At 42.7% G+C, this 144,179-nt stretch overlaps 1 protein-coding gene across 2 annotated transcripts; it reads left to right on the forward strand.

The window, feature by feature from the left end:
- Window positions 1–296: 296 nt before the first annotated feature.
- On the forward strand, window positions 297–120,333 carry SLC38A3 (solute carrier family 38 member 3). Of its 2 annotated transcripts, XM_089525908.1 has the most exons (17): window positions 321–383; window positions 11,436–11,645; window positions 69,970–70,204; window positions 73,081–73,150; window positions 74,517–74,632; window positions 94,295–94,368; window positions 95,235–95,327; window positions 95,637–95,718; window positions 106,037–106,119; window positions 106,737–106,795; window positions 111,020–111,190; window positions 112,507–112,586; window positions 113,199–113,299; window positions 114,507–114,631; window positions 115,777–115,921; window positions 116,673–116,776; window positions 118,109–120,333. In XM_089525908.1, the coding sequence occupies exons 3-17, from the start codon at window positions 70,098–70,100 to the stop codon at window positions 118,211–118,213; spliced, it is 1,515 nt and encodes a 504-aa protein (XP_089382034.1). In that variant the 5' UTR covers window positions 321–383; window positions 11,436–11,645; window positions 69,970–70,097; the 3' UTR covers window positions 118,214–120,333. The 2 variants fall into 2 exon arrangements, with proteins under 2 accessions (XP_089382024.1, XP_089382034.1); XM_089525898.1 differs by lacking the exon at window positions 11,436–11,645 and having other exon boundaries at window positions 297–383.
- The last annotated feature ends 23,846 nt before the right edge of the window (window positions 120,334–144,179 follow it).

The following is a 144,179-nucleotide window of genomic DNA, read 5'->3' on the forward strand; positions in this document are numbered from 1 at the left end:
GACAGAAGGCTGAAATGGATGACATGTCCTGGAAAAGGAGGACGCCTGGGGACCTTGATTCCTCCCCCTGGATGGAGGCGGTGTGTCGTCCTGGCAAAGGAGGACCCTCCCTGCCTGCCTGTCTGCCAGTGGGCCCAGCAGGGTGGCCTGCCCTCTCCAAGGGAGGGGAGGGGAGGGGAGGGGGTCCGGGGTGTGACGCTGCTCCCTGGGCGGCGGAGATTGGAGGGCAGCGTGGGGGCGGTCCTGGCAGGCATTAACCTCCCCTCCGTTGGGGATTATGGGCTCACTCTCCATAAGCTGCCCAGGGACAGGGAGGAGGAGGAGGAGGAGGAGGAGGAAGAGGAAGGTCCACCGAGGAGAGGAGACAGGAGTCCGGAGACGAGGTAGGGACCCCTCTCTGCTCCCCAGCCCTGGCAAAGGGATGCTCCCCTCCAAGGGGCTTTCTAGAAGTCTGCTTTGCTCATGCCCTCCTCGCCCTTTTCGACTGGGAAACTTTTGGCTGCATCCACACTGGAGAGATAACCCGGTTTGGCACCACTCTGGGTCAAAGGCTATGGAATTCTGGGAGTTGGAGTTTGTTGTGGAGTCCAGAGCGGAGCCCCACAACAAACTCTAACTCCCAGAATTTCATAGCCTTGAGCCAGACAAGAGAGTCCAAGCAGGGCTTGGGATGGCCTCCTCTCCGGAGCTGAGCTGTAGCAGCTGATAAACTTAGCCTTGGGATCTGGCTTTCATTCTGGTAGCAATTTGGTTCCATTTTCATACTTGGGAATATTATTTGGGAATTGTCAGTGTTGTGGGGAGGGAGGGATCACGGGTTTTTGTTCTGTATTTTACTTTTACCTATACCGTAAGCCACCTCGATCCAAACAGAGCGGCGGGGTATAAATAATAGCAGCAGCAGAAACAGAGGGCTAGAGAGGAATGGTGACAATAATAATATCCTCTCTTCTATTTACTTATTTTTAAAACTCACCTGTCTTTTTCGGGACTGGCGCTCACTTTCCTCTGCCACGTGCGTCTTCTCCCCTCTCTTTCCAATGGTCTCCAAACTGTGCCCTTTAAGAGATCTCCCAGAAACCTCAGACACATTGGCCAATAGTCTGAGATTTTGGAAGCTGAAGGCCAAAATCTCTTAAAGGGCATAATTTGGAGACCACTGGTTTAGGCAGAGTAGAGGGTTTAGGGTCCATCCACACTGCAGAAAGAATCCAGTTTGACACCGCTTTAACTGCCATGGCTCAGTGCTTGGACATTCTGAGCTTTGCTCTGGTGCCACAACCAACTACCATCCCCAGATTTCCCTAGCATTGAGCCATGGCAGGTAAAGCAGTGTCAAACCGGATTATTTCTGCCGTGTGGATGCCACCTTAGTCTGTGGGGAAGACCGTCTCCTCTGGCCCAGTAAGTAGGCGCCCATTTGCTGTCCCTTCCTCTCCCACACAACTGTACCAGTTTATTTTTTTCCCCTTGTCTCACTTTTCCTTCTAAAAACTTATAAATATCCATCCCTTTAGCACCTTGTTCTCACCACATCAGGAGTTTTCAGGCATCTGAGGAAATCAACCAAGTCTTACAAAAGTTTATGCTACCACTTCTTTCAAAAAATTAGTCTCAAAGGTGCCAAGATCCCTTTGCATGCTGATATTCCAGACTGACACAGCGGTCGGTGTCTATCAATCCTCCCTCTATCTCAAAATAACTTAGAAAAGGAAGATGGGAAGACTTTACCTTAATTGATGACTAGCCAGGTGATACAGTAACCTAGATTTTAGGATCGTGAGACTAACTCCTGAGATGGAAGAGTCACAGAATATCTGGTCCTCTAGTAAAGTCTTTTTCGAATTACCTGACAAATGTGAATTAGGGGTTAGGCCTGAATAGACAGTGATCTAAATCCGGTTGCTAGTCCTGACTAGAGTATGAGACTGACTTTTTAGCAAATAAAATATCACTAGAGTAAACCCAGAGACTGTCTTTTCAGCAAATAATATAGTGAGCCCACTCTAACTGGAACTTAGAGCAGTGTGTCTTATGGCAGCCGTACTTTGACACAGGGCACCATTCCTGGCACTGGGCAGGGACTACCATCATATTTAAACATCCACTGATAGGATTCATCTGGGAGGCAGAGGATGTTTCTGTGTACTTCTTGTGTGCAACTGACCCATAGTTATGTGCCTGCAGTCATTATCACTGTGTTTTGCATCAGTTCACCACAGGCTTGGGCACTCATAAAATTGGGACTTTGTGCTCATCTTGTCCAGAGCAGGGACATAGCCAAGGGGGGGTTCTTGGGGTCCGGACCCCCCCTTCCATTAGAAAAATGAATGGTGTGTGCTGCTGTGCCACCACGCCCAAGCCCCATTATAATGGTGGCACTTAGTCTGGAACCCCCCCCCCTTTCCTAAAATCCTGGCTACGTCCCTGTCCAGAGATGGGCAAATTCACCAGGTTTGGGGGCCAGTTTTCTGCCCATGGGAGCCTAGGCAATGGCATACAATGCCTGAGGGCAAAAGCAGCCTTGGAATAGGCTATATGTAGATCCAGTGCCATACAATGGACTCACAGTGTGCTGGATTTTCGTTCCAAACCCACCAACTTTGTGGATAATAAAATCCGTGGTTGCTCAAGTCCCATTATATACAGAAGTGTTGTAAAATGGTGTCGCTTATATAAAATGACAAGCAACTCAAAAGTTTGTTTTTTCAAATTTAAAAAAAAATATTTTCATTGGTTGAAAATGATTGGTTTAATCCATTGATACAGAACCTGTGGATAGGGAGGACTGACTGTACTTTGCCCATCCCTGAATCAGTCCTGTACCCCATGCAGGATCTTGAGCACAGGATGCTTCTCCAATGTCCCTGACAGAGGGCTGACTAGGCCCTGCTTAAATGCCCCCAACACAAGGAAAACCTCCTGAGGTAGTTTGTTCCACTTTGCACAGATCTCACCGTGTGGGTTTCACAGTGACTTACTTCCAGTTTGTAACAGCATATAGAAAATGTCCCAGATCTCCCATGCATAAGGCTTAATGCTTCATCCCAATCCTTTCCAAGTCTATGTTGTGTGTATAGGAAACATGTTGAAGCTTGAGAGTAGAATAGCTGGCTGCAGATCTGAGAGAGACTTTCAGCATGGTTTAAGTCTATGGTGTCTCTCAGCAGAAGTAATTCAGGCAGCACTGGGCCAAGATATTTTACTGCCTGTGGCAAACAACAACCTTTTGTCCCTCTCTCCCCTGAATTCTAACTGGACTGGCATCACCCAGTGATGGTTAATGGCTCCTGTGTCAGTGCGATGATGAATCTGCAATAGGTTTAAGTCTGAACTTTCAAGAAAGTACTGAAAGTGTGAACCTATTCTGAGGATAGAGTTTGGCACCTTGCAAAGTTTCTTTAATGTACAGACTCAGAACCAGAGCTGATTCTCACACTAATGCGTACCCCAGACATAGGATCTGCCTGAGGGCAACAGGTTAGTTTAAAGATGGCTGCTCATCACATCCAGCACTCTCTCCCCTTTAAGGTGAAAGATGGGGGCTCTGGTGGAATTTGTCTCCTGAGGTGGTCACTTCACTCTTCCGCATAATAGGGGTTGTCTCTGCAGGGCTCCACTTGTGGGGAACATTATTTCCTGGGTTCTCATTTCAAGGCAAGCTCAGAAAGCCTCCCCACAACCTTGTGTGGTAGTCCCCTTTTTTAGAAAGCTAAAGGAAGAAGACAGGATTTGGCTGAAATAATCGAGTTTGTACAGTATTTTCGTTTTTAACTTTCAGCCTACTTAATTCAAATACTGATAATTTCTGTACGAAGTTTGTTTTCCCAACTCTGTATTTATCATCTGACTTCTATTGTAAATCTGAGTTTTATGGTGTATTTACTCTAGCTCTGAAAGGAAAACAATGAATGATTAAATAACTAAATATTGATTAAATAATTAATTGAAAGGGAAGGCAGAGATAGAATGGAAGTAATACGAGCATAGAAAAGGCTGATGTAAATCCCCTTCACTAGAAGATTGGTTAAGGATAATTCAGATGTTGGATTTCCTTCCTTGGTACCAGCCAGGTGATCTCTACAGATTCTTTCCAGCCTTACATTTTGGGTACTATGAGAGATGGCACAATGGCTAAGAGTGTAACTTGGGAAGTTACTGGTTCAAATCTCACTTAGGTATTAGATGGCCTTGGGAAAGCCACTCTTTTCTCTGATTTGGTCTCAGCATTATGGGAATAATGATATGAGCCTACTAGGTTGTAAAGATTTCTGGCCCTTTGTATAGCTGAAAGGCAAACTATGCTGAGTTTATTCTGGAGTTACATTTCAGAAGAAATCTTTGTGTTTGTGGATGGATTGTGTATTATGAGTCAATCTCCCTCTCATAAAGTCCTCTTGAGGGCTGTAAAAATCTGTGAATTGTCTAAATGTAACATGCAGATCTCATTACTAACTACTTTATCCATATTTGAACATAATGTGCTGCTTATAGCAACATCTTTGAAAGTGCTGTCCATTGAGTGGTGAGTTATCCAGGAGGATAAGGACTGCTCTTGTATTTGCTGGGCTTGCATGCATTAAAACAAACAAACAAACCTCAACTTTTTTCCAGCTTTAATTTTTAATGGGGCAATGCAATGACATATGTTTCCTAGCTCTGGAAACTACTGCATGATAGATCAAGTATCAGGACCTTCTGGTATAGACATAAGCGGGGGACACCGTGAACATCTCTAGGATATAGTGTGGTATTTTGGAATCCCACAGGGCTTATCTGTTGGGATGCAAGAGCTTCCCCCACCCCCTGTGTGCACTTTTTGTTGTTTTGTTTCTGATTATGAAAAGTCTTCCGTTCCACCTCTTTGTCGTTTGTGGCACAGTCCCTGTCCTGAACTGGGAGACTCTAGCTGTTACTATGGCTGTGGGCAGTTTGCCATGCTCTCTGTCCCTGGGAAGGGGGTGGGCAGTCCTGCAGGAGGGCAGACTGAGGAGAGAGAGAGAGAGACTGGATGTATCAAGCAATGGGGCATGCCTATAGGAGAGTATTTATAGAGCTTGGCTCATTGATGCATTTTTTTTTATCACAGCAGGAAGCACATTGCATTCTCTGGGGGTGGGTTGCTCATTCCTACTGTCAAGTTAATTCCTAGATACCCATAGTCCGGATGAAGGTGTACCAGAACTCAATGAAAGCAAGGTCTAAATAGTGGTGGCGAGGGTGTGTGTGTGATCAGTTCTCAGTGTTTCACTCTCTGCAATGCTAAAGATTTGGGGACTGCAAGAAAATTTCATGGGGCAAGGCAGAACTCTTATCTGGGAGAACAAATGCCCCCAGGTAGCTATAGCCCTGGGTGACTCACCTTTCTCTGCTGAGCTTAGTATAAGGTAGTCCCTTGCATAGGCTGAGACTGGAATAGCAAAAATGCATATGGCTCAAGTGGCCTGGCCTGGCAGGCCTGAAGATATCCACATGGTGAAGCAAAAATAATAGGCTAGGATACTGTTACTGGAATGATGGAGTCAAGAGTGTATGTGCATAGTATGGGAGGGATAGGGAGGGTAAGCAGGCAAGCAATAGAAGTTAGGCCTTACATGTTCCAAGGAAAGGGAACAAATGTGATTCACAAATGTGAAACCTTGGATGTCATAGAAAGGAAGCCATCAATAATACTAAGCCTAGCCAACCAGTTTTAGTTTATCCCAAATGAGGGGTTAAGCAAAGATAATTTTTGTTGTTGCTGTTAACTATCCTTGAGTCATCTACAACTCATGGTGATCCTGTGGATGGAGCATGTCCAAGACCCTCTGACCTCCACTGCTCTTCTTAGGTCCTGTAAATTAAAGCCTGTGACCTCCCTGTCTATCCACCTGGTTTGCAGTCATCCTCTCTTTCTACTGCCTTCTACTTTTCCTAGCATTATTGTCTTTTCTAATGAGCCCTGCCTTCTCATGATGTGGCCAAAGTATAACAGCCTCTGTTTCATCATCTTGGCTTCTAAGGAGAGTTTAGGCTTGATCACATTGTTTGTCTTTTTGGCTGTCCACGGTCAGCACTCTTCTCCTGCACCAAAACTCAAATTAGGGGTTTTTTTTCTGTCAGTTTTCTTTACTGCCCAGCTCTCACATCTGTGTATGTGCCAGGGAATATAATGGCTTGGACGATTCTAACTTTAATGCTATGTTGTATATCTTTACACTTTAAGATCTTGTCCATTTCTTTCATGGGTTCCTATCCCTACCCTAGTCTTCTCCTTGTCTTCTTGACTGCAGTGTCTATTCTGATCAGTGTATGATCCAAAATATGGGAACTCTTTAACTATTTTGATTTCCTCATTATCTCATTATCTAGGTTGAACTTATGTAGCTCCCCTGTGGTCTTTATTTTTGTTTCCTTTATGTTCAGAAATAAGTCTACCTTTGCACTGTCTTTGACCTTAGTAATTGTTCCAAATCCAAGACTGTGATGTATTCTGCAAGTAGCATGGTGTCATCTTCATATCTTAGATGGTTGATGTTCCTTCCTCCTATCTTCACTCCTCCTCCTTCTGAGTCTAAACCTGCTCTTCATATGATATTTTCTGCATGCAAGTTGAACAAGTAGGGTAATAAAATGTAGCCTTGCCTGATCCCTTTGCCATTCTCTTTTTCTATTCTTCTAACAGTAACTTTTTGTCCTAAGAGCATTCCATAGGTTTTGTGATCTATGCAATCAGCTTTGTACATGCTGACTTTCTTCTGTAATTCCTTTTATACACTCCATTAACCATTTTATGTTTGCAATGTTATCCCCTGGCAAAGGCCTCATCTGCACTGCAGAGCTGATGCAGTTTGACAGAAGATGCAAAGTGATCTTGCTGTGGAAGAAAAGGGGTAGGTAAGTAGAATTTCCTTTTAATATACCTAGATCTTTTTGTATGCTTGGGGCATGAAGACTTGCTTGGACAGGGTTTCTGTGACCTAAGCAGTGAAATGAAAACTATAAATTCAACAGGTTAGGTTTCCCTATCACTGCATACAAGATTAGATTCTATCTACTGAATTTGTACCTGTTATACATCTGCCAAAGGTACAGGGACTATAGTCTAACCTGCACAGCAGAAATAATACAGCAACACTTCTTTAACTTCCATGGGTCCATGCTATGGAATCCTGGGTTTGTAGTTTTGTGGGATGTTTAGCCTTCACTGTCAGAGGGCTCTTGTGCCACAACAAATGACAAATTCAAGGATTCCATAGCATGGCACCATGGAAGTACAAATTCAGTAGATAGAATCTAATCTTGTATGCAGTGATAGGGAAACCTAACCTGTTGAATTTATAGTTTTCATTTCACTGCTTAGGTCACAAAAACCCTGTCCAAGCAAGTCTTCATGTCCCAAGCATACAAAAAGATCTAGGTATATTAAAAGGAAATTCTACTTACCTACCCCTTTTCTTCCACAGCAAGAACACTTTGCATCTTCTGTCAAAGTACCTAAGTAAACTGTGGGTCTATCCCAAGAAAGTGAACTCATCTCAAGCTGTTAATGAGATCTCCTCTGTGTGCTTTACTCTGGGTGCCAAGGTGCTCTTTTATCTTGCAAAGGCTAGTGTGACATGAAGTCTAGATGCATTTGCCTGCTTAGTACCCAAACAATGATGCAGTTGTTTGCTCTAGGACACAATCAAAGGTTCTTGTTGGAGGATAGGATGGTTACTAGTGATTCCCAACACATCTTCCTGTGGGTCATGTCATCTGATCATCTCCAAGAGCCTCACGCTCATTCATTCACTCTTACATCATCCCTGCAGGCATTGTTTCACATCCCCATTTCACTGGCAGGTACTGTGGGTTAGCGTGACAGGCAGAAACTAGGCACTAGTACAGCCAAGGCAAATGATTTTGGCATCCTCACTGCTTTTATATGTAGCACATTCTCCTATTCACAAGAGGAAAAATGGAGCTATTTGATGTGGTTTGTTTTGTGGCTCAATAAGTGGGCATTTCCTTTTCATTCAGTTTGCTTTTAGACTTTAAATTTTAAAAAGCTTTAAAAGACTTTAAAAAGCTTCCCAAAAATGTAAATTATCTGCTGGGGAGAATGTGCCACAAAACTCCATACTTGAGAAGACTCAATCTCCCCCCGCCCCAATTTCTTGATGTAAAAAGCAAAAGCAGAGGTGAGAAATAATGTTTATCAGTGGAAGATAAATGGGATGAACTTATGAATTCTCCAGAACTCTTTAACAGGCAGGGAAATCAGGTACAGTTGTAACAGTGCTCCAGCCAAGGGACAAAAATGCTTCTTCAAAAATGTGTTTTTGTACCAACAGCCCTTGATGAAAAGCTCTGGAATACTCCAAAGATTGCTCTAGTTAGCACAACACTTCTGTAACTCTTTAGTGGTTCTAATATGAGCCGTTATTCATCTCTTGATTTTGCTTATACTTAATGGATTTTTTTAAAAAAAATATTGATGATGTGTGGCCCTACTGTGGCAATAGGTAGACATTCATTATTTTTGTGAGCCTCCTCCGTTTAATGCAACTTTTTAAAAAAAAAAAAAAAAAAGCTCAATTTTACTTTATGGAGGCTCTTTTCCCACTTGCTATTTCTAAAGGCAAATAGAAGTAGACTGTCCTCTGCCCCTGTTGCAAGTAAATAAGAGTATTTCACAAGCCCTTTAAGCATTCTCAAATGCTGTGTACTTCTACTGTCTTGTACTAGAGTGCATACCTATAATAACATTATAGTCAATGGAGGGCAAATACTGCTTCACCCACCATCTCTTATGGGTAGGTGAGAGACAGAAGACAGTTTGTGGAAGTCCAAAGTGTGAGTGGTATCTGATCCTTTTTCCCCCTTAATACATCTGTCTTTATGTTTTATGTGTGTAAAAGTTAATGCAAATTTGTTTTTTAAAAAATAAAGAAAATGGGATTTAAGCAAGGTATGACGAGTTTGTGAAAAGTTCCCTTTGTTTCCACTATTCTAATCACTGAACTCCTCTCCTATTGCACAGCTGAGGCCAGGCCAAGGGAATCTAGATACACAATTTATTACGCATTTATTTTCTGTTTCAGAGCAGCCAAAATAATTCAAGACCCAAGTTAATGTTTTCTGTAGTACTTGTCACTCTCTGCTGTGTTACTCATTAAGGTGTAACACAGCAAGCTGATCCTGTGATTCCTCCTGTACACCAGAACGAATGGCACTATGCTGCAGAAGGCGCAAGCATAGTTGTAAAAAGCGGAGGCAACAAACCAGCAGACACATGTATAGCATTTCTGGCAATTCCACAGTCATCCACCAAATCACAGTATTGTAACCCAGGCATGGAAGAATCAATCAACAATGGCTCAAACCTTCTCCTCTGGCAAGGAAGGCAAGAAAACATCTTGCTCTTGGGCTAAACAGGGAAGGCGAGACTGTCCATTCTGGTCACAGTGGTCAACCACAATTCAAAGTGCTAGTCATGACCTATAAATAGGGTTGCCATATCCTGCCGGGGGGCGGGACAATCCCGGTTTGGGCGGTGCCATCCCGGTCCCGGTCCGGCGGCTCCAAGGCCTTGCTGAGGCCTGGGAAGTCTCTCCGCGGTTGGAGCTCCAGCCGCGGAGATGCTCCCTCCCGGGCCCCAGTGAGGCCTTCGAGGTCGCTCTGCGGTCGGAGCTCCGGCCGCGGGGTCCTCCAAGGCCTGCGCGAGGCCAGAGAGGAGGAGGAGGCCGCTTCCCACCGCGGCGATTGCCGCAATGAGGAGCGGCCCCTGCCTCTTTCCTGGCCTGAGAGCCTGCTGAGGCTTCCTCCCAGACCGGGAGGAGGAGGAGGCCGCTTCCCACCGCGGCGATCGCCGCGATGAGGAGCAGCCTCCGCCTCTTTCCTGGCCTGGGAGCAGGCCTAGGCTTCCTCCGAGGCCGGGATGAGGAGAAGGAAGCCTGGCAGCACGGCGATCGCCGCGATGCCAAGCTTCCCCCCGCCCTTCCCGGCCTGGGAGCCAGCCTAGGCTTCCTCCCAGGCCAGGAGGAGGAGAAGGAAGCCTGGCACCGCGGCGATCGCCACGATGCCAAGCTTCCCCCCGCCCTTCCTGGCCTGGAAGCCGGCCTAGGCTTCCTCCCAGGCCGGGAGGAGGAGGAGGAGGACAAGGTTTAAAAATCTAGGACTTTTTTTTTAAAATTTCCTAGCCAGGAAATTTAAAAAAAAAATGTCCTACATTTTCAAACCTTGTCCTACATTTGTCCCGGTTTGGAGGTCCTCCATTATGGCAACCCTACCTATAAAGCCCTATATGGTTTAGGTCTGGACTATGGGAAAGACCATGTCTCCCCTTATGAATCTGCCAGAGCCCTAAGATCTACAGAGGAAGTCCTTCTCTTGGCCTGCCCTATCACAGCCTTGCTTGGTGGGAATATGAGCAGGCCTTCTTGGTGGCTGCTCCCACCCTCTGGAACTCTTTTCCACAGGAGGCTAGGCTGGCCCTCTCCCTGCTTTCCTTTCGCTGGCAAGCAAAGACATTTTTTTTAAAAAAGCAGGCTTTTAATGTATAAGCAGGGAAGTTTTTTGCAGCAATTGAAGTAAGCAGAGGATGAAGGGAGAAAATGGAGAAAGGAAAAAAGAATATGGGACATTTTAAAAGCAGCTGAAAAAGACTATCCCTGCCAAATTGGGACTGTAGGAGGGTATGCTGACTCAGCCATCAAAGGAGGGCTCCTTTGCTTTTTCAGCTTCCTTTCCCTGGACAGTCCTTTCAATGTATCAGGAAGCATGCTTTTTTTCCATCTTACAGTGTGTTACTTGGAATGGCCCCCTAGTTCTCTCATTGCAACTATTCATGTCCCTATGTTTGAGTCCCTTTTGGACACAGAAGTAAAGAATGCATTTGCATCACACTTGGGTTCTTTGATCAGAGGTCTTATGTGGCAGGAGTATACTCTAGGCAATTTTGGAAGTCCTTAAGGTGGAGAAGCTGACTTTGCCTCATGGTGGAAAGGCCAGATCTCATTACGGGCAGCATCCAGAACTCTTCAGCTGGAGGCGCATAAGCAATTCCAATGTGGACTATTTTCTTTGGCGGATGCATAAATAAATAAACCTCTTAGTTCACAGGATTGGTTTGTTTTCTCAGGGCATTGTTTTCAAAGCTGTGTTATGCCTGGCAAGGTGATGAAGCAATGCATATTTTGCGCATTGTACAGAAATGGTGGTTCATGATTGTATGTGGATGTGCCCCCTGCTCCGACCCCTCATTTCATACCCAGATAGTTATTTCCTGTCACCTCCATTTCATTCACCCCAGTTTCACTGTTATAGCACAGCAGGCAATTCAATTGAAGTACATCTTCAGAGAGAACAGTCATTATGAAAATGCTTTCATTTTTTAATCCTTCTTTAGGTTATCATAATGCCTGAAAGCGCAATGTTTATGTTTTTTCTTTTTTTTTTTCTTTTTCTTTTAGGGCGTCACTAAAGCCCTTTTGCAAATTCTGCTCAGCTGAGCTGCCTCCTTTGGCATTGGGAGCTCCTTTCACCACTGCAGGAAGAGTTGCTTTTTTCAAAGAAGGTGGCACCATTTTTAAAAACAAACACAACCCCCACTGGGAGGAGAAACTGATGCTTGAAGGGGAATCAGGCCATTGGGCAAATGTTCTTGTAGAGCCAGGACTATGGTATGTGCTTTGAATTAGTGTTTTGATCTGCTTGTCAGGAACTTAGAGAAACCATTTTGAACTGGGGCCCTTACACACTACATAATTATAATGCTATGATCCTACTTTAACTGCTATGGCTGCACCCCATGGAATCATGGAATAGGCAGCTTAGGGAGAGGCTTTTAGGATTCTAAATATTCTCATCCAGAGTTCAACTAACACTTCACCAAACTGCAAAGCCCAGCATTCCCACGATTCTGCTGTGAGTGTGATGTGTGAAAGGGCCTAGATATGTGGCTCCTTAATAGATTGCACTTGGATAAGTAAAGATGACTCTTCTACCAGATGTTGCTGCCTTTATTGATGGTGATGTTTTCCTGCCTTTTTCCAAGTCCAGGACTCAAGGCAGCTTAGACAGAAGTTAAAACAGATGCAGCTAAAAAAAAAAACCACATCATACAAAAGAGGAAAATGTAAGTAAAATAACAAATGTAGACAAAAAGCCCAGGGAAAATATTTCATGGAGTTGCAATAAGATACAGTAACGCAGTGGGTGGGGTGAGAGGAATGAGGACATTGGTGGGTTATAAACCGCCGCTTTGCGGTGATCTGCCGCCGCCGCTGTTTGCTCCGTAAGGGAGCCGCTGCAGCCAAACCGCACGGCTCCATTACGGAGCAAAAAAGAAGCTCCAAAATGGAGCTTCTTTAAGCGGCGCCTCTATGACGTCACGAGGCGCCAGGGGCAGACTTGTGACGTCATAGACACCGCGACACGTGCAGACGCACAGCATCCGATACGTAAATATGGCGCGGCCGTGTGGAACGGCCGCCGCCATATTGTACGTACAGAATACGTACTAGGGTTAGGGGGGTGCGGAAGCACCGCCCCTTCCTAACTCTAGTACGTATTCATTACGTACTAAATGGCGGTCTGTAACCCGCCATTGTTCCTCAGAAAGTAATTCTGAATTATTTTGATTTTTTTCAGAATTCAATAGAGAATATTTTAAAAAAGAAAAAAGTGAATTCTGCCTCGTAATAAAATTTTCCTTCACTTTCTAAATTTCTAGCATTGCAAAAAGTGAAACACTGAAAATTGTCCACATCTAGAATTTTTATATTTACTCTGTTCACATTCCCTTGGTAACTTTGTGGCTCCTTTTCTTTGGATGCCTAAATTATATTTCTAAATGTTAAACTAAAGTTTTAACTGACTGGAGTACTAGACATTTGGGGACCAAAGGAAAATTTCATTTGGAGGGAGAAGATTCTTATTTTGCTCCCTGCTCTGTACTGTTGTTGATCATAAGTTGAACATGAGCCAGGATGTGGTGCTGGAGCGAATAAAGCAAAAGCAATTTTCACCTACATTAATAGAAGCATTGTTTCTGAGCAAGGGAGGTAATAGTCCCACTATATTCTGCACTGGTCAGCCTCATCTGGAATACTGTGTTCAGTTCTGGACACTTCATTTTATGAAAGATATAGACAAGTTGGCACAGGTTCAGAAAAGGGCAGCAAAGACGATAAGAGATATGGTGAACAAAACATATGAGTAAATATGGAGGGAGCTGGGCATGTTCAACTTGGTGAAGAAAAGACTGAAGCGTGGCATGACTGTCCCCTTTAAATGACTCAAGGGCTATCACAAAGAAGAAGAGGCAGGTGTGTTCTCTGCTGCCCCAGAAGGCAGGGCCATATCTAATGGTCTGAAGTTACAGGAGAGTAGATTTCAACTGAACATTAGAAAGAACACCTTGACAGTAAGAGCGGTTCAGTAATGGAACCAATTGCCTAGAGAGATGGTGGGGACTCCTTCTTTGGATATGTTAAAAAAGAGGCTGGACAGATATGCTGGGGATACTGGAAGTGCTACACTGGGCAAGGGATTGGACTCAATGGTCTATGAGGCCCCTTCCAGCTCTGTGATTCTATGATTCTACACCCCTGGGTTGTGGTGTGTGTTGCTTTGGCTCTCAGGGTTTTTTTTAAAATCCAAACAATACTTCTGTTGTTCTGGACTACTTTCTGGCAATTCCCAGCATTAACTGTGATAATTGATTCCCATCATTGAGTGGGCTTCTATTTAATTCAGAAACATGTTGTGGGTGAACATCTCCTTTTCTTTTCCTTTCCTAGTGTTATAGTGCATAAGTAAAATTACATTTTTGCACTACGTAGCTAAGATACTTTTAATATTTAGGAAGGAAGGAAGGAAGGAAGGAAGGAAGGAAGGAAGGAAGGAAATCATTCTAGTAATTCATGTCCCCAGGTTTTTTGTTTGTTTGTTTTTTTAAAGAAAGAGGGAAAGGAGTTGATTCTCATAACATATATAACATAACATAACATGACATGACATGATATAACATAACATACTGAGATCTTCCTAGAAGTGTTTTCAGCTTAGCTGCTCCTAGGGCTGAATGAATCAATGCTCTCACTGCATGCTTCAAGTGGAAGTGCTTTTCCAGACCGATCTAAACAAGTGTTTTTAAAAAGTTTTTTAAAAAGCAATCTATCCTTGGAAGAGGCAGAATGAGGAAATTGCTACCAACACCTAGGAATGGAATGTGTGGACACAGATGGGACAACAACTATCAAAACCTGGTCAGACCCAAGAAGCTATCTTGCAAGAAGTCACACTTCTTTAGACCAGTTTGTAAGAGCAGTTTCATTTGTAGCAATCAGTGGAAGAGCACTGATTTATTCAGCTCTAGGAGCTGCTATTCTGAGAACATCTCTAGGAAAATATTAGTATGTTATCTACATGTTATAAGGATCAGCTCCTCTCCCTCTTTCATTTGTGTTTGGGCCATATAGTGTAGCACTAGCTTATTTTAGTTGGGTGATACATAATTTTCTAAAGGGATTTGCAACAGAAGTATCCATTTTCTTCCATTTTTCTCCCCCATTTTTGCAGACTCCAATAATATGAGAGCAGCAATGAGTTCTTCATTTTATAAGGCTTTATTACAGAGAGCCACAATTAGTGAGTAGCTTGTGTTTCCTTCTCAGAGGGCAGCTGGGGACATGAGAATTGGGTTTATGCTTCCAGACTGGAGTGGCCACCTTGGCTTCTGTAAGCGAGGGAAGGAACTGGAGCAACGGTCCTGAGCAAAATACAGGGCCTTCAGCTGGTCTGTTAGCATGGAAGTCACGCAACAGCAAGTGGTCATTAGCAACAGAAAAGCTGGGAGTCAACAGTGCAGGCCAAGATCTAATTGCCAATTTGTTGGGCATGTTGTTTCCATTGTCAGATGGACATGGAATTGTGAGAAAGCATTTAGGGCCATGGTTTATACTATAAAGTTTATATATAAGCCTTCAGAGAAAGTTCAAGGGCTCATTTGGATTCACATATAGAGATCAGAGTACTGGAATGTGAGGGTTGGGAAGCAGTCAAGGTGTACTAGATGCAAAGTCATCTAACATGCGAAGTCATCTAACAAGTTTCCATATTATTAGAACCCCATAAATTGTCTTCCCCCAGTAAAGTGTGTGTGTGTGTGTGTGTGTGTGTATCATTTTTATTGATATATGCCAATGAGGTTTCATGCTGTTTCTTATTTTTCTAGTGGCTACAAAATTATTCCCGGTATAATGGAAAGCTGCACTCTCAGTTTCGTCATTTATAGTTTTAAGAAAAACTGAAAAGTTTTAATAAAGCCCCCCTGAATTTTTTTTAAGCTTTCCCACAACATTTAGGGTTCCTTCCTTCCTTCTTCTCAAAGTTGCTGTGAAATGTTTTTTTCCCTGTTAAACTATATAACATCACTCTTCACTACCCTGTGACTTGCTTCTCATACACCCATCCTTGCTATTGTTTCTTGACATCCCTATTCTGTCACTCTGATGTACAAGGCTGGATTATTAAAGGTGCAAATGCAGCAAATTCTTCAGGGCCCTCAATGGCAAGGGCCCCATGATCCTCCTAGTGACAGAGCAATACTGTCAAGAGAGAAATGATCCAGGAAAGGGCACCACTCCCTTTCCAAAGATTGATCACCCACCCGAGCCCCCTTTCCCATCTCTGAGTCACTAATATCACTTATGTTAGTTTGGACAAAGAGAAGGGGAGCTACTTAGGGCTACCCAGTCTTCCAGATTGTGAAAGTGGCTGACCTAGTGATCAAGCCTGGCAGTGCCACCATCCCTAATAATTGCAACATTAAGCTGGCCTTCCAACCTTGTGCATACAAACAGGGCCATGTTTTAGGAATTGCTCCAGCATCTCAACAGCCTAAATCCAATCCTATTTATGTAGATTACCAGCAGTCTACCCAAAACTTCTTGCTTTTAACAGCAGCACAACAGATTCATTGGGTGTGGTAACTCCATTAATTATGTCTCCATTATCATGACCTTCAACATTTCACAGATGAAAACTGGAACACATGTGGACAAAAAACATCAGAGTGTTGTTAAGATGACAAAAGTTATTAATGAGGAGAAACACACAAGTTAGGAGAGGCTGCAGAAATTTTGCCTTTGCCAGAGCCCACTGGGGAGAACAAGATTCCACCCCATCCTCTCCCCCATGCTCCATTAATTGAGTGCAAACTACTTTTGTACTTTGAACTCAGTTTTCAGCAATTGAAGTAAGTTGAAGACAAAGGAGGGGAAGTGGAAGGAGGAGAGAGAAAATGGGACATTTTGAAAGGAACTTTAAAAAGTGGGATGGCAGGATTAATTGAGACTGCCCTTATCAAATCAGGACCATTGGAAGGTACCCATGTGCAGTTTCACATGAGAAATGTTTGTCAGTCAGCTATTAACAACTATTAAGCACTAGCAGGTCTATCAGGATACCACTTCTCTATTAGAAAGCTTCATTTCTGTTTTAAATGCTGCTGCTCCTCTCATTCTCCCGAGAAATTACCCAGGGTGGGAGGGGACCAATGTGAAGAGTATCAGTGCAGGCAGTTCTGTGGAGGATTCTGGTGCATCCCTTTATTAATTTTGCTGCTGCAATGGTGGAGGTATACACTCCAGCATTACAAATGGTGGCAAAAACTCCACCTGGTGATCACCTGGCGAAGTGATGAAATAGCTAATAATATTAGATGTTTTGCTTCCTATCTCACTGTCACAGTCTGGGACCATCCAATGAAGCAGGAAATATTTTTACCTGTACAACTTAGATAAACACTGGATTTTGCTTCATCAAAATTTAGTGATGGCCGCCAACTTGGGCAGCTTTAAAAGGGGATTAGATCAATTCACAGAGGATAAAGCAATCAGTGACCACTAGCCACAATGGCTGGGTATTACCTCTGGTATCAGAAGCATACTGCCTCTGAATACCAGTTATGCTGGGGCACACAAACAAGATAGTGTTGTTGCTTTCACACCCTGCTTGTGTTATTTCTGTAGGCATTTGGTTGGCTGTGGTGGAAAGAAACACTGGACAAATATGCCTTTGGTCTAATTTTACGTTCTTATTTACTTGGTAAATGCATTTAGAGAGCCAGCATGACGTAGTGGTTTTAATGTTGGACTACGACTTTGGAGACCAGGGTTCAATTCCTGGCTCAGCCATGAAACCCACTGGGTGACGCTGGACAAGTCACATTCTCTTAGTCTCAGAATCTGGCAGTGGCAAACCTCCTCTGAATAAATCTTGCCAAGAAAACCCTATGATAAGGTCGTCTTAGGGTCACCATAAGTCAGAAATAACCTGAATACACACAACACATACAAAAATACACACACACACACACACACCCAAACTACTGTGTAAACTGAAATATCACTTGGATATCTTCACTGTGGAGCCATCTCTCATACTCTGGTACTCAATTGCTAAAGTTTAATCTTGATTTCTTGCACTCTTTTGATTGTTATATGAGTACATGGAGGAAATAGTAGGTATTTCACTCATTGTGTCCCCATATGAAGATTTTGTCATGAGATTGCTCAGTCTCATTACTATGCTAAATTCATAGAATTTACAGGTGGTTCCTATGTCATTGTCCTCTTCTACTCATAAGCATCCTGTCAAAAAGCCTTGTTTTTCCTCTGTGCCTTCCTTCCTTATTTTTTATGACAAAAGATCCGGTAAGGAGGAAATGACATAAGAGCTGTGAAGTATCGTTTAATGGTAGCATAAGGAACACTCTGTCTAGAAGTACCCTCCATCTCCTTACACTGAAAATCTGAGCAGAGATTTTAGACCTAGCTTTTGAAAGCTGAGTTAAAGAGCCAAAGGACATTTCAGTGTAAGCCCTAACCAATGGATGTACATATCTGAAACAATGTGGTAATAAATATGGTTTTGGGCATGTCATTAGTGATCACTAGCCTTTAAATTTGAGAGCTCAAAGTCCTCTGCAAGATCCGAAGTTTGAAAAGCAAGTTATTGGATTGCAGCTCCCAGAATCCTCCACCCTGTGGGGAATCCCAAAGATTTTGGTTTAAATGAAACCTTTTCCAAGCTCTGGATAAAATTAAGGGCCAAGATAGATATTACAGCATTCAGTTAACACAGAGATAGCAGGCATAGGGATCTTTAATATGAATCGGGACTCTTAGTGGGGATTTAATCCTATGTGCACACTGTGAACCCATTTCAGATCAAACCCTTGTACTTGCTATTTACATAAGAAGGAAATTCTTATTTTGGCATCATAATTAAATGAAGAAAGCACTGCTCCATCTTCCCATGAAATTGATTTTAGAACACTAATGGTGTGTAATTTGTAATGCTATGTGTTCCCAGAATTTGGGAGAATAACTTTTGGGGTTTACAACTCTGAGTATATACCAGACAGCCTGGGCATGTCCATGAGGCTGGAGAATTGTGAGGACTGTAGTCTGAAAAAAAATAGATTTTCATGTTCAAGTTCTCTACTTTGGGAGTTTACAGTTGCTCCCTTGAGTGGATGCTTCCACTTCTGAGGGCTCTTTCCTACTACACCATTATTGTCCTATGATTCCACTATAGCTGTCATGGCTTCATCCTGTGGATTCTTGGATTTGCAGTTTAAGAAAGGGCATTCAGAATTCTCAGTCAGAAAGCTCAAACAAACTACATATCACAGGATTTCCCATGGTAATTAAAAAGGACTCAAAGTGCTACAATTGTGTCATGTGAACAGGCCCTGAGCCCTAATGAAATGTTGCACATAAAGTATAGCACCTCATGAAATGAGTTTGAGAACTGAGAAAAAGAGGTAATACACATGCATGTGCATGCTTATTTAACTCTTTCCCTGCTCCAAATGACCCTTCAAGCTGTTTCCTCCCCATCCCCACACCCTTTGACAAACATTTGTTTTCCTCTCCAAATGCACATTATGAACTCTAGAAGAAAGGATGGGGAGGAGTGTTTGTAAAGCAGTTAGCAAGACAGTTTTGGACTAGAAATGTGACAGGTGGAGGAAGAGTTAATGCCTCTCACCTCTGGCTCACATGGCCACGTCTCTAAGAAAAGCAACCCTTGGGGCTTGGGTGACATGCTTATGCACAAAATGTGTGATTCTGCCCTAAAATGGAGATTTGAAGCGTTACATGCTTTCTTCTTTCATAGTTCTCAGTGACTACATGCTGAGACAAATCATTCTAGCCACAGCAGGCCAAGTGACCTCTGCTTTGAGATCAGATGGATGCCCACAAGTTTGTGTATGAGGTTACTGAATAAATCAAGAGAGAAGGAAAACATTGTCTTCATAATTTCCTTATTTGAGAGCAGCTTCATTCAGCAGTCTCTGATCCTTGACTCCCACCTCACTTCCTTTTGAGAAGATGCCAAGAGGTTTCATTTCTGTGTTCACCCCATCTTTTTCTTGACACTTCTTCCTGCCAGTTATGCTTAACAGGGAAACTAGAAGCAAAGACCTCTACACCCAGAAATATATCACTGAGATCACATTAGAAATGCAAATGTGAAGCATTGGACCTTTCCAAGACTAAAGGTAGGAGAAAGAGTAGCATTAAAGCAGTTTGGAAAAGTTACTTTTTGGACTGCACTTCCTAGTGTTCATGCTAACAGGAGAGGAATTCTGAAAGTTGTAGTACAAAACTAATTTTCTACACTCTGCACTGGACATCAGATACTGTTTCTTCCAGAGATGCACCTGGGTTCAGGTCACTTACTCAGCCTGTCTAGGGCTTTGTCTGGCATCAGGCAAAACAGCTTTAAAACACATTAAAATAACTTGCCTGTTAAGGCCCAGAGCCCTCTGTTCCTGCACTACCTCAGCTCTCTGCACAGGCATCCTGTCAAACTGCCCAGTGCATCCTCCACTGCTGTGGAGTCAGAATGGTGCATCCAGCAACAATTATATGGCTGGGTGTCTTGCTTGTGTAGACAGCCACTGAAGGGGTGGAGGCCAGGTAATGGGGGCAGGTTGGGGCAGTATCCCCAAAGTATCCTGATCAGTGCAGACAAAGTCTAGGTCCTCTGTTATAAGTGGTGATTTTAAGATTCTGTTTCCTGCTAGTTTCTGCTGAGAACAGAAGGTCCTTGAACAAGGGACTGACTCTCACCATGCAGCTATTCAGTTTCCAGTACACTGGATGGCACCTTTTGACAGATACATTCATATTACTTTCATACCTGGGGTTAGCCCTTCCATTAGACAGTGTGAGGCAGCTGATGCTGAGAGTGCCAGACAGTAGGTGATGGGTGTTTGTGTGTCCCTTTATGGGAGGCCAGAGCAGTATGTGTGCCGCTTGGCCTTCCTTTCCTTGTATCTCTCCTCGGGTACAGTGGAAGATGCTGTCCTATCACTATTTTTGAAATAAGATTCAGCTTCCAGTCAACATCGCTTCTGTACATAGGATGAAGGGGAGCTGCACACCATTTTGTCCTTTGTCTCAAGCAGCAAAATGTCTTGGATTAGCTCCGTTCATACCAATTAGAATTTACTGCTTGAGTATTTATCAAGTTGCCAGACACTGATTTTGAGCTTGAAGCTATTGGGGACAGAAGTGCTTCTTCCTGATGCCCTCTGTATTCTACTCCACTATTCTCAATAAGATTTACTGTTTGGGATAGTAGCTGTAAGCAGGCCAGACTCCATCTGAGAGATTAAATGCAGACATTCACCTCTTTATATAAGTAGTATTTGCCTTTTAACTTCAGTAGTGATCTGGTCTGGAGGCTTTCCCACCTACAAAACAGTAAATCTTTATAAAGCCATGCTTCCATATCAGAATAAATGGAAATATGAGAATAGTAATTTGTGTGAGTGAGAGAGCGAGTGCATGTGTGCATGTGTATAGACCCTATGTGTGTACAATTATAGTGTGAAATTTGGCTCTCATTTCAGGGGTGGACAACTTGTGGTCTTTCAAATGTTGAACATCACTTGCCATCAGCAAATATTGAATGCCATCTCCCAACAGCCCCAAATAGCATGGCACAAAGTCAGTAAAGATGGGTATTGTAGGAAGGGCTTTTAGGTCCAAACTAGATTTTCAGAAGTAAAGTGGGGTCCATTATCACTTAGGACTAATTTCCTTTGTATTTAGTAAACAAATATAGGACTAGGCCTTATGAGGAACTTAGCAGCCATTTAGAAGGGTAGTTTAAAATGCCCTAGAGAGAAATGAAGGCTGCAGGTGTGGTACAGACAAATAAATATTAGGTTAAGATTCTCCATCCCCCAATAATTTCACATCTGTTTCTTAAAATAGGAAACATATTCCCAAAATAATCAGTCAGTGACAATATTCATCCAACCTGCCTATTTGTTTATCTTACTGCCCACAATTAAACCTTTTGAGACACTTTACATGGTGATAGAATTATTACAGGGTTGTAGAAAGCAGAGGCTTGGAAGAAAGGGCAAGGAGACTTTCTAATTGCAGAAGCCTTAGTTGCAGAGAACTAATTAGTAGTATGTGACTGGATGACTCAAAGAGGCAAGCCACATTGCCCTACACACACACTGGAACATTGTTTAAGTAGTATTGTTATTTAGTGTTATATTCCATTCTCAATGCAAGGTTTTTGTACTTGATTTTAAATGCTTTTAGAGGGAAAGATATAGGCTAGTGTCCTGGAATGGTTGAACTGGGGGGCAAACAGAAAGTAGAACTAATAGAACTTTCTAGCAGAGAAGAGAATGAAACCGATATTGTTCACAGATGGCACCAGATCATGCCTGATCTTGGATGCTAAAACATGGTCATGCCTGGTTAGTACTTGGAGTACTCAGTGCTGTCTCCTGTATTTCAGAGGAAAGCAATGGAAAATCACCTGTGAGTATTTCTTGCCTAAGAAAATCCTGTGAAATGGATGGGATCACTGGAAGTCGACAGGCAATTTGAGATGATGGGGGGGAGGGGTGTGTGTGACAAATACAGAGCTGCAAATATATATCACTATCCTAGCAATTTTTCTTATCCTATCTGCCACCTGAAAATACCTGAATTAAAAAGAACAAGAAGCTCTAAAACGCATATCAAAGATTAGAAAAATTGATTAAAAGCCCAAATGATCTGGGATTGGAAAAAATATGTATTTTGAAATTATTTTTATTTTTGGTCTAAAGTTATTTACAGAAGGCATTGAAACAGGGATGAGGATCATGTGCTTTACCAATTAACTTGTATGTGTCCCTTTGTCTCCACTGGGTGTCCAAAAAACAGGACTCATTGTCCATTTGGACACATTATTACTTATTAAGTAACACCATTACTTAAACATACAGCTTTGACACAGTGTCTTCTCTCCCTCCAGTTGGAATTTTCCTCCTCTCCTAGCTCTATTTTCTAATGGATTCCAAATTCCATTGAAGTATCAGAGTAAATATGACCCTTATGAGAGGGAATGGGGTTTCTTGGGCTGATTATCTAAACATTATCCATTGTTTTGTGTAGTGATGCCAGCTACCTGGAGTCAGGGCTGACATGAGAAGAACTTTTATTTCTTCCTTTAAAAAAAAGTCTGTGCAGCACATCAAACACCCAATGAGAGAAAAGGCTAAGAACCAGAATGGTGTGCAAGACAAGAGACTATAGTTTAAAATCCTCACACAAGTAAGAAGTAAGAGGCCTACTGGGAAACCCAGTTACTTTTTTTAGTCTATATCTCCTCCTGTTAGCAAGGCTACTGGGTATTTATCTGGAGGGTTCTGGAAGTAGTCCACAAAAATAACTTCCCCCAGCTCTGAGGAAATGCATATCCTTGTCCTCAGCTCTTCATCTGTAAAAATGAAAATGAGAAATTGGTGGGTGTATATGCTGTGCACCAAAATAGATTAAAGTTAAAATTCTGCAGTTTATGTAAATTATGAAAACACTATGATTTACATTTGCTTATCATGAAATTGCTTGTTTTGTATAACTGTATTTTGTATTTTCATTCATTTTTGGCTGCGGTCACACTGCAGAATTAATGCACTTTGATACCACTTTAGCTTTCATGGCTCCATCCTATGGCATCCTAGTATCTTGAGTTTGGTGTGACACCAGAAAAGGCTAAACATCTCACAAAACTACAAATTCTAGAATTCCATGACATTGAGCCATGGCAGTTAAAGTGGTGTCAGGCTGCATTAATACTGCAGTGCAGATGCAGCTTTAATATGCATGTGCTTATTTTGCATAGCTTGCCCACATTGGTGGCTGATTTCCCCCATTGCAGTGAAGTGGGAGAGGCCAGGGCTAAGCCTGGGCTTTAAAAGAGCCATCCAAGGTGCTGAATGCATCTGGGAAATTCAGCACCATGGATAGCTCCTTTAAACTTGAGGCTAAAATCCACAGCAGAATCACCATGCCCCTGGCATGGAAGCCGCTAGCTGCCATTGCTTGCCCAGCTTCTGACAGCAACAGTGAAGGTAGAGGCAAATATTTGGGTAGGGCAAAGAATCCTCATCTTCACAACACTTTAAAATCCTAAAGATAAGTATTGTTTAGGAATGTCAACAATCAATGAATCAGAGGTTCAGCTTCTTGCCATCCGCAGTGGCCAAGCAGTGCCTTTAGGAATCCCGTAAGCAAGGCAGGAAGGAAATATCACTCACAATCCTTTTGTTCTTCACCAAATGGCACTCAGGAGTTTGTTGTTGTTGTTAACCACCCTCAAGTTGATCCGATTCATGATGACCCTGTGGATGAGACATCTCCAAGACTCCCTGTCTTCCACTACACTTCTTAGTTCTTGGAGATTCATACCTGTGAACTCCTTAATAGAGTCCATCCATCTATCTAGCATGTGTTCTTCCTCTCTTGCTACCTCCCTCCATCTTTCCCAGCATTATTGTCTTTTCTGGTGAGTCATGCTTTCTCATGATGTGGCCAAAGTACCACAACCTCAGTTTAAACATCTTCTCTTCCAGGGAGATTTCAGGCTTGTCCTGTTCTAGGACTCATTTATTTGTTGTTTTGGCTGTCCACAGTATCCTCAGCACTGTTCTTCACGCAACATCTCAAATGAATTTATTTTCTTTTTATCCGTTTTCTTAATTGTCCAGCTCTCACATCCATACATGGTAATGGAGAATACAGTTGTTTGTATGATTCTAACCTTTGTGCTTAGTTGTATATTTTTGCTCTTTAGCACCTTTTCTAATTCTTTCATAGCTGCCCTGCTCATTCTTAGTAATCTTCTGGTAAGAGCGTGTAATTCAGGGAAGACTGTTGTTTGCATGTTTAATGGTCACCAGCTGCTCGGGATATACACTTAGGTTGTATCTGCACTGGAAAATTAATAATGTTTGACACCACTTTAACTGCCATAGCTCAGTACTATGGAATTCTTGGGTTTGTACTTTTATGAAATAGTCAGCCTTCTCTGTCAGAGAGCTCTGGTGCCACAACAAGCTATAAAACCCAGGATCCTATAGGATGGACAGTTAAAGCAATGTCAAACTGCATTAATTATGCAGTGTGGCAGCAACCTTAGATGTCTGAGCTAGAGTGTTGATCTCCTTTTGACTTAAATAGTCAAAAATAAATCTGCCTTTTTAATAATAATAATAGGTTTTATTTATATACCGCCCAATCACTGGGAATCCGAGCGGTTTACAACAGAGGAGATAATAGACAGTTCCCTGCCCTCAGGCTTACAATCTAAAAGACACGACACAAAAGGAGAAGGAAATGGTGAGCGGGGAGGCGATTAGGTCCAGCATTCTTCTCTCCCTCTGAGGCCTGGACCAAGGCAGATGGACTGGAGGGAGGGCTCTTCTTCTTCAGGCTAGCCCTGATGGAGCTGGGCCAGCCTATTCTCTCCCTCACCGGCTGAAAGATGACAGTTATGAAGGGAGGGCACTCTATTTTCAGCCTAGCCCCTGATGATGCTGGGCCAGCCTGTTCTCTCCCTCACAGGCCGAAAGATGATAGTTATGGAGGGAGGGCGCTCTATCTTCAGGCTAGCCTTTTAAATATCGGTCTCTCTGGTGAAATGACCTGCGCTGCCTTTTGTGGAAAATCCACATAGATATGTAAAGCTTCTGGGTCTGCTCCCTGAGAAAACAGACTTCTCCTGTCACTGCAACATGATGAGAGAGGAAATCTGTGTGAGGTGCAATTCTTCTATCTGTGACACCCAATGAAGCAGAATTCCTCTCAGCACCTAGGCCCAGGCCAAGCCTGGCTACAAAAGAGGAGGCAGTAAGACTATCATTGCATGGATCCCCTTCCACCAGCTTTCCACCACTTTGTGAGCACGCAAGCAACACTTAAAGTGGTATTTGTTCAGCAGAAAGGGCGATTTGGCAGTGGAAAGGTGAGGATGGACGCATCAAACTGCTATGGTGTATTTGTTATCTAAAGTAGAAGCCAGAGGCTCTTTCACACCACAGAATTATATTGCTCTGATTCTACTTTAACTGCCATGGTAACATCCTGTGGAATTTTAGGGTTAGTAATTTGGCGAGCATGGTGTAGAGCGTTGGACTATGACTCTGGAGAACAGGGTTCAAATCCTCATTCAGCCATGGAGGTCCACTGGGTGATCTTGGGCAAGTCCAACTCTCTCAGCTTCCAAGGAATGCAAAAGTAATCCCCCTCTGAGCAAATCTGTGAAAGATTCACTTTAGAGTTGCCATAAATTGTTGCTGAAGGCACACAACAACAGCAACAAGAGGTTTGGTGAGGCACTAGAGCTCTCTCAGTGAGACTTTTAAATACTCTTCTCTAAACTGTTAATCTCAGTATTCTATAAAATGTTGCAATGGCAGTTAAATTGGAATCACAGCACTGGAACTGTCAAGTCTAAAATGGCCCCAAGAACAAGAAATGAAGCTCTGCACAAATTAGAAACAAAATTTCTGAAAAAGTATAAGGAACACTGCTTTGATAAGACTCACTCTAAATTCATATTGGGTTTAAATATCTAATTTATTACAATATTGGTAATTCCCACTCATGTTTAAAGGAAGGTGTTTTAAAAATAAAAAAAGCACTACAGTTTACACTCTCAGTTTCTAAGGTGTAGTTATACAGCTTGGACAGCAAGAAGAAATGAGAGAGAAACAGTTATCCTTATCAGAGGTAGGCTGTAGGAGACCACATATATTGCTTAAACTTCCCAGTGACCCAGGAGAAGAAGCAGCTGTAGTTTCTCTTGTCCTGCCCATTTCATCTTCCTGCTCTTCTACCTACTTGCTGAAGTGTGCAGGACTCTAAGAGTATCATACAACAGGCAAATGACAGGGCCAAGGAAATAACAGATGGGACAAGCTTCAGCTGCCTTTTCTCCCCCTATACTCAGGAATATAAAGCTACACATATTCATGATCTCAGACTGTAACATTTGCCGATAGTGGCCACAACTCTTACAGCAAAACTTCTTTGGTTTTTGCAGCTGAATGGCAGACAGACATTCTACAGTTATTTGATATTTACTACATCAGAAAGAAAAAGTAACAGGCATGGCTATACTTGTTGAATGATGGTAGTTGTACAGCTGTTAAGGCACAGCAGCCTTGGCAGAAAACATGAAGCAACCTTCCTGCCAAACTTCTTTGTTAAATGGTCCAAGAGCTGAGTTATTTTGACGAGGTCCCTGTTTCAAGACTTTAATAAGGTATTTGTTATACTGGTATCCTGCTCTTTGCATGAATGTTTCATCCTACAGTATAACCAGATGCATACATACTTAATTTCAGCCAGTGCTGTAGTGCAGGGCATTTCCACTTAACTTTCTGGTTCCCATTAATGAGCAACAAGGATATCCATCATTATAGCAGGTTAGAAACAACTGAGCAGCAAATGAGCTATGCCTTTTTCAAGTGCATGTGACAACCACATGTGGTGATTGTACTAGTGTGATGATTTATTCACCTCCCAACTCAAGGGAGGCTTTAAAGTGATTGTAAAAAAGACATACTGCTCCCTCTAAAGGTGACTACAAAGCAGCTTGTGTCTCCAAATTGAACAGCACAATGTAGACCAGAAGTCTTCCCCTAGTAAAGTGACCATTATGACCTTCCTGTTAACATTTTTGCTTTGCACTTCATTTCATTTGGATTAAATCTCCGGAACTGGAAAGGAGCAGATTGCAACAATGTGTATCATCCGCCATCCTAGCTGTTGACACTGGATAACATAAAATGGTGCAAATAGGACCAAAGGACTTTTCATGGAATCTCTAGCATTGGTCGTTGTAGATACTTTTTCTTGTCACATACTACTGAGTTGTGGCAATTTCAGTAGCCTGAACAGAATGGAGAGTCTCTTTCATCAAGAAATTCTCTTTTTTTTTTCAGTAAGGGTGCCCTAACACTGTAAACTTACATTGTGAACTCCATGGGAGCTCTAGTGGTTTGGCTTCACTTGTAGGGCTTCTATCAAGGTGGGAGACACTCCTCCACAGGCCATGATCCCATGCTGCATGTGTTAGCCCCACTGCTGTGCATGGGCCTCTAATTAGGAGTGAAAGGGGTTCTTTCCAACCTCCCATATTTCTTTCCCTTTCATAGCATTGTTGTGGCATGATCTTGTTTCTTTGTGGGTCCCTAATTTCTGTGGTTCTTTGTGCCACACTGACTGATCTACTCATTCCCCATTTACACACACACTGATCTCCCTCCTGAAGTTATGTAGCTTGTATCATGTGATCAGCCCTGATATTTCTGTAGAGCATCTTCTTTCCTCACTTTCTTCTAAGCCCCTGGAACATCACAGAGCCTTCTTCCTTCCCCAGTATACCTCTTATACACCTGCTGTTGGGATAGAATACCTGCTTGTGTGCCAATCACCATCAGCCCAATCCAGGCATGCTTAATTCTCTAACAAGCCAATTGTTAAGTACAGTAATAGAGGCTTTAACAGCTTAGCAAACAGCAGCTCCATCTTTGGGGGAGAATGAAGGCAGTCATGTTCCATGTTGGCAGTTCTTTCTCCAGTTCTATTAGCTTGGTATAGGAAAGACGGTGGGACGAAGCCACCAAGCAGAGGCCATGTGTAGGATTGATCATACTGTGGGAGAGGTGACCCATACCCCAAGGTTGACAGACTCTTCTAGAGAGTCTTAGCTGGCATGTGTTTAGTTGAGTCCCACTGATGGAGGAAAGGCACAATATAAATGAATAGACAAACAGACAAATAAATTCTGGAGATTATTATGAAGCTGTTAATATGGCTTTGCTAAGATTCTTATCTCACCACATATGTGACAGGTATTAATGATCTACTATAGGTCAATTAAATGCCAAGTAGAGGAAAAGAGAACAAACAAATACAGAGGCACCACCTTGACCCAAAGGCTCTTGTTTTAATCATCCTTCTTGTTAGATAATGGCAGAATGGGGGTTTATTATTATTTTATCAGTAGTAAATACTTGCAGCCATGCAACTGGAGCACCACGGTACTAAGCCACATGAATCCAATCCTGCCTGATGCAGGAGTGGGTGAGGCAGAGATGTGAGTCACTGATTCCATTCTCTGTGCCATATAGGTGGCAGCTGGCCTACCTGACTATCAGCACGCAGCCAGTGCATGTTGCTAAAGCTGAATTATCATGTGTATCCCTGGGATTATCCCAGGCTTCAGAAGTGGGCAATTAGCAGGGACTCACAGCCTTAATGGTAGCCTCAAGTGGGTCTGCTATAAACCATGCTATTCCACCCACGCACCCACCCCAGTATAGTATAGTTGCTTTAGTATGAGGAAGAACTTGAAAAGTTAGATGGATCCCACACATTCCCAAAGAAAAAGTAACATGCTTCCTTTTTCATAATTAACAGAACCACTGTGGTTTCTTTCTTATTTTGTGTAGTGTGCTTATCAGCCAAGGGTGCATTAAGGTGGTTCAGACCTTGTTCCAAAAACTGGGCAACATCATCATCATCACCACCACTACAACTTCCATCTCTATTTGTTATTTCCCTCTCTCTATGGATTGAACCAGGGAACAATCAATTAAAATATGGCCCTTTTGTGCACATCTGTATGCTCCCCTTTCATGCCAGAGGTTGTGGGAAGTTCTTGATGTCTTATTTGGTGTTTACGTCTTATCTGATGGCCAGAGCTGATGAGGCAGTGACCCAACATTCCCTCCACTTCTTCACTGGGATGGTGTGAGCCTGGAATGGGTTCCCAGCCCTTGGAGAGGGTTCAGAAAATAGCTCTATATCCCCTCTTTTCTGAGGGGACTTTCTTTCTTAACAACATCAAGAAGTGTGCATACTATGGGCAATGGGCAGAACCAGGAGCGCAAGCTATGGAGAGTCCTGGATCATTTGTTGAAGCTGCATTGCTGATATCAGCAAATTGCCTTCTATCTAACCCAGCAGGCAAAAGATCCTGAATGCAGCTCTTAATAGAGGATTCTCTTATTTCCTTTTGTGTAGCCAGAGAGGAAGACACACCAGTTCTTCCTGCCTGCAGATTCAGGCTTTGAATTTCTATTCCTTTGCTACACCCTGGGAGGTTGAAGGGAGATCATCCATGGAGCTTTTTATCTGGGATCCTTTCTTGTGGTTTGAGCTTCTGGAATGAGAATTGCACAGTATAATTCTGTTCATGCAACCAAAAGCAAATTATTTTAGGTATTCATCTTAGAAGTATCACCTAGTTTTTAGTGGGCATTTTCTGGAGGGGGAGAATAGAGAATATTTTTTTTCAATCTTTGAAAACACCTGGAATTATATAAAAACAAACAGTTCTGTACTCTCTGTTTGTAAATTCCTGAGCACCTAATGTATGCGGGTGTGCATATGAGTGTGTAATATATGTGTTGTCCACCATATCCTCTCCTTTCAAATTTCCCATTGAAAGAAATGGGAGCTGCATTATTCCCATGCAATTCAATTCAAGGATTCTTGGACAGAATAACTTCTCATTGTATTGGGTCCTGTGTATACTGTAGGCTGGTGTTTTGCCTGTGCTTGACATTAAGGGATAAACAAAGTGCAATCTCTCCAAGTGACAGTTAGAAGGGATGGATAGAAAGAGTATAATACTTTCTGGGGGGCCCTTTCACAGTGAACAATTACAGCACTATGATTCCACTTTAAGTGCCATGGCTCCATCCTATGGAATCCTGGGACCTGGCATTTAGAAATCTCAGAGAGAGTGCAGCAAAATACAAATCCCAGGATTTCATAGGATGTTACCCTCTGACTTAAGTGGAGTCAGTGCTGTGTGAAAGGGTCCCAGGATTGGAATGTGACCACATACTCAGGTTATTCTCTTTTATACCTGGCTGTGGTACAGCATTACAAAAATATACTTATGCACAGCACCTATGGTGATGTGTGTCTCCAATCAAATAAGTGATATCCTTTCCAGGAACAGTAACATCAGCTAGTTTTGTGCTGCCAAGGAACAGTAACATTACTGAGAGTAAATGAAGCTAATTTAAGAAAAAGGCAGTACCGTCATTCTAATGTCAGTGTTCTATGAACAAGTTCTGTTGTGGGTACAGAGTATGTCCTGGAACAGGTGCCGGGGACAATGAATCAGTGCTATTCAAAAAGGGTAAACATCAAGGCTGGCCACGGTCTGATGAGTATTTAAAATACCTGAAGGTCCTTTTCTCTCAAGAATCAGGTTCATCTCCAGCATTCAGTGCAGCCTTTGGGCTTGTCTACACTGGCTGCTTCTAGAGTATTCTAGCCCCAGAGCTGCCCCCAACACGCACACACCCGTTACCTCCTTACTCTGTAGTGATTTCAGCTGTCTGCCTACATATGTGTCCCTATTGTCACCCAGTTCCATTGCTGCTGGTGCAAGTTATTCCCTCTAAGGTCAGAAATGAGATGCCCAGGATCAATCATGTGGCTGGCTACCTCCTTATGACTTCAGAGGAAGTAATCTGTGCCAGTGATGGTGGCACAGGAGAGCACAGTGGGATGCAGGTGTAAACAGCCACCCAGCATTGCTCAAGAGTGCTCTGGGTTTTCCTGGAAAATCCATGGCAAAAGGTGAGTCTTTTTAATCCATTTAAAGGCTAGGATGAGGCAGATTTGATGTGGAACTGGTCTTATGTCATGAAGACAGTCCATACTTAAATTGGTACTTTGGCTCTGAATCATGAAGAGTGTTGTCAGGGTGAGGGGAAACCAGTTTAAATGCCCTATGTAGATATGCCGTTACTTGTCATATCCATCCATGTTTAAATCCCAGTTAGCATCAGGAGAAAGGGCAGACCAGGCCAACAGAAAATCATTATTATTCTTCAGCTCATATAGTAAATCCCCTCTTTGGATTTCAGTGCTTTACCGCAGCTTCCAAGGCAATTATACTGACCTGTACTTAGTGACATCAAATTCAAAAACTTGTTGCAGCAGCAGTGGAGGAGGGCAGCAATGACAGTGTCCTTACAGAGATGGCCAAAATACTAGAGTATTACAGGAAAAGCAGTTGCACAGCATTAGACTGATACAGAACTGATCTGGAGGAGGTAAGATTTTGTGTAGTCAAAAAGTGACATACAGCATATAGATGTATAAAGGCCTATGTGTAATGAATCATACAAAGCAAGCATAGTGTAATGATCTGACTGCTGGTCTAGGACTCTGGGATGCCCGTATTCAAACACTTCAAATCCATGGAAACCAACTGAGTAACCTTGGGCAAGTATACTCTCTCAGCCTCAATGGAAGGCAATGACAAACCCCATCTGAACAAATCTTGACAAGAAAATCCTAGGATAGGGTCACAATAAATCAGAGTTGACCTAAAGGCACATAACAACAAAAAAAAAAAGGGGGGGGGCGGGACAGAAGAAACTCCCAAGGCTTGCAACCAATGTACTGGTTGCTGAACTGTAATGCTTAGGTCCTTTTTCTCCCTTGCCTTTTATTTACTGAATCAACTGACTATGAGAGTGTTTGTCTTTCTCCCCATCTCTTTTCCCAACCCTGTTTAAATACATTCCTCTCTCCATTTACTCTTTCATCTCTTTGTCTGCTTCCTATGTCTACCTTCCCTCATTCATGTTTTCTCTTTCCCTCCTCCTTTGCCCTGTGTAATGTCTGTGGTAAAACGTGAGTTCACTAGGCCAAGGACAATACAATATAGATATTACAGTACTACAAAGATTTCCCTGTACCAACAGCTGCCTTCTTCTAGGTGGGAAATCAAGGGAACACATTAGCAGTTTTGTGGACTGAGGTTTCACATTAATAGTACAAGAATTAGGGGCATACTTATCAAATTTGCAGATGACACCAAATTAGGAGGAGTAGCTAACACTGCAGAGAACAGGATCAAAATTCAAAATGCCCTGAATAAACTGGAAAGCTGAGCCAAAGCTAATAAAATGATATTCAATACAGAAAAATGTAAGGTACTGCACTTAGGGCAGAAAAATGAAATGCATAGATACAGGATGAGGGACACCTGGCTGAAGGAGACTTCATGTGAAAGGGATCTATTGAACAAATTGAACATGGGTCAACAGTGTGATGAGGCAGCTAAAAAGGCCAATGCAATTTTAGGCTGCATCAATAGAAGTATAGTGTCTAGATCACGGGAAGTAATAGTGCCACTCTATTATGCTCTGGTCAGGCTCCACCTGGAATATTGTGTCCAGTACTGGTCACCACAATCCAAAGGAGGGTGTCAAAAATGGTGAAGGTCTGGAAACCATGCCCTATGAGGAACGACTTAGGGAGCTGGGGATGTTTAACCTGGAGAAGAGAAGGTTAAGAGATGATATGATGCCCTGTTTAAATATTGTTTAAGAAGGGATGTCATATTGAGGAGGGAGCTGACTTGTTTTCTGCTGCTCCAGCGAACAGGACCCGGAACAATGGATGCAAGCTACAGGAAAAGAGATTCCACCTGAACATTAGGAGGAACTTCCTGACAGCAAGGGCTGTTCGACAGTGGAACAAAGTCCCTCGGAGTGTAGTGGAGTTTCCTTCCTTGGAGGTCTTTAAGCAGAGGCTGGATGGCCATCTGTTGGGGATTCTTCAAATGAGAGTTCCTGCATGGCAGGGGGTTGGATTGGATGGCCCTTGTGGTCTCTTCCAACTCTACTATTCTATTATTCTATCTCAGCATGCAACCTACTAAAATAATGGCCAAATCTGGTCTCGGGCTTTTTTCATGTGTGCTTTGTTGGTGAAAATGTGGAAAAACCCATGCAAAGAACCCTGCGTCATTTGGCAGAGAATATGGCATCTGCAACTTGGTGTGCAGTAGCTGGTATTTTAGAACAAATTAGAGATTTAAATAACCTGTTGTACAAGAGCCAGTGTGGTTCAGTGGTTTGAGTGTTGGACTATGACTCTGGAGACCAGGGTTCAAATTCTGTTCTGCCATGGAAATCCACTTGGTGACCTTGGGCAAATCACACTCTCTCAGACTTAGAGGAAGTCAGGGGCAAACCCCCTGTGAACACATTTTACCAAGAAAACCCCATGATGGGTTCACCTTAGGATCACAACAAGTTGGAAATGGCTTGAAAGCACATCTCTCTCTCTCTCTCTCTCTCCCTCCCCCTCCCACACACACACACACACACACACACACACACACACTCTAATTGCAGGGACAGTTGCTCTGTGCTTTTAGATCTGAACTTCAGATAGAGAAACATGCACAACATAGCTTTGTACCAGCTGGGCAGATGATCTCCTAATAACTGAAGCTGACTGAAGGTCAGATAGGAAAACTATAACTAATGAGAATTTTGCATTAATTGATCATATGCTTTCATGAGTACTAAACTTGAATATTGAGGTTCTAGAATTCCTAAATAAGTATGCACATGTTAATGAATAAAGTACAGCTTTTCTAAATGCCTATGTCATGGGTGGAGGGGAGGAAAAAAGAGAGATGGAAAGAGGAAGTGCTAAAACATTTTTCGGCCAGCGTAATTGCAATGATTCCTGCTCAGATTTGCTTGGACAAAAATTCCAGTCATTTTAATGGAACTTGTTTCCAAACAGGTCTAAACCTATTACTGTTATTAATACCTCTCACGTTCACAATCTACCAGGTATTACTGACTGGAGTTTTGGACTGTCAGTGATTCAGATTCTATCCAAGAATCTAAGATATCATTGGATATCAAGGCATCATTGGATAATGTGGCATGGTCCCAGTAGCATCAGTTTTTGTAACTGTGCTGGTGTGATCTTATCTGTAGTGGTAATGGTGGTGATGACTGATGTGATGAATGTAAGAAGAACCTGGCTCAACAGCCAGTACAATCTTAATTCAAAGATATGACCATTCTTGGGGTTTAGAATGAAGCATGCCCCCTCTTTCCAACAGAATGCATCTCTGCTAGCTGATATCAGAGATCTTCTAACATAGCACTCTGCTGGCAGAACTGATCCACAAACAAAGAACTTCTGGTAGATAAACTTAAAGGGGGTTGTGGAGGAGAAGGAACAGCGTAAGTGAGGAGCTGAATTACACAACATACAAACTTCCTTCAGCTCAAGCATACTACCACAATCCCAACAGAACGTTAGGAGCAAATAGTCCTAAATAATAATCACCGTCCCTTGGATACTGGGGTTTGGATTCAGTACAGTGTCAGCTGGTTTAGTGTTGGCTCCCCTGTCCCCTAGCCATCGTCATATTAGGACTGTGCTTTTCCACAGCAGGTACAGGCCTCTAAATTCCTTGCCATTTGGGGAAGGAATTGAGCTCTTCCACTTAATCATGTCAGTTTAACAATCCACCTCTAAAAGTGTCTCATCCTGATATATTTCAGGGATAGTCATACTGATCATAAAACAAAAATATCCAAAATTCATCCTGGGGTGGTATGGTGGTATGGATCTTTGCCTTCATATATCCTACTTAACTTCAAATGGAGAAGCCAAACTGCCTTTGTTTTATTGCCTTTGGGGCTGTACGAACTGCCCCTTTTAGTGCCAGATCGGGGCCATGGCAACCACACACCATGACCCCAATCTCACCTTTCCGCAGCAAAAAAAGGAGCCTCAAAAAGTGTCTCCTTTCTGCACCGTATAAAGAGCACCATAGCTGCTGCCACTGTGGCTTTTCAGTGCTCCTTTGGCACTGCATCATCTAGATGAAGAGCCAGAGGAGTGCTGTGATGCCACCTGCCATATGGTGTGGCACACGATGTCATACTGGCCTGGGAGCAGAGTCGTGACGTGTGTCATATGGACACCATGCCCTGACTCCATCCCCAGGCCAGCCTTAGTTAGGGTTGCCATAAGTGAGGACCTCCAAACCGGGACAAATGTAGGACAAAAGTAGGGCAACATTTTCAACTGTAGGACACATTTTTATAAAAATGGAGGATGCACAAAAAATTGAGTTTTTAAAAAAAAATGTTAATATAAATGCATGTTTTTAGGCATGATCAAAATGGAGGACATTTTGGCATTATTCCTAGACAGATGGCAGAAATGGACTTGCCCTCGGGTTCAGCTTTACTTCTCAGAAGTGTGTACTTGGTCAAGGGACTGTGGTTTTTCTTCACTGCGCATGAGTTTGTAAAAATCACCAAGTTACATTGGCCGTGCCTCAGAGGCTTGTTGATATCAATATCACCATCACCATCATCATCATCATCATCATCACTATAATTGGCCAAGGAAGACAGACTTGTTAGCATTCAAAGCACCATAAATACACAGAAAATGCACTTGCATATATTTAATAATAAAAAATAATGAAAAAATAAATAAAAAACAAGGCAGGGGTGTATATATTTGATAATAAAAATTAATGTAATAAAATAAAAAACAAGCAATAATAAAAATTAATAAAATAAAACAAAAACAAGCAATAATAAAAATTAATAAAATAAAACAAAAACAAGCAATAATAAAAAAATTAATAAAATAAAACAAAAACAAGCAATAATAAAAATTAATAAAATAAAATAAAAACAAGCAATAATAAAAATTAATAAAATAAAATAAAAACAAGCAATAATAAAAATTAAAAAATAAAATAAAAACAAGCAATAATAAAAATTAATAAAATAAAATAAAAACAAGCAATAATAAAAATTAATAAAATAAAACAAAAAAAGAAATAATAAAAATTAATAAAATAAAATAAAAACAAGCAATAATAAAATTTAATAAAATAAAATAAAAACAAGCAATAATAAAATTTAATAAAATAAAAAATAAAAAGCAATAAAAAAAATTAAAAAGTAAAATAAAATAAGTATTTTATATTTTTAAATATAATTAAAAAACCCCAAAATACCAAGGCAGACCTAATGGCCACTGACTCAGCTTTCCTCCTCCTCCTCCGGCCCAATTCTGCCCTGGCCTTCAGGCACCCTTCCTCCGGCTCCTTCCTCCTCCTCCTTATGATGGCTGGCGCGCGCGCGCGGAGGGAAGCAGGGCAGGCGCGCACGCGCGCAGAGGGAAGTGGGGCTGGTGCGCGCGGTGCCACTGGCCCCTGCTGAGGCCTGGGCGCCGCGCGCCAAGGCGCGCAAGCCCTCACACTAGAGGCGCTGTGGCGGCGGCGCTTCTGCCGCCCGCCGAGGAAGAGGAGGAAGGCGGAGCCGGAGGAGGAGGTGGGTTGGCGCCGCAGCAGCCGCATTAGCAGCAGCGGCAATGGCCGGAGCAGGCCCCCAAACCAGGAACAAGGCATGGGTGGGGGCCCAAACCGGACCGGGAGGGGCCCCCCAAAAGCGTGATTGTCACAGGGGCCACCGGGTTATGGCAACCCTAGCCTTAGTGGCCAATCTGGACAGCCTCTTTGTTCTCATTCAGCTTAAAACGATGGGATGTGTGTCCTTTTGTCTGTATACTCTTCCTGTAACATCCAGAATGTAGCTACACTGATTATGCTACTGTCACTTTCTTTCCCCATATGCTAATTTACTATCTTTGGCTGATGAAGAGGCTGTGAAGCTTCAAAAGCTAGCATGATGTATTTTGGGACTTTTAATTGGTTCAATAAAGATATCAATTCAATATGGATTTTTGGGTTTGTTGAGGGTTTTTGTTCTTATTTGGCATATCAGTAAGATATTTGCTCCATTAGCCACAATGAGAGAAGCAGAATAGTGCTTGGTTAGTGTGTCCATGACAGATTCTGGGTGAGAATTAACTGTATCTTTTTGCCTCATACATTTCTTCAGTAAAATTAAAATAAATTGCAAAATTATTTCTGTTTTCATATTAGACTTGCTTAGCCTCCTCAAATGCAATAAATTTTGTTTTGTGGGTTTTTCGGGCTATGTGGCCGTGTTCTAGAAAGTTTTCTTCCTGACATTTCGCCAGCATCTGTGGTTCGCATCTTCAGAGAATGCTTTGCCTGGAAAAAGTTGGGTGAAGATGCCAGCCACAGATGCTGGCAAAACGTCAGGAAGAAAATTTTCTAGAACATGGCCATATAGCCCAAAAAACCCACAAAAAACCATGGATGCCAGCCATGAAAGCCTTCGACTTCGCAATAAATTTTGCTTAACCTACTCAAATTCTATCAAGATTTTTAGGCTCAAGAACATTGTGGAAACATCATATGACACAATTGGACCAAGGCATCTGAGAAAGGTTCCCCAAACATCAAGAAAAATAATTAGCTGTACAAATAAAATGACTTTTTATCAAGTTCTGGTGTTGCGCTTTAAGTGAAATACAGAGAAAATTCTGATACTTAGGTGAATGAGGTTTGGTTTCATAGATGTCAACCTTGTTTCCTAGAAACTTCTGAACTGGAGATTACACATTCTGAATCTTTCCTCCCAAGTGGATAGTTTTTACTGATTCACATGACTTTTCACTGTCTTTAAAGAAACTGACAAAATACTGGGAGAATTGTAGAAGGCAGGAATGTTTCTTTAGTTTCTGGTGGTGCCTACAAGCATGGCATGTAAAGCAGTGTTTGTGTTTTTCTGGGCTGCATCAGACTATACAACAAAGGAAAGTCATTCCAGTGTGTAAGTAAAGTCATTACTTTATAGTTTTTCCATCCTCTGCCCCCTTCCAGCATTGTTAGAAACACTACCAGAAATGCCCGGGAATGAAATGCTCAATGAAGGACCCAAAGGAAGCTGTTTCATTTTTCCCTAGAAAAGTGAATGTAATGTTGAGACATATGACTTAAAAGAAAATATGTAATGCCATGTTTTATCTGGGGCTCTGATATTCTTACTGGTATATACCAGGTTCTGATATTCTTACTGGTCTTCATACAATTGTGCCAATCATATCTCCCCCACATTAAGGTATAATCCAGAAATATGTTGATTTGTCACCAATAAATGCACAATTGAATTTCAAAATACCAAGAGCTGAAAAAACATGTTGTAACAGCACCATTGTGTTTCCTTTATTTCTGCAAGTAAATGCAGGGCCATGGAGTTTGATGAGAATTATAAATGATGGTGGCAAGTCTATAATCTGTCCTGCACTCCTCTATGTTCCTTGTAAATAACCCCTAAATGTTTCCCCAAACACATGCCAATTTCTTCTAGTCTAGTCTGGCTGGAGAGGGACTGGTGCTGGGACAAATAGTAAAAATCCACACTTGAAAAGGCCACACGCAAGGTGGAAAGAGGAAGGACAAAGCAGTGCTGGGGAATGTGCAGTCTTCCAGAGGCTGTTGTACTGCAAATCTCAACATCCCTCACTAGTAGTGATTCTGGCTAGTACATCTGGAGGTCCACATTTTGCCTGTTCCTCATTTTAGATGTAACCAGGCCTCCTTCATTGATGCAGTGAGACAAGCTCAGGATTGAGACTGAGTCCTTTGTTTTCACTTCATACTTGATAGGCCTGCCTCTGACACCACACTTTATTTGAGCTGGCATTTCCCATTGCTCAGTTCCTATTTTTGTTTTTGTGTTGAGGTGAAGCTATAGGAACTCTTAACACATTTCCTAAGATTCAAAGGCAGACTAAGAGGAGCATCTTGATAAATTATCATTTTCTCTTATGATGTAAAATCTTAAGTCCCATCTGGATAATTAATGACTGTGTGCTATAATCATTAATATTATATAAGTTCTTCACCTCCAGTTTAAAAATGCCATATCTGTCAATCATATGTGTTCTTTTTGTGTGCATGTCACTATGTGTTCTCCAGCTTGCCTGTTTTTATTAGAAAAGTTAGAATATTTATTATATATCTTAAATCACTGGAGTAATCCATAGACCAGAAACAGAGAGGGTAGCCAGCCTTCAAAGAACTGAATCAATGCATACTATTTCAGTTTACAAAATGGTATGAAATTGTTCCATAGCAGTCATGGAGCTGTCAATGTCTTCTTTTTAAAATAATCTGATTAGTGAGTACTGCCCAATTATTCTGATAAATTCTGATTCTTATTGCCTGGAAGTCAATATTTTCAGGACTCCCTGGAAATTTCGTAAGAATTACTGACAGTATACACAAAAAGGGAAGGTAAAAGGCTACAAGTTGGGGAACTCAGGACTAAATATGCTTCGTGATTTTAAAATTATTATTAAAGCAATCTCCCATCCAAACATAGAACACTAGTTAAGTCAGGAAGGAGGCTTTAGATAGTTTTCGTCATGGAGAGGAATTTTCCGAGAGGACCACTGTTTAGTTAGTGTTTTTGACTTTAGTTTTTGAGTATAGTTTAGTTTTTAAAATCTCCAATGTCACCAATGTCAAATATTAAAACAGTAGCATAATAAAACATATAGTAAAATTTAAATTAAATAAAACTCAACAAAATAACACTCAGAGAAGGCATCTGCACATCATGGGAATACACTATAAAAAGTTTTTTTCATATGGTCTGGTTCTATCTCAGTCAAGTCCTGCTTGTACTTGTCTTCTTTCTGCTGTCATAAGCAAGGGTCGTCGGATGAAATCCAACTGGAGTGGACCCACTGAACAAACTGAACATGTTAAGATGCAATGGGCTTCCTCTAGATAGGTCTAAGCACTGGATTTACCTCCTCATTCTTAGAGTATGTCTACACAGGCCAAATAAAATGGTTTTACCTGGTTTTCACAGCAGGCTGCCCAAATGACATGTGAAATGATCAGGAGTGGAACAGGGCCTTTTTATTGCCTCTGGGCTTTGATCCAGAGGGGTAGGTGGGAATTTATCCTGATTTTGAGCAGAAAATCCAGATAGTCATGTGTGTGTGTGGACTGCACTCAACACACAGTGAGACCCCGGGGGAACAATTCAAAAATATGTAAATTCACACAAAGGCAAGAAAACTCAGTTGTCGTGGCCGTGAGATCGTGCATACTGTGATTTATCAGACCGAGGAGAGTTCAAAAGAGAGAATGATGTGGACAATTCTCCTGAACTCACTTTGGGGTGTGTAGACAAGCCTGTGGTCTCTACAGATCAGAGTAACCCAACTGTAAGCTGGATTTTCCTGTCCGTTTTCCTGACATCCTCTTAGTGTTGCTCCAAAGATGACCGAAGTGAGCAAAGTGGTAGCAGACCAGCAGAGCAACTGCTTTCAGAGTCATATATTTATAAAACAAACAAATTTCTCAAGCAATCCAGACTGTGACTTGGGAACTACATTTGGAGCCAACTTTTGCATGCACCAACAGGTGGAAGGACGTTTTTAAAAGTTTGAGTAGATGCTTATGAATTATATGCCTTTCAAAAAAATAAATAAATGAAAGGTTCTAGACTGATCTCAAATTTTTTCCAGGAAAAGAAATAAAATACAATAAATTGGTGATTATATCATATGTCCCACAATATCAAGAAGGATGCCAGGAAGAATGGACAAACTCCAGTTTTAAGATTACGCAAGAAGAATTTGAGTAGTATTAGGAACACCCTGGGCAACCTGAAAGTTGATGTGCTTTATTTTATACTGTAAAATTGCTGTGATTTAGAAAACTAGGGAGGGCTTCTATACCTTTAATGCTAATGAAGAAGAGAATTTCAGCAGATGTTGCTTGTTACTTTGTTGCATGACAAGGAGCACATGCTGAAATTCCCTCTTCAACTCAACTATTAAAGGTACTGGAGCCCTCTGCAGTTTTTAGCCTGGTAAAATTGTTGCCTTTTATTCTAGATAACCATACTGCTGCCTTTATTGTTTTCCAGTCTTTCTCTCCCCACTTCATTCCAGAGTATTTCATAGAAGTATATCCAAGAATCCCACCTGGTTAGATCTGTGGCAGTCTGGTGAAAGCCTCACTCTCTCTGGTATTAAAAACATTCCTGGACCAGGAATAGTAGTGGAGTTCGGGGTTTGAGGAGATCCTATCTATACAACAGACATCCATATAAAGAGATGATTTCATTCAGCTCAATTACACTTAAAATCCTGTGGGATTTATGTAATTGAGGACAGGAAACATAGCTACCATATATACTCAGCGATAAGTTGACCTCCTGTATAAGACAAGGGCAGGTTTTGGGGCCAAAATTATGGATTTTGATATGACCCATGGATAAGTTGAGGCTAAAACGTAGGGACATATAACAAAGGATCTAAAAGATGAAGCAAAAGAAAACAATACCAAAGAACTTACAAAATTCCAGCAAGCATAACTGTTTATGCTCACTCTAAAGGCTAGATGGATAAGAGAGTAGAGGGAAGTCAGTGCTTTCAGGACAGATTAGACTCTTGCCTTTCACCAGGGGATGGTTCCTGTTTTAAAATAAGTGTTAAGGTACCGTACTTACATTGACCTTTGGATAAGTCGACTAAATTTTTTGGGTCAACTTTTTGACTTAAATTTCTAGACTTATACATGAGTATATACAGTAATTCAGAAAGTCAAGGATTTCCCCAGCAACTAGTATTTGCTCAGATATCAGGAGAAAAGACAGGGAAAACAATTGGAGAGCCCAGTGAAGGCCTCTTCCAGCCAGGGCTGACCAATTCAATGCTTTCAAAGAATTGTGGAGCTGTGAACCTTTCTATGAATGTTTTTTAAAGGAATGTTCCAATGGAAATAACAAATTATCCTTTAAAATAAGGGACTTCTTGCTACAACAGGGCAGTGGGAACGAACAGCGAGAGACCCAAGGACTTGGGTTAATAAGAGTTTAAGCAGCAGGCTACTGGGGATTATCTCCTTGCTACACACACCACAGCAAACTGTGTGTTCCACGGCTCAGCGGGGGCGGAAGGCAGTCTGGATGCTTGGGTTCTATTTGTGGCTCCAGTCTCAGTGTGTCCTGGGACCTATCCTGTAATCCGAGTGATTCAATTCCTCCATTTCCCAACAAGGATAATAAGATAATGTGGTCTTGTTGGTGGAGGGGAGTAAAAACATGGCAGAGGATAGCCACTGCTACAGTGAAATTATCAGCAAGTCTGTATACTAGAGGGTGGAAACAAAATCCTCCTAGAACAAGCATCTCTTGTTTTGGGCTCTAAGGAAATAGTCATAAATTCATAGCAAATTAACCTTTCTGGCAGCAATCAACATCCCAACGTATTTCAAGCTCTAACCTACTTTCTCCAAATTGCAAATAAGAAATGTTAAGAATGTCTCTGGTCCAGACAGATGAATCTGTGTCAAGAATCCTCCAGGACATGTGCTTGTGAAGAAGTGAATCATATGTTATTGGTATGATTATTTAACATTGTCATATGCTAAACTACACAAAGCAAGCAATAGGCAGCAGAAGGGAGTTTAAAACCTCATCCATAACTAAATCCCGTTTTCCCCATTCCCTTCTATCCTTTATGCATATGATTACTCCTTTTGCCCATATAAAAAATAATGATTCCTTCTATATAAAATGTCTCTTTGTAAAGACAAACCCTTTTTCTTTTAGGAACTCATGCTGTTTACAAACCTTCATTTGGTTTAACATTCAGGGGTAGCTGTGTTGGCCATTTAACAAATGCAAACAAAAATATATCAGTGATACCTTTATTGGCCAATTGAAATGCACAATATACTTGTTGCAAGTTTCACTTGGTTTTCTTTTACTATATTGACACTCCTACAATATTGGTCATATACCTGTTTGATCTTGAAAGTTAAGCAGAATCAACCCTGGCTAATACCTGGATGAGAGGAATGAATGGGAGGCCAATTTCTATAGGCTATATTTTCATAGGAAGGAACTGGCAAAATCACTTCTAAGGATTCCTTGCCTAAAAAAACCTCAATGAAAATTCTTGGGATCACCATAAATCAACAGGTGACTTGAAGGCACATATACAAACTTGCACTGAAATCAAAGTGGAATCAAACCCACTTAGCTTCCCTTGTGACCAAGTCAGAGCATGGGGAGTTGGGAATCTGAAATCCTCATTCTGCTTATAAAAGGTTGAGGGTAGGCACTGAGTTGCCCATGCAAGAATGTACCAACCCCCCTGCTCTTTGGTCTCTCTTCCCCTAATCAAACAATCAAAACTTGCTTTGCCATGAAGATTAAGGGGACAAGGAGGGGTTATGTTTGCCAAAGCCAGCATCAGTGGCACAGGGCCCGGAGAGAGTGATGCTGCCCAGAATCTCCGTAGGAACATCTTGTGCTTCTGGAGCAAATAACCTCCATGAAAAATCAGCCAGTGTGGGACTGAAACCCATTCTTGTGAATCCTATGATACAATGTGGGCCAAATTACATATGACAGAGGCAGCCTGAGTCACTCACCTATAAAACAGGATGCAAAATATGTAGGAAAGACTGGATTTAAAAACACTAGTAGGGTGGGAAAGAAATTAATTGGTTCACATTTCTATACAAAATTATCCATTTTGTACCTATTGAGGATGGCAATGGGACACAGTGAATCTCTACACATTTAGAGGCTTGCTTTGTGTTTCAGCAAAGAAAAATGCACAAAATTCATGTGAACATTTGAATTTGAACAGCTAAGGATATTATCACACAAGGCTATAAAAGGTGAAATTTTAACGGGATAAAAATGTCTTCGGCCAGTAAAATCACACAATGTCACCTACTGCCACCTTGCATTTCATTTGTTATTGTTGTATGCCTTTTCATTGATAGGCAAAACCTGTCAATTGTCTCTCAGTCTTGCTGCTATTCCATTATTGCCTTCATGCGTTATATCCCTTCTGCTGCAGTTCCACTTCACAAGTTGTCACAAGATGTCAGTGTGTGTGATTCTGCTCCTCCCCTCATCGTATCTCCCCATCTCTTCCCCTTCCCCCTCACTGAAATCATGGCTGCACAGTCACACAGCAGCCGGCATTGGGAGCCAGTTGGCAGCTGCAGTCACTGCTCCTCCCCACCTCCCAAAGTATGGAGCTGCTTTGCGAACGTGCGTGTAGCAGCCCTGTGCTTAAGGAGAGGAGCAGTGATCCCAATGACCAACACACATTAGGTAATGCAGAAAACAGATCACGCAATCATGAATCACCAAAGTACTATAGTGAAGGGAAGTGTGATAAGAAACTATGCCAAACCAGTATGCTTCCATTTTTATGGATTGTAGCAGGACATTAAGCTAGTGCGATAAAGTCCTAAGAATACTTTTAAAAAATGTACACAAGAACAGATTACTTAATGGGGAAACTGTGTGCATTGGTTAAAATGCACATAAAAACTGGCCAAATATGCCAATTTTTATGTAGGGCAGAGAAAATAAATCTCTCAGCCTGATTTTAAGGCACAAACAAAAACTATACATTGAAGTAGAATGTACATGATGTTTAGGGGAGGAGTATATGAGAGTAATAGCAGAGCTGTGGGGCTGAACTAAAGAACACAGAGTGGGATTATTTGAAAAAAAGTTAGTGTGTTTTTGTTACAGGGGAGCAGTGCTAGAGCACAGGAGTACAACTAGTTTGGTGCTAAAACCATATAGACTTCAAGAAAATGAATATTTCCCCAACTTTGTGTATAGCACTTACCCTAGGCCAAAAGTGTGCAGAGGGCAGCCCTGGGACCAAATGCATCTCTCCAAAAAATCTCCAGACTGCCCTTTTTCTGACCAAAAGAGCGAGGAGTGGCAACTCACCTTTTAAGTAGGTTGCAGGCCACCCCTTGCACTGTTTAAAATGGGAGGTAATTCCCATTTTTCAAAACAAGACATAGGCTTCTTGCATTTTCCAGGGGTTTCTGGTTAGCCTCTGGTGAAAAAAATCAGCCCCAAGGCCCACTGCTGTTGCCTACTCCTGTCCTGTTTTCCTGATATTGTCCTACAGTGTATCTGATTTTTCTAAATTATCCACCCCTTCTACACAGTGCCCTTTGAAATACAAACATGCAATACTTTGCTTCTGCACCTTCCAATATTTCACAGATGAAAACCCAGGATACATATGGCGTGTTTGGATCATAGTGTGCCCAAGATGGCAAAAGTTCTTAATGAAGAAGAACAAAGAAGCTTGGAGAGACTACAGTAGTTCACTTTTGCCTGAGCTTACTGAGAAGTGCAAGATTCTGTCCCTTCCTCTTCCCTCCACTACTGAAATAACTGAGTGAAAACTATGGAGCTTATCATATGGTCAAATAAGCCAGCTTACCTCTTCCAGCTTCAATTCTGGATCCAGGATGCCCCGGATGTTAGCAGACCTAAATCGCTGCCGATTTAGCCATGATGCTGCTACCCAGATGCATCCCAGGTTGAAGCCTCACTCAGCCAGTCATTTTTTGAAGTTGAAAGCTTCAAAATCCGGGCAGCAGCATCAACAGCAATCTAGGTCTTATAACATCCAGGGGCATCCCAGATCCAGAATTGAAGCCGGAAGAGGTAAATCAGCTTATCTCACCATGCAATAAGCTTGCACTTTGAACTCAGTTTGCAACAAATGAAGTAAGCTGAGGATAAAAAGGAAAAGTGGAAGGAGGAGAGAAAAACTGGGACATTCTAAAAGCCGCTGAAAAGTAAGGTAAGAAAAGATTAAGCAGAACAGCTGGAGGAAGTGTAGTTATGGCTGAGATACCCCCGTAGCATACTTTCCTATGCTCCAACATGTCACAGGTATAAAATGGGATACATATGGCCAAGCACCATCTGAGTGTAGTTACGATGGCGAAGGTATTAATGAGGAAGAACACATGAATTAGCAGAGGTTGCAGTAGTTTGCTTTTGCCTGAGCCTACTGGAAAAAGCAAGCTTCTGGACCCTCCACTCCATTCCTTCAAGAAAATAATTGAATGCAACTACTTTTGCACCTTGAACCTAGTTTTCAGCAACTGAAGTAAACTGAGGACAAAGAGGGAAAATGGAAGAAGGGGAAACAAACTGGGCCATTTTAAAAGAAGCTGAACAACTTGGGAGAAAGAGGATTGCAGTGGGCCCTCCACATTCGCTGGGGTTAGGGGTGCAAAACCCCTGTGAAAGTTTAAAAACCACAAATGAAAAAAACTAACTTCTCTGAAGATGCCAGCCACAGATGCTGGTGAAACGTCAAGAAGAAAATTTTCTAGAACATGGCCACATAGCCCGAAAACCCCACAAAAAAAACAAACTAACTTTTTACCTGAGAGAACACCGCTCTAAGAATCCCTCAGTCTTCCAGATCAAGTCTGTGGTCAAGTCTGTGGAGGAACTACAAATGCTTAGAGAACTGTTCTCTCTAGGACTCTATAGGTCCTCCAGGATGACTTCTGGTGGACATGGACCATAAAGTTGCTCTGGAAGATCTAGAGATCCCTAGAGAGAACATATTAATCAAATCCATGTATGATTAAATCTGTAAAAGTCAAAGCCACAAATGTGGAGGGCCAACTGTAACTGGGATTGTACCTGCCAAGTCAGGACAGTTGGAAAGTGCACGCTTTTGAGTGCAAATATCCCAGCATACAGATTTGCTACCCGGGGGCAGGGGGGGGAGTTGGAAGAGAGGAAAGAACACAAAAATACATAGTGCACCTCCAAGTGCTCCTCTAAACCACAATGTATTCATGTGTTAAGACCAGTATTTGTCTAGTAGGCACCACACACATTATTGCTCATGTACACCCAAGAATAATACGTATTCTTTTTGATATCCTTCCACAAGTCTCTTTTTACAAGTGTAAATACAGACTCCACAGTACATGCATGCAGTATGATGGCTCACGGCAAGGGTTTTTTTGCACAGAAACTTGATACATTTTCATGTAAAACAGAAGTTTATATGACATACAGACTCTCAGATATTAGACACACACAGATATTCATTCACATGCCCTATTGCATACAAGGTTACATTTATTTACTGTTCTGAAAGACCTTATCTCCAAGCAAAGCAAACAGTTTTGGGAAAAGTCTACTTTCCCATCCCATCGATTTTACTTAACTTGCCCTATTTCCCACTCCCACCTGATTAAAATAGTTTTCAAATGTGTTAAAAAATCATTAGTATCTTGTGTGACCACCTCATTTCTACATTAATATTGCCAATCAGGTGCCTTGTTGAATTGCCTACTGGGAAGAATGCCAGCTTAAGAACAAAGTGCTGTTCCTGCCAGACGCTGCCAGCTGTCAGAGTCCTGCTCTCTCTGTGGATTTCAGAGACAGGATGAAGGCAGAAACAATGTCTTGGCCATTAAATCAACCAGAGAGCAATGGAAATCAGGCTTAGCAGTGGCACTTGCTATTCAGAACCAGATTTTTCTCAAGTACTTGATATTTTCTGATCTGCATGAAGGGAGAGAAAGTTATTACATCACAGGATGGTAAGACTTCTTTGCTAAAGAGCAAGAGGTTTTGGTCTCCTAGGAGACAGGATCTTCTACAGTTCAGTTAAACATTTTATGATGGAAAGGAGCAAGGACTCCTGCTTCTCAGACTAGTAGTCTGTTGCAGTTCTGGTGGGCCTTCTGTGTATTCCTATCTGACTTAATCAATGGATACATCAGGTCCTTTGACACTACTGCCTTGTACTCCATTCTCAGTAGGGTGGAGCAGACATGCCATATGTTTCATCCTTCATTATTCACCTGCTAAGGTAATATGGCCCTTCAAGTGTGCCCTCTAGATGCTGTTGGATTGTAGGTCCCAGTATTCATCACCATTTCCAGTTCTGTTTGGGAATGAGGAGAACTATAGTGTAGCAAAATCTGGAAGGCTGCCCTTTGTCCACCTTTATGCTAAGGTAATAGAAGTTGAGAAGTAAATGCTTCATCTTATGTGTGCTAAGGTGCATTACTGTAGAAACAATGCATGTTGAAATCACTTTAACTGCCATGGCTCCATCCTACAGAATCCTAGGATTTGTAGTTTTGTGAAGTACCAGCATTCTTTGGCAGAGAAAACTAAAGACCTTGCAAAACTACAAATCCCAGGATTCCATAGGATAGAGTTACACTTAAAGTGGTGTCAAACTGCATTATTTCTACAGTATAGATGCACCCCATGTCTGAAAATATGCAGATATATCACACCCTGCAGGTACCTCCTGGAAAAGGTTCTCTCATCTCCTATGACCCTCAGCTCTTGATTAAAAAGTGACAAACAATGTAAAACAAGCTGCTGAGGTTTTGTTGTGCCAAATGAGGACTGGTTGCAAATTACTGGGGTGTTTCATCAGACCTTTGTTTGTTCTGGACTGAGCTTGAGGACATCAGCTCTGCAGTGTTCTCTTTATCTTTGCCAGTTAGGGGCATTTCTAATTTGCTTTGTCATAGTGCAGTTACGTTGTTGGCATACTTTGCATCTCAGTTGTACCTAGATAATCAGATCTAATCGGTCATGGAAATCTGTGGTAGGTAAGGTAGGTAAAAACGTGATATAATTTAAAAAAAAATCATAATAGCAGCTTCCTAACAGTAAAGCAAATAATTTCTTATATCAGCATGGGTGGTAGACTTGCTGTCACTTGTTGTTTTAAAACTGCAAGTTACCATATTTACAAGAATGATCCTTTGATCCATCAATAATCCAACATACTGTAGATTCAGGAAATCATCAAAGCTGTTGTTTTTGATGTTAAAATTCCATGAAGATACTTCTCTTGCTGTTTTTGACAGTTTAGAGAATCAGTTTAAAAAGAAAAGAAAAGGTTAGAAAGTGCACACATATGCAACATTCATTAAAAAAAAATCAGTAGCCCAAAGATGGGCAACAGTTGCTCCAGCTTTTTTGCTCAGTCCACTACCCCCATTTGATATCTCCATAATTGTGCTGCAGAATCTGGCAACACTTCTACCATTCACAAAGCCACACCACAAAACTCAATGGTTTTGATTGTATTTGCCTTATAAAAAAGGCACCCTGCCCTTCAAACTGGCAAGGCTCTGTGGGTATGAGGATGTTCTTGAAGGCAGACTGCTATCACAAACACCCACCATAGTTGCCCCTGAATATCACTGGCAGAAGCAGTGGGAAACCTGACACTGGTCAAATCTGGGGGCAGGGGACACAGCTACTGTGTATTTCCAGTGGATTTTGAGAGGACCAGTACAGCCTACTGATCTGGGAAATTGCTCACTTCTGAGACAAATATTTATGGGCTTGTCTGTATATTGGATTTATCACAGATAAGTCCTACTATGTGAATTTCTTTACTGAAAACCTCTGAGTACTGGTGTAGTCCTTTTTTTTTATTGTAACTCGACTCGATCCACAAGGAGAAGCAGGCTTATGATTATTAGTAGTAGTAGTCACCATTGAACATAGTGTTTTCAGGATTTAATTTGCGCATTTGAAAAGCCAAAATATTCTGTTCATAAATTATAAGGAAGATAATTGTTTGGAAGGGGACAACAGCAGAATGTTTATGATCCTCACTGTCATCTTTTTCTGGTGGCAAGCTTTGACCATTCTATGTCAAAGCAGCCAGGTCTACTAGCTTTTTCATGTGGACTGAGGAGACAGGGGTTGTGAGAAGGAACCTACTTTCAGATAGCTATATTTCAGCATGGCTAACTAAATAAATCAAACATTGACCAGTAGCTAGAGTCATCAGAAGTGTGGGTAAATCCTAAACTATGGAAAGAGAAGGGAAAATGTAGTACCAAGCAGCTAAAAACTAAAATGATTGATTGCTTTAGTCTACTTTGTCCATTTATTTGACCTTTAAAGCCCTAAATGGCTTGGGCCCAATCTATCTAAGGGATCGCCTGCTTCCATATAATCCGCCCCGTACACTCAGGTCCTCTGGGAAGAATTTATTACAGCCCTTAAAGATCAGGTTGACGGCAACCTCCCAGAGGACATTCTCTGCAGCCGCTCCGAACTTAGGGAATGGCCTGCCGGACGAGATCCGTCAAATTACCAATCTAGAGAGTTTTAAAAAAGCCATTAAGACAGATCTCTTCCGGCAAGCCTTCCTGGAATAAAATGCTTGGCCACAAATAAGACTTCCCATCCACTGAACTCTGCCCATGATGATTTTTATTTAGCTTAGTCAGTTTTAATATGTAGTTTTTAATCTTACATTGTTTAATCTTGTTTTAAGGGGGGTATTATGTATATATGGATGTATTTTAACCTGTTGTACACCGCTTTGATTGCCTGGCAAAAAGCGGGATAGAAATAAAATTTTTATTTATTATTTATTATTATTATTTGAGATTGAAGTACTTACTTCATGAAGAATTCGGGGGGGGGGGCAGAAACTAAAGAGCAGAATTTGAGGGTCTTCTTATTTATTTTTTCATATTCCCTTTGAACTTCACTGGAATCTTTTTTTCAGGGACCTTTGGACCTTCAGTGTTGGTCAGGAGAATCTGGTTTTAGTGAAAGGAATATTGTAACAGAATATCAGCTTTCATTAAAGCCAAATTTTCTCTCTAATGCCTATGTATATAAATTCTGTGTGTGTGTGTCTTAGCTTCGAATTTTAGTCTAATATTAAACTTGTAAAAACATCATTCTTTTGGTATATAAGAATAATGTAATGCATTCTTAATATTGTGCAGATATTACCTTTATATCTAAGTTAAAACAATTTTGCTTCAAAGCAAAGTAGAACCTAGGATTAAAGCAGAGAGCTATTAGGAAACTTGCCTAGATTCTGTTCAGCCACTGAAATCTCACATGAGACCACCCTTGAAAAAGCAATTATGGTATTAACTGAGATTTGTTGGATAGTCAATGTGAGTTCACATACTTGTCATTTGATTAACCTTGGCACGTTTGGCTGAAGAAAAGGAGGAGGAGAAAGAAAAACTGGTTGACATGCTGAAAGCAGATAGGGAAAAAAATTCTGATACCATTTTGCCAGTAGCATCAAGATCACTGCTAAGAAAAGAACAGAGTAGACATTCATTTCTTCCAAAGCTCATTATTGTGTTGTATTTATTACATGGAAAGGCAGTACACATAGGGGCATTCCCAGATAATTTCCTATTCAGAAACGGACCAGATCCACACCTGCTCGCTGCATCATATGCTTTCAGACTGTATCTTACAGCATGGTCTATGTTAGTACACTTAGGGACAGCCAGTAGGAATCTTAAAAATAAATTCTGAACAGTTTCTAAGTTTGAGACACTGTTGTATCCCCAAATTTCTGCTCTGTATAATAACTGAGGAACAATTTTTCTTTGATAAACCTCAACAGTAGGTGCTGCTAAATGACTTCCTTGAAGTCTTTTTTTAAATACTGTTTGGATCTATTTTAAATACTGTTTGGATCAGTCCGGCCAGAGAGAGGAGAAGGAGAGGAGCTGCTTGGCAGCCACTTTGAAACCGTGTGCTCGAGACCGTGTGCTCGTTGCTGAAGGGGCGGAGCTTCTGTGAGTCACATCTGTGAGTCACAAGGGGGCGGAGCTAGCAGACTAGCTTTATATACCAACTTCCAGAGCCTTCCAGAACAGTCCGGCCAGAGAGAGGAGAAGGAGAGGAGCTGCTTGGCAGTCATTTTGAGACCGTGTGCTCAAGACCGTGTGCTCATTGCTGAAGGGGCGGAGCTTCTGCGAGTCACATCTGTGAGTCACAAGGGGGCGGAGCTAGCAGACTAGCTTTATATACCAACTTCCAGAGCCTTCCAGAACAGTCCGGCCAGAGAGAGGAGAAGGAGAGGAGCTGCTTGGCAGCCATTTTGAGACCGTGTGCTCGAGACCGTGTGCTCGTTGCTGAAGGGGCGGAGCTTCTGTGAGTCACATCTGTGAGTCACAAGGGGGCGGAGCTAGCAGACTAGCTTTATATACCAACTTCCAGAGCCTTCCAGAACAGTCTGGCCAGAAAGAGGAGAAGGAGAGGAGCTGCTTGGCAGCCATTTTGAGACCGTGTGCTCGAGACCGTGTGCTCATTGCTGAAGGGGCGGAGCTTCTGTGAGTCACATCTGTGAGTCACAAGGGGGCGGAGCTAGCAGACTAGCTTTATATACCAACTTCCAGAGCCTTCCAGAACAGTCCGGCCAGAGAGAGGAGAAGGAGAGGAGCTGCTTGGCAGCCATTTTGAGACGGTGTGCTCGAGACCGTGTGCTCGTTGCTGAAGGGGCGGAGCTCCTGTGAGTCACATCTGTGAGTCACAAGGGGGCGGAGCTAGCAGACTAGCTTTATATACCAACTTCCAGAGCCGCGCGCCTAACGGCACGCAAATTTTCATTTTCTTTAACTCAACAACTCTGCTCAAGTGGCATCAGGTTAGAATCAGATATTGAAACAGAACCTTCCCTTTAAGTGTAAGATAGCAGCCAGTACTTACCTTTAAAGAAGTATTCCCAGTAGATTGACTGTTATATTTATTACTAAAGACTTTGCAGTATGGACAAAGAGGGATCTGCTGCAGTCACCTGCAACTCTTGTGGGATGTTTCTCTTCTTGCCTACAGAAGTGGAGAACTTCACATGCACCAAGTGCAAGTTGGTAGCACTCTTGGAAGAGAAAGTGCAGCAGCTGGAGTCCAGAGTAGCTACACTTCAGCATATTAGGGAACAAGAGGATTTCCTGGACTCAATAGAACTAACCATCTTGGATGAGTACCACGCAGAGGAAGATGCTAGGGTGGAAGAGGTCACTTGCCAAACAGAGGAGGCAGACAGCTGGAGGAATGTCACAAAGAGAAGTAAGCCAAGAAGGAATTGTTCGGGGAGCTTGCAGCTAGAGAATCGATTTGAAGCTCTTTCCCTTATCAAGGAGGATGAAGAAGAGCAGCCTGGACAGACTTCTGGGACAGAGCAGGGGAGCCTGAGGCCTGTTACAGACAGGCCAAAATAAAGCTGCTTCGAGTCACTTTGGAGGTATGGTATTTCAATGATGCATGAGTCCTAAGAGTCCAAAAGCCACACCAAAGCTGCACTCCAGTCCTTAGGACTGGAGCACGGCTTTGGTGCGGCTTTTGGACTCTTAGGACACATGCATCATTGAAATACCATACCTCCAAAGTGACTCGAAGCAGCTTTATTTTGGCCTGTCTGTAACAGGCCACAGAGTCCCACCCGAGGGAACAGTCGCTGCTAAGCCTCGGAGGAGGCGTGTGGTCGTAGTGGGGGACTCCTTGCTGAGGGTTACAGAAGCAGTGATTTGTAGGCCTGACAAGATGTCTCGAGAGGTGTGTTGTCTTCCAGGTGCAAAGATCCGTGATGTGACAGAGAGGCTGACAAGACTGGTCAAGCCTACTGACCAATACCCCTTCCTTTTGGTCCACGTGGGAACTAATGATACTGCAAGACACAGAATTCAGAACATCAAAAGGGATTACGAGGCGCTTGGTAGGAAGCTGAAAGGAATGGATGTACAGGTTGTCATCTCGTCTCTTCTGCCAGTTGAAGGGCATGGTCCAGGAAGGGAGAGGAAAATAGCAGATGTGAACAACTGGCTTCGCAGATGGTGCCGCCGAGAAGGATTTGGATTCTTCAATCATGGGCTGCGGTTCCATGAGGAGGGACTTCTTGCAACAGACGGGTTGCATCTCACGCCAGTTGGAAGAAATGTTTTTGCCAACAGTCTCAAGAACTTGATCAGGAGAGCTTTAAACTGAGTTCCGAGGGGAAGGGAGACAATATTAAGGAAGGCGAAAGGGATGGCGAAAATAGTCAAACTGACATAGAGGAAACAAGGCAAACAGTGCAAGGACCCAACAGTGGGAGGCAAAAAAAACTTGCACAGGCAGCAAGTAAAAGGGAACCATGGTCTGCGATGTCTCTACACTAATGCACAGAGCATGGGAAATAAGCAAGATGAACTCGAACTCCTAGTACAACAAAGCAAATATGATATAATAGGCATCACTGAAACCTGGTGGGATGAGTCTCATGACTGGAATGTGGAAATAGAGGGGTATAACCTTATTAAGAGAAATAGGCCAAACAGGAAAGGAGGAGGAATAGCACTATATGTCAGAGATATTTACACCAGTGAAGAGATCCTGGACATCAATCATGGAAGCCAGGTGGAGAGCATCTGGATAAGAATCAAAGGGGAGGGAAACAACAAGGGTGTTACGATGGGAGTCTACTACAGACCCCCAAGTCAGACTGAGGAATTGGATGATATCTTTCTAGAACAGATGACCACACAGTCAGAAAAGAGAGATGTAGTAGTGATGGGCGACTTCAACTATCCTGATATTTGCTGGAAGTCAAACTCAGCAAAATCCTCAAGGTCTAGCAAATTCCTCACTTGCCTGGAAGACTATTTCATGGTCCAAAAGGTGGAAGAGGCAACAAGGGGGTCAGCTATTTTAGATCTGATCCTAACCAACAAGGATGACTTGGTTGATGGGGTGCAAGTGGTGGGATCCTTAGGTGGAAGCGACCATGTTCTCCTGGAGTTTGTTATACAATGGAGAGGAGAGGCCAGGCAGAGTCAGACACGCATCCTAGACTTTAGGAGAGCGGATTTCAGTAAACTTAGAGAAGTATTGAGGGCGATTCCATGGTCAGAAATACTAAAAGATAAAGGAGTTCAGGACGGATGGGACTTTCTCAAAAGGGAGATACTGAAGGCACAATTTCAAACAGTTCCAGTGAGAAAGAAAAATGGGAGGTGTCTCAAGAAACCAGGATGGATGACTAAGGAACTTTCAACCGAGCTAAGTTTGAAACGGAACATGTATAAGAAATGGAAAAAGGGGAAATCACGAAAAAGGAATTCAAAGAAATAGCAGGCATGTGTAGGGGTAAAGTCAGAAAAGCTAAAGCGCAGAATGAACTCAGGCTTGCTAAAGAGGTTAAGAACAATAAAAAGGGCTTTTTTGGATATGTCCGCAGCAAGAGGAAGAAGAAGGAAACGGTAGGGCCACTGCGTGGAGAAGATGGCAAAATGCTAACAGGAGATAGAGAAAAGGCAGAATTACTCAACACCTTCTTTGCCTCAGTCTTCTCAGAAAAGGCAAAGGGTGCTCAACCTGAGGATAATGGAGCAGAGGACAGAATAGGGGAATTTCAGCACAGAATAAGTAAAGAGATAGTAGAGGAACACCTTGTTAATCTAAATGAATTTAAGTCTCCGGGACCAGATGAACTCCATCCAAGGGTATTAAAAGAACTGGCAAAAGTAATATCGGAGCCATTGGCAATAATCTTTGAAAACTCCTGGAGAACAGGAGAAATCCCAGCCGACTGGCGGAGGGCAAACGTTTTCCCCATCTTCAAAAAGGGGAAAAAAGAGGATCCCAACAATTATCGTCCAGTTAGTCTGACATCAGTTCTAGGAAAGATTCTGGAGCAGATCATTAAACAGAGAGCTTGTGAACATCTAGAAGGCAATGCCATAATCACAAAAAGTCAACATGGGTTTCAGAGAAACAAGTCATGCCAGACAAATCTAATCTCTTTCTTTGACAAAATTACCAGCTTGGTAGATGAAGGGAATGCTGTGGATATAGTATATCTGGATTTCAGTAAGCCCTTTGACAAGGTTTCCCATGACATTCTTGCAAACAAGCTTGTAAAATGTGGGCTAGACAAAGGAACTGTTAAATGGATCTGTAATTGGTTGACCGGCCGAACCCAAAGGGTGCTCAACAATGGCTCCTTTTCATCCTGGAGAGAAGTGACCAGTGGGGTCCCACAGGGCTCTGTCCTGGGCCCAGTGCTATTCAACATCTTTATCAATGACCTGGATGACAGAATTGGAAGCATACTTATCAAATTTGCAGATGACACCAAATTAGGGGGAATAGCTAATACCCCAGAGGACAGGATCAAGATTCAAAATGACCTGAATAGACTAGAAAGCTGGGCCAAAGCTAACAAAATGAAATTCAACACAGAGAAATGTAAGGTATTGCACTTAGGGTGGAAAAATAAAATGCACAGATATAGGATAGGTGACACCTGGCTGAATGAAACTACGTGTGAAAGGGATCTAGGAGTCCAAGTAGACCACAAGTTGAACATGAGTGAACAGTGTGATGCGGCAGCTAAAAAGGCCAATGCTATTTTAGGCTGCATCAATAGAAGTATAGTGTCTAGATCAAGAGAAGTAATAGTGCCACTGTATTCTGCTTTGGTCAGGCCCCACCTAGAATATTGTGTCCAGTTCTGGGCGCCACAATTCAAAAAGGACATTGAGAAACTGGAGCGTGTCCAAAGGAGGGCGACAAAAATGTTGAAGGGTGTGGAGACCATGCCCTATGAGGAACGACTTAGGGAGCTGGGGATGTTTAGCCTGGAGAAAAGAAGGTTAAGAGGTGATATGATAGCCCTGTTTAAATATTGGAAAGGATGTCATATTGAGGAGGGAGCAAGCTTGTTTTCTGCTGCTCCAGAGAACAGGACCCGGAACAATGGATGCAAGCTACAGGAAAAGAGATTCCACCTGAACATTAGGAGGAACTTCCTGACAGTAAGGGCTGTTCGGCAGTGGAATGCACTTCCTCGGAAGGTGGTAGAGTCTCCTTCCTTGGAGGTCTTTAAACAGAGGCTGGATGGCCATCTGTCAGGGATGCTTTGATTTGGATTTCCTGCATGGCAGGGGGTTGGACTGGATGGCCCTAGTGGTCTCTTCCAACTCTATGATTCTATGATTCTATGATTCTATGATTCTATTTTATATTGTGATGGCTTTTAGCTTTTAACAATAAACTTCTATTCTCTATGTTAGTAGAGGTTCTTGGGAATTTCAGTGTTCATTGCAACCCCAGCACAAAAGGACTCATTCCTACACTTGGTGAAACAAAGCACGAATTGACAATAGTTGACTGGATTTCACCACTGTCCTATGGCAATGGCATCACTAGGGTTGGCATCAATGGTGTCTCACACACACACACATACCACACCATACAGAATCCTTAGTAATGGTTTTGTACTATTATTATTCATAAATTGTAATTCTCATACATCACTGAATGTAATGGCAATAGTTCTGACATAAACAACCAGCAAAATTAAAATTATATCTTTCTATTGTTATACTATATGCACAGCCTAATAGTATTTATATGCACATAGTTTCATGTGGTTAAAGTGAATATTTGGTAGGGCATAATGTTTTTAAATCATAATTTAAAATAATATTTTTTTAAAATAAATTAAATTTTTGATTTTAACATTTAATTTTAAAAAAAACCTCAAATACTGAGGTTCACCTCATTCACCCCATCTCTTCCACTGAACTCCAGCATGTTAAAGGGATGCAGGTAAACGCCATAGCCCATTTCTACTCAAAGGCAGAAGTTTGGGGAGCAATAGTGTCACCCCCCCCCCCCAATGTGGCCTGCACCCTTCCACACACACCCTGGTAACATCCTTGTCCTATGGTGTGAAAGGTGTGTGCATGTGCCTCATACCAGATTTTTTAAAAAGTAAAATTTCAATTCTTTGTTGTACAAGAATTGTTAATGTCCATAAAAGGGATAGTGGTGTTTTCTGTGTGAAAAATGAAGGACTTGATGAGATACATTGGGATGTGCATTTCTAGTAGCAAGAATAATCAGAATACTGTGATGTGTGTGTAATGCTAGATTTTTTAAAAAAGAAATAAATAGGATGACTCAGACAATTTGTTTAACATGCAGAGAAATCATATGATAGTCATTCTCAACCCCTAGCAAGTCACTGAAACAAGATGAAAGTGTTGTAGGAGTTTGCTGAAGTGTTTCTAGTTGCATTTGTAGATTTCCAAATATGAGCTTAGTTTTGATTTACTGGTATACTCATTTCAGTGTTTGTACACATGAAGGTGCAAGAAGTTTGACTAGATTTCAGGCTCATCTTTTTGGCCTCTTCATGGCTGGCAATGGGCTAGGATTAGAAACATTGCTGAGAGAATGGTTTTCTTTAAATTTAGATAGGAAAAAGCTAGTTTCTTATTTGACTGCAAGAGAAATGCTTATGGTTGTTTGCAATCATTTGCTACAGTGTCTTGTGTGGAGTAAGAAGCTTTTCTGTTAGACTTTTAGAATGGGAAGGAGCTTCCCCAAGCATATGAGTACAGAAGAGGGCAAAATTTTCAGCACATCTTTGCAAAATATTCTGTTGAAATAGATGGGGAAATGCCTGGAGTTTTCCAGTGCCCATCACTCCATGACATATTAGACTTGTCATGGTGACACATGCCTTAGTTTTATCTTGTTTGGACTACTGTAATACAGTCTACATGGAGCTGCCTTTGGAAAATAGTAGGAAACTTCCGCTGGTCCAAAGAGCTGCAGCCAGATTGTTAACTGGGGCTGGGTGCAAGGATAATGCAATTCCTTTCATGGGCTATTGCTCTCATCCTGGGCACAATTCAAAGTGCTATATAATCTGTAAAGCCCTATGTGGTTCAGGCCCAGGTTATTTGAAGTACTGTATTCTTCCATAAAAACCTGTCCATGTTTTGAGATCTTTGTGAAGGGTCTTCTCTCTGTCTCATCACCCTCACAGATACATCTGGTGGGAACTTGGGAGAGGGCCATCTTGGTGACTGATCCAAGGTTCTAAAACTCCCTTTGTAGCAGAGTTAAATTGTTCCCCTCCCTGCTGTCCATCCAAGACAGGTGAAGGTTGTTTGTTTGTTTGTTTCAGGAGGCCTTTGAAGACAGAGAGGGAAAGGGGCATTCATAATGTGTTATATTCTGTGTGTGTGTGTGTCATTTTGCAATGATCATACTTTTAACTGCTTTTCATTCTATTGGCAGTTTAATTATATTTTAAATTTGTATACTATATGAACTTTTAGCTATATCTGTTTTAATTTTTGTAAACCACGTTGAGTCCCAGACTGGGAAAAAGGTAGATTATAAATGAAAACAACAAGAACATTAATATTTGATCTAATTTGGAAAAGTGGTATATAAATAAACATTATTATTATTATTATTATTATTATTATTATGAACATTAATAGAATCTGCCAGCTGTGAAGCATTCCTTCAGGTATCGTGAAGATGATTGGTCCAGGCCTTTAGCATTTGCCAGTTTGCTAAACAGAGAGCTATTCTAAGATGTTCTGTTGATGATGTTCAAAAGCAAGTTCCACTTCTTAGGCCTTGAAAACCCTTGCTTTGCAATAAAAACAAAAACAGAACCCTTGGCAATCAGTGGGAGAAAAGAAGAGGGGTGAAATTTGCCACTGGATGTTTATCATGGAGCCTGTGCTTTCAGAATTTATTAAAAAGGCAGCAGCTGCAGTTCATTCAACAGCATTGTCTACATGATTTATAGGAGTAGATTTGTTTGTAATTGAAGCTATTTCTTGAAGGCTTCTACATATTGATAAATACAAAAAAAAAAAAAAAAAAAACAGCTTCCAGGGTTCTGTCACACTGTAGCATCACATGAAAAAATGGAATTGAGTGTAAAAATAGGGAAAGAGTGAGTTTATGCAGATCAACATTGCCAATTTTGGAGGAATTCCCCGAAATCCGGGGAATTTAATTAATTTCTTTCTGGGGATTTTGACTGAATATTCCGGTAAATATTGGGGGATTTGGGATTTTGGTAAAACATTCCAGGAAATATCTTCAAGACTTGTTAGCAACACTGATGCAGACAGAAGTTGACTCAGTATAGGATAAAGATGATCCCAGTTGGACTGGACAGGCATTCTCCTCTTTTGTAAGGACTGGTACTATGCTTAGATATCAAAGAACTACCCCACATAATGAAAGCCCCTTTCTTTAACACACTGGAGCAATGCTTGCAAAGCTGGCACCCTTCAGCTGTATTGGACTGTAGCCCCCTATCACCCCAGCCTATATAGTCATGCTGACCAGGAATGGGAGTTGTAGTCCTATGCATCTGAAGGGAAGTAGCATGGGCATGGCTGCCATCTAGATTGCCGCTTTTTGACAAATATATTGAATGTAGAGTAAGACTGTATAGAAAAGAATGGATATTCCCTGGGGCTTGGATTAAATCTACAGGGCAAAGTAAATGGCTGCAATTGGCAGATTGTTTCAAGGAGGCTGGAAAATTGTACACACAGGGGATGAAGTCCCCAAGGGCCATGTGCACATTTAGTCATAAGACATCAATCTCCCAGAAGACAGCCTTTTGCTTTCTTCACCATAAGTGAATACCTGTTGTTCACTTCTATAGAAACGCATTTGGACCACAGCCTCTACAACCCTTCAGCCAACATAACCAATGTCCATGCTGGTTGGGGGAATCTGTTTAGAAAAAGTTTCCGAGCTCTGCTCTTATAGGCATAAATAAAACACTGCAGTTGGGGATGCAATTGAGGCAGCACCAAACCTTGTCCTTGATGTTCATATGCAGAGTCTTGCTTTCCATTGAGAAGGACCAGTGTTGTGTGTATGTTACAGGGATTTCTGTATCTGAGCCCGCAGGCCCACCCCAACTTCCATCATAATTTTACAAATGAGTCAAAATGGGATGCAGGTATTAGATCTGCATAAAGTTCAGTGAAACTGGTACCTGGAACTAATTTGCATCTCAGATTTGCCTTGCTAAGGAAGAACTGGCCATTGCCCAAGTGGGCTCTTTCTTCAGCTGAGCCTTGCTGGTGGACCCCAATAACCAAGAGATGTGCTGCAATCTGAACAAGACCTTTAGGTAATTCTGCCATCTTGTACCTACCCTAGCCTCAGCATAGAATATTCTAGTTTACTTTACACAAGGTTGCTGAGAGAGCAAGCAACTGCCCCTGGTCAGCATGGAGTTTGTAACAAAAACTGGAACTAAACTTCAGTCAGTTGCACATCAGTCCAAGATTTTCACCTCAACATTATTTTTTCTCTAGCACATGAAGTGCCCTTATGTTGTTCCAAAAGCAACACTGTTCTCTTCAAAACAGCACAGGAAACTCTTAAGAGACCAGGGTGGGTGTTAGGGAAAAGAAAGTTAGGGGGAGTTGGGGGGGGGGGAGAAAGAGAGTGAGTGGGAAGGAAGGAAGGTCCTCATTACACTGAGTATGAGCAGCCTATAAAGATGCTCTGTCTTAGAGAACCACTTCCCAGATATCAGCAGGGAAGGGCTATGAGCCCAAACAGAAGGGACTTTGTGTTGCTTGCCAACATGTCCAGTACTCAGTGCTTTCAGAGCCTGGCAAACTTCCTCTGCTGGGGACTTGCTTCTAGTCCTTCTTGGCTCCCTACAATGTGCTCATGCCTTGATTGACATGGAAAGTGACTTCTACTAGTCCAAGGTGGGATGAATGTTAGTCCCCATGAGAATGTAGCACAGGCTGCCCAGGACTGGCTGGGGAAGGACCAGTTCATGTGAATGAAGAGGTCTTCTCCTCTGGCTTTATTGATGAGGTGGGAAGTGTTCCCACCTTATCCCCAATTAAACCCTCATTATACTGTCTCCTTGTCCATTTTACCCCCTAGGCCTGGTAAGCCTCATTACACTGCTTGCCAGAAGAACTATTCTCTATGTGCAAAAGTCTTTGCAGAATTACAGTACACTCCAGTTGTCTAGTCCTGGTGGTTAAATATCTGTACCGCAGCCACTCACAAACCATAAGATTGCGAGTTCAAAACCAGCCAAGGGCTCAAGCTCAACTCAGGCTTGCATCCTTCCGAGGTCGCTAAAATGAGTACCCAGATTGTTGGGGGCAATTAGTTTACACTTTGTAAACTGCTTAGGGAGTGCTTAAGTGCATTGATAAATGGTATATAAATATACTTGCTATTGCTATTGCTCTAGTCACTAGAATATTGGACTGAGACTCAAGAGAGCTGGGTTCAAATGCCCATTTGGTAGTGAAGCTCACTGGGTAACCTAGGGCCAGGCCCATAGCTAGGCTGAGGCAACCGGGGCACCACCCCAGAGCCCCTAGCCAAAAGGGGCCTGAAATGGTGGTGCGCCAAGATGGCACCCATGGCACACAGTAGGACTCAGGAGTGTGCAAACACTCTGCCCTACCAAGCCATACTTTCTGCCCCAGGGCCCCTAAAGACCTAGCTACAGGCATGCCTGGGGCAAACACTATGGCTGCTGCCACAGTGCAGAATAGGGTGTCACCTGATGTGGTCCGCACCCCCCTAGTAATGCCACTGGAGCTGATTCAATGGTTATCTGTCTGACCGGCAAAAAAGGTGCAAGAAGCAAAGAGAAGAAACGTCTCTGAGGCTTCCCACTATGTAAGATTTGGGTTCTGTACCCAACTGTGCCTACTATTGCATCCTGCAAACCACAAGACTAGACTTAATAGTCAGCCTTCCATACCCACAGATTTTTTTATTCAAGCATACATGGTTCAAAAATACTTTGAAAATATTTAAATTCCAAAAACTAAACTTGATTTTGCCATTTTATTCAAGGGACACCATCTTACTGGGCCATTGTATTTAATGGGATTTATGTATCCACAGGTTTTGGTATCCATGGGGTGGGTCCTGGAACCAAACTCCTGTAGATTACAAAGACCCTGTATATTCAGCTACAGCAAGGCAAGGTTGTTTCAAGGCATTTGGTCTGCTAACTCTTGCCTAGCCCTAAAGCGGAGACATCAGATTGTTCTCCTCATATTGGGAGAAATCACACTGGTGTAACTTCAGCTTTCAAAGGCATGGGAACCTTCCAGGGCTGGCATTGGCAATCTTTTTAAATAGGCACATTGGATTATTCCAGCAAGAGCAAATTAGATGCAGAGTCTTGTTTGAACTGACAGCAGCGACGCGCCTAGCAAGCAAGCTTTGGTCTCTATGTAGATTTTTTTCACTTTCTGGATTTTCTTACAGTAAATCAGATAATGCAATTATCTATCCATGTTTTCCACTCTGTGCCCAGTATTTTGCTTGCCTACAGTGAAAGGATTCCCATTCCTTACTACTGCTAGTTCTTTTTTTGCATATCCTGCATCCTTTTGCCTTGCATTAACATCACTGGGCTTCCACTGATAGGCTGCTCATACTGTGGTCTCTGCTCACTGTGAAAATAATCCAGGATGAATCTGGGTTGAATATTTCATCGTTCACATGCATCTGGAATGCATCTGATTAAGTTTTTTTTTTTGGGGGGGGGGGCAAATACCCCACTTAATCCAGGATAATTGGTATTAGGTTTTTCTTTGATTTTTAAAAAAGATCCGCATTGTTGGTAGTGTAAATAACTTGTGCAAATAGATCTGAATAGACCTGGGATAAAAATTTGCATGTCTTGAATGGTTCTGAATGAATTCCCATCATCAACTCTAACTTTATTCAAATGCTTGCACATGTGAGCAATGGAACTTGCAGAGATGTGCATCTGTGTGGTTCCATGGTGTAAATAACAAACCTGGAATGCATGAGTGAGATAATTTGCATCCTTATGTCTTTAACTTTAGGAAGAGAGGAAGCTGCTCTACACAATACTGAGCCAGCCTTGTAAGCTGTTGCTTCCTTCTAACCTCTTCTGGTACACCAGGCCAAGCCCTTTGGTCTGTTCTGGTTCACTGGTGATTGTAAGCATTCAAGTGTTGTGACCTGCTCTACTTATAGCAAGAGCTATAAGTAGCTCAGTCTGTTTTAGCACGAAAAAAGAAGGCTAAGACTTGTAAAATAGTTGTGATGAACAAGGATAAAATGTTAATGGTAATAATGGGTACTAATTCCAAATGGTGAAAGCTGAACAGACTTGCATGAGAAACAGGGTGCCTCATTTTAACAAATGTAATTAAGCTTCCTTAGTGATGCTGAATGCAGGAGGCTTGGATGTTTCCAAGTTTCTATTAAATCCCCATTGGATGTAGAACACCCTAGAATTCTGTCTATCTTTTGTGTGTTGTGGTGGTAAGCAGAGCATAGAAATATTACTTTTACTGTCTACAATTTCCAGAATCCCCAAGCCAGTTTAGTCAGTAGCTGGCAGTTGAAGTTTAAAAGGTAATTCTCCCCAAAAAAGGGTGTAAGGCAACATCAGTGCCTGAACTGGATGAAGTAACACTTGGCAACTCTGTTCCTAGTTTTCTGATTGCAACACACCACTTTTCTATCCCCATATCATAAGGCACCAGATCATGTCTGATCTTGGAAGCTAAGCAGGGTCAGGTCAGGTCAGTAGTTGGATGGGAGACGATCAAAGAATACCAGGTGCTCTTGGCAATATTGCAGAGGAAGGTAACCTCTGAGTTTTCCTTGTGTAAGAAAACCCTAGGAAATTCGTGGAACTGCCATACGTCAACAAGTGACTTGAAGACACATGAATATATACACACAAAGTCCCTGAAGCTTATTGTTGTAAAAGGAGGTTTGCTTAGAGGGTGTAGTACAGCTGAAAGAAGTCCAGGAAACATGTAAGTTCCTGAATACCAAACACTGCCTATATGAAAAAAGGGGACACTGACACCCAAAGTTCTGCTGGTGTTCCAACCCTGCAGCATTATATTGTCAGGAGTATAAAATTTGTACTAAAATTCCTCAAGTCAATATTGGCATGTGTCCAACTGTCTGGAGCCAGGAGGTCTGTAATCCCAAAAGATGGGAAGACTGCTTCTTTACTATGGTAGTCTTGCTGTTTCTGAAACTGGAGGTCCTGCAGACAATGGTGAGCTGCTTCTGGGGGAAGGAGTGTTGAAACAACGTGATGGCTTGCCTCACTTCTCTTTTCTGCTAAAATGAGAACAGGTCCACAATGAGCAAAGCTCAATAATTGTTTGGGTTCCTTTAAATTATAAGGGCATGTACATACCTGAAAAATCCATGATCACAAATGATCATGGTTAAGACTGGGTGATGCATCATCATGTGCCATTTCCCTGCTCTGAGTTTTCCAATGTAAGTGGCATTGCAATCCTGTACATGTCCCATGTAGCCTAAACCTTCTGCAGGAATGCTCTTCCTATTATATCGGTGCTCTGTTCTGTTATTCCACTGTTAAACTTTTCCTGTACTTGTCTGTTTTCACTGGCTCACTCCTTATCAGCTGATTTTCTGCCCTATAAAATCAAAGAAAAAGATGTGCCTGGGAACTAAACCTTGCCACCCTGCTGGATTCTGAATACAATGGCCTGACTCTTGAATCTGGCTGGGTGGAAACATTGGAAAGTATTGTTAGCATCTTTTTGATGTGTTGAAAGGAGGTGGTAATTAGGCCATCTGAAGGGAGTAAGTGGCAGTGTTGAATAACAAATAAGCTCAGGTTTTATTTATTTATTTATTTTCTGGTTGATTTGCTTTGTGTTCCACTGAAAAACAAAACAGGAGGTTTTGCTTTGGCCACCACAAGGTGGTCCAGTAGCACTTCTCTTCTTACCCATTCATGCTTTATTGCTGTCATTTTCTGGTACCCTTGCTCTAGAATGAGAAGGAAAGTATGTGTTATGTGTGCGAGGGAGGAGGGGGAGTGGAAATAGAATAATTTAACAGTTTATGGGAGATATTTTTATAGAGCTGTTAGCTCCTAAAGGCATTTTCAATGCTCTTGACACATTTCTTCAAATGCTACTGAATCTTTTGACACCATGAGATGAGACAGGATTCTCAAAGACAAAGCCAGGCTTTTTGTACTCCTGAGTGCCCAGTGCCACAACAAAACCAAACACTTTTTGCTCTGGGGCCAACAGGAAAGTCTGTAATCACACAACCAGGTAGCCTGCTGAAAATTCCTCTTCTATACAATCATTAAAGTTATTGGGGCCCTCTCCACTTTTCACTCTGGTAACCCCAGGAAGAGCTAGTGTGTGACCCTGAGCTTTTTAAAAGAGGATTGGAATTTAATTGAAATCTATAATGCATTGCCTCATCGCAATTTTTTTTTTTTTTTTTTTTTTTTGACAAGCAACAGATAGGTCTTATAGTTTGCATTTCACAGGAATTACGTGGCAGAAGAGTGGGAGAGGAAAATGACAATATCTAAGAATGTGGCAGGAAAGACTGGTGGAATTAACAAATGTCAAAGTTTCCTTACTGAAGAATCACTAGGGCAGGGTGATTATGGAATCTGATGAATAAGAGTACACCACAGATGTTTATAGTCTACTTTTCATTGAACCCTCAATCACTCTGTTGTCCCCATACTCCTGAAGGTTGGAGTCCCCCAGATCAGAAGGGCTCACTTCCAAATAAGATGCAAATGGATCTTGTAGCACTGTTGAGAGTCAAGTTGGTAGCATGAGCAAGTTTCGTCTTGCCTCACAGCTGTCTCGCAGTGGATGCGCTATCGGCGTTTGAAACTCAACATGCCCAAGCCCAGGGGTAGGCAACCTGCGGCCCGCGGGCCAGATGCGGCCCGGCGAGGCCTTGGGACCGGCCCCAGCCCGGTCCTGCCGCCAATTGCCGCCGGGGCCTTTGGGGGGGCAATTGTCTATAGAAGCCTCAGAAACATGCATTTATATTAACATTTTTTAAAAAATCAGCAAATTTTTTCGCGTGTCCTCCATTTTTTTTTAAAAAAGTGTCTTCCATTTGAAAATTTTGTCCTACATTTGTCCTGGTTTATTTATATATTTATTTTTTAAAAAACATTATTTAATTATTTATTTTTTGGCTTCGGCCCCCCCAGTTGTCTGAGGGACAGCAACCCGGCCCCCAGCTCAAAAAGGTTGCCTACCCCTGCCCAAGACGGAGCTTCTTGTCTTTCCTCCTAAGTCCACCCTTCAACACTCCTTTTCTGTCTCTGTGGACAACATTTCTATTCAACCAGTCCAGCAAGCCCGCAGTCTTGGTTTTATCTTTGATTCTTCTCTGTCATATGTCTCTCAGATCCAGACCACAGCCAAAGCTTGTAGATTCTTTTTGTACAATATTGCTAAAATCCGACCTTATCTCTCCGCCTCTACTGCCAATATCCATGCCCCTAGTGGTCTCACGACTTGATTACTGTAACGTCCTCCTGGCTGGGCTTCCTCTTTCTCACCTCCGTCCTTTAATTTCTGTCCAGCATTCAGCTGCACGCATTATCACTTCCACCCACCACTCTGACCACATCTCTCCTGTGTTGGCATCCCTTCACTGGCTCCCCCTCCCTTTCTGCATTCAGTATAAGCTCCTGCTCTCGACGTTCAAAGCCCTCCATGGGCTGGCCCCTCCTTACTTATCAGACCTTATTTCTCCTCACTTTCCCACTCGGGCCCTCTGTTCTGGTAGTCAAGGTCTGCTGTCCCAGCCCAGGATTTCCTCTGCCCCATCTCGGATTCGCCCCTTTTCACTCGCTGCCCCTCACTCCTGGAACCTTCTTCCCCCACGAGCAAGAGCCATCACTTCTTTAACCAGCTTCAAAACAGAGTTGAAGACCTTCCTGTTCAGAGAATCGTTCCCAGGCATTGCATAACTGTCACTTGCTATTTGATGTTCTTTTGGTGCCTGTTTTATCGAACCATTTCCTGTATTGCTATGTACTTTAAATGTATTAGCCTACTAGCCCCACCACCTTTCCCTTCTCCTTTTATGTCATGACTTTTTAGATTGTAAGCCTGAGGGCAGGGAACCATCTAATTAAAGATATTGTATGTACAGCGCTGTGTATATTTACAGCGCTTTTTAAAGGTTAATAATAATAATGAGCTTTTGTAGACTTGAGCCTACTTCCTCAGATGTATCTGAGGAAGTGTACCAGAGTGTCTTCCCTGATACTCTTACACAGTCTGTCATATTGTGTCATATTGCAATGGGGAATTGTGTGAGAAACTTGACATGCTACTGATCTTCCCATCCTTGGTCTCTTTGGCCTCTAGATTCTCAGGCTTAATGCTGGATCCTTGTTCCCTTCTATTGACTGTTTACTGTGTGATTGGCATAAATGTGAAATGCCAATTATGACTTCATTACTTTCCTTAGCATTGCGAATAGCTGGAGGTTATTAGTGCATCTAAATTGGTTGGTACACTCTGTGCAAGGAGAGCAGCACTAGGATCTCACTGAGAAATACCAGCAGGTGGAAGAGTGGGAAACTGGCCAACCCTTGGCTGCTCCATAGCTGTGCCATCAGACAAGGTGACCTGTGAAAACATAAAAGAGGAGTCCCCTGTGGTTCAGAGGAGATCAGATGACCACTCATATTATCTCTCGCCCAGAGCTTGGATAGGTTATGTCAGCAGGCCTCATTTCAAAGTAAGATGCAAAGGGAGAGAGAGAAAAGTTGGTAGCACGAGCTTTTGTAGACTTGAGCCTACTTCCTCAGATGTATCTGAGGAAGTGTACCAACCAATACGTCTGAGGAAGTAGACTCAAATCTACAAAAGCTCATGCTACCAGCTTCTTTCTTTCATTTGGGGGCTCTGCACCGCCTTTTTTGGTTCCGGATCGGGGCCGTGGCAACCATGCTGGCTGGGATATTCTGGGAGCTGTAATTTGAAGAAGTAATTTTCCCAAGCTGTTTCCTCAGTTTTTGCTTTTCCCAAACCAGCATCAACAGTATGGATTATATTGCCTATGCAGTTACCAACATAAGAGTATGCATGACTGTCCACAGTTTCCAGCAGGGTTTGGTATGAGCCTTTTTGGGAATAATTAGAAAGATTGGTTTTTATATTTGTTTTTGATTGTGTTTATCTACTTGGTTACAAATGCATAACTAAGTAGTGTCTATAACCCCACAAACCCCACCTTGGCAGAGAGCAGCTGCATCTGGCAAAGAAGGTCTGTTCAGTTGCAAAAAAAAAAAAATAAAAAAGATATTTTCAGCCCCTTCTGCCAGTGAGTGAGGTTGTAACAAAGAATTGTGATGGGGCTCTGCTTCTGGCTGTTGAGCCTTGCTTGCTGGTGGGAGCAGAGTCATCCTTTGTGAGACCCAGTTGGCAGCTAAACAGACTTCCTCTACCTGATGTGGCTGCTGACTTGGGGAGGCATTTACAAGTGTGGCAATAGTGCCATGACAGTGACTAAGTAGTGCTACTGAAGCACCATTTACAAATCCCAGAGAGCACTGAAGTTAGACTTGCTCAGGCCATTCTATTTCCTATAGCCATGTATGGATGCAAGAGTTGGACAGTAAAGGAAGCAGATGGAAAGAAAATCAACACGTTTGAGATGTGGTGCTGTAGAAGAGTGCCAAGGATAGCTTGGACAGCCAAAAAGACAAGGAAATGGGTTCTTGAACAGATCCTACCACAAATCTCCTTGGAAGCCAAGACAATTACATTGAAGCTGTTGTACTTTGGCTACATAACGAGAAAGCATGGTTTATTAGGGGGGGAAACAATAATGCTATGAAAAGTAGAGGGTAGAAGGGGAAGGGGCCTGCATGCCAGATGAATGAACTCAATCAGTGGGGTCACATTCATGGATTTTCAGGGCTTGAGCAGAGCAGTGGAAGATAGGGAATCTTGGAAGTGTCTCATCCACAGGGTCACCATGAGTCAGAGTCAACTTGAGGGCAGCTAACAACAAACAAAAATGTCTAAGTTATGAACCCATAATTGCAATACAGAATGCCACCAATTATTTATTTTATTTTATTTATCCTATTTGTTGCCCTTATAACTAGAGATCCCTGGACAATGTATGGTAAACATAATACAAACAATAAACATGGTAAAATGTACATATTATAAAACAATGTTAAAGCCAGCAGTCTTGTAATAAAATCAGTGCAGCAATGGAATTACAGGGTGCATCTATACTATAGAAATAATGCAGTTTGACACCACTTTATGTGCTGTAGTTCCATCATATGGGATTCACAGCTTTCCAAAGTTTCCAGCCTTCTCTGCCAGAGTGCTGGTACCTCACAAAACTGCAAACCTCAAGATTCTGTGGACATGACAGTTAAAGGGATATCAAACTGCATTATTTTTATAGTGTCGATGCACTCATAAACAAAGAGTAAATCTAATAAATAACTTCTTGGTTGAGTTATCTGAAATTTTATATTACGGACTTGAATATATGCACCAGTGATGTTTTTCTCTTCTAGGCTTTTATATATTCTATTCTAAGCCTTTGATGTTTATTTGTTTGTTTATTTTAAAATTGGAGCAAATATCTCATTGGCTGGTGTTTCTTTCCCAAAACAGCATCATTAAAGAGACTGGGCTCTGAAGATTTGAACACACTTTGACCTGCTGCTCATCAGAAAACTAAGTGTTTGAAAGCTCAGCTGCTTGTCAGAAGGTGAAGTGCCAGCTCACTTCAGGGTGCAGAGATGAACTCCACAGAGATCCCCATTCAAACAGAAATGGTAGAACTGGTGCCGAATGGAAAACACTTAGTGCTGAATGCTTCTTCCAGCCCATCTGTGGGAAATGACAGGTAATGTGGTACACTTCCAAACACTGTGCACTGCCTAATTGAGAGCCAGTTTGCTGGACTAAAATTTAATACAACACAATATTGTACGACATTCATACAGCATTCTCTTCCTTTTGAATAGTGGGTTGCAGCCATGTTTATACCAGAGCCACAGGTTGAAAAGTTTAATTTCTTTGGACTACAAATCCCAGAATATCTCAGTCAGCAACTATGCTGTCAGTCAGGGGATTCTGGAAATTGGGGTTTTAAAAAAAAACCTGAAAATTTGTTCCAGACACATATTCTACTGCATAAATGCTTATCTGGTCTCTCTTACACCGGGGTAGGTAAGTGTTGCATTAGCACTTTCTCAAAGACATTGTTTGGGCCACACCCCCATTTCACCTGCAACTTCCAAATAACCCCAAATGCCCTCTCTGGGGCGTGGGGGCATTTCCCCTATGTTTTTCTGCCTTCATGTGCCATTTTAGGCCCAGGAGAGATACTTTTATTTTAATTTATTTATTTATTTATTTATTTATTTTAGCAACAGAAACTGACTGGAAAATACTTCCTATTCATTTTTCTGTTTCAAAAAAAGCCATCTCATGTGGCTAATGCTGGAAACACCCCACACATCCCTTAGAAGGCATTTTGTGATATGAGCCAAAAATATAACCCTGGGAAGCCCCCAGGGGGGCACAAAAATGATCTTGGAGCCCCATGCCCTAGACCACAGCTTTTTCCCAATTCTGAATTCATCATCAGAACCATCAGAAACTGATGGCAAATTTTAAACTCTTTCATTTTGTCCTGGACTGCAGCCAGCACACACAAACATATGTCAATAAGGATGGCGCAACAAGGTAATTAGCTATGCAGCTGGAAATTGCTGGGAGTGAGAGAAAGAGCAAACCAAAAGCCAAAGCCGGTCAGGATAACAGGGATCATGATAGTCAGTCCAGTCCAGGATCAGGTCAGACAGAGTAGCAATAGTCCAGTCCGTTCCAAAGTCAAGAGTCAAGGCAACAAGGAGTCAAGATACAGGGAACCAGTGCAGGTAGCAATCACACCAAAGGATCATGCAACAAACTCTGGCACTGAGTTAGCATCTCACAGGTGGTTAAGTAGGAGATTCCCTCCTCAGTGCCAGCTGAGGCTTGTTTGCCAATTGTCTCTCGTCCTCCTCTGGGGCTGGGAGATCAGGGCTGGCTTCTGGCAGAGCAGGATTAGCACCTGGTGTAGCCTCAATTACCTCTTGCACTGGAGGAACCCCATCCTCATCCTCCGAGACCTGCTCTTGGCTGGCCATGACACATTTTAACTTTTCAGATTGTTTAATATGTTTTTAGACTGCTTAAATTATTCTTACTGTTTTAAATTATTTTGAACCAAATCAATTAATTTTATTGCAAGCCCTCAGAGATCCTTGGATATAGGGAAGGATATAAATATTTTAACAAATAGCTCTAAGAAGAGAGAGAGATGGAAATGTTACTGAACCTTGCCACAATTTTCCTGTTCCTTTCCCCTGGAATTTGATCTCTTTCAACATGTACAGAACAACTGTCCATTACCCCTGCCCATCTGTATTAACCATAATTCAGCAATCAGGTGTTTGGATGCTCCAAAGACCTAAGTAATCTAAATTCGACATAAGCAGAATGGTATATACAATGAGATAATAGTGACACAAGATCAAACAAAGGACAAGCAGTGAATCTGAATAATCAGGACACAGTTATAACAGAGGCTATGGGGCTTTCTGTATCAGTGGTTTTATCAATGTGTTTTTGTTTCTTACATGCTACCAGAGCATCTTCCGTCAGTGCTGCAGCCAGATATGAAACTGGGGGAAAAATTACTTTCCTGGCATTCAAAGTGCACTGTATACTTGAGAAAAATATGATTCCCCTCCCCTTCTAATCAATTTGTTGGTACTATCTGGACTTTCCAAGAGGCATAGGCCAGGTCCCCCACAGAGCATCTTTGGAACAGGATGGTGCAGAAGTGACACAGTTTCCTGCCTATGTGCCTGCATCACTTTATGAACAGTTACATTTTATATTAATTCCCAAATCTTGCATTGCAGTCAAAATGTAAACAGATGAGGGGCTATAAAAAGGGGGGCAATAGAGGAGGTATCTGCAATGCAACCCTTCTATGCTACAATCATTTTTGAAGTTGTTTTTCTTCCAATATAGGTAAGTTAATGCACTGTAGCCAATGAAGTGGCACATGTGAGTGTTCCTGGCAAAGGCCAAAACTCAATGTTTCCGATGTGTGGACAGCTGGATTGGGATGGAACAGGAGTGAGCCATTTGTCCACATATCTAAACACCCACCAGGTGTCACCAGTTTCCTTTCTCCATTCATGCTGGAATAGGGAAACTAACTGCCTCCTCTGGGGGCTGCCACCATGCTGCCTTGCTGGCCAAACAGATCCCTGTGAGAGCCTGGTGATTGCTTTTGCCTGAGGTCAGAACAGGGTGCCTGTGCATCAATGAAGAATTGGTAGAGAGGCCCCCTCCTTGTTGATTACTTGGTGGGGAACCCCGGTCTGACATCAGCATAAGCTACAGTGAAGCCAGGCTCTCACAGGGAACTGCTTGGCCAGCAAGACAATGGCAGCAGCAACACTGAGGAGCAGCAACACAGGTCACCAGGGCCAATGCGGTGTCAACTCGACTGGACTGTGTGCACAACAATGAGGTGTTGAATTGGATTTGGCCCAGTGTGTGTGGTCATTATCCAGAGCCAGTCCAGGTCATAATGGTCTGGACTGGGATTAAGCGGCCAGTGTAGATCTGCCTATAGTTACTGCTTCCTGTTCCATAAACGTAAACTGTGAATCGGGAAATTGACAAATGTTGTCCTTCTTCATGGTCTTGTTCCAGATTTGATGATAATCAGCCAGAGATGGAGGAATTTCTTCCGCATGAAAAGAAACAGACCCATTTCACAGATGTAAGTTTTGATGCATGCAGCTGGGTTTTGGCTTGAGTACTGAGCAAAAATTGGCTAACATCCCATGTACAATTGTCCATACTTGACACAAAGGATCTTGATATTTTTAGTTGGACAACTGTCAAAAGAGTGCAGTGGAAAGTCGATAAAGATTCTTCAGGTTTATTGGACAGCAATAATATATATTGATTACAGATAGTAACCCACCATCATTTGTTACTTTCTAGTATAGAAATAGATAGCAGTTTCTAGTATAGAAACCAGGTGTAGACTTATTTTTGAAGGGTGCATGTGCATTTTTCCTGCTATCTTCAACTTATTGGCCAGGGGAAGTGAATGGAAAGACCAGTGGCTTTGACAATGGCACTTAAACTGGCTCTTTCCAGAGTAAACTGTAGCAAAAACTGATTGTCAGCTAGCATTCTAGGAACTAATAATAATAATAATAAAAATTATTTATGTTTCCCTGCCTCTCCCAATGGATTGAAGCGGGGTTATAGGCTACTAAAATCAATACATACACAATCTAAAAATATTACATCAAAACATCAACAATCAGACATCCAGGGGCAAGGTCGAATATCGTTGTCAGACAGGCATATTGGTCATCACTCCTTGGGGGAGAAAGCTTGATGAAAGAGCACCATTTAAAATCTCTTTTTAAATATTTCCAAGGGGGTCGTGAGACAGAGCTCTTCAGGAAGACTATTCCAAATCCTCAGGGCCGTTACTGTAAAGGCCTTTTGGGATGTGGAGACATATTTGGAAGATGGTGTTTCCAGTAAATTCTTACCAGATGTTCTGATTGTGCGGGGCGGATCATATGGGAAGATGCGGCCCCTCAAGTAACTTGGGCTCAAGCCATGTAGGGCTTTATAGGTAATAACCAACACCTAGTATTGTGCCCGGAAGTGAATAGGCAGCCAGTGAATATCTTTCAACTTAGGTGTTATATGGTCAAACCTGGATGCACCGGTGACCAATCTGGCTGCCATATTTTGCACTAACTGAAGCTTCCGGACTTGGTACAAGGGTAGCCCCATGTAGAGAGCATTACAGAAATCTAGACGAGAGGTTACCAGAGCGTGTACCACCCTTTCAAAGTCCCTTTGGCCCAGGTAGGGTTGCAGTTGGCGTATCAACCGAAGTTGATAGCAAGCACTTCTGGCCGTCACATCTACTTGAGATGTCAACTGCAAGGACGAGTCCAGAAGTGGTTGTTGTTGTTGTTGTTGTTGTTGTTGTTGTATGTCTTCAGGTTGTTTTGGACTTATGGTGACCCTAAGGCTAATGCTAATGACTACTCTTGCAATGTATATAGACTTTCTATTTCAGACACTCACTCAATCTGTCTCTTCCCTTACAGTTTGAAGGAAAGACCTCTTTTGGGATGTCTGTCTTCAATCTCAGCAATGCCATTATGGGCAGCGGGATCCTTGGTTTAGCATATGCCATGGCCAACACTGGTATCCTCCTTTTTCTGTAAGTCTTGCTCCCAGTATCAGAAGAACTTAAGAATATGTCCAAGCAGTTTCCCTAAATGTTTTGAGCAGTTTGTGCAGTCCTCTCTTATTCTGTTCTAAATGCCCCATTTCCAGAGTGTTTTCAACTTAATGTACTGCCTAATAAATAGGGACTAATGTTACTGTTTTGATGCCCTGTTAGTGCTGTTTTAGATAAATGCTTCACCAACCACACATTTCCTCATGACTGTTTTGATCAAACCTGTCCTCTGGTTTGTTTGGGACTTTTGTTTATCCTGATTCACACATGGTGGTGACAGCACAGATACTCTCCTTGCAATGGGGACAATTGTGTAGCCGTTTGTTTTATATGATTATATGAGGAGAACTACGAAGTCTGTTTCTACATCATAATCATCATTCATTGATAGAACATCATCAAGTGGCATCCACTTTGTTGTTATTTGCTATTCCACTGACTTCAAGTGTATATATGAATATGAATAAATTATTACTTTTGAATGTGATACATCCAAGAGTCCTGTTCATCAGTAGTCCTACTTGGGTCTTGGATGCTCAGGTCTGTGGCTTCCTTAATTGAGAAAATCTACTTATAATGTGGTCTTCCTCTTTTTCTATTTCCTTCTAGTCTACCAGTCTATTTCCTTCCAGTCTACTAAGCATTATCATTTTTTTCCAGTGAGACATGTTGTCTCATGATGTATGCAAAGTACAATAGGCTCAAGTTAGTTGAACTATATCCAGTCAATTTCATTTATTTATTTATTTTTCTTTAGTAATAGAAATAAACATAGAAATAGTCAAAGATTTTCTATACCTCAAGTCAGTCATTCACTAGAAGCCAAAATTACCATCATACTCTGGGCACATTATGAGATAACAAGACTCATTGGTCAAGATGATAATGGCAAAATGGAAGGTAGTAGGAAAAGAAGAAGACCACATTACAGATGGATTACAAATGGATTGATTCAATCAAGGGAGCAGCAACCCTGAATTTGAAAGTCATGACCAGGGCAGTTGATGACTGAGAGGGGCTCATGGAAGTCTCTTATTCATAAAGTCACCATAACTGAAAGCCAATTTGATAGCAAACAATAACAATTTTATTTATATTCCACCTTCCTTCAAATGTGAGACACAAGGCCACCCACAACATAGATTAAAACAAAACTAAACCATCATAATAAGCTGTCCTATTAAGGGCAGCACATATTTAAAAGAATTTAAAATGTTTTAAAACATAAAAATGTGAATAGAAATACAGCACCACCAATGGAAAAGCTTCCTGAAAAAACCAGGTAATAGTCCTAAACCTATCTAAATAATGGGGTCTTTACCTGTTGGCTGAAGAAGAGCAGAGAATAGCCAGCCTAGCCTCCTGCGTGAGCCTGGCATAGCCACTAAGAAAGCTCTCTCCCACCTGTCCTGATTAATCCTCTGCTGCCCCTCTTTTTCAGCTGCTTTTAAAATGTCCCCGTTTCTGTCCTCTCCTCCCACTTTTCCCAGCTTATTTCAACTGTTATAAACTGAGTTCTAAGTGCAAAAGCAGTTTGTACTCAGTTAACTCAGTGGGGAGGAGAGGAGATGAAGGAGTGAGATCTTGCCCTTCCCAGTAGGCTTAGGCTAAATCAAACTGCTGCAGCCTTTCCAGGTTTGTGTCTTCAACTTGACTCCACTCTGATGTTGCTCAGCCACATGTGTCCCAATTTTCATCTCTGAAATGTCAGAGGCTATGATGTTGTCAGCAAACATGCCTCGCCAAATGTGCTAAGGGAGATAGCACTAATAAGAGTTATTAGATACATTGTTGTTGCTTTTAGTCAGTGAACAAACACTTCTATATCTCATGAAGAAACTGGATTGCAAGCAGGGGAGTATCTTTACTATAAATCTGTAGCAGTTTGAGACTGTTTTAGGTCTCATTGTCCCATCCTTTGGAATCCTGAGATTTTAGTCTGGTAAGTTACTTAGAGTTGTCTGTTAGAGAGTTCTAGTGCACTTCCCTGACCTACAGTGATGACGCATTCTAGCTAAACTATAAATCCCAAGATTCCACAGAATGAAGTCATAGCTGATAAAGTGCTATCCACCTGCTATAATTGTGTAGTGTAGACAAAAGAAGAATGCTTCCTTCTCTTTGTGTGTGTGTGTGTGTGACAGTACATTCCTTGATCATTTCAGGCATACCTAATGACCCTGCTATTGATCTCACCCCTAAAAAATATTGTTTCTCAGTATAAGAGCAAACTATGTGACTCCATGCCTCCTCTCTCTTACCCTTGTATGTCTGGCTTCAACACTGAGATTGTGTAGTCAAAAATCCAATAATTTAAGATGTTTTAAAGATTAAACTTCAACAATATTTCAGAATCTACCGATTCAAACAAAGAAAGAAAGAAAGAAAGAAAGAAAGAAAGAAAGAAAACCCAACCACGACCCTCTACTTCATTTCTAAATTGAAAGAAAGTACACAAAACTGGACTGTTGAAAGAAGAAGGGAAGATAGGAAAAGTTTTCCAATGAAATTGAATAAATTCAGTATAGTAAAACTAGAGAGGTTTTTTTTTACTAGTGAGTACTATTTTCTATTGTGTTGGGGCTTAGCAGTTCCTATCATAGGGCCAGTACAGACAGGCGCTTTGCGTCAGCCTGGGCCTGAACTAAAGGTACATGGGGGCTGAGAGTTTACATGCTCAGCAACCCTACTCTGCACCCTGGCCGCCATCATTGAGCACACCTGTCCATATGGGGTGCATGATGATGATGTCCATGTGGTGCAGTGCCCAAACAGCACCATGCTGCACAGACATCAACATTGCATGCAAGCACACCAATGGTGTCCAGCATGCAGCCTGAAAAGGACCCAGTGGGAGCGGGTTCTTTTTAGGCCTCCCGGAGGCCATGGCATTTGGTTGCCACAGTCTCCATCCAGGGCAGAAAGGGGTGGTGTCTTGCCACCCCTTTCTGCCCATCTGTCGAGCCCCCTAGTCATATAGGGCTGGGCAATTTGTACACATATGCATAAGAAGGAGGGATTACAATTCACACACAAAATAACTTGTGTCTCCACACTCTTTCCTTGGATCTGAGAGGACAGCTGCTGGATAATCCTATTGTTAGTCCCAAATGACTTTGTAAATCCCAGACATTTCACAGATGATCAGATTCTGGTCAAGATGAGGAAAATTAATAAGGAACACACAAGCTGGAAGAAGCTGCAGCAGTTTCCTGTTGCCTGAGCCTAGTGGGAAGGACAAGATTCTGTCCCTCTCCTCTCCCTCCTGCTGAGTTAGTTAAGTGCTATTAAAGCAGGACAAAAGAGGATCAATCTGGACTGTTCCTACCAAATCAGGACAGTTGGATGGCATGAGGTCAGCACTTATCTAAGTTTCTTTAATTCAGTAGGTCTGCTCTAGTTGAGCCTAACAAGAGGATTGTGGCTAAGATTCACTAGAAACACAATCCATAGTTTTCTAGAGCCAATGGTGCAACACTGGCAACTTAAGATAGGAATGTGACTTAGCTTCCCTGAGGACACAGACTCTGAGTAGAAAAGGTGGGCTGAATGTTCTTGCTCACTGGCAAGGTTGCTCCCAAGACAGAAAACAGCTCTGTTTGAGAAAGAAGAGACAAAGGAGGCCTTTTAAGCTTATACGGTGTGGGTAGTGGCAGGTGGGAGCTGGGGCAGGTTGGAGTCTCCTGCCTAGGGACAAGCAGGACTGTAGTTTTATTGATGACTTGGGAAAGGGTGGGGATGCTGATTCAGTCAGGCTCACCAGTGTGGGTGGCTGCAATGTCCCTCTGCTGCTTCCTTTCTCCCTCCTCTGTCCATGGATAGAGGTGAGGAGATGGGGCTTAGAAAACAGCAAGATGCATTGCTTTCAGAGAAAGAATCAAGGCAGCAGACCAGCAGCTAGAGAAGAGATTATTATGTAGCTGAAAGGTGAAATATCAGGTTAGGGACATAAGTCCTCTGCCTTCTGTTGTTGGTGAGAAATAAATGTCTTGTAGAAGAATTGTTCATCCTGGAGCCATCAAAGTGCCCTCACAGGAAGAGAAAAAAGTGCTCTGTAAGTGGGCAAGAATAGCAGGGGGAATTATACAGACACAAAGAGTCTTTGCAGTTGGCCCTCAGCCTTCTTTGGGTTTGGACAGGGAGCTGGAGATGTTTATCCTAGAGAAAACAAGGTTAAGAGGTGATATGATAACCCTGCTTAAATATTTGAAGGGATGTCATATTGAGGAGGGAACAAGCTTGTTTTCTGCTGCTCCAGAGAACAGGACCCGGAACAATGGATGCAAGCTGCAGGAAAAGAGATTCCACCTGAACATTAGGAGGAACGTTCCGTCAGTAAGGACTGTTCAACAGTGGAACACATTCCCTCAGAGTATGATGGAGTCTCCCTCCTTGGAAGTCTTTAAACAGAGGCTGGATGGCCATCTGTCGGGTATGCTTTGATTGAGAGTTTCTGCATGGCAGGGGGTTGGACTGGATGGCCCTTGTGTTATCTTCCAATTCTATTATTCTGTGGTTCTATGGACAACATTGTGGCTTGTGCATGGGTGTGCACTATATTTGTGTCTGTCCATGAAGAAAAGGGAATGTCCTTTATTATGTAGTTAGGTGGCACATGTTAACAGGACCTTCCAAGTACTCAGGGGCCATACACATTGCTGCTACCTGGGAGCTGGAAAGCTACTGGGATGAAGGGCAGAGCCCACTCCTCCCATGATCATGCATAAGGCCTCTTGATAGGTTTATTACACCTTTCATTCTTTTATTTGGCAGCTCTAAGTGTATTGCAGCCATTAGCAGATACGTGTATTTTACTTTTCTGCATTTGTTATCAATTTCTGTCTCCTACCCCACCCTGTCCTGGCATATGGCTACCATTGACAACTGTGCAAACAAAGCAGCAGGCAGAGGCAGCTTTCTCCAGCAGAAGCTCAGACGAAACAGTCTGTTGGGAGTCTTTTTTGCTTTAAAAAGGTTCAGACAGTCTGCAGAGAAGGGGTAAAGGAACCACAGCAGTTCAGCACCACCTCGTTTCTTCCATCATGCACCAGAGCAGGCCCAGGAGTGTACATGCAAATTCTCAGGAGAATCCAAGTAAACTTGTGCATTCTTATTACATAGTACTGATGTAATAAGATCGGTAGAATAAGAATGATGGTCAATGCCTCCAAAAGGGTGGGTGGATAGGTGTCCAAATGCATGCATACCACAATTTCCCAGTCACTCTCACTACACCTTTCACTTCCACTCAGTCAAAGATCCTTCTACCAGATCTTTCCATGAAAATGCCACTTATTAGCTACAATAATTATTAAATGGAGCATCTGTGTTTAGAGCCAATGTGCTTCTAAATAGCACAAACAAATGAAATGCTATTGCTTTGCTACTCTTTTCTTAATGATTTTTCACAAGCATTTGGATGCTAGACTACATGGAGATGAGTGACTTGCCTGAGGCCACAAACTGAGTATAAGACAGAAGTGCGACTGAAAACAAAACCTTTCTTTCAAAAAATTAGTGCTCCTTTGACTTAAAAGGGAGTATAAAGGTGTTACTGGCCTGGTACACATGGGCAGGAAGCGGCGTGGCAGTGCCGATTCTTGGGTTCCGGAGCGCACAGCAACCACACACTCTGGAACCCTAGAATGTGTTGCCACCACCATCATGCTGGCCTCCCATCCATATAGGGGCCGCCATGATTATGTACATGACGTGCAGTGTCTGCACGTCATGCACAGGAAGTGGCATCATAGGGCTGCATCGCAGCCCTATGACACCCCAAGGAAGAAGCTGCTCTAGGCAGCTTCTTCCTGGCTGCTTCACGATTTGGCTGGTCAGGGAACGATACGCAGCAATGAGGGGCAGTGTTTCCCTGCCCATGTGTACAGCGCCTTAGATAATCGTAATCACACCAAGACACAATGCTATGCCAAACATTCTCTCTCTCTCTGACTTTGCTTCGCAAACAAAGATTCAGGAAGGACTCATCCCATGCTTTGTACAAGCGCGTTGGTGACTAAAAAGGCCAATCCGGGACAAACAGGTCCGGTTGCAGAAAGTACAGCGGAAAGTCTCCTTGGGTGATGTTTCCAGGTTGTGGTTCTTTCTGCATTGTCGTTTCTCTTCGAGACTCGTTCGCCATGAGCTTTCTAAAAAGGCTGCAACATCGTGGATACCTCCTGATGCGAGGCCAGGGCGGGCCCTTGTTGGTAATCAATTTGGCCGAGCCTGAGATGTTGTTTCAGGGAGTTCTTGTATCTCTTCTTTGGGTTGCCCCTCTTAGGCTGACCCGTGGCTAGTTCACCATAGAATACTATTTTTGGGAGGCGATGGTCCTTCATCCTAGAAACATGTCCTGCCCAGCGCAGCTGCGTCCTCAATAGCATGGCCTCAATGCTGGTGATCCCTGCTTGCTCAAGGACAGCAACATTTGTCACATAGTCAGTCCAGTGTATATTTAGAATTGTGCATAAACAGCGCTGATGAAAGCGTTCAAGGAGTCGTAGGTGCTGGTGGTAGGTGACCCATGTTTCAGACCCATAGAGGAGAATAGACCATACAATGGCTCTATACACACTGATTTTTATGCTTCGCCTCAAGTGTTTGTTACTCCAGACTCTTTTGTGAAGCCTTCCAAATGCACTATATGCCTTTGCCAGTCTGTGATCGATCTCTTTATCAATCTTAGCATCTGAAGAGATTATGCTTCCCAGGTAGGTGAACTGCTGGATGGACTTAAGCACAGATGTGCTTACAGTGATTTGGGGATGGTAGTGTTCTTCCTGAGGTGCCAGCTGGTAGAGAACTTCTGTTTTCTTCAGACAGACTTCCAGTCCAAAGAGCTCTGCAGCTGTTGCAAAGCAAGATGTTAGGCACTACAGAGCTGCTTCCGTATGGGCAACGAGGGCAGCATCGTCAGCAAAAAGCAGCTCACGGACTAGATAGTTTAGAGTCTTCGTGCGGGCCCTCAGGCAGTTTAAGTTAAACAGGCTACCATCAGTACGGTAGCGTATATAAATGCCGTCTTCTTCTTTGAGATCTGCCGTAGCCCTTTGGAGCATCATGCTGAAGAAGATTGTAAATAGAGTTGGAGCGAGAACACAACCTTGTTTCACACCATTAGTTATTAGAAAGGGCTCCGAGAGAGCATCGCCATATCTGACTTGACCTTGCTGGCCTTCATGTAGCAGGATGATCATTTGGAGGAATTTGGGGGGGGGGGGCATCCTAGTCGTTCCAGGATCTGCCACAGACCTTTTCTATTCACAGTGTCGAAGGCTTTGGTGAGGTCGACAAATGTTACATAGAGTCCTTTGTTCTGCTCTCTACATTTCTCTTGCAGTTGTCTAAGGGCAAATACCATGTCTGTAGTGCTCCTATTAGTTCTAAAGCCACATTGGCTTTCAGGGAGAAGTTCTTCTGCAGTAGCAGGGACTAATCTGTTCAGCAGTATCCTTGCAAGGATTTACAGCTTCACAAAATGCAAAATTAACTTCATATAAGTTAAATATTATTCAAGGCCAGAAGATCTGGTGGTAGCCAGTTACATGGATGACTTCCAAGAAGAAGAAAATAAATTACATTTCAAAAAGAAGAAATAAATCATGATATAGGATATGTCTGTCACCAGCTGTTTGTATGAATTCAGATATAACATGGAACAAATCCCACTCTTTACTTTTTTGTGGTAATAAGGATATAACATGTTGTTTATAAAGCTAGTGGCTTCCATATTAGTGCAGTTGTGGATCTGGAAGTGCAGTTCCTATGCATCCTTCCCCAATTGGAGTCCCACTGTGCTCACTTGCAATAAGGCCCATCATCGCCAGTGTAGACTCTTGGATGGTGATGGGAGTTGTAGTCCAATGGTTCTTGAGGAATCTCCAGTAAGTAAGGAAGAAAAAAATCCTAATAAACCACATGCACTTATTTTCTCTTCCCAGCTTGACTTTCTTCCCAGTCACCCACAATCATTTCCTAATGAACAGTTAGAGTTCATCCCACATTTTAATCTTTGGTTTCTCTATCGACCCTAAATGAATGAATAAATAAAATTTTGTATAAATTCTGCCCCGCTTCCCCACCATTTCCTGCCAGTTCCAGAGAAAAGAAAGTGGCTGAAATCTAAGCTCTGAAACATCCATTTTGAACAGGAAGGCTATAAAACTCTCATAAAAGTTGTCAGACTTTGAAACTGAGGTTTGATTAGTTTTTTAGGGGTGGGGGAAAGTCCCTCTGCTTGCTCTTGCCATCTTAAAGTTAGTATATCCACAACAGGACCTCCCCCCCCCCCCCAATATCTATTTTAGGACAGTCTCATTTACACAGTTCAGCAGTGGTAGCCACAAGGAGAGCCACGTTCATGTGGATTGTGTGCTGGGCATGACAGAGTGGCTATTGCACATTTACTGCCATGAGCAGGGATGTTGCTAGGCACTTGGGATTTGGTCCATATGGCACAAACCTGCATATTTTGCTAATTTATGTCTACATTATACATAGAGAAGCAGAACTAGGACAAGATCCAGTGTGCTCATACTTATCAACAGCCCTGGACACATGCAAAGATTCACGCCAGATTAATGTTTTGATGTGATGCTGGAATGAAGACTTAAGTTAAGTGAGCGTATGAATAGACTCTTAATAGAAACAAGTTGTGTAGGAAAATATTTCGCTATGTTGAGTCTATGCGACATTGAGCTTTGTAATGTGTTTTCCACTGAACTCTCAAACAGTTTTCAAGGGTGGAACCCCAAACAAAACCAAAGTAAACAGAAACAGAGGTTACTGGGTGGGACAGAAAGCATGTCAGTTATCAGGCTTCCTATTTGTACTCTGCCACCCCAAGTGGTGTTCCAGATTTTTTTCTAGTTCTACTTTAGTATCTGAGAATTCTGAAAGCAGTTTACAAATAAAATGAAACAATAAGAACCACAACATATGTAACCAAAACAGAGAATTAATAACCCCAAATCTGAAAAAATGAGCAATTTGGACTTCCTTGGAGAGTGAAGTCCACTAGAAGAGGAAATCCACTGAGAAGATCCCAGGACTTGCCTCACTTCAGAAAATGGAGGTGCGTTGACCCTCCTCAGATGATCCTAGAGTGGTGATGCTGGGAGGGCAATATATATGGTATTTCTGGTTCAAGTGTTTGTAGCAATCATATACTATCCCACAACAGTGACAAACTAAAGCTGAAAAGCATCAGATCTTGTTCCCTATGAATTCTCCTTTCTTTTCAATGGAATAGCCTATGATGTTTTCTTTTGTGTGGACTCTGAGATTCCTGGGTTCCTGCAACTACTGTCAGAATCAGCATCAGACTACTGGATTTAGCATGTATCTCATCCATTCTTTTGCTCTCTTTACCATGTTCACTGAGCTCCATCTCTCAAATCTGCATGTTTACAAGGCTTAGACAGAAGAGTGCTTATGCCTGATGATGTTTGGTGGAACACAGTTTCTTAGCTGCAGTGATCTGCTCTGTCCTTCAAAAGCTGCCTGGGGCTGACTCTCTAAAGCTCTCATCCTTTTGTTTGAGCTGTTTGGCTGTTAGGGAGAAGCCTGGTCTTGCAAGCTGCATCCTTCCACCCTCTTGCCAAAAGCCTGGGGAGCAGGTCAGTGCGCAGTTACCCTGAGGAGAGTTTTTGTTCTGTTGCTTGAGTATGCACAGAAGGGGTCAGCTGGGGACAGTGCTGAGACATCCAGTCTGTCTATCCTCAACCTCTCAAGCCACAATGCCTTTAGCCAGGGCACAGCATGTCTCATTAAAAACAAAAAAAACTGTCATGGAACTGTTTCTGAGGTCTTCTGATGGAGCATAGCCACATTAATCTCTCTTCTCTTTATGTCAGCTATTTCGAAGAGGTGTTCCTAATTTTGGACTATCCTGGAAACATGTTGAATGTCCCTTATTTCAGAACATTCCTCAGATAGATCTACCTGTAATGGCATCCTCTCTTCTTAGAGCTACATCAGGAGCAGGCAAAGAGCTTTTCGCTAGTGTGAAAACCCTATGGCAAAAGAGGGTAGCCTGTCATTGAGTTTATTGAATCTCCCATCCACATATGTAATGATGAGAAGGAAGGATAGATAGAAGGAACAAGTGAATGCTGAGGAAATGTGGAGCATAAAGGCAGAAGTGATGAGTCCATGAAAACATCTTAGATTCACAGCACTCTAAACAAATCCTGTAGTTCCCAAAGTATCCTTCATTCTAGAGGGGTGGGCAACTGCCAAGGCTTGGAGGACTTCATTGTCACTCCTCTGTGTTCTCTGTCAATTGAGAAGGATTTCTTGTTCCCAAATAGTGAATACCACCTCCCGAAGTGTTGGATGTGCTACTGGCCTTTTTACCACATTTGCAAGGATATGTACTGACACTTTGATGGAACAGGTCCTGGACTTTCAACATGCATGCCTCTCCTCTCTGAGAGGGTACATATCTGTGATGAAGGTCAAACCAGTACCAGAATACTGGATTTCTGGCTCTTGAAGAGGAGGAATGACCCACAGTTCCTTTGGCAGGCCAGATTACTTAAAAGAATCAGGAGCAACTTCTTCTGAGTGTTATTTTGATTTAACCCTTTATAGCTATTATGGTTGCATGATAGAAAACCAGGAACAAAAAGGATGCAGTATTTGTTGTGCAGCCTAGGATATATCTGCTTTGAATTTAGGTATGTCTTTGACTTCTCAATCAGGCTGTGCTACTCTGCTGGAGAACTGAAGAGATCCCAACACTAGCAGGCTGGCACAACCCAGAAGTTGTGGGATCAGTGACATTCTCATCTAGGGTTTCTATTGACAATAATTTGATGAGGCTTCATGCAAGAATCTTTGTACCCTTACATACAAAAAAAATGAAGCATAAAGAAACTAAAGACCAAACTTAAATGGGTGGGAATCCTGTAACCTTGCTGAGTGTGGGGTGGAATGTAAGAAACAACCCCCTCTCTGTTAAGAAGATAATTTGCATGTAGACCAATCTTTAAATTCATTGGATGTAGCAAATTCAAATGCTGGGAAGCTGGAATGAGAATTTTCAAACTAGAAACATGCATTATCATATTTATTTGGTAGCTGCATTGGATTTTATTTCAAAAGAGAAAGTTCTCACCAGCAGCCATTCTTAGCTTTGAGAACCTCTGTCACAGAATTAGCTTCTCCCAAAGAATCTGCCATGAACATGGAGCAGGAATGACATGGTGCATGCTTTTAATTCAGGGGTAGGCAAAGTATGTCCCATAGGACCCCAGAATGTGATCTCTCAACTCCTCCCCCCCCCCATACTCACCCAAATTTTTGCTAATTGTCAGGTGAAAATCAGCTCAAAATTGGCCATAAAGGCAGCATTTTACTTTCCCAACTCCTGTTGTCCCCCAGTTGCCTCAAAAAAAAAAACGGATTAAAATAAAAATGGTGCAAAATGGCAGCCATAATGGATGCAACATCTCTTATAGTGTGTTCAAATGTAATGGTGCAGCTTGCTAGGGGGCCTGCCCCTTCTGTAGTTGCCTGCCTCTGCTATAAGGCATCTTTCTTTGACAATAATTAATACAAATTCATTACTCATTTTTTCTAAAATTTGTGCAAAGTTCTCAATACATTTCCCCAAAAACTCCTTCCATGCTGTTTTCCCCCACTTGTAGGAAAAGTTTCATCTCTTCTATGTGCCCGGCTGAACTAGATAAATTCCCTCCAGGCAAATGATTTAGAAAGCATAATGGTATCTCCCTGGGTTTTGAAAGATTGAAATTGCTCCCAGGCAGATTGGAGTGGGAGGCCTTAATAAATTACAATCTGACATGGGCAAAACAGAAGTATGCATTCTCCAGATATCTTTGCATCTGTCAATCTGCTCACCATGACCTTTCATGCACAGGACTAAGCTGTTTCTGTCCTCTTTCATAACAAGCTACAGAGTAGTGTAACCAGGATAGTCCGAGAATGGCACCTGCCCCAGGTACAACTTGGACAGGTACAAACAATGACCTTTAAAGGTCATGGATATAGGATAAGATGTAACATCATTTCTAATTCAAGTGCCATTATGTAGTCATAATAGCAACATCCACATGCAAGGGATATCAGTAAAGTCAAGGTTTGCAGAATTTAAAAAAAAACTTAGGAGAAGGAAGAAGCTCTATCTCCCCAAAACAAACCACTAAAGACTTGGCAGCCCACTAAATGCTGTTTGCTCAATGGGAGTGTGTGTGTGTGGGGGGGGCTGAAAACTGACTGGAAGAGAGAATCTAAAAGACTGGTTGGTAAAGGATAACACATGAAGAGACACAGAGAACCAGTTATTTTTCTGGTTCATAGTGAGAAGCTTTCAGAGAGCCTTCACTGGGAGATGTATCTCCAGCACACAACTATGAGATATTTTCTGGAGCAACCCCACTCTAACTCCCCCCCCCCCATTTTTTTCAGTGTGGCAGCCCACCATGGCCATTTCTGTGTCAATGGAGACAGCTGATGAGCAGCAGGGACCTTACAGAGGCCCCCAAGATGTCCTTGAGGATGACATTATTTGCAGTGTGTAGAAAAATAGCTGGGCATCTCTGCAGCCCCCTCCTCTGACAGAAATGGTTGTTGTGAGGGGCTGTCTCTGTAAAAAAAAAAAAAAGATGTGATTGGATAAAGTTTGACCATTGCATGATGGAAACAGAATGACCAAAAAAGTGGGTTACGATGGCATACATTGGATTTACACTATTTTAATGTAATTGGCATAACATATCAATGTGTTCAACACACTCTTTGTGGGAACAAAATAGAGCAGATCAAAGTGACTCACTGATGCCTGCTGTCTAGTGAAGCTTCAAAACTTAGAACAAAAGGGAAATGGAATGGGGTGGGTGGAAAAGGAGAGGAGCTGTTCTTCTGTACCTTCAAGTCAACTCCAATGTATAGCGACCTCATCCTAGGGCTTTCTTGCCAAGATCTCTTCAGAGGTTTGCCATTGCCTTCCTCTTAGACTGAGAGAGTGTGACTTGCCCAAGGTCACCCAGTAGGTTTCTATAATAATAATAATAATAATAATAATAATAATAATATGTTTTATTTTTATATCGCTATTCCAAAGATCATAGCGGTGAACAGCAAGTAAGCTAATTTGCCCCCAACAGTTTGGGTGCTCATTTTAGCGACCTCGGAAGGATGCAAGTCTGACTCGAGCTTGGGCCCTTTTTCTGGTCTTGAACTCGCAACCTTGTGGTTTTGAGTGAATGGCTGCAGTACAGGCATTTAACCACTGCGCCACCAGGGCTCCCTACTATGGCTGAGTGGGGATTCAAACCCTCTTCTCTTGGACTCCTAGCCAACAATCAAACAAAGCAGCTGCCCATTTACCTATTTTGATACCCACACTTCTGCCTACCAGTGCCTGCCTTTTCATTCACCATGTGAAATCTCTTGCTGACAAAGGAGAGCTTGCAAATACATGCAGAACCTTACACAACACAAATGCACAGGTACTTAATTAAGGGCCTCGGTTTTGTTTTCAGTTTGAAGTAATTAGACATTTCCAAGATGACAGGGCAAAAGACCAGGTAACAGCTTGCTAGAAGGCTTGTTGGGAGCAATAGGCCAGGCAAACTGCTCCCTCTCTGACAGCTTCTCAGTGTCTGTAAGCTGAAAGTACATTCAAGCCATTCATCATAGTAGTGCGGATGGGGGGGGGGGGGGCGAATGGTGACCTGGGTCTCTGACCAGCTCCTGCTATTGGTTAACACAACTTAGCAGGATTCTCACACCTGAGCTCATTTATATTTCACATTTTCCCCCAAATTAGTACTATTTGAATTCTGCCCGTATTTAGGAACTTTTGCTAGAATTATCCTAAGGGCTACAAAGGCAATCTTTAGTAGTCATCACCACTTGCCATAGAACAGATTTGGGCAAAGTGCAGGTTCTGAGCTACATGTGACTGCATGTCACTTTTTGAAGACCTTAAGAGTCCCCATGCCTCCATTCCTCCAGCCCAAAATGGGCAGTTGTTTAGTTTGAGTTTTGTATTAGAGTCTGGGAGACCAGGCTTCAAATCCCTGCTCAGCTACAGAAACCCACCTTGGGTAAGCTGTATTCTCTCAGCCTCAGAAGACTGCAATGGCAAACTTCCTCTAATTTTTTCCAGGAAAACCCTGTGATAAGGTTTCCAAAAGTCAGAGTCAACCTGGAGGTAAAAGAAAACCACTAAGCTTTTGAGGCATGATTATTTGCCATTTCCCCATATTTTCAGGCATTTCCCCACCACCAATTCTGTGTGCCTCTGTAGGCCTTCCTTCAGCCTTTCTTCAAACCAAAAAGAAATTGGGCTTCTTTCAGCCTTGGCTTACCAGATGTTGTTGGACTACAAGTCTCATAACAGAAGTTGCTTGTTCTGGCTGGAAGTAGTATGAGTTGTAGTTCAGCAGCATCTAGGAACCCAGGGGCTTGAATGACTAGATGCTTTATTAAACAAAAATTCATGAAAAGGCTTAGAAGCTGAAGGTATTTTCAGCATAGTGGCGGTGTTTGTGGCTCAGTAGCATAATGTAACCATGATTTATTTTGTCTTCTGTATGTGTCTGTATGTGTGTGTGTGTGTATATATATATATATATGTATGTATGTCAAAAGTAGACTCAGGCTGAAAATAGATACAAAGAGAAAACATGCAGGCAATAAAAATAAAACAAGCAGCATGGCTGTGATTCAGACGATGAACTTGGAAACCTGGGAAGGGCAGACCGAAGCAGTTGTATGCTGGCACTGCGTGTGCAGAGATTTGAATTGGGGAAAGCTACTTCTGGAGAGAAAGAGAACGTGACAGTTAGGCAACCCAATTTGTATTCATTGAAATAAACAGTAGGAGATGCTTTCAGTAAGTGTGCCTTACAGTAGGATTGCGGCTTTAATTTTGCATGACAAATGAAATATTTCACCATCCCAGATCTCATCAGACATTAATAGCACAGTGAGGTCTGTAGGACAGCTGTAGTGGCCATTGGATTGCCAGAGTGAAAACTGGAGAGGGCTCCTGTCCTTTTAATGGTTGTGCAGAAGAGTGAATTTTAGCAGTTGATACTTGTCACACAACAAGGTAACAACAAGCAACTCCTGCTGAAATTCTCTCTTCCACATAACCATCAAAGAGACAAGAGCCTGCTCCAGTTTTCACTCTGGCACCCCCAAGTGGCAGTCTCACCTTATCTTTCCCTCTAGTTGTTATTTGTCAACAGTTCTGAGTTTCAATGAAAAACTTGGTATTTGCAATCAAAAGTGCTAAACTTTTAGTTAACTGTCTTGATATGAATGCCATTTTTCTTTTTCAGCCTGCCTGGTCAGACAAAATCTCTCTTCTCTGTGTATAGTGAAATTAAAGTTGAGTAGGTGAGTGGGTAGGCAGATCTGTGAAACATGTAGAATTCAAAGATATACTATGTTAGTTTGTAGAATCAGTATGTGGAGAGATCTTGTAGCACTTTTGAGACTAACTGAAACAAAGAAGTTGGCAGCATGAGCTTTCATAGACTTCAGTCTACTTCCTCAGATGCATTCACTAAATGTATATTATGCTTGTAACCCGCCTTGATCCATAGGGAGAGGTGGGAAATAAATAAATATTATTATTATTATTTAAAGAAGTAGAATGAAGTCTACGAAAGCTCATACTGCCAACTTCTTTATTTCAGTTCGTCTGAAAGGTATTATAAGATCTCTCTACATACTGTGAAACATGGCGATAGAAACTTAAAACTGACTTGAAGAGCTACAACACTGGTCATTGTGAAGAGTTTCCATGGTAGCGTGGCCCATTTCTGGGTAGTTCAGTTCAGGCAGAGAACTCATGCAGGGACAACTACATAGTCTAACTCAGGGGTAGGCAACCTTTTTGACCCAGGGGCCGGGTTGCTGTCCCTCAGACAACTGGGGGGCCAAAGCCAAAAAATAAATAATTAAATAATTTATAAAATATATATATAAATAAAAAAAACGGGACAAATGTAGGACAAAATTTACAAATGGAGGACACACGAAACAATTTGCTGATTTAAAAAAAATGTTAATATAAATGCATGTTTCTGAGGCTTCTATGGCCTGTTACAGACTGCCAAAATAAAGCTGCTTCGGGTCTCTTTGGAGGTATGCTGTTTAAATGATGCATGCACCCTAAAAATCCGGAAGCTGCACCAAAGCCGCACTCCAGTGCTTAGGAATGGCGTGTGGCTTTGACGCGACCTCCAGACTCTTAGGACCCATGCATCATTTAAATAGCATACCTCCAAAGAGACCCGAAGCAGCTTTATTTTGGCAGTCTGTAACAGGCCTATAGACAATTGCCCCCCTTGCCCCCCTTGCCCGCCGCTTGCTCCCCCTTGCCCTCCTTGCCCGCCGCTTGCCCGCCTCCTCCTGATAGGCCAAAGGCCCCGGTGGCAATTGGTGGCAGGACCGGGCTGGGGCCAGTCCCAAGGCCTCGCGGGGCCGGATCCGGCCCACGGGCCGCAGGTTGCCTACCCCTGGTCTAAGTCCAACTTGGAAGAGTCGTTGTGTAGGATCTTTTTTCCATTTCCCCCCACATGGTAAAGGTAATGTGTAGATTTGGGGTCCAAACAGACAGGCCAAAATAAAGCTGCTTTGGGTAATTCTGGCACCATCACCACCCTGGGGTTAATTTCCGGCCTGTAGAAATTCCCCATCTGGCAAAGCCACTCTCCCAAAGATGGAGAGTCCCCCATGTTCCATGTGCCTTCCTGACTGAGAAAGGGGTGCATCCTGCAGGAGATTCCCTCCTGTTAGTTCCTGACAGGAGATAGGACTGGAGCATGGCTTTGGCGCAGCTTCCATCCTCTTAGGACACATGCATCAGTTAAACAGCATATTCCAAAGTGACCCAAAGCAGCTTTATTTTGGCCTGTCTGTTTGGGCCCTAGGAAAGGGAAATCTGGCACCATCACCACCCTGGGGTTAATTTCCAGCCTGTAGAAATTCCCCATCTGGCAAAGCCACTCTCCCAAAGATGGAGAATCCCCCATGTGCCATGTGCCTTCCTGACTGAGAAAGGGGTGCATCCTGCAGAAGATTCCCTCCTGTTTGTTCCTGACAGGAGATAGGAAAGGGACTTCCTCTGAGTTATGCTTTGGACTTTGCCTATCCCACACCTTTCCTAGTGAGGGAATGTGGAGGGGTGACAAAGCTACATTGTTTGAGGCACCAGATCTAGGTATGATGGCTGACCAGCCTCTGTTTAAAAAATGCCAAAGGCAGCCAGGACTCTGCTGCCATTTACTCAAGGAACTAAAATATGACGGATTCAGTGTGATCTGATTTGGAAGCACTAGTTGAGTCTTGAATGACTCACAGACCAGAAAGAGAAGAGCTAATGCTGTCAGAGCGGCATTACTAGCTCAGCTGGACAGGGGGTTGATACCTTTAATGCTCCATGGCAGGGCTAAGCGCTCACTCTAAGCAACATTCTGCCTCCTCCCATTGCCAGAACATGATGCTTCTTTTCCCCTGTGTGCCTGTGTGCACGCACAATTCTTGCTCTATATTTCCCTGGCTTATGTTCCATTACGTTATCCCCTGGATGGAATTGCTCACCTTTCGCAAATGAATTGTTACATAACAAAGTGGTATTAGATTGGTTAGTAATTGACAAGGGGAGTCAATGTGGGATGGCGAAGGTTCCCATAACACGTTAATACTGTTGTTGAGCTGTGTTTTTATCTCCATCATCCTACCCCAGCTCTCCCCACCCTGATCTGTGAACTCATGTAGTATCAAGAAAGAGGAATAAACAACATGTCCAGATGGCAGAGCCTCAACATACAATATAATTTTTTTAAAAAATGTGCATTTGTTTTTCATTTGTTGTGTGCAGTCTAGGCTGTGTTTCTGTTCTAGAAATACTGTATACCATTTTTTCAGGCATGATGGATGCTTTTGTTCCTGGGGAAACTATGAATCCTTCCTCTAGACCAGTGATTCTCAAACTCTGGCCTTCTACATGTTTTGGAGTTCAGCTCCCAGAATTCCAAACCATTAGCCAAGGTGGTTGAGGCTTCTGGGAACTGAAGTCCAAAACACCAGAAGGACCAGAATTTGGGAATCACAGCTCTAGGCCATAGAATCATAGAGCTGGAAAAGACCTCAGGGGCCATCCAGTCCAATCTCATTCTGCCATGCAGGAATACACAACCAAAGCACCCCTGACCAGCCTCTGTTTAAAAAACACCAAAGAAGGAGACTCCACCACTCTCTGAGGGAGTGTGTTCCACTGTCAAACAGCTCTTAACTGTCAAGTTCTTCCTAATGTTGAGGTGGAATCTATTTTCCTGTAATTTGAATCCATTGATCTGGGTCCTATTCTCTGGAGCTGCATGAAACAAACTTGCTCCATCTTCAGTATGACCTCCTTTCAAATATTTAAAGAGGGCTATCATATCACCTCTTAACCTTCTCTTCTCCAGGAAAAACATTGCCAGCTCCCTAAGACACTTCTTATATGGCATGGTTTCCAAACCGTTCACCGTTTTAGTTGCTCTCCTCTTGACAGCATCCTTTTTGAACTGTGGTGCCCACAATTGCTCACATTATTCTAGGTGAGGCCTGGGAATAGAATGATACTATAACTTCCCTTGATCTAGACATTATATTTCTGTTGATGAAGCCTAGGATTGCATTGGTTTTTTTAGCTGCTGCATCACACTGTCGACTCATGTTCAACTTGTGGTTTACTGGGACTCCTAGATCCCTTTCACATGTATCCTCATTAAACCAAGTGTCCCCCATCCTATTTCTGTGCATTTCATTTTTTCTGCCTAAGTGTAGTACCTTACATCTCTCCCTGCTGAAATTCATTTTATTAGTTTTGGCCCAGCTTATGCCCTCCTCCCTTTTAGTAGTTGCTTACCCCAGCCCCTCTCTGACCCAGGAAGCCTCCTTTTAACCATTAATTAAGAAGCCAAGCACTTCCTCCAGTCCAACTGCCTTGGTCCAGGCCTCGGAGGTGGAGATCTGCTGGACCTGATCCCATTCCCCACCACCACTCCCTTCTCCTTTTGTGTTGTGTCTTCTTAGATTGTAAGTCTGAGGGCAGGGAACCGTCTAACTAAAAGATTGTATGTACAGCACTGTGTAAATTTACAGCGCTTTATAAATAAAGGTTAATAATAATAATATATTTTATCTTAGCCCAAGGGTCAAGAAGTGTCTCCTTTAAAAAAAAGGCTGTTTCTGCCACACTCACCACTTTTTAGTTCAGTGTTCCCCAAAATGGGTTCCCCTCCAGAGGTTTTTGCCTTTCTATTAGCCACAAAGATGAAAAAAGACTAATAGGAGATGTAGTCCAAACCTTTCCCAGAATGGGAAAGACTTCTCTACATCATGTGAATGTGACAGATAATTTCTTTGGTTGTAAAAGAAGCTTGTGTGAGTATTACACCAAGACACACATGTCATTGGCATGTGGTTCTGGTGGACCTGCAGAAAGCCCTCAGAAGATGAAGCCCACTGGTTCTGGAGTTGTCCAGGCATCCTGCATTAGAAGAGTTCGAAGTTCCCTCTCCTTTCTGTTGGTAGGGATCAAAGCTTGGAAACCTCCACTCTAATCTGGATACCTCCCTAACTGATAGTCTCCTCTTTTTCTTCTAGATTCCTTCTGACTGCTGTAGCTCTCTTGTCCAGTTACTCCATCCACTTGCTGCTCAAATCCTCAGGGATTGTAGGTAAGTATTGCAAACCTGCATTAGAAGCCACACTTGATTTAGATCCATCTCATGTTTCTCCCAAGGCATCATCTCAGGGCCTGTCACAACTATCTTGTTGAAGGTAAGTAGGGCTGACTCAGGTCTAATGTGCACTCCAGAAATAGTGCAGTTTGACTTCACTTTAACTGCCTTGGCCCAATGCTGTGGAATCCTGTGATTTGTAGTTTGTTGTGGTGCCAGAACTCTCTGACACAGAAGGCTAAATAACTCACAAAACTTTAAATCCCAGAATTCCATAGCATTGAACCATGACAGTTAAAGTGGTGTCATACTTCATTATTTCTGCAGTGTAGATTAGATGCTGGTCAGATTTGGATGGGAAGCTGTCCAGCAACTCACATGTGTTACCTTGAGTGCCATGATATAAAGTGGATATAAATAAACTAAATAGACAAATAAAGTAAAATCTGTGGTTTTTTGCACTGTGTGCTTTTGCATTTTTGACCTTCAGTGAATTCCTGAGGTTTGTGACTAGAGGCGTGTTGCTCTTCCAGTCCTCATTCAAATTCTACAGCTAGAGTTTCTCTGCTGCACTAAACAGAAATGGATCCTACAATGCCTAAGTGCAGATGTTTCCTCCTATATTATTTAGTAGTGGGCATGCTGGAGTGATCCCTTACTTGAACTTTTAGGGACAATGCAGAATTATGGCTACTGACAGTTAATTTACTTGATTTCTTAAAGTGACCTTCAAATAATCAGTTTAATTCTTGCTGTGTTGCCTGAGACTTCACCCCAGGAGTCATGTGCCTTATACAAATATGAGTCAGTTATCTTCTCTCTTTCTGTTTTGTCCTTGTCTGTTAAATTTTGGTGTCTTGTAGGAATCCGAGCTTATGAACAGTTGGGCTACAGGGCATTTGGAACTCCAGGGAAATTGGCAGCTGCTGTTGCTATAACACTACAGAATATTGGAGGTAAGAGAGAAATGGGCCTGGCTCCTGAGACTGTATCTCCATTTTCCATGCTCTATGAAGGCCTGTTATATATCCTCTTCACAAAACAGGGCTGGGGAACAGGTGTTGTTAGATTGCAGCTCCCATCATCCCTCACAACCGGCTGTGCTAGCCAAGGCTGATGAGACTTGCATGTTCAACTGTTTGTGTGAAAGCCTACACAGACAGCACCCCTGCTGTTCGTGAATGAAGAATGGATGAAACAGGCGGAGACAGTGTTGCCGAGCAGCTTTTCCCTAGACCTGATACCTTGTCTGTCTCCCTCCTCAGCCATGTCAAGCTACCTGTACATTGTGAAGTCTGAAGTGCCTCTGGTCATCCAGACCTTCCTCAACCTAGAGGAGAAAACAATGTGAGTGTCCTCCAGCTGACTCATCTCCTACTTACCTCTTCCCTGCTTGATTCTTTCTGCATTGACAGGCCATAATGTTCTGTCACTGTGCTCAGCAAAGGCTGTGCTGTTTAGGGGTGACTTTCTGTAACTGTCCTTTCAGATGCACTGTAGGATGGGGCTGTAAGCCTTAGAGGAATTGCACCTCATTAAAAGACAGAACTTGGCTGATAAAATCTGTAGACCCCAAAGTAATTTTCCTAAAATTTGCTAAGGCCACCTATGTTGCTTAGGCTTTTTTTCATCTCTTGCAGTAATCTTCCACCACGTAATTCATTGTTTCTCTTCCACCCCCACCTCTCCAGCTTTCTCCGCCTCCTTCCTACAGGCTCAGCTCTAGTTAACATCTTTCTCTAGTAGCACAGAGATTTGTCTCCTGCTGGGCAGGCTGTCACAGGGATTTCACGGCATTAAGCCACTACTATTTTTGATTGACGCCAGTGCTCAATAAACCCTCAGCATAGGATTAAACCAGAGTGAACTTCCAATCCTTGCACAATGCATCACTTCCTCCACAGTCACTGCCTTGCATGGAGCATCCATATTCGTGTTTCTGCTCACAGCACATCTTTCCCTATGGGAGAAAGAGACCAATACTTCCTGCTTGCTGCAGGATTAATGCCACTATTTGGCAGCTTGCGGTATCATTCCTAGGCATCCTTTGTGCCCAGCAAGGCAAAGACTGGAATATTTGAATCCATCATGCCATCTGTGTGATTCACATTCCAACTAGTTATGTTGTTGTTGTTGTTGTTGTTGTTGTTGTTGTTGTGTGCCTTCAAGTCATTTCCAACTTATGGTGATCCTGAGGCAAATCTATCATGGGGTTTTCTTGGCAGGTTTCTCCAGAGAGGGTTTGCCATTGCCATCCTCTGAGGCTAAGAAAGTTTAACTTGCCCAGGGTCACCCATTGATTTTCCATGGCTGAGCCCGAATTCAAACCCTGGTCTCCAGAGTCTCAGTCCAATGCTCAAACTACTACACCACACTGGCTCACACTAGTTCTAGGGAGATTTTATGCTCAAACTAGCCATGGCTATTCTAGCTGCTGAGTAGGAAAGGGCTAATAGTTCACTTTGGCCCGGTACATACCTTGGATTCTGTCTGGGCTGGCGACAGCCTTTTTTCCACCAGAGGGAAGTCACAGCCACCAAACCACGCAGCTTCCCACCAGTGGAAAAAGAACCCATGAAAATTGGCCCAGTACACATGGGCCCTTTGTGATGCCCTCGCCATGTGCTAGGGTTGCCTCGGGGCGAAGCACCCACACACCGTGCAACCCTAGCATGTGACGAGGGCGTTAACAATGGTGGTGCCCTGTATACATGGGTGTCACCATTGTTACATAAGCCCTGCATCCACTTGTTACACTGCCACTTTCCACGGGTTCTTTTTCCACCGGCGGGAAGCTGTGGCTTCCCTCTGGCGGAAAAAAGGCCACTGCCAGCCCGGACAAAATCCAAGGTATGTACCAGGCCAACAGGTTCTTCTAAAGCTGCGGTGGTGGCGTAACAAGTGTGCCACTTGCTCTACATACTCTATGGGATTTGTTCTCTTTGGCCCGGTACACACCGTCAGGAAGTGGTGTCCTGGCAGCAATAGTAGGGCTTGGGAGCGCACACCAACTACACACTTCTGAGCCCTACTACATATGGGCAGTGCCATTATTGCACAGCACCACCCACACGGGTGGGGGCATGCCTATGATGTCTGGGCGTCTGAGCGCCCACATATCTTTTAGAGCAAGTGGCGTCATAGGGATGCGTTGCAGCCCTTATGACACTGCAAAAAAGAAGCCGCTTCTTTTTTGCTATACAGCTGTGTTGCGCGGTTTGGTTGCTGTGGCAACGCTGCATAGCAAATAAGGTCGGCGTTTCCCTGCCGGTCTGTACCCGGCCCTAGTGATCTTGTCTGTAGGGTTCAAGTCATAATTCAAAATGGTGCTAACAGATTAGAAAACTGGACCAAAAAAAAAAAAATCAACAGGGAGAAATGTAAGGTACAACACTTTGGCAGTAAAAATGAAATAAACAGATATAAGGATGAGTGACAGCTGGTTTGGCAACAGTACATGTAAAAGGGATTTAGGAGTCTTAGTAGAGTACAAGCTGACAATGTGTCAACACTGTGATGCTGCAGCTAAAAAGCCAGTGTGATTCTAGCTGCATCAATAAGAATTTAGTGTGTAAATCAAAGGAAGTAAAAATACCACTCTATTCTGCTTTGGTCAGATCTCATCTGGAATACTGTGTCCACTTCCGGGCACCACAGTTCAAAAAGGATGTTGATAAGCTAGAGCATGTCCAGAGGAGGGTGACCAAAATGGTGAAAGATCTGGAAGCCATGCCCTATGCTTTAGTGGCCTTTGTGGCTTAGGGAGCTGGGAAAGCTTAACCTGGAGAAGAAAAGGTTAAAGATGGGACATGATAGCCATGTTTAAATATTTCAAGTGATGTCAGGTTGAAGATAGAGCAAGCTTGTTTTCTGCTGCTCCAGAAACTAAGACACAGAGCGAAGGATTTAAAGGATGGGGAAAGAAATTCCACCCTAAACATTGGGAACAACTTCCTCATGGTAAAACCTGTTTGATAGTTGAATGCCCTGCCTTGGAGTATGGTGGAGTGTCTTCCTTTTGAGGTTTTTAAACTGAGTCTGGATGGCCCTCTGTCGGGAGTGCTTTGATTGTGTATTCCTGCATGGCACAGGGTTGGACTGGGTGTCCCTTGTGGTCTCTTCCAACTCTGTGATTCTCTGATTCTACAAGATAGAAATGGGGACAGCTGAAAAAGTGGGATGACAGAAAGTTGATTGGGATTGTCCCTACCAAATCAGGACAGTTGAAAGGTGCCTGGGGCTAGGTTGGCTGCTACTGCCAGAAGATCCTTTTCCACAGCTGCCCCAGCCCTCTGGAATACGTTGCCCACGGAGCTCCGCTCATCTACCACCCTGGCCCAATTTAGGAAGGGCCTAAAAACCTTCCTATTTAATCAGGCATTCCCCGACTAAACATCCTGTGGGCCTCCCTCCTCTCTCGTGGCCGTGAGGTTGGGCTAAGGGGTTTTTTATTGTTTTTAAGGATTGTTATTGTTAATGTATGTTTTTAATCTTGTATCTTGTTTGCGCTTCGGTGCATTTTGTTAGCCGCCCTGATCACCCGGAAGGGCGGGGTACAAATAAAAATTTTTATTATTATTTATTATTAGTGGGAGAATAGGAAGGGGTACAGATGAGAGGGAAGAGTTTAAAAATCTAAACTTGGGGCCTGTACAGACTAGCCAAAATAAAGCTGTTTCGGGTCACTTTGGAGATATGCTGTTTAAATGATGCATACATCCTAAGAGTCCAGAAGCTGTGCCAAAGCCATGCTCCAGTTCTAAGGACTGGAACATGGCTTTGGCGTGGCTTCCGGACTCTTAGGATGCATGCATCATTTAAACAGCATATCTCCAAAGTGACCCGAAGCAGCTTTATTTTGGCCTGTCTGTATGGGGCCTTGGACTGCCTGGGATCCCAACGCAAAGCCATCTCATCTTGCCTTACTCTAAGTAAAGCTGATTTTATGGCTCCCGACAAGGCAAACCACTAAAGGGCTATAACTTTCACAGGGAAAAGTAAAAGTCCAGCAGTATGAGTAGAAATCAGTGAGGTGGCCTGTATCCAAAGAGGAGGACGTGTTGAATTTCATGCTGTACACAGGTAGAAGTCCCTGTAGGGTCTTTGTAGTGAGCAGACTTATCAAGTCACAAACCAGGAAGCTTAGTGCAGGATGGGCTCCACTGAGATCCAGGGCACATCAAAGCCTGGCACTGGCTTTCAAGAGAGTTCACTCTTCCATACACAGAGGCCATTGCTGTTTGCTCCTGAAGGCACTTCTGGGCTCAGCTTGGCATGTGTGGGAGCTTAAGACAATGTGGCATTTCATTATTTACATTTGCAGCCCTCCTTTCCTCTAAAAGCCTCATGGAAACTGCATTTTGTTTCCATGAGGGACTGGCCAGGCCCAAAGCTGGCAAGGTTCTTGCATTAGGGGCTTCCAGAGCACATCCTGCATTGTCCCTCACTAGCTAAAGTGTATATTAGTGCTACAAGGGCTGATAACTAAGAACATCCAAATTAAGTGGCAGATCTTCATCAAATCCTGGAATTGTAAAATAACAACAGCAATATCACCATCAGAATAATAATAAGAACTCTGCCCCTAGAATTCCCCCATCCAGCAGGGAATTGTCATCCCAAAAAAGAAACTTTTCTCAGTTCTGAACTGTTTGAAGCTTACGCAGGACTCATACTAGGAAGATTTAGTGTTTAAAACACAATTGCTAGTAGAAAGAGTGTTGTCCAAGAGTTCTTTTGCAGTTGTGACTAGAAGCTTATATGCAAGGTTACAAAGGGAAGAAATCCCATTCTAATATGTAGAGAAAGCTGAACAGGTCACTTCTTTTTCTGTGCAGCCCAGATTGCAATCGCTCAAGAAACTAATAGCTCATCATTAAAAAAATAATTTTATGCGAAGAGATATTCAGTTATGTGCAAAGGCTAAGAAAGTAAAATCAAACACCTGTAATAGATTAGACACTGATCATTAGTGGCATCCAGTGGACTAGTACAATCAGCTTTAGGATATTGAACCTGTTTGCAAAATGCAAAGGGATCTTGTAGCACATTTGAGACTAACTGTTCAAAAGAAATTGTAGCATAAGTTTTCATAGACTTGGTCTATTTCCTCAGATGCAAAATGTTTGCAAAATGTCAAATTTTTGATCAGTTGGAATTGAGGAGAAGGACTTGAAACAGAAATCTAGGGAGTGAAGATCCCATGAATTGGTATTTTTGCAGCTAGAAAAAGAATAAGAAAGATTGGCCATGAAAAAGATTAGCTGTTAGAAACTGAGTAACTTCTTCTTTTATATTTCTTAGCCACTCCTTATCCTCAGACCCCATATACTGGCCATTAGAAACCCTACTTAGGCCACATCCAGACTGATTAAAAAAAACAGAAAGTCCCCAATTTCCTGTTCCTAGGCTTGCCATTTCACGCTGCAGCCGTGACCTTCCCGGTTTTTTGACCTTGGGGAAGGTCTTTCCCGGCTTCTGCATTCTGTCACCCGGGACAGCTGGACACCTGATCTATCTTCCCTTCCAAAGCAGCCTTCGTCCGTTTGTGCTGGAGAGGCTGCAGCCAGGCAGGGAGGAGGAGGGGGAGCTTTTCATTCAGCCCGGCAGAGACTCAGAAGACTTTGCAATTTGCATGCCATTTGGTCCTGCTAAACAGGGGCAATAAATACCTTTGTAAGTTGGTAAACAGATCATGTGATCTAACTAACTTGCTTAGGAAGTTCTTTCACACAATAGATCTTTCCTGCTTTCCCTTCGGTCTCTCCATCATCATGCTCTCTCAACTTTCCACCGAAAGATGGTGAGATACAAACTTCTTCTTTTACCTGAACTATTCACTAGATAGGTTAGGATGTAGCTTCCATGTATATGTAGATTTAAGCCATTAGTAAAGTTTTGTTTTTTAAACTACAAGCAATTTGTGTCAGCCTCAGTGCTTATGGAAGCATCTTAAGACAAAAGACCATTTCTGCTGCTCTGCTGATTTACAAGCTAGACCCTCACAGGCTTGGCTTTGATAGTTTTGATATTTTTGTTTCCTTACCAAGGGCTGAAGCCTTAGGAAACTTGAATTCCCCTACACATTGCCATGTCCTGAGGCTGAGAGAGTGTGATTTAGCCCAGTGGGGTATGTTTATGTCCAAGCAACAGATTGAACCCTGGTCCTTCTCTACCACTGCCTCATAATGTCCCTTAATTCTATTATTATTATTATTAGTAGTAGTAGTATTAACTGAAAGAGTCTGCTTCCTCAGATGCATTTAGTCTCAGAAGTGCAACAAGATCTCTATGATATGGTTTATATTAATGTGTTTTTAATATATATATATATATATATATATATATATTAATGTTTTTTACTTTTAGTTGGTTGTATCCTCCATTGTTTGAATGTCCTACATTTTGTGTTGAACCCAAGGGGTTTGGTTATGGAATAAGCCTCTGAAATATGCAAGAGGCCATGTTCAGTAAAGCCATGTGAAATGCCCAAATGTGCTTAGTGTGTGTTTTGGAATGGGGGGGGGGGGGTGGGCAGAAAGGGAAGTACATTTCTGCCATCTATTTAGGAATAATGCCAAAATGTCCTCCATTTTGAGCATGCCCAAGAAACATGCATTTTTAACATTTTTTTAAAATCATCCAGTTTTTTCGAGTGTCCTCCATTTTTAAAAAAAAACGTGTCCCACATTTGAAAATGTTGTCCTACATTTGTCCTGGTTTGGAGGTCCTGACTTATGGCAACCCTACCTGTTTCTGTTCTTTCTTATTTCATTTTGGAGACCCATACATGTTTTGTTTTCACCAGACTATTTTCTGTTAGCTCCTGGTACAATTACTCAGAGCCTTTTTGTACCAGCTCCACAGGTTGGTTTATTTTAACCCAGTATAAAATGAGAAAGAACAGGAACAAAATTTCAATCAGTTTGAATGCACCCCTAGTCAATTTTAGTTTTTGAGACTCCTCTGGTTACAGCCAACACATTTCCGTTATGTTCTTTGCTAATGAACATTCTAGATTCTTTAGATGAGAAGATAGTACCATTTCCCTGCTTTTTTGTATTAGAAGGGCATTTAGGGTATTCAACATAGGCTGGATCTAATATTTGTGTAGGTTACAGATGATGCAGCTCAGTGGAGAACTTCAGAATTCCACACAGTGCAACAAATATAATATTCAATCAGAATGTATAGCTTTTTGTTGACAAACTATATTATGCAATTGTTAAATTTTCAGCGGGAAACTAATAAGCTTTTGCTAAGCTTCTCAAAACATCAAGCAAGCTTCTGAAAAGCAGGAAAGTTTGAAATCTGAATTCCAGCTTGTTTCTGGAATTCTATGTTTGAGTGAATTTTCAGGTTCAGGGGCAGATTTTCCACACTTTGGAGAAATCTCAGCATGTTATAGTTTAGCATATAGTTTAAAATATACAAAAGATTAAAACAGTCTTAAAGTAAGAACAGAATTAAATCAATTTAAAGAGTTACTTTAAAACACAGGTTAAAAACAGTAAAGCATCATAAAAGCCTTTCTCTTGTTAACGATCAGTTCCCAAAGTCTTGATGGAATAGAAAAGTCTTCATCTGCCACTAAAAGACAGCAAAGAAGGAGCTATCCTAGCCCTAAAAGCTAGGGATAGTCTAGGGATTCTGTTAGTGTATCGGCCACCCCGTGCGCTATCGGACTCCCTTAACGAGCTGACACAGCTGGTCGCGGAGTTGATGCTGGAGACACCCAGGCTACTTGTCCTGGGCGACTTCAACATCTCCCTCACGGCCAGCTATGTTCCATCCGGTGCGGCTCGGGAATTCATGGATACCATGACGGCCATGGGCCTGTCCCAGCTGATTTCGGGTCCAACGCATTTTGCGGGTAATACACTGGATTTGGTCTTTTGTTCGGATGCGGAAAATCTGTGGGCGGAAATAACCAGTATTTCCCCACTGTCATGGATGGATCATTTCCTTGGGGAGGCAAAAATCAAGGTCTCTACCCAGATCCCCCCCGGGGGTGGTGGACCTATTAGGATGGTCCACCCTCGAAGGCTGATGGAACCCAAAAGGTTCCAGGAAGCCCTAGAGGGACACATGGTTGGAAGTGACGGCGACTCTGTTGACGCCCTGACTGGTATTTGGAATACCGGTCTCTCTAGGGCTATATACAGTATCGCTCCCAAGCGCCCTCTCAGACCTGCTTCCAAACGTAAGCCTTGGTACACGGAAGATCTCCGGGCGAGGAAGCGGGACCTGCGACGGCTAGAGCACCGCTGGCGGAAACACCTACGCTTAGCCGACAAGGCTCTCCTAGACCGCCTGTTGGAGGACTATGGAGAGGCGATACGAGCAGCGAAGAACTCGTTCTACGGTGCTCGTGTCACGTCCGCGGAGTCGCATCCAGCAGAGTTGTTCAGGGTGGTCAGGGAGCTAACTCAGCTCCCTCCCGCCCCGAACTAGATCCTTGAACCTTCTAAGGCCTGCTGTGACCAATTTAATAACTTCTTCGCGGATAAAACCTCTTGGATAAGTGAAGGTCTTAACGCCGGCATTAGAGCAGAACCTAGGGTAGAGGCATCCAGAGCCTCCGTGGACTCTATTAAACTGGATCAGTTTGAGTTGGTAAGTACCGATGATGTGGACAAGATCCTTGGAAGTGTTCGGAAGACAACCTGCTCTCTCGATCCCTGTCCCTCATGGCTAGCGGCTCAGGGGGGACCGGCTGTAACCTTGTTGTTAAACCGGATTATAAATACATCACTGAGGGATGGGCAATTTCCAACCAGCTTGAAATTGGCCATCATAAAACCGCTGCTAAAAAAGCCCTCCCTCGACCCCCTGGTACATAGTAATTATCGGCCAGTCTCGCTGCTGCCATTTTTGGGGAAGGTGATCGAGAAGGCGGTTGCAATCCAGCTTCAGTCGATCTTGGATGATACGGATTATCTGGACCCATTTCAAACTGGCTTTCGGGCGGGCTACGGGGTTGAGACGGCCATGGTCGCCTTGGTCGATGATCTCCGTCTGGGCATCGACAGGGGAAGCGTGTCCCTGTTGGTGCTCTTGGACATCTCAGCGGCTTTCAATACCATAGACCATGGTATCCTTCTGGAGCGCCTGGCAGAGGTGGGAATCGGGGGCACTGCGCTCCAGTGGTTCCGCTCCTACCTCTCTGGGAGGTTCCAGATGGTGCAGCTGGGAGACGTGTGCTCCGATAAGAGGGCCCTCACAACTGGGGTCCCTCAAGGAGCCATTCTGTCTCCCATGCTATTTAACATTTACATGAAACCGCTGGGAGAGATCATCTGGAGACATGGGGCGCGGGGTTATCAGTACGCTGATGACACCCAAATAGTTTTCTCTATGTCTCCGACTGATGCAGTGACTGAGGATGGCGTCTCTCCTCTCATGGCCTGTCTGGAGTCGGTAATGGGCTGGATGAGGGAAAACCAACTCAGTCTGAATCCAGGGAAAACGGAGGTACTTGTGATAGGTTCCCCTGGTCCAGGAATGGCGGTGGTTCCACCTGTCCTGAACGGGATCACGCTTCCTGTGAAGGACTCCGTGCGCAGTCTGGGGGTGCTTCTTGATTCGTCACTTCACCTTACAGCTCAGGTGAATGCGACGGTCAAGAGCACCTGTTATCAGCTTCGGCTTATTCGCCAGCTGCGCCCATACCTGGCCCAGAGAGACCTTGAAACGGTGGTACATGCTCTGGTAACCTCTTGATTGGATTTCTGCAATGCGCTCTACATGGGGCAACCCTTATACCATACCCGGAAGCTACAGATGGTACAGAATATGGCAGCCAGACTGGTCACTGGTACTTCCAGGGCCAGTCATATTACACCTATACTCAAAGATCTGCATTGGCTGCCCATCCGCTTCCGGGCACAGTACAAGGTGTTGGTGATAACCTATAAAGCCCTATATGGCTTGGGCCCAGGATACCTGAAGGACCGCCTCTCTCCATACATTCCGCCCCGCACCCTCAGAACTTCTGGGCAGCAACTACTGAGGGTCCCAGGGGCTAGACTAACCTCCACAACGAGGAGGTCATATTCCATCGTCGCCCCGGCCCTCTGGAATACGCTGCCCATAGAGCTCCGCTCGGCCACCTCCCTGGCCCAGTTTAAGAAGGAACTAAAAACCTTCTTATTTCAATCTGCATTCCCCGAATGAAGTTCCAGTTGGTCTTCCCCCCCCGCCGATGACAATGGTGATCGGCTGATGGTGTTTTAATTTTGTTTTTAATATGATTGTATTGTATTTTTATGGTGTTTCTGTATTGTTATTGTGTTGTTCACCGCCCTGATCGATGGAAGGGCGGTATACAAATAAAATTTTTATTATTTATTATTATTAAGAGTTCCAAAGTCTGGGAGTAGACACAGAGCAGGCCCTCTCCCATGTTCCCACCAAACATGCTTGTGAAGATGGTGAGACAGAAAGAGAAGTGCCTGTCCTGAAGATCTTAGAGCTTGGGCAGGGGCATATAGGAAGGTACAATCCTTCAAATAGTCTGGACATAAACCATACAGGGTTTTAGTTATGCCTTATTAGGTGTCAGATATCTTTGTTTCTTTGTGATAGTCTGCATTTATATAAACTTCTTGTTTGAAATCCTGCAAAAAAAATTAAATATATCTAATTTTGACCTGTGTCATTCCAGGGACTGGTACATGAATGGCAACTACCTGGTGATCATGGTTTCTATCACCATCATTCTCCCTTTGGCCCTCATGAAACAACTTGGTACGTCTTCCTAGGCAATTGGTGGGAAAGCCAACAATAACTGCATGATTTTATCTTGCTTGCCATTCACAGATGATGAATGACTTATTGCATCATTATCAGGCCAAAGATGGTATCAGTCGACTGGGAGAGATCCATCCAAAATCCTATTTGGGAAAATATTTGTTCTGTTTAGTCTGGCCAAAAACATGAAAATAATCTGTTTCTTCCTAAATACTGAAGTGTCTTTTTCTCTCCAGCCCCATGTGTTTCTGGGGCAATGGGGGTAAGATTGATGGAGAAACTTTTTTTGGGATGGAGAACCATCAGTTGGTTTTACAAAGGGAAAAGACTCAAAGCACAATGCTTCCTGAGCAAAATATTCTCCAATGCTTTGAGGAGTTTGTACCTGAAAAACTGTTCCAAAAGTCCCAGTTCTCCTTAAAGACAGTGGATATCCAGCAATTTGGCAGTTGGATAGGGAGTTGGTGAAGGAAATCTGTATTCCAGGGCAATGCATTGGATTCTGTCACTGGAATGTGTTCAAAATTTGGGTACCTCACACCTAAGGGTAGTCTTAAACACTACCGAGAGACTTTTCAATCCTTGGTAACTACCTGTTTTTTTTCTTTTGCCAGGTTACCTTGGCTATGCCAGTGGCTTTTCCCTCAGCTGCATGGTCTTCTTCCTTATTTCAGTGAGTTGTTACATAGTGAATAACACTGCATTTTACAAAGCTCTTTGTAATGTTTTGTAGCATGATCAAAGTTACCTTTATTGGGAACAAATCTAGATCTAACACTGTATTCTTTTGCAGCTTTTGGTCAGTTTTGCTTATTGATATGTTAAAAATATGTTTAAAGAAATGAAAATAACTTAGGGGCTGTGCCAGAGTGGGGCTGCAGCAACTGCATGCCATGGCCCTGATCTGGCCTTTCTGTGACCCAAAAAGGAGCTGCAAAAAGTGGCTGCTTTTTGCACCCTGGAAAGGACACCATAGCCACCAGCATCGTGGCTTTACAGCACTCTTTTGCTGCTGTGTCATCTAAACACAGCATCAGAGGAGCGCTGTGATGCTGCGTGCCGTCTGGTGCATCATGTGGACACCACGCCCTGACTCTGCCCCTAGGCAAGCCTTTCCCGCCAGTCTGCACAGGCCCTCACTTTCCCTAAGCCATGAAGCTCATTGTGCAGCCTTGGCTCAGCCTAGCCTACCAAGAAGGAATAGGTAATATTTGGTAATAAGATATTGAAAGAGCTGGCATGGAAATTCTGGGAGTTGCACTCCAAAAAGAGTAACATTTCTATGCTCTACATTTTGTGAAAGGGCAAATGCACAGTCACAGTTTAATAGTAAGAATACACAAATAATGACCACAGATTATTTACTTAATTTTAAAGTGGATAGCGAAGACACTGAAAAAGTTAAAGATTTCCGGCTCAGTCATTAACTGAAATGGAGACTGCAGTCAAGAAATCAGAAGATGACTAAGACTTAGGCCCAGTACAGACCACCAATTTGCGGCAGCCTGGGGCCAGTTCTAGGGTTCCTGAGCATGCATCATCTGCATGCTCCGGAAACATAGCACATCAGGGCGGCACCATTGTTATGCAGCGCCATATACATGGTATGTGTGTTGGTGATGTTGTGCTCGCGCCACATCCAAACAGCACGGCGTGTGTGTGACATCACTGTGCCATCCCAAGGCGCTTACGGTGACTTGGCAGTGTTGCTAGAAGGAGCTCCATTTCAGAGCTCCTTTTTTGGGCCAGATTGTTGTTGCAGCCATGCAGTTGCAACGACAATGATCTGGAGAAGAAAGGGGCAGCCTCTGGTCGCCACTTTCTTTTCATCTGTACCGGGCTTTAGAAAGGCAACCATGAAGGAACTGGATAAGATTCTTGAGTGTAGAGATGTATCACTAAATATCAATTCAGAATAATCAAGGCCATGGCATTTCTGATTTCTATATATTGATAATGAAGAAAACATATAGGAAGAAAATCAATTAATTTGAAATGCAGATCATGGGAGGAGTTGTGCAGATAGATACCATGGACTGTTAAAAACACAGACACAAATGAATTGGTTTTAGAGTGCATTAAGCCTGAACTCTCAATAGACGTAAAGATGACTAAACTGAGAGTGCCACACTTTGAACATATCATGAGGTGATGTGACTCCTTAGAAAATACATTAAAGCTGGGAAAAGTAGAAGGCATTGAGGCAACTACACTGGAGGTGGAGAGACTCAGGCCTTGTTGGCACTGGCCAGGATACTCCAGAAGCAGCTCACTATATCTTGGCCCCATAGCTGCCTCAACCAAACCAACCCACCCATCTCACCCTCTGTTCCTGTGCCACAGTGGGTAGCTGCACAGGTGTCCTACTGAACTGCCCAGTGCATCTGCCACCACCATGCATTGTTTGCTTTTGAGGTCATAACAAGACACCCAGTGATGATCACAAGGCTGGGTGCCTTGTTTCAAACTCAGAATGAGCAGCCTGTGACAGTGAACATGCCGAGCAGCACAGTGGGATTCCTGTGCAAACAGCCACCACAGCATGAGAACATAAGGGCTCTGGGTCTTTCTGGAAGACCTGGAGCAAGAGATATACAGTGGACCCTTAATATTTCCTGGGGTTTGGATCCAGGACACCCCATAGATACCAAAATCTGTGAATGCTCAAGTCCCATTATATACAATGGCATAGTCCCATTCAATCAGGGTTTGCTTTTTGGAATTTATATTTTTTATGGATATTTTCAAGCTGTGGATGATTAAATCCTTGGATAAGAATCCGTGGATATGAAGGGCTGACTGTATTTTTTAAAACTATTGTAAGGCTGTTCTAACCTGGTTCTGGTGTAGAACATGCTGAACATTGTTCAGACTGCTCACACCAGAAGTGGGGTTTGGGGTGTGTCCCATCTGAACAGGATGATGTCAGAATTTGGCCTGTGAAGACAAACCTTCAGTCAAGGAAGCCTTGGCACTGTGTTTGCAAGACCTAAGCAAAGCAGTTGATTATCAGGGATCTTGAGGTCTCTCATTCATCAGGTTGTCATAATTCAAACTCAGCTTCATGGCAAATAACAACAAATGTTTTGTGATGATAAAATTACCAGGGGAGAGGGATGAAGCTATCCTGAACTTCTTAGGGGCAGTGGCACCATTAGGGCTGGCAGTTACCCGGTGAAGTAACTCATGGTACCATCCCTCCTTTGTCCTTTTCCTGTACCACATCATACAGAATCCTTAGTAATTTTTTTTGTACTAATGTTACTCATAAATGCATAATTCCCATATATCACTGAATGTAATGGCAATAGTTGTGCCATAAGCAACTAGCAAACTACACATAACCTAAATGTATTTACACCTAGATTGTTTCATGTTGTTAAAGTGAAAATTTGGTAATGTGATGTTTTTAAAGAAAATTATATAAAAATATGAAGTCGAAGGTTTTCATGGCCAGCAACCATAGTTTTTTGTGGGTTTTTCGGGCAATGTGGCCATGTTCTGGAAGAGTTTCTTCCTGATGTCAGGAAGAAACTCTTCTAGAACATGGCCACATAGCCCAAAAAACTTTAAAAGAATAATTTTTAAAAAATTAATTTTTAATTTTTATTTTTTATTAAACTTAAAACAAAATGTAAGTCAAACAACAATTATGTATATTCATCATTTACATACAATTTAGCAATTTGAAAATGTTATCATTTTAATTTAAAAATACTGAGTCCTTTCTCCTCCCACTGTGTCTTGCCCCACTCACACCATCTCTTTCACTGAGCAAAAATATTTTAAAGGGACACAGACAAATGCTGCAGCCTGTTTCTGCCTAAAGGCATATGTTTGGGGAGCACTGATATCATCCCTTCTTAGGGTGTCACCTAGCATGGTCTGCATTCCCTGCACCCTTCTAGTGACATCCCTGCTTGGAGGGAGACTAAAAATAAAATCAACAGAATAAATTTTAAAAAGAGAATTCTTGCTGACAGTATCCAGACGTGGTCATTTTGCTGCTAGAACTCAACTTTAACAGAACCAGGCACAGTCAGCCCCTGAACCTGCACTTGAAATATCTCCTGCTCTAGTCTGCATTCACACACCAAGCAGCCAACAAAGGATCAATTTTCTGTTGCTCCTGCTGCTGCTGCTAAGCTTGGGTGGCTTGAGTTTTGTGAGTGCTCTTGGGTTGTCACAGTAAATAGCAAGGGAACTGCCCCGAGCCATTACAGTAACCGCCAGAGAGAGGCACATTGCTGCATTCTGTCTGTCCTTGTCAGCAACACTGATCTATTTTTGAGCAAAGAAGCCTCTTGCAAATATGTAGAGGCCCAGAAGACTGGGGCCTCAGATACAGTCTTTTCAGACAGGCAATTCACTGGGAAGGGGCCTAAACCCAAGAGTATATACCTGTTACCTCTGATTTATCCCTCAAGCTGCTATGAGGCTCCAAAGCAAGATTGCCTCCAAATTTAAATCAAGCAAGCAATCTACCAGGGACTTCAGTTTAAATATTGCTTTGCATGAAAACTGCCTCTTGGTCATGATTAGTCAGAAATCATTGTTTTTCCTGGCCTCTTGAAGGGGCAATGCTCCAAGTGAATCAAATAGGATAATTCTTTCATTTTGTGACCTTTACAATCCTATGAATAGTATAGCTGTGTTCTTTGGCAGAATGCAAGCCAGTAGCATTAGAGCAAGTCCATTCTGCTATACTGCTTACATTCCCTGCTACCAAAGGTTGCAACCAAATGTGAAGCATGAAATATATTCATGGCACCAAGTCCTCAGGCCTAGGGTCTCCACTTGCCTGCTCTTTATTCAGCATAGCTATATTTTCCTTAGATTGGCAGTCATTCAGAACTGAATACAGAACTGTACCAATGGTATCTTGTATCCACTTTAGGTCATCTACAAAAAGTTCCAGGTTCCCTGTCCACTTTCGGACCGAGTCAATGCCACAAGTAACCAGAATTACACCCCAGCCAGCACAAGCAGCTATCCAAATGACCCTATGGTCATCCAGGAAACTGATGAAGAGATTTGCTCTGCAAGCTTGTTCACACTCAATTCTCAGGTAAGATGAATGGGTGCATGATCTAGCCAATTTGAATAATTAATACATCAATGTATATTAATGTACTACAGATTTATATCACATGTAGTAAACTGTAACCTTTTAATCTTTCTAACAGGGGAACATCTCTCCCTCAGATATTTAGGACTATAGTTCCCATAAGCCCTTACCATCAGCCATGTTGACTGGGGCTGATGAGCATTATAGGCAAAAACATAAGGGAGAGAACAAGGCTGTCTATGCCTGCTTTCTGGTTACTGTTGACCTTTTATCTGTAATGATATGGTTCTGTAGATACAAAGGCAACACAGATGTCAGACACAGTACAGCCTGTAGGGTGTAAAATAAGCACAATATAGTTAATATATATCTAAAAGAAACATTAAAATTGAATTAAACTATTAAACACTCAGATGAGGTTAAAATATACTGAATACTAAAAAGCTGTTTAAAAAGGGATCTGTGATTTCATCGGTGCTGCTAGTGCCTCTTTTAACACAGATCACCACAAGTTAACACAGTCATGTGTGCATACTTCTTGTGTTCAGTTCATTACTCACACTACATTCACACTACACAGTTATAGCTGTTAGGAAATGTGGTTAAAAATAGAAGGCTTAATTCAGCAGCAGCAGCAGCAGCATGTACTCCACAGTTATTTAGTACAGGACTTAGATCTGAGCTTCTGGTAAATAAACAGGATACATTAGTAAGGTAAAAATAAGACTTATTTTATTGCTACATCCAGGTTCTAGAAAAATAACTAATCAGTAGAGAAAAACTATACTTTGATACAAGAATTCCTAAAGCTGACCCTCATATGTGGGATTAAGGGGGGGAAATCTTTAGAAGCACAGTCTTGTGGGTGCATCCATGCTGGTCAAAAGATGGAGAGAGAAGAGAGAGAACAAAGAATCATAAAAGGCTCTTAACCTTTGGAGAAAGGGAGCCCATAAGATATCACCATGGTAGTGAAAGCGTAATAATAGCACTATAATTCTGCCACTTAGTGGCAAACCTCGAGATCATCTCTCGACTTAGCTGGCAGACATTCAGATTTACATGCTTGGTAGAACGTGGTAGAGTTTGCTAGAACTTAGCCTTTGGAAGTCCACAGTCACCTTCATGTCATGTCAGATTGGCAGAGTAGGACTTAGTGGAGGATAATATTTTAGTGTGTGGTGTTTTTAAATGGTGTTTGTCCAGCTCTGTGCTTCCTATAGGTAGCTACAAGATTGCAAGAGTACAGTCTCAGGGGCAATGGTAGTGGGAGAAGTTTGCCCAACTGTTCCTTGACATCCTTTTCTGTCTTGCAGACAGCCTACACCATCCCTATCATGGCATTTGCTTTTGTGTGTCACCCTGAGGTCCTGCCAATTTACACTGAACTCAAAGAGTAAGTATTTGAGCATATGTTAGATGATGGCACTGAGATAGGGTATGATAGGGTAAAAGAAGAAAAGTGATACTGGGAGGGATAATAGAGCCCCTGGGTGAATGTAACACATACACATACCTAGCTGCCTTGTACAGTACACCTTTTCATACTTCATATATCAGGTGAAATTCTTAATGGCTTCTCTCCACTCCACAGGCCAATAAAATTCATTTTCAAGCCCCAAAATAGGCCAGCAAATAGCCTGTTTAGTTGGTTCTCTTTAGTAAAGGAACAAATATGTCATTTCTGTAGTTCCACTTGTAAGGCTTCATTTCTTAGTACTGGTGCTATACCAACTTCCAGTACTTGGGGGAAGTGATACTTATTAAAGAACACATCTGATACTTGGTAGACATATGGCATCAGTTTTATCTGCTGTTTTATCAGAACTGCTGTGGTCTTGTACAATTTGATTTTGCAGGCTGAGTTGGGGCTGCTTCAAATCTTGGTTCTTTGTCATTAAGGAGACGTGAAGAGAAGCAGTTAAGATTTCAGCAAACAAGGGCTTGTGCTTTGAATGTGTCAGGAATTCTTCTTCTCACACATTGTGTTTCTGGGTATCTTTTTTAGTCCAACCAAGAAGAAGATGCAGTGCATCTCCAACATCTCCATCTCTGTCATGTATATCATGTATTTCCTGGCTGCCCTTTTTGGCTACCTCACTTTCTATGGTAAGTCCCCTCCACAAGGATCAAATGACAGAAGAAAGAGGGGGCTAGGCTGATGACAGTTTTTTTCAGGCAAGCATTCTCTGAAGATGCCAGCCACATATGCTGGCGAAACGTCAGGAAGAAAATCTTCTAGAACATGGCCACATAGCCTGAAAAACCCACGAAAAATTATGGATGCTGGCCATGAAAGCCTTCGACTTCATAGTGACCCACTGAGTTGCAGAAATACAGTGCTTTGTCATTAGATGCCCCCATCATTTCTCAGTGATGATCATGATAAAACGGCCAGAAAGTTCCTTCCCTATTTTAAAAAGCCTTTCCCATAGTTACACTATGTAGTCTTTAGCGGTGCATCTGCACTGAAGAAATAAAGCAGTTAAATACTGCTTAAACTGTCATGGCTCAGTGCTATAGAATTCTAGGATTTCAGTGTTTTGTTTGTTTGATATTTAGCCTTCTCTGTCAGAGAGCTCTGATGCCACAACAAACTACATATCCCAGAATTCCACAGCATTAAGCCATTAAACTTAAACAAATGTAAAAATGCATTATTTCCGTGGTGCAGATGCAGCTCAGGTGACCCAATCCCATGCTTTTTGCTGTATGATTTTACTTCAAACATCCTTCTCCATATTGCAATAACATCCCAAGCCAGTGTAGTTTGAGCATTGGACTATTAGGCAGGGTTTGAATCTCCATTCAGCCATGGATCCCTGCTGGGTGACCTTGGGCAAGTGACACTCTCTTAGCCCCAGAGGATGGTAATGGCAAACCCCCTCTGAAGAAACTTGCCAAGAAAACCCCATGATAGGTTCGCGTTAGGGTCACCATAAGTTGGAAATGACTTGAAGGCACAGCTTGTTATCTTAATATTGTACTAATCCTATGCATGTACACTTTGGAGCCAGTGCCACTGCATTTAATAGAATTCACTCCCATGCTAATGTGCATAGGGTTCTGACCTTGGAAAAACTACATTTTTGAACTACATCTCCAGTGGCCATATTGACTGGGGATTCTGGGAGCTGTTGTGCAAAAAAGTAACCTTTTCAAACTTTAAAGGACTGCAACTCACATTTTGGTGCAAGAGCAACTAGCACCTATGTAACCTTCTTTTCTAAGGAGCAATTGTGTGATGCAAACAAGCTCCTTGATAAATGCATGATCCAGTCAGTAATGATTTGGTGTTCTTGCCTGTTCCTTACAGGCCAGGTAGAATCAGAGCTGCTACATACCTACAACAGAGTGGACCCATTTGATGTGCTGATCCTATGTGTGCGGGTGGCTGTGTTGACAGCTGTGACATTGACAGTGCCCATTGTTCTCTTCCCGGTAAGTCCATTTCTCAGCAGATGGATGGAAGCAGGGTTGATGCAAAAGGGTTGGGGGTGTCCCTACACTGCATACAAGAAACCAATCTAACACAAACTCTTCCGTCCTAGACTGTATGCCACACTTATCTCTAATTGGGAACTGAGCCAGGAAATAAATGTCAACACAACCCAGTCTATTAGTCCATTAGTCCAGTTCATTAATATTGTCCAGAGATATAGACCTTGTCTGGAGTAAGATGTAAGAGACAACAGCAGCCAAAATCTAAATGCCAGAACATGATAAATGTATGTTTTGAACAACTCTCAGAATCACCAGTAGCTATATTCACTGTGGATTCTGGGATTTATAGTCAAAAAAACACTTTTCCGAGCTCTGTTAAACATCTGTAGAAAACCAAGGGGGAAGAACAAAGCATTAATGTGTTATGATTACTATAACAGAATTGCAGGTGCATGTTGTCCTAGTGTCATGCTAAGGATCTGGAGAAATTAAGCACCATCCTGTATATTTAGCCATTCCTATGCTTAAGCCTATGTGTTGCTTAACTCTGGGTGCACCACTTTTAGTGATGTAGCTCCATCCTATGGAATCCTGAATTTTGTAGTTTTACAGGGGATTTAGAATTCACTGCCAAAGAGTGCTGGTGCCTCACAAAACTACAAATCCCAGGATGGGGTAGGATGGAGCCATGGCAGTTGCAAGGTCTCAGACAACATTATTTATACAGTGTAGATGCAACCTCTGTGTGTTGACCAAAGGGAGCAAGATGTTGTGTCAAGCAAGTTCCCACCACAATGCTAGTGTAACATACTTATATTGCTCCCATTTAAATCAAAAACATGGATTGTCTGTTAGTATTTTCCCATGGACTGTGAAATAGAGAGTTGGGTGAGAAATAGATAGAAGCAGCCCAGAATTCCTCAAAAAGCAGCTTGGAAATGAGCACAGGAATATAACCTTACATCAGAAGGCTGTGGCTGTCTAGGGGAGCAAAGAGACAAACTCCCCTTGCTCCACTCCTCTTGCTGTGATGGCAGAGGAACAAGTTTCAGGATGGGCCTGAACTAAAGTATGTGTGATTAAGAGCTACAATCGATTCATGAAGAGGTGAATCTAAGACTAGTCTCTTTTCTGTCTGCCAGGTGCGCCGTGCAATTCAGCAGATGCTCTTCCAAGACAAGGAATTCAGCTGGATTCGTCACACTATCATTGCTATTGTGCTGCTTACATCTATTAACTTGCTTGTCATTTTTGCCCCTTCCATACTGGGCATCTTTGGCCTGATTGGTAAGTCTTCCCACCATATCCTTTATTTCTCTATACACTGAATCTGCTCATTTTAGAATGGATTATTGTTTCTTAGTTCCCTAGACTGCCTCTACCATTGAGTTCTTTCTAAATATTCCCCAGCACAGGCTTGTGGAGATTCAGCTTGTCTTTTTCCTTTCCTTTCTTTCCCTCTGCTCTTCTTTTTGGGTTTTTGTTTTTGCTTTGATGCAAGGATGACTACAGTGCTACAAAAACTGAACATTTTGGAATCTTCATTCAAAACTGTTGGACAGAGTAGATGCCCCGTCTGTCTGTGTCTTGGACAGATCACTTTCTTTCTTTCCTTTGTGGTGTTTTGAGAGCTTTTGTTTTTAGAAAATATTTACTGTTTAGAAAGCTAAACTTTTGAATAGTTAAAATAAAATAAAGCAGTCAACACAGGGTTGCCCAGCATACACAGAGATGAACAGAAGCACAATTTTATATATCCTTAAATTACATACCATGAGGCCATAGCATTCCCATTGCACAGTTTGGACCATGCAGAGCAGCACGGAATGATTAGACTGGATGAAGTTGCCCTGCTGAATTCCCTGTTCCCACCTACCAGAGTTTTTCAGGAAAGCTTAAAGTCCAGTGTGTAGAACAAGAATCTGCTAATTGAATCTGCCAAGGGCATATGAAATAGAGAATATAGGGAAAGTCTGTGGAATGGGTAGATATGTTCTTTTCTGGGCCATTAAAACACATCTTCTGTTGATCTCCTCAGGTGCCACTTCAGCCCCATGCCTGATATTCATCTTCCCAGCAATATTCTACATCCGGATCATGCCCAAGGAGACAGAGCCAACAAAATCACCTCCCAAGATCCTGGTATGTAATGCAGCCTGTCCATATGTATGCAGACACACACAAATAGCCATGTTATGCTGATATATGTGTATGTTGTGTACCTCCAAGTCATTTCCAACTTATGCTGATCTTAAGGTGAACCTATCACAGGGCTTTGTTGTCAAGATTTCTTTGGAAGGGGCTTGCCATTGCTTTCCTCTGAGTCTGAGACAGTGTGACCTACCAAGGCCAACCAGTGGATTTCCATGGCTGAGTGGGGATGCAAACCATGTTCTTCTTCAAGCCCTAGTCCAATGTGCAAACCACTACACCAAACTAGCTCTGTCACACACATATAGACATGGTCATTTTGTGAGAAAGTCAAAAGGGATTGTAGTGAGCAAGTAGGAGAGGTTTAATCCAGTTGCACATCCTCCCATGACAGTTGTCAAAAGCAATAGCGAAATAGTGTCCATTGATGCCAATTGCATTAAAAAAAATAACTCTTAGTGGTTGTTTTAGCAGAGGCTGCTTTGGGAGTGGTTCACAGTTGCAGAGGGTAGGATCAAACTTGCATTCCCTATACATGACCATGAGCTAGCAGTAAGGATTTCATAGGCATGGCACATGCAGTCTTAGCATATGTTTTGGTGTGCCTAGGGCAGCACATCCTAAACCCATACAAAATATGAAATGTTGGAAGGCCAGGATATATATGACTCATGCAACTCTGGAAGACAATTTTCTTTTAAGAGTGAAATGTCTTCAAATCCCTGTCTGCATGGGCCACATAAACCACCCTCCCTCCCCCATCCTTGGTGCAAACAGACTGAATGACATCCAGAACTGGGGTATATCCCCCTTAGAACTAATTTAAATGTATCCTGTTTCTTCTGGATCTTCCCAGAAAATCTGGATCCCTCCATTCCAATGCTGGGTGGCTGTTGAAAAAGTCACTGAGCAAACTGGAGCATCTGCTGCCACCACAAATCATTTGCTCTGAGGTCAGAACAAAGTGCCCAGGCTTGTGATTGAGGCTGGGTGCCTCTTTCTGAACTCAGAACAAAGTGACCCATGGCAGTGGCCGACACACATTTTAAACAGTCACCTGGCATTGAAACAGTGGACCTTTGCAATGGGGGAGGGTCAGTGCAGCTCAGGATACTCTGGGCTGCCCCACACCAGTGCAGACAGGACCCACATCATGTACACTACTCCACCCCAACTTGGTAAGCTTGCTAGGGACGAGTTAAAATGTCTTGGAGAGGCAATAGGATATTGGTCTATGGGTTCATAGTTGGCCATCCCTTGCTTTGGTATTCCCTTGGTATGTTTGGGATAATCTCTTTCTTTCTTGTCTTTATCTCTCCATAGGCAGCTCTCTTTGCGTGCCTTGGTGTGCTGTTCATGATTATGAGCCTCAGCTTTATCATCATCGACTGGGCATCTGGAGGTGGGAAGAGTGGAGGCAGTCACTAACAAGGCAAGGCCTGGAGCCTTGTAGTGCGGATCATCGCCTTGGGAGTCTAAGTTGGCTTGGATACATTTCCTGCTCCCCTCCACCTCTACTAGTACTGTATTGTAATGTAGTCCCTTGCTCCATTCTGAGCCAGGGGTACTGTTCCGTTACTCAGTCGTTACCCCCAGAATGAGCCAGGGGATGCTACAGGCCGGACCTGACCAGAACCAATTTCTAACTCTTTTGAGCATTTGATTTTATCCCCAGGTTTGGGATGGATCAGACCAATGGCGCCTAATGAACACACAAACTGGGGAAACATGCCATTTCCAGGGGGTTGGATGGGAGCTGCCATGATAAGCACATCCAGCCCTGTATGTCCAGTATGGCTGGCCCACACTGAGCAGGCTGGACAGTGACTGGCAGAAGAAGATGGGAAGGTGGAACTGTGGCTAAAGAACATGGGTATAAAGATCTCACCTGAAGTTCACAGTTGATTGGAAGAAATGGCTTTCCTAGTCGAGGCTAAAAATAGGAAGTGAATATGTTTGGGACAGGAAAATAGGGTTCAAACAGTAAATATTTCCCTATGATTTCAAGCATAGGGCTTTCATCCCTCTCAGATGACATTTCTCAGCCTTTATTTCTTAATATTTCTTCTGCTAGAGTATGAGCTTCATGATCAATGTTCCTCTCCCAGGACAGTTCACTGCTCAATGTGATGGTGAGGTGAGCCTTGCCAGTTTCCATCTGTGAGCAGCACTCTGCTGCCTACTCCTACCTGGGAGGGCTGGTGCTAGGAGATGATTTGGGTTTATCCAACTTTATGAACTGCCAGTTGGGATCAGATGCAGGTTTGTGCTGGCCTCCCTGGGTTCACTGTCCATATTTGAATTTCACTTAGGTAGATGAAGCCAATCAGTCAGGATTGCTTTGGGTTCACAGAGGGGTGCTAATATTTGGAGTAAGATTTGCTGTGAGGAACATTGCTTTTCCTTCTTTGGAGAAAAGTGAGCTTGAATTTGGGATAGGAGTTTAGCTTGCTTTCAGTGACATAAGATCTCCGTTTCTCTCCCTTCCTTTCACTGGCAAATGGTAAGGTGTAATCACATGGTATTTAAGATTCCCACAATAGTGAGGCTTTTGTGTCCAAGGCTCTTACATCCTGAAAATGTATGTTACCTGTGACCAGATCCTCCCATCTGAGAGACCATTCCTTTTCCACCTCCCTCCCTCCCTCCCTGGTAACATGTCATAGTAGCCTCTGTCCCCATCTACTGGCAGATGCTACACATACTGGGAAATGTAACCCTGTCACCAAACTGGTCTACTGGTCTAACCACTTGCTACAACTTGACTGCTGCTAATTTTAGTAGTTTTAGAATAACTTACATTTGTTTGTACATACTTATGTTACTTTTTTCCTCCTGTTTATTCCATGGGTGGGATTCCAATGGAATTGTATTTATGTAGCTGGCTTCCTGAATTTGGTAAGGAGTCCCTGTTTTTCTGTAGCATACATAATTTGCATAGGAACTGCTGAATATTCAGTGCACCTGTGAACTAAGCGATCACACCTTGTGCAAATAGCAAATAGGAAAGAACTAATCAATTGTCCCCATTTTTATTCTCTAATCTTGTCATTTAAAAAAAAAAAAAACTAGGACACCCCCCCCCCCCCCGGCATCAGAAATGAACACCAAGCACATTTATGTACTGGGCTGTGAAATTTTCTATGGCGGGATACAGACGGGCAAAAAGGGGTGTATTCATGACGTCATGAAGGTAGAGCCTTCAGACGGCCCTTACCTGAATGCCGCCATGAACACGCCCCCTGCACGCCCCAAGCGGGAGGAAGCGGCATTAAAAAGGTGCTGCTTTTCTCCGCTTCTTTTCCGTTTGATGCGCAGCTGCGCAGCTCCGTCTGTAAGCTGCTGCACCGGTACGCCAGAATTGCTACGCCGCTAATTTAAGTTGCCCATTTAAAAGCTCTGTGTCTGCTGCGTCGCATAATGAGTCGGGGTCCTGGAACATGCGCAGTTTGCAGTCAGGCTTTAATTGCAGCGTCAGCTGCCATGCAGGTGTGGAAGCTGCAGCACAGCTGCAGTGCATTTTAAGACTCGTAACCCTAACCCTAACCCTAACCCTAACCCTAACCCTAACCCTAACCCTAGAGCAACATGTACACATGCGCTGCTTGGAAAGTTTGGACTTTAAAGTGAGCCCCTACACACATTCCTGTGCCATTTTCACCTAACAATAAAAAACGCTAAAACTATAAATATTTACATATGTACAAGGGAGGTGATGGGGGATGGCAGTGGAGACAGCTGTAGCTGTGCATTGCAGATTCAGCAGGAGCGCGGGGACCAAAGGAGAGGAGGCATCCATGATGCTGGTGACAGTGCAAGCGGGCAAGGATGCCAACACCAGCTGATCACCAGCTGGCAGGAGACCACCATTGTTCTTGGGCAGAGTGGGGGAAAAAGTTTTAAAGGGGCTTGGGCACTTTAAATGTGCCCATAGGCTTTCTGCCGCCGCTGCTTAGCGCTGCAGCTGCGCAGCTGCACATCCGCCAGCCGGCAAAGGAAAAAAAAAGCCCCGTTTTTGGCCGCCCGTGAGGAAGCTGTCTCTCTCTTTGCAGCGTCCTCCGAGGTGGCGGTTTGGAAACTGCGGGTCTGAAACGGCCCCAGGTGAGGCGTCTTCACTGCCCCCCATATGGAAGCCCCATCTCCTGAGCCATGCCCCCGGGGCGGGCGGTCTGGAGGCTCCGTATTCAGCAGAATACACCTCCAAGACGTCTTCCCCTGCCCGTTTGTATCCCGCCAAAGCCTCTTCTTATTGGAGTCTCCTCACAAGCAAGGAAAGAGGAAATACATGTAAGAAGCTATTGAGAATGTAATAGAATCACTAGAAGGCCTAAGACAGGGTGGGCAACTATTCTTGAGACCCCTGATTCCCTCCAGGGAGTCTTAAAGATAGCAAAAAAAAAAAAAAATTAAATTAATAGAAAAACCAAATAAAACCAGAAATGGCCCAAATATCATTTCCACTATGGGGTCAAAAAACACAAAAACAAAAATCAACCTCTTTTTTTTTAATTAAGCAGTGCAAGGAAGCTCTGCAACTTATTTAAAAGGTGTATTGCCTTTCCTGGAGGCCTTTAGGAGAGGCAGCCCCTTCTTTTTCCTCCAGGAAAAGGATGCTCCAGGGATTCTGGAGAGCTGAGGATGATAAAAACATCCTTGGTGGATACATGTGAAATCAAAACCTCACTATTCTTGCCCCTGGATTAAACTGATTAAAAGAGAAGTCAAAGAGGCCAATTATTTTCAATGGCATATTTCTTAATAACATGGCTGCCTTTTACCAGACCAGACTATTTGTCCCTGTAGCCCAGTTCTGCCATTCTGACTGCTTTCTTGGGCCTCCAGCAGAGGTCTATCTTATTCCTTGTTAATTAGATGGAACCTGGCCAACAGACTGAAGTGGAGATCTTCTGTATGCAGAGCAAGAGCAGTTCTGCTCCTCAGCTCCAGTCCCTTCCCTATTACAGACCTTGAATTCCCTTCATAAGTGAAGGGAGAAGGCATGATTGATATAATGTTGCACAAAGGGGGGGTTATTTGTTCCTCTTCAAAGTCATGAGTGAGAGAGAGTCTAGAAAGTATAAAGTTAGCAATAACAGGTCCAGGTTTAATCATGAAAATGAAGCATCAGAAATGGTTGTGTTACATCTAAGGAGAAACAGAAAATTAATAGCTTTGGTCAGCAAAACTAGGAAGGAAGCAGTGAACCTGCATCCTACTGTGAATCCTCAAAACCTGCTCTGAAGGACTGGAAAAATCTCTGGAACATGTTTTTAGATGACACAGAAGACTGCCAGGGATCAGGAAAGAAAATCCCATCACTCTAGTAGTTGGCTGCTGGCACAGTGTTAGATTTAGGATGTACACATGGTAGGAGGATTCAAGGTTAAAACTGTGAACATATACTCCATCCCAGAGCTAAGTGTGTTCCTTGGTTCCTTGGTGTGTTCCTCTTTCATATAATATCTGGTTTGCAGCCTTTTCAAAAGTAGAGGAAATATGTAGTTTATTTCCTTCTGGGGAAACCTGAAGGTGTGGGCTCATAGGACTGGTCAATGAGCAGCAGTGGGCTATTTAGAGTAGTGGTTTGCCTTGAGGGTTCCCAGGAAGCTTCCAGGGAAACTTGGTGTTGTAAGTACCTTTGCTAAGATAGCAGACTGGGGAAAGTATTCATCTATACCAAATATATTTTCATTTGTATTGAAATGTATTTGGTGTTAATCTCCCATTGTTAGGCCACACAGAGCTGGTCTTGATGCTGGCAAAACCACCACATTTGCCTCCTATGACACTTAAGAACTTCCCCATACTTTCCAATATTAATCAGATGAAAATGATTCCATGGGTTTTATATTTAAAAAAAGAAAAAGAAAAAATCTCTTCATTGTGGATGAAGCAAGGAAGGATTGAACTTGCTTCCATTTTGAGCCCTGAGGTTGCAACACCACATAAAAATATTTTTGAAATTTTGAAGGGCACATTCCCCTTTGGATTATGAGAACTTGTTTTTAAGACTTGCATAAAATAATATGTTGTATAAATCAAGCAATGGTAGGGTGGTATTTTAGAATTTGTGATCCAGCAAAACCTTTCTGTCTTGATCCATATTGGAACAAGAAATCTGGCATTCCAGGAAGCAGGCTACGTTCATTTTCAGCATGCATGTTTTTGTTTGATAAGTACAAATGGAGATGGGTACAATTGGAAAGTAGATTTCTTGTTGTTAAGCACCCAGACTGGGAAGCTCTACCTACCTGTTCCAAGTCTAATGAGGAGCAGTAGCCTTGGATGAGCTGATATGCTAAACTAACTATAGCCTCATACAGACAGGCCAAAATAAAGCTGCTTCGGGTCACTTTGGAGGTATGCTGTTTCAATAATGCATGCATCCTAAGAGTCCAGAAGCTGCACCAAAGCCATGCTCTAATCTTTAAGACTGGCTTTGGCACGGCTTCCGGACTCTTAATACGCATGCATCATTGAAATAGCATACCTCCAAAATGACCCGAAACAGCCTTATTTTAGCCTGTCTGTATGGGGCCTATATTTCTGGAATAAAGTCTCAGACAAGAAGGGAAGATCCACAATATTGTGGGATGCCTGAGATTAAAAACACTGGGGGCCTCCTTTATATCACTGTTATACTCACTTCCATAGACTCTGTGGTTTTGCTTTGCCAGTTCACATGGGAGTGTTGCCCATGCACAACAGCTGGGCCCTATGTGTGGTTTCTGCATACAGTACAAAAACCACCTTTCATTTTCCATGCACAGGGAAATTCTTCCTGCTGTGATTGGGGCTGGACTGAACATTTCAGACAACTATGTATCACAGCAGTGTTAAACAGTACCGTTTGGTCAGTTTATGCTACAATAATTGATGTGTTTTGCACCAACAGTTTTCCTAGACACTACATGAAGCTACACTGCCCCCTGCTGTAGCTTGTGGCTATTGCTGCTTCCAGTAGTTTGCACCTTAAAAGGCTGCTGTAGCTTCATTCTGTCTTCTTTTGTTTTTAATTGCATCAAGGATGCATTTGTATTCAGCAATTGTGCAGCAAAGAAACACATTACAAAAATACATTGAGGAATAGAGCTAAAAGAATCAATTGATATCTCTGAGACTATGGCTCGAAACAGATGGGCCAAATAGAGTGGCTTCCACCTGCTTCGAGCGCATGGTGTTTAGCTGATGCACACCCCCATAGTGGACCAAAGTCATTCTGATGCTGCCTAAGGCAGCCTAAAGCCACCAGCAAAAGTAGCAGATTTAATCTGTTCCTGCCGACAGCCTGTTTGGGAGTAGGCTGTCCAGTCAACACGATCCCAGAGTGATCACGGCCAGAGCAGCCAGAGATCACTCTTTCCGGGTCATCTGATTTGGCCCTGGGTAGGGAAAAGAAATTTCTAGCATAAGATTTCATGCACAGAGACCACTTCATCGTCAGGTGCAAGACTGATGCAGTAGGCTGTGTCCACAAAAAATTATGCTAAAAATTTCTTCCTCCCACATACTCTCAAAGGTATAATAGATTCCTATTTGTCTTTTCATGCAAAAGCAGGCTATACTGCTATCTCTTTGATGGCTAGTGAAGTCACAGACCTTTGCAAATAATTGGCTGCTGATACTAGATCAGGAATTAACTCCATTTGAACTTAGAGATCCAATGTCCAACTTTCCTGCACCAGTCCCCACCATCCTGTATCCAATGCCCTACCCTCCTGCACTTGTTCTTAGGTAGGTCCCACTGAACTTAACCATTTGCATAAAATGGTTTCCTTTAAGATGATAGTGGTACCTAGTCTGTATTACATACTGTGACATTTTGCTTGTGGTATCTTGTGATTTTATTTAAGCAGTTTGACAAAAGTCTATGATCTTAAACCATTGTTATGCAATTTAATTTCCTTTAAATTAAGGGGGAAAAAACCTTTACTTCCAAATAAATTGGTTCAGGGATCTAAGCTGAAAAGGAAGAGTTAAAACACACAGAGAGAGACACATTTGATCCCATCTTGAGCTACTCTAGTCCAAACTGTAGTCAACACATTTCTTGCAATCTTCCCCATTATGTTTGCCACCTTCTACTTTCTCTTGCCAAAAGCCATGAGGAAAGATTCTTTTTTTTTTAAGTCATTTATTCAGAAAATGCACCTTATGAATTTCAAGGCTGGGGTGGGTGGGGAGGGTAGGAAACAAGCCAAGGTGAATATTTTTACAGCACAATGGTTGCAATAAGAGTTTTAAAGTCCATAAATAATTATTTCTAGGGTTTAATAAATATAATGGACATAAAATAAAAGACACATATTTTTGTACTGGGGTGGTGGCTCGTCAATTCACTTTTTATAAATACTGTATATAAGAGTAGATCTTTTTTAATGTATTTGTTGCTGCACCCAGTAACTCTGTATAGTGTATATATTTTGTGTTCACAGTGAAGAGGGAGGGGATGCCAGAAGACCTACCTGAGCTGTGGTGAAAACACAGTGCCAATTTTGCAATTCAGGATATTTGGGCAATGTTGACTGCTTGGTGTCCAATTGGAAAAGAAGTGGACAGAGGAGGTGTCATTTGCAGATCAAAAGTTTGTCACTGGGGACTATAATGAGCTTTTTACTAGGAAATTGGAAGTCAGTTGGAAATCTTCCACCTGGTTCCAGCAAGCTTTTACTGACTAAGGACATGATCCACTGCTGCGCTGCATGGATCTCACAGAAACACAGGCATCCCAGTCCAACCAAAGCCAACAAATGTATATAGTTCTGCCACTGCAAGCCCCATAGGCCATGGGGAATTGTTTATTTCTGGTAAGAACAATTGCAACAGCTTCTAGCCAGGAATAAGATGTAGTATGGGGTCAGGAATGCAGTTGCAGACTGTGAGTTGTTTATGTGTGCTCCCACCAGTTGCAGTAGAATCAGGAAACCTTTTGGATCACACAGTCTCCGACTTTTACGAATGCCTTGGGAGCATATGAGGGTTGTGGAATATCATAAACAGAGGCTGGATGGCCATCTGTAGGACTGTGGAGTGCTTTGAATGTGTCTTCCTGCATGGCAGGGGGTTGGACTGGATCATCCTTGTGGTCTCTTCCAACTCTATGATTCTATAACCAATCAGTGGATTGTGATCCAGGCTTCAATAATGAAAAATGGAAGAGGGAAGGGAAGGGGCTATAGCACAGCAGTTCCTTAGCATTACAAAGCCATTCTGGCAGCATTCTGGTTGGCACAAGAATAATCTACCTTGTGCAGCCTTTTTGCCACTTCATTTTTATTTAATTCTTTTAGCTCATTACAGTTTCAATGTTAAGCAACCGTAGCAGTCCCTCCCTTCTATTTATATGTATATTTATTAACTGTCTACAGTTTAATCTGTGGGCTTGAGAACTGTTTCAAATACTTTTTATGCATCCTGCTACAGTGATTGGCTTTGTGCATCTGCACTGATAAAACAAAACAAAATAATGTAAAGGGACAGGATGATGAAGGGTAACCAACTGTCCTGCATTTTAGGACTGGCTAGGAGTGTAGCAAGGGGTGATTGAATGAGGGCATTGCCCCTTCAAATAAGCATTCTGCACCCATGAAATTTTCTAACAATCCCTAAATTTCTAGCATTGCAGGCTTTGAAAATCACTGACAAACATGATTCTTCTATTTGCTGTGTTTGTATTCCCTTTATAACTTTTCCTGCCCCTTTCTCTTGGATACCTAAACTCTTTTTCTAAATGTTCAATGAAGTTTTAAGTTACTGCAGAGCCACTGTGGCGTAGTGATTAGGTATTGGACTAGGACCCAGAGACCAGGGTTTGAATACCCACTTGGCCATGGAAACCACTGGATGACCCTGAGCAAGTCATGATCTCTCAGCCTCAGATGAAAGGAAAGGAAAACCAGTTCGCAAAAATCTTGCTAAGAAAATCCTGTGATAGGTTTGCCTTAGGGTTACCATAAATTAGGAATTATTTGAAAGCACACAACAACCAACCAGCAGTGCTAGGAATTGGAAGACTGAAGAAAATTTCATGGGCAGACAGAATTTTTCTTTTGGAGGAGCATTGCCCTCATCCCTGCCACCCTCCCTGCCTAGGCCTTTTGTATGGGCTGCTCCTCTTTCCTCTTCTTTTCTAAAAGCAGCTTTATGGAGCTTCCTGGTGGTGGCAAAGTGTTCTCTGGAGTTTATCACATGGGAGGAATTTCTCTTAATTTCGAATGAAAAGAAAGTGGGGCCAGAACGCATTCATGTGAATTCGCTAGTTCAGCGAATTTACGTGAATTTGAATTGTATTCAAACTGACTTCCCATTGCCCGAAAATAGCTTGCCATTGCCCGAAATTGCGTGTGGTAGTCTATCACGCAATAACATGACACCCCATGATTGCGTTCGGATTGCCATTGGATTATACTTCCAATTTCCCTTGTCTGATAAACTCTGTTTCTTTCCTGAAATAGCAGGCAGGCTGTGTTGCCCAGCTCAGCGTGGGTCATGCATCAGTGTCTCATTCCTGTGTCTAACAGAAACCTCATCTCAATGTATGATCATAGAAATGTATTCCTGGACAAGGAAGATGTGTTGCTTGGGTTTCCCTCCTGTTTTTTTCCCCGCCCTTCATCTGGGACCCTTCTACCTTCTGCCAAGGGATTGGGAGGGGAATGGGTGTCCTTCCTGTCCTTGCCCTGCATCCCAAATTCGTCTATAAAGAGAAGACAGGTCTGTCTGGAGAAGTTCTATTTCTGTAACTTGTACTAGGGGTCAGTTTTAAATTATATGCTGAAATTAGATCTATATTTGGAAATGAAATAAATCTTTTTAAAATAACAATAAACAAAATGTGAAACTTCAGCCAGTACTATGCCTGTGTGTCTGTTGACTGAAAACCTGAATTTTGCAAGGCAGATTTGGATTGGTCCCTCACAAAAACAAAAGCAAGCAACACCACTTGCTAAAGCAAATAGAAACATACATTCTGATTCTAGACTTCTTAACCCATAAATATGTTTCACTGAGTTTAGTAGGACTCATTTCTTGGAAGCACTTTTAGGATTGCAACCAAAATTTCATTGCTGGTTCCCCTTAGTGAAATAGTTGTACCACTATATCAAAGCAACAGAGCTTGGGAAACTTATCTTTTGGACTACATCTCCCAGAATCCCCCCGGCAGCATGTCTATCTGTCCGTGTCTCTTCTCCTGGAAGAGAGGGCATGCTTCATATAATTACAGGTTATGTATAACTAAAAACATTTGATGGATTTCAGGAGCTAAAGTACGATAGTATGTGGTGTTTTGTGTCTTCACATCAGTTCCAACTATGGTATCCTAGGTTTTCTTGGCAGGATTCAAAGGAGATTTACCATTGCCTGCCTTTAAGACTAAGAGAATGTGACTCTCCCAGGGTCATCTAGTGGGTTTTCATAGCTCAGTGGGGATTCATACTCTGGTCTGCAGAGTCTTAGTCCAGCATTTAGACCGCTACATCACACTGGCTCCTAACTCACTATATGTTCTGATAAGAGGTATTGAAGAGACAATATAGCTACTCTTGACAGGTACCTTGGGATGTTGTTTGTACCCAATGATTACTGCAACAACAGAATGTTACATGTTGGGATTGTGATCAGTACATAATTGAGTAAAAGTCAGAGACTGGGCTTTCTGTCAGGTCCCAAATAACAAAAGAGAAATCCAAGAGTGAGACTCAATAGTGTTGGCTTTTAAGCTAAAAGTGACTAGCCATGGAAAATAAGGGCTCCCTAAATGGTGTAGTGGTTTGAATGCTGGACTACAACTCTGGAGATCAGGATTTGATTCCCTGCCTGGACAAGGAAATCCACTGGAGACCTTGGGTGAATCATACTCTCTCAGCCCCAGAAAACCCCATGATAGATTTGCCTTTGTTGTTAACTGCCCTCAAGCTGACTTCAAGCTCTGGCATTCCTGTAAATTAGGAATCTTCCAGGCTCCCTATCCTGAACGGACCTGCTCAGTTCCTGCAGACTTAAGTCCAACTCACACTGCAGAAATAATCCAACTTGAGACCACTTTAACTGCCCTGGCACAATGCTAGGGAATTCTGGGAACTGTAGTTTTGTGAGACATCTAGCCTTCTCTGACAGAGAGCTCTGGTGCCCCAATAAACTACAATTCCCAGCATTTCCTAGCACTGAGCCAGGGCAGTTAAAGTGGTCTCAAACTGGATTATTTCTGCAGTGTGTTTTGGACCTGAGTCTATCCAGCCAACATGTGGTCTTCCTCTCTTTCTACTATCCTGTACCTTTCCTAGCATTATTGTCTTTTCTAATAAGTCATGTCTTCATATGATGTGATGAAAGTATGGCAACCTCAATTTAATCATCTTGGCTTCTAGCAAAAGTTCATACCCAATTTACTCTTGTTCCCACTTGTCTTTTCAGCCATCCACAGTATCTGCAGAACTCTTCTCTAGCACCACATCTTACATGAGTTGATTTTCTTTCTATCAGCCTTAGAGTCACCATAAGTCAGAAATGACTTGAAGGCACACCACTTCCACCACCACCACCACCACAACAACAACACCTTCAAAAGAGCCAGTGTAGTACAATGGTTTGAGTGCTATACTATGACTCTGGAGATCATGGTTCATATCCCCACTCAGTCATGAAAACCCACTGGGTGACCTTGGGCAAGTCACACTGTCTCAGCTTCAGAGGAAGGCAAAGGCAAACCCACTCTGTACCTGTCGACTTATGGCAACCCCATAAATTTACTAAGGTTTCCTTAGGCAAGGAATACTCAGAGGTGGTTTTGCCAGTTCCTACCTCTGAAATATAGCCTACAGCACCTTGTATTCTTTGGTGGTCTCCCATCCAAGTAGTAACCAGGGTTGACCCTTAGGGTCGCCATAAATTCAAAAGGACTTGAGGGCACACAACAACAACAAGAAGAATAAGCATCAGGTTTAGAGCATGATGGGGCACAATTTCCCAGGAGACAGCAGAAACCTCAAAGAGACTGGTGACACCTTTAAGACTAAGGTGCTTATCACACATGAGACTGGAACTCAAATCCAGAGCCAATCCAAAGTGAAGGAGAAGCAGAATCAATTTGAATCCAAGGCAATTCACATGATGAATTATTACACATGAAGAACGAAATTGTGGTCATTACTGAGGCAAAGCGGAGCCAGTGCACATTGAATTACCACACCGGTACATACCATGCGGATTCAACAATTCAAATCGGCACACTTGCACATGCTCAGTGGGGGTCTGAATGCATTGAGAACCTTTGCACTTCTGGGGTGAAGAAGGGGGCCACTTCCTGGTTCCAGTTCCACGTGAATGATAGCCTCAGGTGAATGACAGCTTCATGTTTCCTCTTCCCTTCTATTTTATTCCCCCGTAAACATCTGAATGTGCCATCCTTGCCAGCCCCCAAAACCCTCCCAGCATCATCCAAACATGTCCTCCTTGACAGTCCTCAATTCCTCTCTGAAACATCCATCACTCTTTCTATGGGCTCTGGAGTCCGTTTTTTCATCCTAACCAGCAGCCTTTTCTATGGGCTTTAGAGTCCGTTTTTCATCCTAACCAGCAGCCTTTTCTATAGGCTCTGGAGTCTGTTTTTTCATCCTTACCAGCAGCCTTTTCTATGGGCTTTGGAGTCTGTTTTTTCATCCTAACCAGCAGCCTTTTCTATGGGCTCTGGAGTCCGTTTTTTGCATTCAAACCAGCACCCACTGCCTACCCTCAGCTCTGTCCACGTTAAAACATGAATACATTCATTCCCCAGTAGCTCTCTGCCCTTTCCCCAGCGGCATTTCCCCCTCGGCAGCAATGGAAGCAGATGGAGTACCGGAAGCAAATGGAGCAAAATTGCAGCACCGGATCATGGGAAATGTGGGAACTTGGAGGTTTGGGGGGGTGTACCTGGACAGAAGCAAAGTTGCATTCCACACCAGACCAATTCGGATTGAAATAGAAGTGAGCTTGGAAACCATTTTTGTGAATTCGCTTGTTACCAAATTCACAAAAATGAGGAGTCACTTTGGACTGACTGTGGAGCTGCCTCAGAATGACACCCCCCTCCATAGAAAGCAATCCCATGTGATAATACATCACGTTTTAATGTGAATTTGCATGGCTGGATCAGGAGTGACTCCAGATCTGAACTGCAAAATGATTACAGCAGTGCAAAGACCTCTGGAGAATCTCTTGTGTGATAAGGGCCTAAGTTATTGTTTTATGAGCTGAAATGAAACAATGCAAAAAGAAGACATGGTGAGCAAAACAAAGGCACTGGCCAATGAAAGCTGACTTTTCTACATTGTTACTAACCCAACCCTACTTTTCATTGTTAATTTTATTAACCCAGGGATGTGCAGAAAATGTACATAGCCCACTCTTAGAATTATCTATAATTGTTAGTTCATTTTCAAGGATGTTTGACTTGCTCTTTTTCAATAAGAATAAAAAGAAGATGGTTCTATTCCACCAGCCCTCACCATGAAATTAGGTTGCTAACATAAAGAATCCCTTTTTTTCCTCTGAAAGTACTCTGAACTCATTTCTGACAATGAAAACAAAGCATCTGGTTCCCTGATTCTAGGTGTATATCCCCCTACATCACCACAGTGTTTTAACTCTTGAGGTTCAAGTTAAAAATGCAGTATCCAAAAGCCTAAGGTCTGCTCACCCTTGAGTTAACCAGTATAGAAGAGCCTAAAGTTGTGTATGTGCACAGGAAAATCTTTGCAAACCAAAAGCAAAAAGAGCCAGAGCCACACCATTATGTGCAACTGCAAATTTCAAATATATTTGGCAAATAGCAGACTCCATATTATTAGAGCTTTGGGAAATGTTCTCTTGTGAATCATACATTTCATTTGTTCCTCTACTGACAACTCTGCATGTATTTACTTCTGTCCAAGGAAAGTCTGCTGTAGTACCTGTGGATGAAAATATTTATCCTATATAAAGCACACCAGTGCCCAGCTGCTGTACAAAGGTTACATTTAGAGGAAGAAATCTTTGCTGCCCTTTAAAAAATGAATTGAGAGGTGCTTTGATATTCAGTTACTAGAACTAAACTACCAGACAGTGGGTGGCATCCCGTTAGTGGCATGCACATGCTTACATTTGCCTTTCACCTGCATATGTCATTTTTTGGGAATGCTGTGGAAGTTGGTATTTCCTCCCACCACAGCACCCAAAGCCCTCCATACCCAACTTACCATACAGCCTCTGAAGTCCCTTCCATGGCCATTTCCTGCTTTGTGGGGAGTAAGCAGGATGGCAGAAGCAGGCAGGATGGCACTGGAGTGGCATAGCCAGATGCAAAATGATTACAGCAGTGCAAAGACCTCTGGAGAATCTCAGGAGATTTCACTACTTATCTAATCATTCTGCAGCAAGCTTCGGGAACATAGCCAGATGCTTTTCTGATCCTGCCCTCTGCACACATGGTGCAGCATGGCCATGTTGAGAGATGGGGCTTCAGAGGCTCATGGTAAGTTTGGGAGGGGTGATATATGGCTCACCTTGTGCAGATCTGCAAATGAAAAATTATGCTATACTGAACCATGCAAGGTTGCAGCCATAATCTAGAATTAGATCCTTTGACTTTAACATTATTGGACATCACTGCACTGCATTGCAATGCTTGCCTGGGACTTGGGAAAGCCAGGTTCAAATCCCCACTGGGTGACATTGGCCCAGTCATGATTCCTCTGCTTGAACTATCTTACAATACTGTTATGAGGATGGAAAGGGGGGAGAGTCATATACACCATCATGAGTTCACTAAAAGAAAGTCAGGATAGTCATGTCACAAGTAATCATGACAAAATGAACCCATAGTCTATTGGTGCCAGTGCTACTTAGCAGAAAATTCCATATTTATATAACAATAATCATATGATTATAATATGAGTTATAGTTATGTGCATTTGTGTACTTTGAATATTCTTAGGAGAAAACTAAAGCAGTACCCAGTAACTCTGTTTTGCTCAGAGTCTATAATCATTTCAGCCTGGCAAGAAAATCTTGATGTGGAAGCAGGCTGTTGTGATATCCAATCCCATGTAGAAGGTTGCATGTGGCTGGAGATGCTATATTTCTTTCTAAGTAGCATGCCTCCTCTTTGTAGCACTGGCTCAAAAGCAGCCCTGGGATACTTATACAGCAAGGTCTGAGGCCACTGTTGATAAAGACATCCATTCAATGGCAAGGAAACATGGACTAGCACATGACTACAAATAGCTCATTTGGGCTATAGTAGTAATCTGGCCTCAGGCAATACAATAACAGAAAAGGAGATTGACTTCAGAAGCCAAGGTCAGCAACAGCAAAGCTGCCAGCAGTACTAGGAGGGACTCTTCTCTATTTTCCAGGATCCAAAGTATAGGCTAGCCTTCTTTGCTCATGGATTCTTTATGAGCATAATTTCTCCAGTCAAAAACAACAAAAGAACTAGCTTACTAAATGAGTGGTTCCTTGTGAAATCCTTTTTCCAAAGTAGTTCCAATTTCCATGCAAGCACATATGCTCCAGCATTTCACACATTAAGGCTGAAACACAACATCAGAATATAGTGAAGATGGCAAAGCTTCTGAATGAGGAAGAACACATGGGCTGCAGCACCTAAGCTGTCTCCTCCTCTCTGCCCACTGAATTAATTGAATGCAAACAACAGAGTTTATCAGACTCAAAGTTTTGGACCCTCAATTACGCTAAGGAAGTGCAAAGAACGTTGTGAAATGACTGTTTCACGTGAAGTCTTACCACATTGCTTGCTTTTCCGTCATTCCCCCGTAACGTTATGTTAGTGCTACAATTGCGCGAAAGTTGCAATTTGCGTGATGCGAAACCATGCATACCATTTCAAACCGGCTTCTGGGTGGGCTATGGAGTTGAGACTGCTATGGTCGCCTTAGTTGATGATCTCCGTCTGGGTATGGACAGGGGGAGCGTGTCCCTGTTAGTGCTCTTGGACATTTCAGCGGCCTTCGATACCATCGACCATGGTATCCTTCTGGGTCGCCTGAGGGAGTTGGGTATCGGGGGCTCTGCTTTGCAGTGGTTCCATTCCTACCTCTCGGGCAGATTCCAGATGGTGGAGCTGGGGGACTGTCGCTCCGATAGGAAGGCCCTGACATCTGGGGTCCCTCAGGGAGCGATTTTGTCCCCTATGCTTTTTAACATTTACATGAAGCCGCTGGGAGAGATCATCCAGAGACACGGGGCGCGGTGTTATCAGTACGCTGATGACACCCAAATAGTTTTCTCTATGTCTCCGTCTGATGCAGTAACTAAGGATGGCATCTCTCCTCTTAATGCTTGCTTGGAGTCGTTAATGGGCTGGATGAGGGAAAAGAGACTCAGCCTGAATCCAGAGACAACGGAAGTACTGGTGATTGGCTCTCCTGGTCTGGGTTAGGAAATTTTTCCACCTGTCCTAAATGGGGTCACGCTTCCTGTGAAGGACTCTGTTCGCAGTTTGGGGGTGCTTCTGGACTCATCGCTTCACCTTACTGCTCAAGTGGATGCGGCGGTCAGGAGCACCTGTTATCAGCTTCGGCTGATACGCCAACTGCGACCCTTCCTTGGCCGGGGGGACCTTGAAACTGTTATACATGCTCTGGTAACCTCTCGATTAGATTTCTGTAATGCGCTTTACATGGGGCAACCCTTGTACCAAACCCAGAAGCTTCAATTAGTGCAGAATATGGCTGCTCGGCTGGTTACTGGATGTTCCAGGGCCAACCATATAACACCAGTCCTAAAAGATCTCCATTGGCTGCCTATTCACTTCCGGGCCGAATACAAGGTGTTGGTTATCACCTATAAAGCCCTAAATGGCTTGGGCCCAGGGTACTTGGAGGACTGCCTCTCCCCATACAATCCGCCCCGCACTCTCAGGTCGGATGAAAGACATCTTTTAAGAGTTCCCGACGCTCGATATGTATCAGCTCAGAGGGCTTTCTCTATTTCAGCCCCTCAGCTCTGGAACTCCCTCCCCAATGAGCTCCGTACTTCCACCTCCCTCGATGCTTTCAAGAAGAACTTGAAGACTTTTTTGTTCCGCCAGGCTTTCCCCCCGTGAGCCTTGTGGTCATTCTTTTCCCCGTGGCAATGTTTTTGTGTATTCCATTCTACACAGCCACTTGTATAGGGTGTTGTTAGTTTTTTTTTTTTTAACTGTTCTTAATTATTAACTTTGTATTATTTCATGCTAATGTTTCAATTGTCTTACTCTTTGATGTACACCGCTGTGATCGCTGGAATAGCGGTATAGAAATAAAATTTTATTATTATTATTATTATTATTATTATTATTATAGCGGAACTTTTTACTACACCAGCGCCTTCCTTTTGTCTTTCACATTTCGCATCAACATATCTGCGCATGCCCTTTGGAGGCTTTGGTGGCATCGTGACCTTTGTGCTTCCGGGGGAGTGAGGGGTTTCCCCCCCCTCATCTCTAGGGTCCTATTTAGCGGAGGGGAGGGGGAGAAGGAAAGAGCCGAAGGAAAAAGGGGAATCTGGATGCAACAGGTGACAGAAGGCAAAAGGGCAAATCAGGGTGGCTTTTGGAGTGCAAATGCAGTATTTTGTCCCCATTATTTGTATTATTAAATATATACACCCCTGTCTTTATTTTTATTTATTTTTTCATTATTTTTATTATTAAATATATACAAAATGAGTGCATGTTTTGTTGTGTTTTTTGCTGAGGAATATATATATTTATATATATGTGTGTGTGTGTGTGTGTGTGTGTGTATTTGCCCTTTGCAACAGTATCCCTTTGCTGGAAGTCAGCTAATAAAAGTGAAAGGGAACAATAATAGGGCACTTTTTTCCTTGGAGAATCCATGCTAAAATGCGAATGTTACAATAGAATGTTACATTTGTTGCTTTTGTCAATTAGGCAATTGGCAAAACGATACATGCTTTTGCAAGGAATTCAGGGAAAGCTCTGAATTGCTTTTAAAAGTCATAAAAGAATGCATGACAATCGCATCCTTTTCTGGCATTTACGGTGATGAATTTATTATTATTATTATTATTATTATTATTATTATTATTATTATTATTACATGTGCAAGAGGCATTCTGGGGTGACAAGGAGTGGGGGATACAGGATGCATTATTTTTATTATTAAATATATACACCCCTGTCTTGATTTTTATTTATTTTTTCATTATTTTTATTATTAAATATATACACCCCTGTCTTGATTTTTATTTATTTTTTCAAATAAATAACCTCGCAGCTTGGAGGTTCCCTTTTTCTCTCAGCGCTGCCGCTCTTTGGATGACCCTTAGGGGCCCCTGACATTTGCAGCCTCCTTGGTGTTCATGCAGGGCAGAAGAATGGGGCTGGAATGGATGATCCTTAGGGGATCCTTAAATTTCTAGCCTCCTTGGTGTTTTTGCAGGGCAGAGGAATGGCGCTGGAATGGATGACCTTTATGGGCCCCTTAAATTTCTAGCCTCCTCGGTGTTCATGCAGGAAAGAGTGACCCCCCTCCCCCAGGGTTGTCCTGAAAAAGGAAGGCCACCGGAAGGGAATGGGGTGAAAAAGCAGCCCAGTATCATGGGAACTTTGCAATCAGTAACTTTTGCATTGCATTGCGCAGCTGCTTTCCACACCAAACCATTTTGCAACCCTTTCGCAAGGATAATGGGAGACAAAGGCCTGACTTCCCTTTTTTCCCGTAATGCCCAAAAAGGGGAGGAATGACGCTAAAACTACGGGAGCATTGCGCAATGGGCTCCCATAGAAATAAATGGCGTCTGGAAGAACATCGCGCTTTCATGTTATTGCGCAACGTTGGTGACACTAACATTGCGCAATAGGCAGGGGAAATCGCCAAAAACTCACATCTGATAAACTCCAACTTTTGTACTTTGAACTAAGTTTGCAGCAAGTGAAGTAAGCCAAGGAGAAAGGGAGGAAGAAAGAGAAACTGGGACATTTTGGAAGCAGCTGAAAAAGTGGGATGGCAGGATTAGTTGGGTCTGCCCCTGTCAAATCAGTTGGAATGCAAGCATCAAATGAGCTTTTTCTCTATAATCTATAATCAGGGCTTTTAGGTTGGCAGGGACAAGAATGTTATATGCCTTCACCATACACCCCTGTATTTCTTATAAGCTCAGCTGCTAGCTAGGAGAGAAATGGATTTCTCCCAGAACAATAATGTGCATTATCTTTGTTGTGATACAAAATATTTTGGAGTGCCAGTTGAAGATATGGTTAAGACTTAGTAAAAGACATGTTCCTGGTGGAGGTAAACACAGCTACAACTTGTTTGTTGACTTTGAGACAGAAGATTTCACCCTGGTGTGCAGAAAAGAAATTCCAGAAAGATATTGAGCAGGTCTTATTACATTCCTTTGGGGGTGAGTGGGATGTGGTATCCTCCTCTTTCTCCTTCTCATGTCATCTTAGGTTTCCCAAGTCCAACCTCCTGAGCACCACACTGCCCTTTTCCAGCTCACTATTGTATGCCTGGCAGCTGGACCCAACAAACTGGAAATTAACCAATATAGTGCTGCTATTTAGATTTGTGTATCTTCATCTTCCTAGCTACACACACACACACACACACACACACACACACACACACACCATTTATATAGATATGATTCACCACAGTTTCCTGTGTTTTTGTGTCTGTTGTGTTTTCCCACCTCAATGCATGGGGAGGGTCAGGTATGAAATAAATACTATTGTTGTTGTTGTAGGAGGAAGCAGCTATGACAAATCTTACAATCAACATATTTACTTTGGAATTTACCACTACACCACTGGCTCTATGCTTTAAGGGTAGATATTCACACCAGCCAGCTCAGAAAAGGGTTGTGTTTGTTTTTCTCAGTCTCTTTGGAAACCAGGCTCATAAAACTGTGCTTAAAATTGGCCTGTAGGTGGCACCGATGCCTTACTTTAAGTCAAATGTTTGCCCAAGAAGAACATAGGTTGCTATCAGCTGGGATGAAGGGAGATGGAAAGTTGGGCAGGGCAGGAGGGTGATTACGTCAATTTCATGATTGGGCAGAAATAAAGAGCAAGAAAGCTTACCCTGTTGAAATCCCTACTGCCACACATCAAATTCAAAGCCCCCCCCCCCCCCATTTTTAAAGTAAATATTAAATCATTGATAAACTGGGTTTAAATCACTGTAAGCCATTTTACAATGCAATAACATCCCAAATCTACCAAACAGTGATACCTTTATTGGACCAACCAAAATGCACAGTATATGTGTTGCAAGCTTTCGAAGCTCAACTGGCATCTTTGCCTGGCAAGGTATTAAGAACCATAAAGGAGAAAAAAGTTGAAGATGTTAGTGATAGGCCTGCATTTTGCTGTTGTTGGTATTAGTTCAGATGGTGTGGAGGGGTATTTCTTGCAGGCTTGCACCCACTCCATCTGGCCATGTGGCTACTGGGAGATTCACAAAGTCCAGGAAATTTAAGATCCATTTGCAACACAAAAGATACTTCCTGGCCATTGTACACTAAACAATAAAGATAAAGGTTCAGCCCAAGTTGCACCCTGCTTCTTCAGGGACAGTACAACCACAATGCAAATGGATAATAATTTAACTTTCTGGATTTGGGAACCAGCAGCTCACAATGCTTCCATCTTGGATTTCCATTTGCCAGCTAAATGCAGCCCAAGATTGGGCCTAGAGAGCAATTTAGCACCTTTGTGGCATAACTTTGAGACTGATGGCAAAGAACAAAAGAGTTGGATGTCATCTGCACAAAGTGACAACAGCTCACTTCCAGTTCCCAAACTACCTCATCTTACACCTTTACATGGATATGAAAGAACATGAGATGCAGAATCACATGGGTTTGTGGGGTGGGGGAGAGGCTATGAAATAAATGTCCAGTATTACTTTCTGAAGCTGACTCATGGTTTCACCATTGGACTAGGACTCTGGTAGATCGGGGTTCAAATCCTTGTTCAGGCATGGAAATCACTGTGAGAACTTGGGGAACTCATTAAAAACCACTCTCTAAAAACATTTCTGAGGCCCAATACAGACAGGCCAAAATAAAGCTGCTTCAGGTCTCTTTGGAGGTATGCTGTTTAAATGATGCATGGGTCCTAAGAGTCCGGAAGTCACGCCAAAGCCACACTCCAATCCTAAACACTGGAGCGCAGCTTTGGCGCAGCTTCCGGACTCTTAGGACCCATGCATCACTTAAACAGCATACCTCCAAAGAGACCTGAAGCAGCCTTATTTTGGCCTCTCTGTATCAGGCCTCAGTCTCAGAGAAAGGCAATGGCACTCCCCTTACTGAGTAAATATTGTCAAGAAAACCTCATTATAGGGTCATCTTTGGTTCACCGTAAATTGACACTGCTTGAAGGCACACAACCACGATATCAATAATAACAGGTAAGTGTGAAACCCCATCCCATTCCTGGTATATCTTCCAACCCTCAACCTGCAATCTAGAGTTACTACTACTGGCAATATCAAAAGCTATTGAAAGAGCAAGAGCAAACAACACATCACACTCCCCTTGTTTATCTCTGTCTCTCAATAGAGACTATCCATCTGGTCAAATCAACCAAGGTTGTTTGAATGTCCAACTCTAGCCTAAATCCAGATCAAAATGGGTCTAGATTCTAGACAGTCTACAAAACTCATTTGTCCTACATTCTCTGATGTTGTCCACTTTCATTCATGCTTGAGAACTATGGGCACAGCAGCCATCTGCCTATGCAGTTTCTGATCCAGCTGGCAATAGGAAGAGCCAGAAGCCCGTCTCACTGGCCCTTCCTCCCTGCAATGCATACAGCCTTTCTCTGGCTCGTGCTCAAAAGAGTCATCCATGCATAACATCCGATCAGGAGAAGGATCACTGCTTAACACCTGATTCATATTCTTTATATGCTTTAAGTACAGTTCTGTATAACAACTGGTCCATCAATATTTCCAATCGATTAGTACAATCAATACTTGCCATTTAATTATGTCTTATTTATTTTGGGGATGGTGGGCAGGCAGTGGGGAGCTGGCTCTGGCTCTGGAGCAAAAAGGCCAACTAAGAGTTTTCCCCTCTGCCAAAGCCTGCTCAGCTTTGGAGTCACAGAGATCCCCTTGTCTGCTCCTGAGAAACAGAGCATCTACCCAGAGCTGGCCTGGGCTGACCCCATCTCTCAAGCGGAAGCAGAACCATGAAACTGCAGATAGAAGGAGCAGCTGTTCTGTGGATACAGAGGGTTGGTGTGGCCATGAAGCAGCCAACCTGAAAGGCTCCAGCAGAGGGACAAATAAGCCCTTTCTCCTAATTCCCTTCTCCCTTCCATGCCTCTTTTTCACATCTTCTTTGCTGTGTTGGTTCTTTTTTGTCCTTTTCTTCTCCCTGTTGGTGCAGTAGCACTCTCCTCTCCTCCTCATTCCCAATTACTGCAGCAAGCCCTGGTAAAACAACTGCTGTGTTTGCTTGGGCCTTACACCCTTTCTCCTTTACTGAGTATCTGATCAACTGAGCTGTGTGTACTTCCAAACAGGGACCTTTCTTTGCTACTCCGTCCTCACTTCAAGCAGGTTGTGCATTGATTCCCTCAGTCACCTGAAACTTGGCACAGGTTTGTCCAGTTCAAGTATATCTAAGTTCTTCAACCAGGCACCTTTCAGAAATGTTGAAATATCTGTGTGGAATTGATGGCAATTGTAATTTCACATATCTGAAGGGTGCCAGGTCATACAGCGATCACTCCTAGATACCATATACTATAGATGCATTATGGATTATGCTCGGTTCTGCCCACTGTAATTGTTTTATTTGTGTAATTTTTAATCCTAACTTGTTTAATTCTTTTTTAATATATATGTATATATTATGGTATGTTTTTATGTGCTGTATGCCGCTTTGATTGTTTTTACAAAAAGCAGGATATAAGTGAAAAGGCTGGAATTCTTCCCTGTTGTGTACCCTCTTTTATCATTAATAAAGCTTTATCAGTAAAGCAGTAGCATATGCCAGTGTTCCCTATTTGGAGAAGTTCCCTACTTGGAGAAGCTTAGAACTGCATCTGGTTCTGGATCAAGATGGTACATAAAGTTTGACCTTGAGCTTTATTTGTTATTGACACAGACTTTAAATTAAACAAAAGGGTCTGCCACCTTCAGATTGGGTTTCAAAGCAAGCTGCCAAAGAACTGCTGTTCTTGCAATGAGCCAAAGATTGGAGACAGACAATTGTTTTAAGGTACAAGATTGCCATCTCTCTCATTCACTCACTTTTTTTTCTGGCCTCTAAAAGCCACTTAATTGCCAGGCATTATCACCAGGTGATAATGCTTATCTCCATGGAGTGAAAAGCTTCTCCTGCTGATGGCTGCAGATCAGGTTGCTAGTAAAAGCTCAGGAGCAGGCCAACCTGAGATTTTTCTTCCCTCATCAGTTCCTATTTTGAGCATGGTTTCACTTTCTGTGGTGTTTGTACATTTTTCCTCTTTTTAAAAATTCTGTCACTACCGCCTTTTCTGAGAGGCTTTACAGTACTTTATAAACTTGCAAAGGATCTGTTTAGCAGGACCAAAGGCAGAATGGGCTTATGCACCATGTACAGTGCTACTGCATCCAAACCAGAGCCTGGAAGAGATACCTTTTATAGTACAACTCCCCAAATTCCTTAGCCAGTATGGCTACTGGCCATACTGAGTGCAGAATTTTGCAACTTAACATTTTAAAAAAATGTTTGCAAGGTGTATATATTAAAAAACTCACTCACCTGCTTGAAATTCTCTAGTTGCACCATTATAAATTAGTGGTGGGGACTGTGCATTCCTTCAAAAGTAATTGGACTGCAAGTCCCAGGAGCCATAGCCAGCATAATCAATTGCGAGAAATGTAGAGGCCACTGTCAGGATCTATCCCTCAGATTTCCTGCCATAGCTGTTTACTGACTTTGTGTGATTTTAGTGTGATCAATGATGGATGATGTGCTGTGCTGTGGTAACAGTGATGGTGGCTGCTTACATTCCTGAGGTTGGTTAAGGAGCAGATGAGTGGGGAGTAGGGTTGCACTGGGAGCTTCAAAGCTGCTCTCATGGGAATTGCTGGTAAAAGCTTGAAGGAGAGACAATCCTGAGAAAGGGGAAGATGCAAATGTGTTTTACTCTATGTGTGAGTGGAGTGCAAGCCCTCCCAAAGTCTGAATTGCTATGTGCTTTTATTATGTTATGTAACTGTCATTACTTTAGTCCTGACACTGTAAGTCTGCTGTGAGCATCTTTGGTTTCTGAATAAAGTTTTCCTGTTTTACTACTGGAGCTTGGATTTCTGAATTGAAGTGATCCTGTACATTACAGCCATGGTTCAACATGAACGGGAGGGCCCACAGTTCCCACTCCTGTTATACGTCTGAAAGACAACATGAATTTGACTTTCCCCCCATACTTATACTCACCATCTTTCACTATTCACTTCTTGTTCAGCTCCTCTTGCTCTGTATACTCTTGATACTGTGACCAGCCTAATTGCCGCTTCATGCCATCCTCATTCTATTCCAGGAATTGGGGGGTGGGGTGGGGTTGTGCATCAAAAGAAGCCTGTTTCCCATCATTAATAAACTATTGTGAAGAATGCCAGAGAGGACCTCCTGTGAGCACAAATTAGGATAGCAAGCCCTTGTTGATGCCAACCTGATCTCTATGTGGGCATTTTTGTGTGCCAGTCAGGGGTTCTAGCTAACAGTGCCAACTTATTATCTGGCCAGGGTGCTAGACTTGAGGAAATTCATTGGGAGAAGCTTTTCTCAGGCATAGAATAATGGGAAAAGCTTTGCCCTCTCAATGACCTTCAATCTGCTGTTCAAAAATTCAGGAGCCTAGCTAGAAAGGGGACAATCCTGCAGGATCGAGAAGAAGTATACACATACACAGAGAGACATGCTGCACTGTTGCTACTCACTAAAACTGGGGTGGGATGATCTAACCAATGAATTTAGCTTGAAAGCCCATTTGGACTGAGAGAAAGAGAGCAGACACTGTTTTTCCCTGCATGTCTCTTCTGAATAGGACAATATTGCTAGTGAAAGAATTTAGGTCACTTGCTGTGCAGTGAGAATGGCTCATTGGTTGCACACATTGTCCAGTCATCTGGCCTTGGGCAACAGAAAGCTGCTTGTGAATGAGAATGTAATCAATAACCTGGTGCCAACCAGCAATTAACATCTCCATCTGAGGTCCTTTCCAGAGAACTAATGTCTGATCTCTGTCCCTGCTTCCCCCCATCAGTTTTGTGCTCTGCACACTCAATGGAGAATCCTTCATTAGCAAGGGCAAGCAATGGGTTTTCAAAGACCAGTGTGTGCAAAAACGACATTAAATTGTTTACTGACATGACGATGGTCTCCATATGACAATCCATTTGTGTGCTGCAGCCATTCACCAGATACACTTGGGTGGAGTGGATTTCCTCTACATCACTACCACTTTCTTGCGTGCTGCTTTCTAGAATGGACTGTGCTTTTTGCAGAGTTCAGGACTTCTTTAAAAGGAAATTGGCCCTATAAGAAGAGCTGCCTCATGTATTAAGATATTGCTTCTTCCAGAGAATCATGTTCTCATCCAAAGAAGCATGCCTTTCACACAGACACTGACCTATGGTAGTCTTCCATTCACACTAAGTGTTGGGAAATGTAGTTCTTCCTTGAGGATCGTTAGAAACTCAGAAAGTAAGCAAGACTGTTTAATCTCACTAGCAAAGCTTACTCAGCAGAAAAATGATGATGATGGGCAAGCAGGAATAAAACTTTATCTAACTCACTCCTCTCCCAGCCACGTGTCCCCAATAAAAACACACACTCACTTGGTTAAAAGTGAAAAAGAAAATAAGTTTACTTACAAAATCACAGGTCTAGCTTCATGTTGCAAGAAAAAATGAGGTAGAAAAGGTAGTCTCCATGCATCTTAAGAAAGATGCTCTCTCAGTCTCTTTTCAGCTCCAGGCATAGGCATGCTGATTAGTTAGTAAGCAAGTTTAGTAATGGAGTCTCATCTCTGCTGCTTCTTCACCCCAAGAACAAAGGTAATTAAGTGTCCTCATGGTAAACAGGAAATGAGGAGTAGGATGTGAGGAGGGGTTGTTAATAGCAGTAAAACTACCATTGATATGCATTCCTAGAAAAAGTCTTGGCCTAAAAGCATCATAGTGATATAGTACTAGAAAGGCTTAGCATGCGAAGTTGCTATATCCCAACACTGAGTTAATGTAAATTAGGGTGTCAATTGAACAGAGCAAAATACAGTGTGGGTGTGTGGGTGTGATGGGGAGGGGGAACAATATTTTCTAGAAAGAAAAGTATCACATTTCATAACATCAGCAGTGGAGTTCGGGGCCTTCTGTGTCACTGGGCCAGTGAATTTTCCCTG

This window comes from Sceloporus occidentalis, unplaced genomic scaffold (genome assembly GCF_023333645.1).
Source record: "Sceloporus occidentalis isolate IW3139 unplaced genomic scaffold, rSceOcc1.0.p SCAF_1, whole genome shotgun sequence".
Taxonomy (NCBI): Eukaryota; Metazoa; Chordata; class Lepidosauria; order Squamata; family Phrynosomatidae; genus Sceloporus; species Sceloporus occidentalis.

Excerpts from the sequence above, each read along its gene's own strand:
- SLC38A3 (XM_089525898.1), top strand. The coding sequence starts at position 70,098 with ATGAACTCCACAGAGATCCCCATTCAAACAGAAATGGTAGAACTGGTG. Across the intron at positions 94,369-95,234 it reads CAAATCCTCAGGGATTGTAG|GAATCCGAGCTTATGAACAG; the intron begins GTAAGTATTGCA and ends GGTGTCTTGTAG. Across the intron at positions 111,191-112,506 it reads TGTTCACACTCAATTCTCAG|ACAGCCTACACCATCCCTAT; the intron begins GTAAGATGAATG and ends TCTGTCTTGCAG.